The following is a 130,345-nucleotide window of genomic DNA, read 5'->3' as shown; positions in this document are numbered from 1 at the left end:
CAAGCATCTTTTCATGTGTCTATTGGCCTTCTCTATGTCTTCTTTGGGAAACTGTTCAGATCTGTACATTTTTTAGTCGAACTTTTTATTTTTTTGCTGTTGAGTTGTATGAGTTCTCTATATATTTTGGTTTTTAACCCCATATCTATATGTCATTTGCAACCACCTTCCATTTGGTGGGTTGCCTTTTACTTTTTTAAAAAATTTTTTATTTATTAATTTGTTTTTGTTACAGATGTTTCTCATTTTCCCCCCATTGATACTCTCCTCCCCTTCCCCCCACCCCATCCCCAGCTTTGTTGTCTATGTTCATTGGTCATGTATACATGCATGTAAGTTCTGTGGTTTATCTCTTCCCTCACAACCCCCCCCCCCGCCCCCCCTTGAGGCTTGTCAGTCTGTACCCCACCTCCATGTCTCTGAGTTAATTTTCAGCAGTTTGTTTAGTTCACTATATTCCACAAAGAAGTGAGATCATGTGATATTTGTCTTTCTCTGCTTGGCTTGTTTTGCTTAGCATAATACTCTCTAGGTCCTTCCATGCCATCTCAAAGGGTAAGAGATCTTTCTTTCTTATAGCTGCATAGTATTCCATTGTGTACATGTACTGTGGCTTTTTAATCCACTCATCTACTGATGGACACTTGGGTTGTTTCCAGATCTTAGCTATTGTAAATGGTGCTGCTATGAACATAGGGGCACATACATTCTTTCTGATTGGTGTTTCAGGTTTCTTAGGGCATATTCCTAGAAGTGGGATCACTGGGTCAAATGGCAGTTCAATTTTTAACTTTTTGAGATAACACCATAGTGTTTTCCACAGTGGCTGCCCCAGTCCGGCCGTTTTCTTTTGTTGATGGTTTCTTTCACTGTGCAAAAACTTTTTAGTTTGATGTAATCCTGGTTGTTTATTTTTCCTTTTGTTGCCCTTGCTTGAGGAGAATACTAAGGACTTATTCAGAGTCAACAAAATCCAGTTAGCAAATACTATGGAAACTTGAGCTTGCTGAAACAGATAGTTCAGATAAATTCGTTAGTCTCACTTTTTAAAGATTTGTTTTCAGTTTTCACAGAATGCTCTGTTCATACCTTAACATGTAAAATACATGTTGTATTATGTAATATTTAAAGTTGTTAAAATTCAAGTAATGTCTAAAAAGTCTTCATTTCTGGTATGAGTCTGTGGGAAACCTTTTTGCATTTAAGAACATCCCTATTTTGTCCAGTCAGTGTGGCTCAGTGGTTGAGCGTCAACCCATGCACCAAGAGGTTGCTGGTTTGATTCCCAGTCAGAACACATGCCCAGGTTGTGGGCCTGATCCCCAGAGTGGGGCATGCAGGAGGCGGCCAATTGATGTTCTCTCTCATCGATGTTTCTATCTCTCTCTCCATCTCCCTTTCTCTCTAAAATCAATAAAGGAAAAAAAATTAAAAAAAAAAAAAAAAAAAAGAACATCCCTATTTTGATTGATTTTACGCATCTAGGATTCTTCATCTTCGTATGTTAGGAATTTTAATTTTGGCAATGACTGAAGCCTTATTGAGTAAGGAAAACATTATTTTGGGATAGATTGTGAATGATTTTTGCTGAACCTGACTTTTCCAAAGGTTTTTATGGGTGCCAACTAATTCTTATGAGAAATTCATGTAATTATGCCCATTATTAAAGATTGTATAAAGTAACCCAAAATGTTTATTGAAAAACCTAGAACTTCACCTGACTTGTGTGCAACTATGTAACAAGGTAACATCATTCTAGCTTGGATTCCTTTACTTGGGGTTTTCAGAAGATGTGAGAACTTCCTATTGTATTTGAAGTCTTGTATGTATATGTGCATATTTTGGGGAAAGGTCACATCATTTCTTAAAAGGTTCTTTGATTTTCCCAAAAGTTGAGAAACATTGTTATAAATTATTTAATGTGAGAATAATAATATGACTCATGCTAATGATTTTATGTGCTAAACCTCCAATAATTAAAATACGTTCAGAGGTCTCATTTCTAAACCCTTGATCTATATTGTCAAAATTCATGTCCAGGCTCAACTTCAGACCTATGGAATTAGAATCTTTGGAAGTTATGTCAAGTAAGCTGCATTTTAACAGGCATTCAAGTGGTTCCTGAGCCTCCTGAAGTTGGAGAACTGCCATTATGTATTGTATTTCATAGGTTAGTGTTTTGGCTTTGGTCAGGGAGACAAGTTCCTAAGTTTTTAACAAAAATAGTTCCTTGATTTTCTAAGGCCCTCATTCTGGTCATTATTTTTAGCAAATAGTGATGCCAGTCTTCTTAGCCTATAATATGTAGATTTCCCCCTTCTCACAGTTCGAAGATAAACTTTCAATGTCACTTTACTTCTAAACATGAAACAATTAAATTTGAAATGAATCTGAAAGGTTTCCATCAGAACCTAATGTCACCTGGTACTAAATATCTGTGCTTTTAATGTGAATATACTTGAATGATGGAAGGTGTTTGGCCTGTTCTGCTCTTGGGTCCTTATAATATGGAGATTTTCACTTGCAGATTTTTGACACTTCCTCTGATTACAAATATTTGCGCATTGTTCTGTAATTAGACTCCTGTATTTCTCACGCTGTCCATCTTGTCAGAGAAAAACAGTGTGCTGCCCTTAGATGCAAAGGTAGGGTCGGGAAGGGCAGTTAGACTGGACTTATGTGTATAAATGTTTTTGATAGCCAGACACTCTTACAACCCATGGGAAATTGCACTGTTTATGAACTCACTGTGAAAAAAAATTATCAAAATCTCTTTTTCTAAGAACTACCAGGAATTAGAAATACCGTTTTTGCCTAATGTAGTTCAATCCCTAAAGTTAGAATGTAATAGGAGGTCAGCTATTACATATACTTCTCTTTCTCAAATATCTATATAGTGTATTGTGCTCACATATCTCTCTCTCTCTGCAAAAGAAGACGGAATGAAAAGAAATTCCCTAAACTTAGCTATGATCAATGAGCAGCCCAGTTCTGGTTCAACTTTTTTAATTAAAAAGACTTATTAACCTCAGGGATGGGCTTTGGCTGTGACAGTCAATAATCGATGTTTTCCAACACCACACTAGTCTTATTGGAGGTATACGACCCAATGGGTTTGTAGACTGCTCTAAAAACACAAATAGGGCTGTTTTTACATTGCTTTAGATGTATGGCTTGACTGGACAAGGGACTAGAATGTCTTCTATGGTGGGTCACAGGCTCACTTTGCAAAGCAATTGCTCTCCGGTGGAGAAACCATCAGGGTGCTTCTGAGTGCTTGGCAGTTACCCTGCAAGCTGCTGGCACTGTCGGGCACAGTGTGCAGGGTGCACCCAAGGAAAACTGGGGCCACGTGCTTTTCGTTATCTGAGTCCAGTGCTAAATGTGCCAAATGGAATAGTTGTGGGATAGGAAGTCATTAGCAGTTAATAGTATCTAACTCAAATAGACGATGTAAAGACTTAAGTTTTCCAAGTGAAATTGTTTAGGTACTTTTTGTACTCTTAATAGGAGTAATGCTATTAAAATACATAGATGGTCCTATACACTTCTCTCCCTCCACCAAAAGGACAAAAACTGAAGGTACATTCTTTTGCACATGTCAAGGTGTGAAGAAGGCATGTCAGAAAATGGGGTTTTGTTAAATTTTCAATTTAAATTCAACTTCTGAATAATTTTGGGGCATATATTTATTCTCTTTTGATTTACAGAGCTTTTAAGGATTCTGTATAAAAGCTAATGGACTTCCCAAAGGAGGAGAAACCTGTCTTATGATTCTCACTAGTTTCTTTCACATCCTATTTACTAATAGTTTTCTAATCTAGCCTTTAACCTTTTCTGTGTAGTATGACTTGTGCTGAAGTTTTGATTGGTGAAGGTAGAGAGGAAGAGAATCCTTTTCATTGACATTTCATGCCTAAGAGGGGTAACAAAAGAAACCCTAGCTTCATAAACTACAACTTATAGAATGGATGCATTAGTCCAGGCAGAGGAACATGTTTTCTTAGGGAGGAAATTTAAGGGATGAGAAAACATCAACTCAGTTCCAGTGGATTGAATTCAGAAGGCAGAATCCTGAAGCCATTACTCATCCACACCAGAATCCTTGCTCCTAATCTATTTACTTGATCTTAACAGGACTACAACTCATTCCAGATAGGAGAACCTATCCTCCCTCCTTTTATTTATTAAAAGAAAGTTTTTTCTTTATTGATTTTAGAGAGAGAGAGGGAGGGAGACATACATAGAAACATTGATGAGAGAGAACATCGATTGGCTGCCTCCTGCATGCCCCACACTAGAGATTTGGCCCACAACCTGGGCATGTGTCCTGACCGCGAATCAAACCGGTGACCTCTTGGTGCATGTGTTGATGCTCCACCACTGAGCCACACCGGTCAGATTACCCTCTCGCCTTTTAAAACACTTGTAGAAAAGAAAATTCTTTACCACAGACATTTCTTTCTTTTGGTCACTCTCCAAATTTGATTTTGTAATAATTTTTCACATCTGGGTTGCTGAGTTTTTCATCTCTCTCTTCAACTCTGTAGTTCAGAATTAGAATAAAAAGGTAAATTTGGAAGAGTGGAAGTTTATTCTGTAGGGATAGTCAAATAATTGTGAGCATTTATTATTTTCAAGTATAATCCATTTTGAATTTATTTTTGTGTATTATGTAAGATAGTGGTCCAGTTTCATTCTCTTGTATGTGGGTGAGCATTCCATTTGATAGCTTCACAGTGTGGAGTGAATCCATGAAAGGCCTGGCCTTGGTTAGGGGCCCCTGTTAATCTCTTTTATAAGTTTATCTTAAGGACTCTCACATTGTCTGAGCCCAGCACCGTAGATTTAAACATATACATCCTTTGTTAAACTTTTAAAAGTCTTAGAAGCTTTGTGTTCTTTTTTCTGCTTATTTTCATATCTGCTATTACTGACTCAAAGTTTCTTGGTTGCAATTTAGAGCCCCATACCTATATAAACAAAATAATGAGTTGTGTTGATAGTGCAGCAGAATGAAATGCCCAGTCTCTGACTCATCTTGTTCAAGCCTGCTTTGTTCCATGGCCCCAGGCTAACAGCTCCTGCTTTACACCTGCTAATCATTTGAGGACTTCTGCTTGGGGCTTGAGTTTTTACAAAAAAGCTCCTCCCATTTCCCCCTTGTTGACATAAAAGAGGCCTGAACTCCATACTTTCTTAAGATGGGTTTGAGGAACTACTCGGGCTCCCAGCTTCTCAGGTGGTACATTCTTGATCCATAAACCTGGCCTTATTCCAAATGCTGACAGTCCTTTTGAAGCCTCGGGCACACAAACTTTGGACCTGTAACAAGAGGTGGTACTTCCTAATCCCCCCCAAATTTTGTTTCCTCAGGGAGTTCGAGGTGGCTTAGGGTGGGGTGTGGGTGCTTGGGGCACTTTATGCTTTATGTTCTTGGCATAGAAGGGAAGTTTATTCTATGAGCTCCAGGAGTCAGGTGTCAGAAAAAAAAATTCAGTCCTACTGATGGGATGGTTCATTCCAGAAAATGTTCACTGTACTTATGAATGTGAAACAGAAGGGTTAGGCTATCTGGGTAAGGACACAGGTTTTGGAGTCAGCTAGACACAGATTTGACTAAGTTGCTTCTTAGTTTTTGTGATCATAATCATTTTCTGGGCCCTCAGTTTTTCATTTGTAGGTGGGAATAATACCCCAATTGTGAGAAGTAAATTGGAATACATATGAAATGTTTAATACATGCCTGGTATGACTAAGCCTTAATAAATGGTATCATTATTTTCTGATGGCAACCAAATAGATACTGCCAAAGGCCATCTTTAATTTCATCTTAAAGCTCTGGTTTGTTTTTCCTCCCCAAACATTCTATCCTACAGGAACAGTCTTGGGGCACCATTTAGTTTGTTTCCTGTGGACTGTGGTAATTTTGATATCAAATCTGAACTGTGTATTCTGAGCTACTGCTTCAATGACCCCAAAATAAATCACTATCATCTTTGTGCTTCAGTTTTATCCTCTTCCATCTGGGCTTAAATATGCTGGCCTTTTATCAAGCTCCCTTTATGAAAGTTGTTAGAAAAACAATGCGAATACTAGTATAAGATATATTTTGCTTATTAATGAAGTCTGATCATTCTCAAGTCAACCCTCTTGGTCAATATAGCAAGTAATCACAAAAATTAAAATAATCACAAGGCATGTCTGCATTAAGCATTATTTGTAGCATGGAAAATTATAGTGACTATTAGTCAACAAACAGTCCCTTTATTTGGCTGGAGGCTAAATAGCTGGCTCTCAGCCTCCTGAGATTTAAGAGTCTCAGTATCTCGTGCATATGTTCAATTAATCACCCTCTTGGATGATACCCCTATTCTCAACTATGTCTGGTGCCTTCAGTCCAGAGGCGTTCTAGTTTACCTTTTCCAGAGAATAAGCTTTATTTATCTATCTGGGGACAGGAAGGGAAGTGGATTGGCTATGTAGAATAGAGAAGGGAAATAATGGGTTTTAACTGCCCCCCTTAAAATAACAGATTTATGGAGATATAATTCACATGCCATAAAATTCATGTTTTTTGGTGTAAAATTAAGTGGTTTTTAGTATATTCAGAGTTGTGCAACTAGCACCAATATCTAATTTTAGAGTATTTTCATCACCCTCAAAAGAAACTGCACCTGTTATTCATCCTACTTCCCCTGTCCATTCAGCCCCCGGCAACCACCAATGTACTTTGTTTCTCTTTCCTCCATCTCCTTTTGTGGGTGTTTCTGTGTCTTCCAGACATTTCATATAAATGGAATCCTACAGTATGCGGTAATTTTGTGACTAGCGTTTTTCACTTAGCATAATGTTCTCAAGGTTCATTCATGTTGTAGCATATCAGTACTTTGTTCCTTTGTATGAATGTGTGTGTTTGTGTATGTATATGTGTATATATGTGTGTGTGTGTGTGTGTGTGTGTGTATAGTTCATACGTTCATTTAATCACCCTCTTGGTCAATTATTTGCTATATTGACCAAGAGGGTTGACTTGAGAATGATCAGACTTCATTAATTATAGTAATTATATATATATATATATATATATACATATATATATATATATATATATATATACACACACACACACACACCATATTTTGTCTTTTCATCAGTTGGTATTTGAGTTGTTTCTACTTTGGTTGTTATGAATAATGCTGCTATGAACACAACATTTTGTGTGGCTATATGTTTTTATTTTTCTAAGATGTGTATACCTAAGGGTGAAATTTGCCGAGTCATAAGGTAACTCTACGTTTGACTTTCTGAGGAACTGCCAAACATTTTTACAAAATGACTACACTATTTTACATATACCTAGGAATAAAATCACTGGGTCATATGGTAACTTTATGGTTAACATTTTGAGGAACTACCAAAATTTTCCAAAGTGACTACCATTTTTCATATAAAGTGGTATCTTGTGGGTTTAGAAGTATATATATTTAGTTTTATTTTTTATCTTCACCTGAGGATATGTTTGATTTTAGAGAGAGGAAGGGAGAGAGAGAGAGAGAGAGAGAGAGAGAATGAGAGAGAGAGAAAGAGATGTGAGAGAGAAACATCCTTCAGTTGCCTCCAGTACGCACCCTGACCAGAGATCGAACCTGCAATATTTTTGGTATATGGGATGATGCTCCAACTAATTGAGTCACCCAACCAGGGCCATATCTTGTGTTTTTTGATGTGCATCTAGTGACAGAATGTTGAGCATCTTTTCTTGTACTTACTAGTCATATATTCTTTGGAGAAATGTCTATTCCAATACTTGAAAAAATAGTTTGTTTTTTCATTGTCAAGTTGTTAAGTGTTTCTTATATATTCTGGATACTGTCTCCTATGAGATACATGATTTTCAAATATTTTCTTTCATCCTGTGGGTTTTTTTTATTTTATTTTCATTTTCTTGATGGTGTCCCTTGAAGTACAAAAATTTTTAATTTTGATGAAATCTTATTCATCTATTTTTCTTTGGTTGCTTATGCTTTTCTTGTCATATCTAAAACAATTGCCTAATTCAAAAATATCCTCCTATGTATTCTTTTAAGAATTTTATAGTTTTAGCTCTTACCTTTAGGTCTGTGACCCATTTTGAGTTAGTTTTTTTGTAGACATTTAACTTCATTGTTTTTCATGTGGATATCCAATGTGGTTTCAGCAACATTTGTTAAAAATATTCTTTCTCCATTAAATTGTCTTGGCACATTTATTAAAAGTCACTTGATCATAGCCTGGCTGGTGTGGCTCAGTGGTTGAGCATCGACCCATGCACCAAGAGGTCGCTGGTTTGGATCCCAGTCAGGGCACATGCCCAGGTTGTGGACCAAATCCCCAGTGGGGGGCATGCAGGAGGCGGCCAGTTGATGTTCTCGCTCATCAATGTTTCTATCTCTCTCCTTCCCTCTCTCTAAAAATCAATAAAGAAAAAATATTTTTAAAAAATCAAGTGATCTGCTCTGGCCAGCTTGGCTCAGCGGTTAGAGCGTCAGCCTGCGGTCCGGAGAGACCCGGGTTCAGTTCCCGCTAAGGACATGTACCTCGGTTGCAGTTTGTCCCTGGCCCTGGTTGGTTGTGCGGGTGGCAGCCACTCGATGTGTCCCTTTCACATCGATGTTTCTCTCTCTCTCTCATCTTCCTCGCTCTCCCTCCCACTCTATCTGAACAAAAAATAGAAAAATGTCCTCAGGTGAGGATAAAAAAAAATAAAAATAAATCAATAAAAAAAAAAAAAATCAAGTGATCATAACTGTAAGGGTGTGCTTCTGTATTCTAAATTCTATTCCATTTATTAACATGTCTGTCCTTTTGCAGTACCATAGTGTTTTTCTTTCTTTTTTATTAATTTATTTTGTTACAGATGTTTCTCCTTTTTTTCCCCATTGACACCCTCCTCCCCATTGCTCCCACCCCATCCCCGGCTTTGTTGTCCATGTCCATTGGTTATGCGTACATGCATGTAAGTTCTGTGGTTTATCTCTTTCCTCCCCCCAACCTCCTCTTCTGAGGGTTGTCAGTCTGTACCCTACTTCCACGTCTCTGGGTCTACCCTATTCCTCAGACTGTTATGTTCATTACATTCCACAAATAAGTGAGATCATGTGATATTTGTCTTTCTCTGCTTGGCTTGTTTTGCTTAGGATAATACTTTCTAGGTCCCTCCATGTTGTCTCAAAGGATAAGAGATCTTTCTTTCTTACAGCTGCATAGTACTCCATTGTGTATATGTACCACTGCGTTTTTATCCATTCGTCTACTGATGGACACTTGGGCTGTTTCCAGATCTTAGCTAGTGTAATTAGTGCTGCTATGAACATGGGGGTACATATATTCTTTCTGATTGGCGTTTCAGGCTTCTTAGGGTATATTGCTAGAAGTGGGATCACTGGGTCAAATGGCAATTCGATTTTTAATTTTCTGAGGTGACACCATAGTGTTTTCCATAGAGGCTGCACCAGTCTGCATTCCCAACAGCAGTGCACTAGAGTCCCCTTTTCTCTACACCCTCGCCAACACGTTGTTTGATGATTTGTTGATGGCGGCCATTCTGACAGGTGTGAGGTGATACCTCATTGTTGTTTTAATTTGCATCTCTCTGATGATTAGTGATGTTGAACATTTCTTCATGTCTCCTGGCCATTTGTATGTCCTGTTTGGAGAGGTGTCTATTGTTTTGATTATTGTAACTTTGTTGTTAAGTTTTGAAATTATTTTACTGATTCTTAAACAGACTTTGAACTGCTCTTTTTCGGTTTCCATTTACACCCACGTACAGAGGTATTTGCGTCTTTAGGGGATTTTTACAGTATGCATTAAGGTGCTTCTCAGTCTTCTTCATTGGTAGCTTAAGGTTCAGCTTTCTTATGTCTACAAATTCTTTATTCACTCTTTCATCTCCTGTCAAGCCTCCAATTTTTGTTGTTTCTATTTATGCTGATTTTGTGTGCCTTAAAAAGGAAATCCTTTATTGTTGCTTTAGCAGGATTTACGGAGAGAACAAAAGTAGTTAAGTCTAGCCCTGGCCGGTTTGGCTCAGCGGTTAGAGCGTCGGCCTGCGGTCCGGAGAGACCCGGGTTCGGTTCCCGCTAAGGGCATGTACCTTGGTTGCAGTTTGTCCCCAGCCCTGGTCGGGTCGTGTGGGTGGCAACCACTCGATGTGTCGCTCTCACGTCGATGTTTCTCTCTCTCTCTCACTCTCACTCTATCTGAACAAAATATCAAAAAATGTCCTCGGGTGAGGATAAAAAAAAAAAAGTAGTTAAGTCTACATTCTTTTTTTTTTGTTAATCTTCACCCGAGGATATTTTTTTTCCTTGACTTTTAGAGAGAGTGAAATGGAGGGAGGGAGCGAGAGAGAGAGAGAAACTTTGATGTGAGAGAAACACATCAATTTGTAGCCTCCCACACATGCCTTGATTGTGGCCAGGGATTGAACCTGCAACCCAGGTACGTGCCCTTGACTGGGAGTCAAACCCCCGACCCTTCATTGTGCAGGCTGATGCTCTAACCACTAAGCAACACTAGCTAGGGCTTAAGTCTACATTCTTAATTAGGAAAAATTCTTTAATATCTTATATAAGTGATCTAGACCTGTTGCCTAAACTTCAGCATCCACATTCTCTTTAACTCCTATAATCTGGGTTGTATTTCCTCTCTTATGCTAAAACTGCATTCTTTAAAGTCATGAATGACCATTTCACAGCCAAATCTAGTGGTCTTCCTCTAGTCCTTATTCCCTTTCTCTTTGTGGCTTTTGAAACCTTTGACCATGGGTCTTATCTCTTTTTTAAGCTTTTATATTTCATCTCCTTTAATCATCTTGTTACCTGATGACTTCTGTTTTTCTTTCTACCTTGAATTGTAATACATTCACATTGTTGTGCAATCTCCAGAACTTTTATCTTGTAAAACAGAAACTCTGTACCCTGTTTTTCCCTCCCCATAGCCCCTGGGGACCACCATTCTAGTTTCTGTTTCTATGAGTTTGACTACTCTCAATACCTTACATAAGCGGGATCATACAGTGTTTGTCTTTTTGTGACTAGCTTATTTCACTAAATATAATGTCCTCAAGTTTCATCTATTTGCAGCATGCGTCCAAATTTAATTACGGGTAAATAATATTCCGTTGTATGTACATACTACATTTTATTCATTCACCAGTGGACAGACACTTCCATTGCTTCAGCATCTTGGCTATTGTGAATAACACTGCTATGAACATGGGTGCCCAAATATCTCTTTGAGACCCTGCTTTCAAATTCTTTTGGAAATAGCAATCACTATATCATATGGTAATTCTGTTGCTACGTTTTTGAGGAACTTCCATACTGTTTCTACATTGGCGACACCATTTTATTTTATTATTATTTTTAATCCTCACCTGAAGATAGTTTCTATTTATCTTCAGATAGAGTGGGAGGGAAACAGAGGGAAAGAAAGAGAAAGAGAGAGAGAGAGAGAGAGGAGATCGACTTGAGAGAGACACACACCAACTGGTTGCCTCCCACAGGGCCCTGACCAGGGCTGGGATGAACAGCAACCAAGGTACATGCCCTTTGCAGGAATTGAACCCATGACTCATTGGTCCGTGGGCTGATGCTCTACTGCTGAGCCAAACCAGCCAGGGAGGCTGTACCATTTAAAATTTCCCCAACAGAGCACAAGGGTTCCAGTCTCTTTTCCCTTTCTCTACATATTCTTTTATTTGGAGAGTTCATGTTTTATATCAGCTAACATCACTGAATTACTCTCAAACATTTATTCTCAGCTCCAATCTATTTCTCAAACTCTAGCTTCACATTTATAATTGCATGCTATTTAGAGTCATTTGATTCTGGCCGGTATGGCTCAGTGGTTGAGCATCGACCCATGCACCAAGAGGTCGGTGGTTTGATTCTTGGTCAGGACACATGCCCAGGTTGTGGGTTCAATCCCCAGTGGGGGGCATGCAGGAGGTGGCCAATTGATGTTCTCTCTCATCGATGTTTCTATCTCTCTCTCCCTCTCACTTCCTCTCTCTCTCTAAAGCCAATAAAAGAAAAAAAATATTAAAAATGAAGAAATAAAGTCATACTGTGGTGAACTCAAATTCACTATCCCTAGTTTTTTTTCTCCCCTAAAATTTATTTCTTCTTTGGGAATAATAGAAATCCCACTATTTCCAGCCATAGAAGCTTGATAGTTGTGTTGTCTTTTTTTTTTTTTTTTATCCTCACCCGAGGACATTTTTCCATTTTTTTGTACAGATAGAGTGGGAGGGAGAGAGAGGAAGAGAGGGAGAGAGAAACATCGACATGAAAGGGACACATCGAGTGGCTGCCACCTGCACAACCAACCAGGGCCGGGGACAAACCGCAACCAAGGTACGTGCCCTTAGAGGGAACCGAACCTGGGTCTCTCCGGACCGCCGGCCGACGCTCTAACCGCTGAGCCAAACCGGCCAGGGCTGTGTTGTCTTTTTCTATTTGATTTCACTTTCTTTTTCAGAATTAATATTCAATGAGCTTCCAAAAAAACCCTAGTTCAAGCTTTTACCAATTTTCTCTCCTCTTACTGGTTGTCCTGCCTAGACCAAATCTTACTGAGGTGTCATTTTCATTGGGTCACAGTCCCAGTACAACAATAATAAATGCTTCCTCTTTAAATGTGAATGTGTTATCCTGGCATTCAAATTACCAAAGAATCAGTCCTTTATCTTATCTTTCTTGTTTTGTGTTTGTCTTCTAGAAACTTATCTTCTCTTCTCTTTCCTTTTCCTACCTTTCTGAACTTTTTTCTGTTATTTTATTTTGTTTTATTTTATTATTTTATTTTATTATTATTATTTTTTTATCCTCACCCGAGGACATTTTCCCATTTTTTGTTCAGATAGAGTGGGAGGGAGAGAGAGAGGAAGAGAGAGAGAGAGAGAGAGAGGGAGAGAGAGAGAGAGAGAGGGAGAGGGAGAGAAACATCAACACGAAAGGGACACATTGAGTGGCTGCCACCCGCACGACCAACCAGGGCTGGGGACAAACCGCAGCCGAGGTACACGCCCTTAGCGGGAACCGAACCCAAGTCTCTCTGGACCGCAGGCCGACGCTCTAACCGCTGAACCATACTGGCCAGGACTATTTTATTATTTTAAATTTGCTTCTTAAATTTGCTTTTCCCCAAGCTCTGTTCCTGGCTCTCTTCTCAAACAACACATTCTCCATGAGTGAAGCTGTACCCGCATAGATTCAGTTATTTGACAATACCTAACTCTCTATATCCAGCATAGGTCTCAGTTCAGGTCTTGAACCCATATATCCACATGCTTATTGGACAGCTTCACTTGAACAGTCACAATATGTATAAAATCAAAGTTCTAAAAATTCCCTCTAAAATTGCTATTATTTATATGTTGTCTAGTTCAATGAATGACCCTATCATTTACCTAGACCCTAACTCAGAAATTTGGGAGTCATTCTGGAACCTCTTTTTCTGCTCCCACATTTAAGTAGTAATGTTGTCATTTGGAGTTTACCCCTCAACATCTCTTATTCTTTTTTATCCTCAGCTGAGGACATTTTTGCATTTTTATCTTCAGATAGAGTGGGAGGAAGAATGGGAGGAAGAAAAAGAGAGCAACATTGATGTGAGAGAGACACATTGAGTGATTGCCACCCACACGACCTCAACCAGGTCTGGGGACAAACTGTAACAGAGGTGCGTGCCCTTAGTAGGTGCCGAACCCTGGCCTCTCTGGCCCGCAGACAGATGCTCTAACGGCGGAGCCAAACCGGCCAGGGCAACATCTCTTGTTCTTTTCATTTCACCCTTAATGCTGTTGCCTCACCCAGGTCATCTTCTCATGGCTAGACTACTTCAAGTCCTAAATAGTTTATGCCTTCAGTCTTGAAACTCCTCCAAGCTGCTACTTTTAAAAAATACCAATATGGTTATGCTATTGCCTTGCATAAAACCCTTTCAATTGTTCTCTTCCACTTAAAGGATAAAGTGAAGTGCAAAGCTCACCAAATGCCATTCAGGTTTATCAGGATTTGGACCCTGCTTTGCCCTTTAGCCATATCTCTCACTGGACACCCTTGCCTCCAAACCATACTCGACCATTTTTGAGCAAAAATTGTTCTCTCTCTTTACTTTCTTATATTGTTTCATTTACAGGAAACATGCTCCTTACCCTTTTCCATTCCCTTCTGACTCACAAACTCACTTTTAAATATTTAACTCAGCCCTGGCCGGTTTGGCTCAGCGGTTAGAGCGTCGGCCTGCGGTCCTGAGAGACCTGGGTTCGATTCCCGCTAAGGGCGTGTACCTCGGCTGCGGTTTGTCCCCGGCCCTGGTTGGTCGTGCGGGTGGCAGCCACTCGATGTGTCCCTTTCACGTCGATGTTTCTCTCTCTCTCTCTCTCCCACTCTATCTGTACAAAAATTGGAAAAATGTCATCGGGTGAGGATAAAAAATAAATAAATAAATAAATAAATAAATAAATAAATAAATATTTAACTCAGGCAACACCTCCTAGATGCCTCTTCTGACTCCCCTATGGCAGCATTAAGTACTCTCTCCCTTGTTCTTTTTTTTTTTTATCCTCACTTGAGGACATTTTTCGATATTTTTTTCAGATAGAGTGGGAGGGAGAGGGAGAGGGGGAGGGAGAGAGGGGGAGAGAGAGAGAGAGAGAGAGAGAAACATCGACGTGAAAGGGACACATCGAGTGGCTGCCACCCACACAACCCAACCAGGGTCGGGGACAAACTGCAACCGAGGTATATGCCCTTAGTGGGAACCGAACCTGGGTATCTCCAAACTGCAGGCCAACGCTTTAACCACTGAGCCAAACCAGCCAGGGCTCTTCCTCATTCTTTACTGTCTTCTGTGGAGCATTCAATATATTTTGTTTCACTCACTTATTTGCATATATGCTTCTTTTAGTGAGTCTGCGATATCCTTGAAGGTAGATGCCGTTTCTCATTCATCTTTCATCCCCAGGACTTGGTTTCAATGCTTCCCACAAAGAGTGCTTAACAAATCTTTGTTGAATCATACATCTTTCCAAACACTGTTCTAGCTGAAATAATCTATGTGTAATTTCTTGAGTGTACTTTTTTGTTAAGATGATTTCTTTTTTTTGAAATACTCAAGAAGCTATATAAAGTAATAGTTGAGAACATGATTTTGAAGCCAGACAGCCTGAATTTAAATACTGCCTCAGTCACTCTTTAATTGTGTGAACCTAAATTCCTTGTGCCTTAGTTTCCTCATATTTAAAGAATAATTTCTGTCATGTAAGTGTTTTTGTGATGATGAATCCCCATTTTACCTAAAAAATATGCTTAGAATAGAAATCAGCAAATGCTAAGCACTCAGGAATATTAGCTAATATTATCATTACTTCAGTCAATATATTTAAACTTGACTTTCCTCTTTGCTGGTCAGAACTAATTTTGAGAGAAAATGCAAGTCAAATAATATTTCAAAAATTAGATCAAATAGTAATTGCTGCCCCTCAAGATGCCAGGAACAATGAAAATCCAGTTAATATTAGTTTATTCCAGTTTTGAAAATTTTTATCTTGTTTTCTATGTCGACAAGCAGTATCAACCTCAGGTTTTGCTTAGTGTTGCAGTCTAACAAACACATTCGGTCAGGAGTCTTCCATTCATCCCTCAAGAGGTTGGCAACACTTTCTGGTGGCACAGTAAATTTTATGACTTCCTAGAGTTTGAATAAGTATATCAATTGATATGTATTTCAAATTTGTTGGATTTGATCTAGTCATAAGTGGAGAGAAAACATTCACTAACCATCAATAACATCAAAGGAATGACTGACTAGGCATGTAGTTCTCTTTTTCTCCCCACTTTGTGAGAAAGATTCTTTGTGGGTTAGTTTCTCAGCCATATCTATGACTAATCAAGCATATGACTAATATATGTATATGTGGCTAAATCAAAGCCTCACATTTTTTATTTATTTTTATTTTTTTTTTACGATTGCCTGGTTATCGCTACAAAGCTGCATCACACAATTGGGAAGCAGTGCCTTTCTGAAAGCCATCACACACACACACACACAAGTGCACGCACAGCACATCAGGTGAGAAAAAGCTTATCAGTATAAAATAAAATGGCTTAGGGATTCGGCAGTGCTGATTTTTCTTAAATTATTTTCCTTCTTTTGGAAAGAAAGCACAAAACCTTTGAATTCATAGTCAACTAAAGGCTGAGGTTAACTTGCCAGTAGCAGGTTTGAGAAATGAAAGCTAACATCAGGGGACAGATATTTTCTTTTACAAATATCACCCTATTATGTACTGTTCTTCATCGCCCACGTCCAAACGGCTACTCGACCTATGAAACGAATCGCACCATGAGCACAGATAACCCCGGGCTTCAGGTCTGTAATCTGACTGTGGCCATCAACAGCCAGAAATGAGTTTCTTTCTAATCAGCCTTCCATCAGTCCCCAGTCACTCATAAAAAGGAGCATGGGAGGGGAGGATTCACATTGCTCTTTCTTCAGCACCAGGGTTCTGGACAGCGCCCCGAGCGGGCTGCTGTTCTCAGGCTCCTTTCTCAATCTGTCAGGCGCAGCTACTGCCTCTTTAGTACCCCCTGCTGCAGAGAAGGAAAATTACACCGGGATCCATGCAGCCTGCAATGATGATGTTTTCCAGTAAATACTGGGCAAGAAGAGGGTTTTCTCTGGATTCAGCGCTGCCCGAAGAGCATCAGCTACTTGGCAGCTTAACAGTGAGTACTGAGTTGCTGGCTTTCTCTAGGGAGTCTTTTCTAGGGTGGCGATCATCTCATCCTGCCATATTGTCATATGGACACCTGGTGTAGAGTAAGCATGCACACCTCAACTCCTTCCTCAATCATCTGTGTACCCTGCTTCCCTCCTGTTGGCCTTCAGTCTTCCTTCTCTCTCCATAAAGTAAAGCAGGTATACTGATAGTTACATGCTAAACTTCTTTTCCTCAAAATGTATAAGTACAAAGCAAAGAAGCTCTTGAACATCAATGAAAGGTTGTATAAACCAATGTCATATATCCATAACCAAAAAAGTGTGTAGAATTTTGAGAGGCCATTTATTATGAGAAGGAACAGGGAGAAGAAATGAAATAGATTTTCAGGGTTCCTGAAAGTTGACTATCTCCTCTACCCCATTCCACCTACAAAGCCTGATCTTCAAACACAGAAGTAATCTATTTTATTTTACTCCATAGGTGCTGGTTATTGGAATGAAAGAAAGATTGAGTTCCTTTCAAAAGTTTCCCTGTGTTGCTCATAACTCCATTTATTTTTCAGTTTAACTGATAGAGTAATGAAAGCAACACACCACTTGTTTCAATATTTAAGATAGTTTTTATATTTAAATATTAACAATAAAAAAGTAATATTTTGCAGAATTTTAGATTCTGATTTGAGGTAATAGTCATGGGATTTAATAAAAAAAGACACTGAAAAAAAATTCATATTCCTAGTCATTTAAATGATTGAATGATATTTTATTATTGCACTATCAGACTGTATCAATCAATTAAAATTCAGTCTTTATCACAGAAAAATCTGTTTTAATATTGTAGCTCTGTTTTAATATTGTAACTCCATGCCAGAGGGTTGTATTGTACTGGTATATTATTACTGCTAAAAATGTTGAAAAGTAATCAGGGCAAGTTTTGTAGAATTATTTAAATCAATTTGTAAAAATGAAACTAAAAACTTAAACAGATTTTCTAACATTTAAATTCATAAATATTTGGATGAGATATTACATGGAGGAATTTTGAAGGTATAATGTACCTCTAGAAGGAAACAAAAAAACCCTCAAGAGTTATGCTACTTAAATATATAAGATCTGTGTGTTATGTGGTGAGGAGGAGGCAGATGATTAGAGTAATAAGACATTTGAGGTTTTAATGATTGAATGTACAATCAAATGCCAATATCTGCATAAACATTTTTTCTCCCTCAAGTCATAAATAATAACCTATTTTTAATAATATATAAATCTAGAGAGTGAGGCAATACTAACATGTGAAAATAAAGCCAGTAGAGAAATCAGAGGAAGACAGTGGCAAATCACTATTCATGGGGTTCCAAATCTAACGTACTTTTCTCAGTTTCGTGAGGAAGTAATAGATTAGTGTGATTGTATTATCTCACTTTTTGCCAGGGAAAAAGTTCTCTGTTTACCCGATTCCTCATTTGCATGTACCAAAAAAAAAAAAAAAAAAAATACACCCTAATTTTGTTTTGTCAAATGAAAGTTTCCATCTTTTTTATCTGGCATTTATGACAATGTGAAACAAGTTTCTGGAATCTGCCATTTTTATCTTTAGCCAAATAGTCATTGCTTGGTCATGTGGTTAGTATCTTGAATGGCTAATAAAATGTTAATCTTTTTCAGTTTCTCAGATTAAACTTTTGTACCTAATGATTAGGTAGTTCTCTCCCCCTTCCTCTTTCTCCCCTTCACCCCACCCACACCTCCTCCCCTCCCCTCCTCTCCCCTCCCCTCCTCTCCTCTCCTCTGTGGCTGAATTTTAACAGCCACTTTTCAGATGTCATCTGCTGACACAGTTGGCCTTGTAGGAATACATCTCTTTGCACTGAACTTCTGCAGATAGATTCCCACTGGCAATGTGGACCTCACTGCAGAAAGTAAGGTTATCAATTTCAGTGCATGTCTGGACATTTTTCAGAATGAAATGAATATTTTGTTTTAAAGATTTAATTGAGATCAAAATTATTGTGAAAAATATACATTTGTTCTTTTTGTTATGTTTAGTAATTAATAATATAGTTTCCATATGAGTCAACTAGGCTGACAGATCAAATTTTATGCTGCAAAATAAACTTAGAAAGGCAGGAGTTATTCACATGTGAGATTTTTTACTTTATGATAGTCTGTTGCGCTGAAAGTGAATCAAATCTGATCCCCCTTTTATTTCCACCACTGGATGATATCTTAGAGCATTGGAAAATAGTTTCCAGGGTAAATGAGATCAATATTTAGAATCAAAAGTTATGAATTGACATAGCGACTTCTTGAGTTTATATGATTGCTGGGGCGTCCAGCATATGAATGGAATATGTGGGGGGGAAATCTAGTGAAAGAGAACTCTGGAATCCTAACTAATATTTATGTGTGTTTCTACCTTTCTGAAGCTAAATAAAGCTAGCTCCGGCAAAAGTGATGATAAAAAAGGCAACAAGGGCAGCAGCAAAAGTGAAACCGCTACTGAAAGTGGCAAGACGGCGGTTGTGTTCTCCTTGAAAAACGAAGTGGGTGGACTGGTCAAAGTGCTGAAACTCTTTCAGGTGAATGGAAACTATCATTACATAACTCTAGAAATGACTGTGTGCCCGGTTACACATCTGTCATCTGTTAATAGGTGTCACTGAGTCGTTTCGGGATGTTGAAATGTTTGAGAAAACCAAATTTCATGAGGCTTTACAAGGGAGGTTGGTCTGCCAAGCAATGGAATAAGCAGATTTGTGTGAAATATGTTTTATAAATTCAGAGTTAGGCCACTAGTAATTCTGCAGACTGTTTTCAGGTAGGCAGTTACTAGTTAAAAAATGTGAGCCTTACACTAGGAAATGCAAACACAGGAGGAGCCAGAGTATCTTTAAATATCAGGAGCCTGCAGCCTGGTTGGATCTAACATTTGAACCATGCCCAGGTCCTGGAAGCACATTGGTTGCAATGTAGGTATTCAGTATCTCCTAAGCCCCATGAACTTGCCATTTGTAAAAATGACTTTCTCTCCTTATATCTAAGTTTTCTCTTGCTCTTAAAGAAATGCATTAGGCTTGCCCAGGCCCAAATGGGTGGTTTGAACACTAAGAAAGAGTCTGCATGAGAAAGAGTTTTTGAAAAATCAAGAAAAACGATTGCCTTTTTTCCGGGGTGTACCTGATGGTTCCTCTACTCTTCAGGAAGTACCTTCCTTACCAATGCACTGGGGTGTGGGGACAGTGCTCTGATTAGAGAGGATAGGGAGCCCAGCTCTTTGAGGTGCCCTGGACTGCTGTGCAGTAAAGACATGGTTGAAATGACAGTCAGGATTCAGACCTGTGTTCTCCCAGCTTGGCTAAATCATAGCTGCTTCCTAGGTTCAATTTCTTCATTTGTGAAATAGCGATAACTCTTCCTACCCAACAAGGTTGTTGTGATGAAATAATAGGAGTGAAAATGCTTGGTCCAGTGTACAGATATGAGGCATTATTGTAAAGTCTCTTTGGTGACTGTAGCAGGGAATTAGCAGCCCGATTTGGTAAATATTTTCTTGCTCCTTTTTGACCTTGAAGAAAGGATCAGGCACCATAAACAGTGGTAATGGACATCTGGGGAAATATTTTACACGTAATTATAGTATCCAGCGCTGTCTGCATACAGTGCCCAAAGGCAGGCCAATTCCATTAGACAGCTGGGTGCTGTGGAAGAAACCCTGGAGAAGGAGTTAGCAGCCCTGCCTTTCACTTGGCCATCAGCTAGTCATGAGGTCTGAGCTAAACCACTTAACCCATCTGGACCTCAGTTCCCTTGTCTAAAAACATCTGTTCTGCTTCAACCAGAGGACATTAAGTCCGAAGTGACACAATCTGCATGCAGACTCTTGAACGTTGAACTCAATATTAGTCTTACCTTTATTGTCTGCCGGTTTAGAAAATGTGGCATTAGCGCAAAGGTTAATCAAAACAGAAATGTGGCATTTCGTTTCCTAGTCACAGGGCTAGTTCCTTTATACAGAAGAGGATGCTGTTTGATTCGCTCTGACTCTGGCACGAAAAACAACCTCTCCTGCTCCTGTGCTGAACATTCCGAGACCATCCAGGGGTGTGTCCAGAATTGTGCCGATAATCAGTGTACCGTCCACAGTGATGGGGCGGGGCCTGCTTATCTGGGAGTGGGTTAGGGTGGAGAGAACTTAGTCTTCAGTTAACGTAGGGAAAGGAAGACTCCATCCCTGGGGAAAATGAAACCTGAGGTTTAAGTATTACATTTCTGCTATTCCTCAAACATCTTATTGTAAGGAGACTTTTACCTCTGAAATCTATCGCGGGGTGGTAATTGCAACAGAACTTTCTTGTATGAAGCTAGCCTGGAGGTTGCTGAGGGAGAACAGTTACTAAGTGGTCCCATTTAGGGCTTTTGTTTGTTTGCTTTTTGGTTTCTTTTGGCCTTCAGAGACCCCCACTTGGCTGCTTTTCTTCCTTTGCTTTTCCTGCAATGTGGGCTACACTTTGGCCCCTGTTTCCTCAACATCATTCATTTTCGTAACACTGTCCCGATTTCTGCCTCTTGTACTGTATGCTATTTTTTCCAAAGATTATTTTATTTTTAAATATTAGTTTTTTAAAAAGTTTTTTTTCTTGCCCTGGCCGGTTTGGCTCAGCGGTTAGAGCGTCGGCCTGCGGTCCGGAGAGACCCGGGTTTGGTTCCCGCTAAGGGCACGTACCTCAGTTGCAGTTTGTCCCCGGCCCTGGTTGGTCGTGCGGGTGGCAGCCACTCAATGTGTCCCTTTCACATCGATGTTTCCCTCTCTCTCTCTTCCTCTCTCTCCCTCCCACTCTGTCTGTACAAAAAATGGAAAAATGTCCTCGGATGAGGATAAAAAAAAAAAAAAGTTTTTTTTCTTAATTGATTTTAGAGAGAGAGGAAGTGAGAGGGAGAGAGAGAGAGATAGAAACATCGATGAGAGAGAACACTGATTGGCTGCCTCCTGCGTGCCCCCCAGTGGGGGTCAGGCTTACAACCTGGGCATGTGTTCTGACCGGGAATCGAACCAGCACCCTCTTGGTGCCTGGGTCAACGCTCAACTGCTGGGCCACACCAGCCAGACTATTATTTTATTTTTAAACTTTAGTTTATAGTGGAAACTTTATACCATTATAAAACTAGGGATTTGTGTTTTAGTTTTTTTTTTTTTTTAGAAGAATATGAAAATAAAAATATAAATCTGGGGATGATATGATAATATGATCATTTAATTTCCTCCCCAAATAATCAAGCACACTACCAGAGGTATGTGGACTGCACTGGGAAATAATGATGTTTGGAACTACAACACATTTTACAGGGCCCTTTATATACCTAATGCCCCCTGCCCCCCCCCTTTTTTTTTTTTTTATCCTCACCCGAGGACATTTTTCCAGTTTTGTTCAGCTAGAGCGGGAGGGAGAGAGAGGAAGAGAGAGAGAGAGAAACATCGATGTGAAGGGACACATCGAGTGGCTGCCACCCGCACGACCAACCAGGGCCGGGGACAAACTGCAACTGAGGTACGTGCCCTTAGCGGGAACCGAACCCGGGTCTCTCTGGACCGCAGGCGGACGCTCCAACCGCTGAGCCAAACCGGCCAGGGCCCCTGCCCCTTTTTTAATAATGAGGTAGGAAAATGGATTACAGTCTCTACCTTATTAATAGAAACACTGGCTGAACACCTTTCCATAATTTCATCAACTAGAGAGAGAGGAGACTGTCTTTTCCTTTGTGGGCACTTGGCACCTTGAAGAGTTGAAGGAGAACAGCCTGTGGCATCTCTTCCATTGTGTCCTGGATGTACAGATGTTGCTTCTGTTTCCCCAGGAAAAGCATGTCAACATGCTTCACATCGAGTCCAGGAGGTCCCGGCGAAGGGGTTCGGAGGTGGAGATCTTCGTGGACTGCGAGTGTGGCAAAACGGAATTCAACGAGCTCATTCAGTTGCTGAAATTTCAAACGACAATTGTGACGCTGAACCCGCCGGAGAACATTTGGACAGAGGAAGAAGGCAAGGCTGGTTTTTGCTTGTCGGATGATTTTGCGAAGGGGAAAACACAATCTGTGAGCTAATGTTTTCGATCCTCCGCTGTGTTTCCAACAGAGCTAGAGGATGTGCCCTGGTTCCCCCGGAAGATCTCTGAATTAGACAAATGCTCTCACAGAGTTCTCATGTATGGTTCTGAGCTTGATGCTGATCACCCAGTAAGTGTCCAGTAGAATCCATTCCTCACGCGCTCTTGCAGCCCCACCCGTGTGCCTGGCACTGTGCCCTGTTCGTGCTATAATGCTTTACTGTAGAGCAATTCATCATTTAGTCCCCATGACTGAAAGCAGGCTTTTAAATGAGAAAGCTCCCCTGTAAATACGTGTTGGCTGGAAGCAGGTTAGAAAGATGGCAATCCCACAAAGCATTCATTTTTCAGAGGGTTGGATAGAGGAGGAGATTCTAAACCTGGGAGATTATTTCCGTGGAATTAGACAGCCTGAAATATACTTGCAGATGGGGACCCTTGGAAGAACGATGAACTGAAATTGATCACTCTGTGGGGAACCTTGGGGAGGACTTGGCGTTGGGGGCTCAGTGAGAGAATACAATTCTCAGTTAGGAGCAGAGTGATGGAGTGGACTCCAGTCTCAATGGAAAGGCCCAGGGTTTTAGAATAAGTCCGTGACGGAAGATGCATCTCTTCCCACATCTACCCAGAGTCTATTTACCATCATCTCTCCCCTACGCCAATAAAAATGACCACCTGGAAAGAAATATGATACGTAGGTAAGCATTTCCCACTATCCCCTTCCTCCTCCTTTACATTAGTTTTTATTTAACACAAGAGACCTGGAACTTCTTTATGGTCAGAACGAAGTACAGTTAATAGTCTGGGAGAAATAAGCAATGTCCTCATTTATTACAAGCATTTTTTCCCCAGTGCCCCTTGTCTATAAACAGGCAGATAAGAGGGTGAAATCTGAGCAGATCAGTCATGCTTACAGGAGTGTTTGTGGCCTGAGGGTATGGCTCACAGATATTCATTTTATTTAAGTGGAGAGAGTCTGCAAACCTGATGGTGGGCTTGATGCTGTGGCCCGGGGACCGGCGGCATCAGCAACACCCAGGACCGTGTGGTAACAAGCCCACACTCAAGTCTGAGAACTCTGTTAGAGAAAACAATGACAACTTCAACAAGAAGAAACTTTTCAATCAAACCAGTCATTTGGCATACTATACCACTTCAAACTAATTTATAACATAATTCATATAAATGGTCAAACATCTAATTCAATTGCATTATTCAAAAAAACTGAATTCACTCAAAGACACAGTGTGTCATACTTGCTGTCATAGCCTAAAGCTTCAGAATAATTCACAGGCAAGGCTCCTGAACATCAGAAAAACACTCAAAAGCGCCTTCAGCACTCACTCATTTGTCACCTTCCCTCCTCACCTCCAGAGGAGGCAGAATGAGCACAGAAGTCTGATTCAAGAGGACTGCCCAGACACCAGCTGTTCACTTGCAGAATGACCTTGGGCAAGTCCCTCTACCTCTGTGCCTCAAATTCATTATGTAAAAGTGGAAATAAAATTCTTATTGACCTCAAAGGGGCCTTTGAAAACCATAGTTAATACAACCAAGTGGAAAGCATTTTGGCAAGTAAATACTTAATTCCAGGAAGGGAAATGCTGTATTAAATCATCCCAATCAATGCCTGGACAGTAAAGGATTTCTTGATCACCTACCTGCAGTGCTCTCCTTAGTCTAGTTTGAAAGTTACTTACCTGGAGAAAGGGGGTCAACCCTTCTGATGGAACAGCCGCGGGAACCACTGACCTTGCTGAGAAGAAATGCATTCGGTACCCAGTGTACATTGTCCTGTGCTGAATTTTGTTCCATTATTCCTAATTACACCCACCTGATGACTCCTTTTTTTATTTTCTTTGCAGCCACTTTAAATAATTGCAAGTACTTAGCAACCTCCTACCTCCCTAATTTTTTCACCATACATATTTCTTTTATAAGCCTACCAAATGTTCTTTATGCAAACTTTGATATTAGTAAGTTGGTGTTTTTTTTTATGTTATTATTTGATGAGGATAAAAATGTTGTCTAAGGCACTTTCTTGTGCTTCAGAATGATCCCAGCCCTGAGGGGTCGCTGTGCAAGGGTGGCCCCTAGTCCAGGGATGGCTTCAGAGGGGCTTGGAAGTGAGTCAGGCTGCTGCGGCTCCCCGAAAGGGTGAAATACCTATCTAGGTCTGTGCCTCTTAAACCTAGATGGACAAACAGACCACCTGGAATATCTCCTCAAAATGCAGATGGGGTTCCTGAGATTCTGAGGAGGTGCACTCCCACTTGAGGCTGACGCCGGAGGTTTGAAGACCACGCTTTGAATAGCAAGGATCTAGACAGCGAAGGCCTTTCAAAGTGTGGTTCGGGGTCTGCCCACAAGGGGCTTGTTAATGTTTGAGAACTCATGTCCTAGCTCAGTGATGCTCAGCCTCGCTTTCCATTCAAATCATCTGTGGGGAATTAAAACATCTCCTGATACCAGGGTCTCATTTCAGAATGCTTGAATCAAAATGTCTGGGAACATGCCTAGGTTTCGAGTAGTATTTAAAGCTCCCCGGGTGATTCTAAAATTCCAGCAGGGTCGACTTATGTGGGATAGCTACTCGAGTGCCAACATACATTCAGCTGAGCACTTCGGGGTGTCGGCATGGTCTTCGGTTTCCCTTGATTTAAATTGAGAGAGAGAAGGTGGCTGTCCAGCAGATACTTTCTGGGTGTTAGGGTTGCCAGATGTACCAAGTAAATAGATGGGATGCTCAGTTAAGTTTTAATTTCAGGTAAACAACAAATAGTTTTTCTCTTAGAAGTACACCCCAAATATCGCACAAGTGTCCTGAATCTGTGTTTTATCTGGTTGCTTATTCCTGGCTTCGGCTGTGTCTCTGTGATGGCTCACGTAGCCAGCATCCCTGTTTTATTCTGCCGGTCCCTGGCTCAGTCCCGGAGGTCCGGATTGCCCACAGGCCGGTGCAGCCTGCCACCCTGGGCTAACGAGGCATGATGGGAGACCCTCTCCGCGTGCCTGGAAAAGGTGCAGGTGTTCACTGAGGGGAGATAACTGAGATTCTCCAGGAAGCCCAGCAGATTATGATGCTGTTACCATGGTGTCCGGTTTGGCAGGAACTGGAGAACAGATGCTGTGCTTTTCACACGACACTTTCCTTTTGTCACGGCCTGCTTTCTTTCTGAGATATAAACGTGCTTGGACCTCTGCAGTTTCGCCATCCCAGGCGGCCTGGGGTTACTAGTGGGTGTTGAAACTGACCCCCCTCTGCGGCAGGGTCCCCTTTGTCGTCATGACCCATTTGTGAGTGTGGTAACTATCACCACGAAGTTTTGTATGGACACATGTTAAGGCTTCATAAGCCTGCCCATGAGCCTCAGTTTAAAAACTCCCAATTCATCGCAAAAGAGAGAAAGGGCTAGCTTCCGGGACAGGAAAGTTCACTTCTGCAGGGGGTTTGGGTGGTCTCAGGGCACGCCATCTCTCTCCCTGTCAGCAACTCTCTTCTCATTCCTGAGAGAAAGGCTGTGGGCAATGGATGGGCTTCATTTCTGTCCCGCAGACAGTCCTGTGAAGGTTTCTGGCCTCAAGGCCAGCGCTTCAGCCAGGAGAGAGACTGGACCATTTTCTATGAGTCTCAGTTCCTGTTGAGCAGCTGCCTTGCAGAAGGCGGCTGGGTCTGTGTGGGTCTGTGCAGGTCTGTGCGGGCCTGAGTGGCTCTGTGTGGGTCTGTGTGGGTCTGTGCAGGTCTGTGTGGGTCTGAGTGGGTCTGTGTGGGCCTGAGTGGGTCTGTGTGGTCTGTGTGGGTCTGTGCAGGTCTGTGTGGGTCTGTGCAGGTCTGTGTGGGCCTGAGTGGGTCTGTGCGGGCCTGAGTGGGTCTGTGTGGGTCTGAGTGGGTCTGTGTGGGTCTGTGCAGGTCTGTGTGGGCCTGAGTGGGTCTGTGCGGGCCTGAGTGGGTCTGTGTGGGTCTGTGCGGGTCTGTGTGGGTCTGTGCGGGTCTGTGTGGGTCTGTGGCAACTCACCTGTCAGAGCCCATTTTCCCAGCGGCGGTCTCCTTGCCTAGCCTCCCTTCTCAGAGTGGCCACAGCTTCCTGCTTATCTTTTGGGGCTGCAGCAGTAGAAAGTTAAATTGAAACAATTCCTTCTGGGCTTCCAGCAGTTTGAAGAAACACCTTGGGAAAGAACTGATTATCTTAAAGTACCCGAAGAGAAAGGAAATGGAAAGCCTGTTGACAAGAGGAGAGATTTTTGAGTAAACCAAGAAGTCCTCTCAGAAGGGTTCCACTTGACTGAAGGATGACAGACAGGATGTTTAATTTCCCCGGTGTTATGACGATGGGTAGAAGTCCTGAAGTTGCTAAAGACTTGTCAGAATCATAGGAACTCAGAGTGGAATGGAGCTGACCTGCTGTCCTGTGCATGAATCACTTAAAATTGATTTTGCATTGTGTGGCTGTACTCATAAAATACAGCAAAACCTCTTTAATTCATACTAATTTGTGAATTTGATAAATATTGTGAACGATAGAGTTTTAAATAAATGCACATTTACTGGTCATTTACAGAAAGCAATTACATTTAGGCTAACTTACCAAACAACCAGGTTAAAGGGATCAAATAACCAGGTTTAATGGCAAGGATCAGGTTAATTTGTGATGAAGACCAATTACATGTAAATGAAAACCAATGGATGTGGTTCACAGTATCGATTTGCTTTCCTGAGTCATTCTGCCTACGTAGTAGAAAAGCAAATTTTAGCCTGAATTCCCACACTTCCCAAATTAGTACAGTCTGGGCTTAACGAGGTTTTACTGTAAGCACCCTTCGCTTCCACCTGTGTCGCCAAGATGGTCACGCAAGGGCACAATTTGCATTTGAATTGCACACTCAACTCCACCTGATTTTCTTTCAGGCCTTCTGCAGCTCGGTTTTTGGCACTCTGTTAAATAACTTAATCTCTTTTCTGTTTAAGGGATTTAAGGACAATGTCTATCGACAGAGAAGAAAGTATTTTGTGGATGTGGCCATGAGTTATAAATAGTAAGTACGCATAACTGTTCTCCGCAACTTGTCGCTGGCTGGTTGGAAAAAGCACATGCCGTGTTACACAGACCCGTCTTCTCTCCGCTTTCACTTTTCCGAAGGCAGACGCGAACCATTTTAAACGCTCACCAGCTCCGCAGCCTTTAAATGCCAACACGGGTGTTTGACATCCCGGTATAATTGTAAAAGAATGAGACCTGCGGGCCACATGCCAAGTGCTGCATTTTCACTATTGTGTTCACAGCTCCACTAAGGAGCCGTTTCTGTCCACTCTGCAGGGCCCAGGAAATGTGTTCTCATCTTACTTTTGACTTGACTTTTCAGTAACCTCCTCCCAATGAAAGTAGAGAACTCAGCAAGAATGGTGAAAGGGCCCATGGAAGCAGCTGTAACGAAATGTGTTTGCTTTATGTGGGAAGGGAAACGCCCTTTCATTGGAGGTTATGGAAGAGTGTCATACCCTCCTGGGTTGGGAGGAAATCGGAGAACCTCAGGCTTGGGGCGAGGATGTGCGCCGTGCATGGTGCATGGTGCTGGGTGGCGGGATTCTGCGACAGGCAACAGTGCGGAGTGTTGACTGCAGCCTATATCTAGTCGATGTTAGGCCTCGATTCATTGTGCTCACACTACTAGAACTTGTAGATCATTACGGCCCTGTCTTGACTGTCTGGTATGTGTTTTTTATTCTAGTTGAGACTAGGTGAGGAACTTGACTGTCCTTTGGGGCAAGTTTGTCCTTGGTGAGAATTTAGGACGTTACGTGTGTTATACAAGGTATCACTGTTACCTTTCTCCTCCCTCCCTCCCTCCCTCCCTCCCTCCCTCCCTCCCTCCCTCCCTCCCTCCCACCTTCCTTCCTTCCTTCCTTCCTTCCTTCCTTCCTTCCTTCCTTCCTTCCTTCCTTCCTTCCTTCCTTCCTTCCTTCCTTCCTTCCCTCCTTCTCACCTGAGGACAGTTTTCCATTTATCTTCAGATAGAGTGGGAGGGGGAAAGAGAGAGAGAGAGAGAAAGACATCAATGTGAGAGGGACACATCAACCCGCACAACCCCGACCAGGGCCGGGGACAAACTGCAACAGAGGTACATGTGAATCGAACCTATGACCCTTTGGTCCTCGAGCTGACGCTCCAGTCGCTGAGCCAAACTGGCCAGGGCCCTTCCTTCCTTTTTAAGAAATATGACACGCAAGTGCTTAAAGCAAACGAGAGGCGTGCATCTCACACCTCTGAGTGGGCCAGTCATTTCCTCATTCCTCCTCACTCCTCGTTTCCCCGAAGCTTCGGTGCCCCCCTTCCCTCCTCCTAAGCTCACACACGCTCCATTCTTGCTCCACTGTTTCTAACCCTGAAAGCCAGGACTACTTGGCACACGCTTTTCCACGTGTGTCTACTCCATTCTCATCCCCTCTGTTCCACACGGCTTCTTGAGCCTTTTTAGGCGACTGTGACCTTCTACCCCCTCACAGTGTCAGTGTGCTGATGGCTTGCCCTGGCCCAAGCCCAACCTCACGCCCCTTTGACCCTCAGCACTGTCGCGCTCTAACCCTGTCTTCCAGTGTTTCCCTGTCAGATTGCTAAGAGAGCACTCTGGCCCGAATTTGATTTTCTTAAAAAAAAAAAATTTTTTTAATTGATTTTAGAGAGAGAGGAAGGGAGAGGGAGAGAGAGATAGAAACATCGATGAGCAAGAACATCGACTGGCCGCCTCCTGCATGCCCCTCACTAAGGATTTGGCCCACAACCTGGACATGTGTCCTGACCAGGAATTGAACCGGCGACCTCTTGGTGCATGGGTTGACGCTCAACCACTGAGCCATACTGGCCGGGCTCAAACTGGATTTTCTACATCAGGCCCTGAGAAGGGGTTGTGCCTGTCAAGACTAGCTCCCCCGGGTTCACAGGCCCTCCCTGTGGGGTCAGACCATGCCTGCATATACGGGTCCTTAGAAGGGGATGGGCAGGACATGCCTTTGGGACCTGTGGGGACGGTCAAAGCTCGGTGCTTGGCAGAGCCTTTTCCTTTAGATAAAAGGTAGATAAAATGTATTTTATATGTAGATGCTATATTTAATGTCTTATATATAAGAACAGCATATAAATGCACGTATGTAGTATATAAAGGATTTTGTTAGCATAATGATCAAGGAACTAGCTCAGGTGTTATTTATTCTTCTTGACATAGCCCAGAAACTGGTCAGAGGCAAGCTGGTACTGCCTAACAGCACTGGTATATATGAGTCCACCAGTTTTAAAGCGTCGATATGGGGAGGCTTTGGCTTTAAAGCAAACATGTTTATATAGAAAGGAGAGGACAAGAGCACATGGTTGAAATGAGGAAGGGTGAGGCCTGTAAAGTATTCACAAGTTTGCATTTGCCATATCTCCTCTGCTCAAGAGGGACACGAAGATGTGGAGTCTGTGGGAAACAAAGGTACAAACCGGAGGTTGGAAATGGTGGAGGTTTTACACAAAGGAGGGCTGGATGGAGCTGGAGCGCTCCAGGGTCCAGCCTGTTTACAGAGGGGTGTGCAGCTCCAGGGCCTGGCTCTCCGTCACCGAACGTCCAGGGGCCCTAGGCAGGCAGGACACTGGCAATTCATCGTTTCACAGGGAGAGATGTCTCTCGTATGACTCACAAACTCTCCCTGTTGTCGTGATACCAGAGAGGCCAAATTATAACCTGAAGTTTATTCCGTGGAGATACAGTATTTAACTAAGAGCGTTTGGGATCCATTATAACCCTCTCCCCTGGAGCTGAGTCAGGCTGACTACATAGAATAACAAAGTGATTGAAAACTGGGGCATTGGAGCCAGACACGCTGGGGTTTGAGTCCTGTCTCCTTTGCTTCCTAGCGAGGTGGTCAACATCATGGTGCTCCGGGTCCTCATCTGGGAAGAGTGTCTAACAAGAGGACCCCTCTCACAGGGGGGGATTAGTAAGGATTACTTCACACAGTGCCTGGTACATGGTTTGTGATCCTAACTGTCAGTTGTTATTACATCTTCCCCCTTTCCTCTGTTCCTGACTGTCTCCAGCTTCCAGGTGACCTATTGTTTAATTCTTTAGCTGTGTTAACACCATTGTTTTTGCTGCCACCTTAACAAATACTGTAGTTCAAATGTCCCTGGAAGTCATCCTTGGAATAAAACTCCTTCGGTTTCCCATTTAAAGACTGTTGTATATACCGATGCTTTTTGGGCTGACCAACATCCTTCTTTATGGAGAGATTTTGTAGAAAGCAATCATATTCCCATTTATGTGTGTGTGGAAAGCTGCCAAAACACTGATAACAGATTGCCAGCTGCCTCGGGTGCATCTGGGGTGGAGAGAGTGAGGGAGGTGCCCAGGGGGTGCTTACGTCTGGACATGACCCCGGGACTTTGCGAATGTAGAGAGAAGGAGGTCATCTCTTAGTGCCCTTGATGCCATCACTGCTCTGGCTTCTGTGGGAAGAGGTTGAGGGAGGACGAGGCCAGCCATTTGTGTGTGTAAATGCATGTGTGTTTGCAAGCGGAGGGCGGGGCTTAAGCTTGTTTCTGGTGCTGGTGGGGGCGGGGCACAGGTACAATAAGTCCTTAATGGGCTTGGGTCATTGTCTCCAGCTTGCCATGCAGTAAGTGAGGTTTGCTTTTATTTTTCAAAAAACAAAGCTACAGTTTCTAGTTGAAATAGGTCTTTTTCTAGTGCTAATGGTTTTCTGAGTGAGCAAAGGAAAAGATGTCAATACAATAATTACTTCAAAGACGCTCATTTGAATGGCTTTTGGCAGTGTGCTGTGATCTGATTTCCAAACCAAAGCTTGAACCACCGGTCTGAGAAGCAGGTCACTGGAAACTGGGGTGGTCCTGAAAAACCCAGCATATGAGGTCCCTGCAAACATAGTTTGGTGATAAAAGGAGAGACCATTCTGACATGGGGTGACCAGTTCAGTTCCCTGTTCACAGTTCGTTAAGGCTTTCAGGACACTGAGAAGTTAAATGTATGGTCAGAAATATAGACAAAGACAGAGTAGAGATGGTTTGGGGTCAACACAGGGGTCGACAGGACGTAGTCTGAGGTGTCTAAAAGCAAGGGGAAGGAAAGATAAGAAGCACAGACTAGTATCTGTGGAAACCATGGCCAGGAAGCTCTCCAGGGAATTTGTGTTGAATGCTGTATTTTCTATGATGGTCTTGAAAGGATAAAGCAGGGGGAAAGAATCAACACATGCAGAGAAAAATGAAACAATTCCACTCTATGATGATAAAACAGCAGGCTCCAAGTCTGCATAACCGCGAACATGAACGAGGAGAGGGGACGGGGACTGTGGCAGCACTCTGGGACTCGTCCACAGGTGCCCCTCAGGTGAGTTTCTGATTGACAGCGCCGCCGAGAAACATGATTGATTACCCAGAGGCCCACTGCGCCTGCAGACATGCCCGGGCTCTGTGGCCACAGAGTGTCGGGAAGACCTAATTGCCTCACCAGTAACGGCAGGAGAAACACTCGTTAGTGCAAATACCATTTGCACTGTTTTAAAATCATGTGTGAGGGATGCGGATCACAGCCTGTCCTCCCCAATCTAAATTAGAGAAATTCTAGTATCAACAAAGAAGTACCCCAAGAGTAGCTTTGTGAAATGCACAGACTTGCAGTCACTGTCAGTGGGAGCGTGTGGGGGGGCAGGTGGCTTATGAGGAGGAGAAAATCATGGCTGGGATGTAGCTGTAAGGTCTGTCTGACACTCTCTGGTTTTCTGTCATTGGCACCTTCCTATTTTAACGTTGGTTTTAGCTTTCCTGCATTTCTGTGGGTTTCACAATTGCTCTATTTTTTGGGGGAAAAACTAGGAATACATTTTTTTCAGTTGATTAGAAATAAACCAAATTTTCTTTGGGAGTGATTTTAATTATCGTTCCCCAACAATATGCATGCCTATTTAATTTTATTCTGTTAGTGGTGGGGTGGTGGTAGGGATTCCAATCCATCTTACTCTCTTGGAAAGAGGCCCCAAGCTCTGACTTTAATATACCACTCTTGTCTGCTGAAATTGATTGTGAATATTACCTTGATTATGTTTTGTTATCAATGTACTTTCCTGGTTGAAATTAAGGCGGGACAGGAACCTCATGTTCTTCTCATGGGCTGGTTCCTTTTTGCTTTCTTATTTACTTATTATTTTTCTTTCAATCTGAGAGGCGGTGTGTGGAGTGGTTAAGAATTGTAGAAGTTAAAGCTGACTGCGGGGTAAATTCCAGCGTCAGCACTTACCAGCTGAGGGATCCCTGCAAGTTATTTGTCTTCCATGCCTCAGTTTCCTTTATCTGTAAAATAGGGACAACTCTACTTCTGCTTTATAGGATAATTAGGAGGATTAAATGAGCTAATATACTAACAACACTTAGAAATCTATATAGGAAGTTCTATTTAAGTATTTGCTAATATTTCATTTTGACTTTTTTTCTTTATTGATTTTAGAGAAAGGAAGGGAGAGGGAGAGAGAGATGGAAACATCGATAAGAGAGAACATCGACTGGCCGCCTCCTGCATGCTCCCCACTAGGGATTGGGCCCACAACCTGGGCATGTGCCTTGACCAGGAATTGAGCCAGTGATCTCTTGGTGCAGGGATTGACCTCTTGGTGCATGGACCGATGCTCAACCTCTGAGCCACACTGGTCGGGCAGTATTTGCTAATAGTTTTATAACATTAGTTTTCTCACTTCAACTAATCTCTCTTTTTTCTCTACCATCATGCTCCAAATCTTTTTATTACCTTTTGGTTAATATTCTTCTCTTTGGCCAAGACTTTCCTTAAGCCCTGAATTCCATCTGATTTTTACATCGTATTCATTATGTATTGCTGCATAACAAATTACCCCCAGACCGAGCATTTTAAAACAGCGAACATCTATTATCTCACAAAGTTTCTCAGGATTAGGAATCAGGGAGCAACTTGGCTGGGTGGTTCTGGATCAAGGTTTCTCACAGGCTGGCATCAACGTGCTGACCAGGGAAACGGTCATGCGAGGGCTCAGCTGGGGCTGGAAGACATGCTTCCAATATGCAGGAGGCCGCAGTTCCTGGCGACATGGGCCTCTTCAAGGGTCTGCCTGAGAGCCTTCAAGATATGACCTGGCTTTCTCCAAATCAAGTGATCCAAAGAGAACAAGGCAGAGTCCACCTAACCTCAGAAGTCGCGAACTATGACTCCTGATGATCTATCGGTTTCCTAGCCCACCCGATATGCTGTGTGAGGGGATGACACCTAGGCATGAACACCGGAAGGAAACGGTGAACACATACATTTAACTTGTGTTCAATGTTGTTTCTTCAAGAGCCTCCCTAACTGCTCTACCACAATGGGTGCTCATGCATTCTCTACAGAACTAACCTGCAGAGAGCTAGGTAGCGTGCTGCAGCAGAACGTGAGGCAGAATGTATGGGCATCGGAGCTGGACGGAACCGAGTTGGAATTTCTGCTCCCCTTGCAAGCTCTGTGGCCATGAGCGTTGACCTAGTCTCTCTGAGGCTCAATAGCTACCTTGTACCCTTGGGAGGATTCGCAATGATTACAGAGCCCAGATGCTGACTGGTACAAGCTGGTGCTGAATCTATAATAATGTGATTATTATCATCCATGTGTTAAGTTGCTAATGGTTCCTCGATTCCATATAATTATTTTTTAAACTCATTTAAAATGGGTAAAAGACTTCAAGGAGTGAACGAATTAAGGAACTTTGGGCTCCACAGTAGGCTGGGTTAAAGGATTTTTTCAAAAAATCTGTATGTGTGTGTGTGTGTGTGTGTGTGTGTGTGTACACTTTTCAGTTTCACATAACTCATGTACACAGCTTGCTTCTTCAACCTGAAAAAGTAACTCTCTGCAAGGCCTTCCCAGGTCACAGGCTGGGGTTGGGCTATGTTGGGAGCATTCCTGAATGGCTGATGGTAGAAATGTTCACCCTAAGTGGACCTCTAAGGTGGCTTGTTTGGGTAGTTTTAGCTTCCTTTAGTTAAATTCTGGCCATAGACTGGATGCCGTGTTAAACACATTGCTTATGTTCTCTGATTTAACCTCACAACAGGCCTTGGAGGTGGGTGGCGTATTGTACTTATTTTGAAGATGAGCAAACTGAAGTTCAGAGACATTAAGAGACTTACCAATGGGGACAGCTGATTGTGTCACCTGCAAAAACCCCAGTTGTTAATGTTTTACTTTCTCTGAAATTGAGCAGTAAATTGAACACTAGAACAGAGGCAAATACTTGTAGTCCTAGGTTTATTTCCCAGATGACCAGAATCATTTCTGAAAAAGGTCACTTTTGGAGGTTTCCAGTGTGCCTGCGCTGGAACCTAAATGTCTCCTTAGCTCAAGAAGCCACATCTTTTCTCTCGTTTTGGAAGTGGCTGTAACACTTCTACTTGCCATGAGTGTTTTCACACACAAGGTGAACACAACAGTGACATAACTAAGTAAGTGACTTGGAATTTTTAAAGGTGATTATCTTTACAGAATTCTCGGCGTATTTGAAATGCATAGTTCTTGTATGTATTTAATACACTTAAGACTTTATGGGGCCAGGACTCAAACCAGCCCTGCCTGACTCCAGGGCTACGTGCCGTCTCTGGTGGAGCGCGTGGGGCGTCTGCCTGGGCCTCAGCCTGTGCAGCGAGGGGCCCGCCTCTCTCAGGCCCTGTGCTCTCCTCCTGCTGGAAGTCTGATCCTCGTGGGATGTATTATGGGTGGAAATAAACACAGCTGGGCTGAGGCTTGAAAAACAATTGCTAGAGATTTGTCTTTCTCTGGCTTTTTCTAGTTGCTAGCCTCTTTATTTCTTGATTTTTTGATTTACAAAATTGCACCCTTTGTGATTCATTTGCTCTGAGGGTAGGTACACAGCTACACCAAGACTCTAAAACAAAACGGCCCCAAACGGAGACTAGCGTATTTGAAAGGCGCAATCACAGCCCAGCAGGCGCCTTTGGTTGGGGTGAGCTTGTGAATATTCCACTCAGCTCCATTACCAGACAATTCTCTCCTTCAACACAAATGGTGATGAGATTCTAACCTCCTCTCCCCATTAAACAGAGAAGGGCTTTTTTTTTTTTTTTTTTTTTTTTTGCTACCCTCCTTCCCACACACCCACAGCCCCAAATAACACATGTTGTCTAAACGAAGCCCTCTGGGGCTGAAATTCAGTAATTGCCATGCATTTTAAGATGTTGGCTAGACACAAATTATGGAATGGATGTGCCTTGGAATAAATGTATTGGGCTTCTAAGCCAGCATCTTACTTCTCTGGAGGTCTTCTCAATGTCCTCTTTCTCGCTAGAAGACTCAGCAGGTGTCATTCGTCGGTTTACAAAGGGAAGGAAGGAGGTGGATGATCAGAGACAGAGGTAGGCTCCCTTGAGTAGAAGTGTTGGGCAGATGTTGGGTAGAGCTGTTGCTGCTCTGCCTCTTACCTCCCGATGTCCAGCGTTAAAATAGACTCTCACAGCCAAAAGCGTTTCTGAAAGAAAGGGTTTGCCGAGCCACATGCTAGCCAGAAAAGGACCAGGTGCTGGGGGCAAAAGTCTAACCCCCTCCCTCCCCCCAGCAGGGCATCTGTCACCTGTGCTGGAGTCCATGGCTGCTTTCATGCATGTGTTTTGGGGAAGAAAGGTGTAAGTTGTTTGGAAAGAATTTACATTGGCTACAGATAAGGAGGGTGGGAAAAGGTGGAGCGGGCAGTTCTGGGATAGGTGCATAGTCTGTGGAAAGGAAACACTTACTCCATTTGATTGGTAATGGGCAGCCGTCCTGATCCTACGGTCATAAGCAGAATGCATGGTGTCCGGTGGTCGGTTAACAGGGGTTAACAGGCGTATGGAAGTTGACTCAAAGCTCCCACATTCAGGAATGTGAGCTCGTTAGTCGTCCCACAGCTATTAACTGGTTAACACTTCTTGTCTCTTTCCCTCACTCTTCGGCTTGCTGTGATTTCATGTAGGACATCTCAGAGTTTGTCTCCTGTCACTAGCTCTGTGCATGTTGGGGTTTCCCTACTCCCAGGCAGCTGTGACGATGTAGCTTTGGTTTGGGCTGGAAGATTACCATGCGCTGCTGAGTTTTTCCTAGGAGGCATTTGCAATTATTGCAACTTGTAGAAAAATAACTGGGGTGGCTCTACCTCTCCACCTTTCCAGAAATTTTCGTTGACCTTAGCATTTCTCATTTCATGCGAGAAGAGGCATGATTTATGGGTCCTGCTTGGTTTCAGAATGTAGCTTAAAGGAATACATTACTAACAGGAGTTGCGAGTGCTCCGTTGCCTATTTTTAGATAGGCGAATCTTAATTGGAAACAAAACAAATAGAAGGCAGAGGAAGAATGAAAGGGGAAAGTTATGCTTTCTTTACAGGGGAAAAAAACTAAACCGGGGAGTGGCAAGTTTTTATCCTTAATGATATTTTCCTCATTGGTTTCATTGGCAGATGGTCACCTTGATGAATTGTGAGCTCTATTGTGTTGTGGGTCCAAGGTTTAATTTTTTATCTTCTCTGTCTTTCTGAGAAGAGGCACCTTAGAAGGCAAATATGTTTTCTTCCTGACTGAGCTAATTTTATCCCATTTCATTATCCTCCATTGATTTGCTTTCCCAGGTTTTGAATGAAGCTGAGATGTATGTGGCTGTTTGGGTTCTTTGTGACTCCTGTGTAAACACTAGTTGTTGATTCTTTAATTTCTTTGAAATGGAGCGGTAAATTGAAAAGTAGAAGGAAACCAAATAGTTGTAGTACTGGGGTCATTTCCCAGATGACTAGAAGAGTTTCTGAGGAAGGTCGCATTAGTGGTTTTGAGAGTACATTTCTCCTAGAATCTAAATGTCTTTTTCTGCCCAAGAGGACACACCCTTTCTTTCTTTAAAACCAAACCAAACCAAACCTCTGCATAGCGACACAGGTGGAATCAATCAAGCTGAAACAAGAGCCACAGAATGAAATGGCTTGGGTTTTTAAAAAATTATTCTGCTCTATACAGCATTCTCAGTGTACATGAAATGCACAGTTCTCGCAAGTATTTAAAGACATCGGGTTTTATGGGAGAATCATTTTCATGCCAAATGTTTCTCTCTACCCGAAGCTCAGCTCAGTGGTGGAAAGGAAGGGAGCCCAAGGGTCGCAAAGAAAAACAAAAGGGAAAATTGATTTGGAAAAGGTTTCTTCTTTTCATTTTTGGGGCTCGGTGGGTTTTCCAGAGGTGCGTGAACGCCTCGGTAGGATGTTGTCTGATTACAGACGGCTCCCACAGCTGTGAGAAGCATTAACTCAGTAAGGCCGGGGGTTACTGACAAGGCCAGGAGTTGCGCCAGATTCTGACGTGTTTCCCAGGGAGTGAGGTATGAGTATTTTTACCGTAGAATGATTTCCACGAACATGAAAGATTAAAATTACCTCCACAAGTCCTGTTCAAGAGGTGAATGCATTTATACGAGAGTGCTGCTCTGTCATCTCCAGACCCATTCCTGGCTCCACAGGGAAGTGATAAAATTTTATTAATTTCTATACACCCAGAGGAAGAGAACCAACTCTACTGAGTACCCGTTAGCTACTTGACACTGGCCCGGGAGCTTTACGGATGATGGGTCTTTGGATCCTCTTGGTGTCGTGTGGTGGTCTTATTGTCCTCAGTTTCAAGTGAGGAAACAGAGGCCAAACTCAGTGCAGGATACTAGTCAGATACTCAGTACCTGTGTGTATAGAGTTGAGAGTGGGACCTCCCTGAATCTGAGTCCCCGCTATGACACTTACCAGCTGATTGATCTTGGGAAGATTGCTATGTCTGTGAGCCTCAGTTTCCTAACCTTAAAATGGGGATACAAACAGTCATTTTCTCACCCTAGAAAGTGAACAGCATATGACATCATCCATCTCATGTGCTATTATGTTACTGTTATAGTGATAGCTAAATGGCTGATCGGATGAGTGGATGCTATTATGAACTGTAGGGTGACTGCATTCCCTCACCCACCCCCGAAAGAGGCGGGGCCCAGTAGCTACTGACATTCTGCCCCTCTTGGTCAAGATGCAAGATTTTGGGGATTGAAATGGACTTTGGGAGACTCTGGCCTGGTCTCTTCATCCCAGTGGCCTGAGATTGTCGACTGCTGTGGAATTGAAACGCTTTCCCAGATTGCCTCCTCGTAGTTCCACTTCCTTGTGCACCGGTGAGCAGCTCGTTTCAGTGGATGTCAGACCCATTATTCTGTGGATATTTAATTTCATGGTAGTTTTGGCCAAAGAAAACCACTCCCCTTGAATGTGAAGAGCGCTTTCTGCCAGGTGGGAAAATGGTGGGAAGCCCTGTCCTGGGGCACAGGATAAATAAAAACAAATAATTTCCGGGAGTTCAATCTCCTCTCTCCCTGAGGCTCCCTGGGTGCAGTCGTTTATTTTCATTATGTCTCTTACAAAGGCAGTACCAGTATGAACAATGGGAACAAAACAGACTCACTTTTTTTTTTTGCTTTCTAACATCTGAAAGTTCCTTAGGGCCCATGGAGTCATTTAGGAAAATTCATGTGTGCAAAACTCATCTGCAAAAGCAAATAAAATATGTGATCACAAAGGCTCTTTACCTGACAGGCCTAGGGGACCCGCTGGAAATATGGGCCTTGCCGGTCACTGTCAGAGCTCAGCAGACTCAGGCCGCCCCAGCGAACTCTTACCGAGAGATTCGTTTCAGACAACGTGAATGATTTGAACTCTTGGTATAACTCGGTTGGTTTTTAAGTCACTGTGGTTATTTGTGTGTTTCCTCTTTGAAAAATACTGATCAATCATCATGTCCTATGGCTTTGAAAATATCTTTGAAAGTTCATTCATTAGATGTCCAGCCAAGGAAACATGTCTGTGTTAAGCTTGGCTTTGGATTTGTATCCTACTTTCTTTCCTGGTAAACATTTTGGCTGCGGGTGTGATGGGTGACAATGCCTCGGGAACCGGAACTGAGATCATTAGAAGACAGAAACCCTTACTTGTAAACTATGTAGTACATAAGGGTAAATGAAGCTACCAGAAAACGTATTAAAATCTCAAAGTCTTGCCCTGGCTGGTTTTGCTCAGCAGTTAGAATGTCGACCAATGAGTCTCGAGTTTGAGGCAAACAGTTCGTATATCTCTCACATCGATGTTTTTCTCCCTCCCTCCCTCCCTCCCTCCCTCCCTCCCTCCCTCCCTCCCTCCCTCCCTCCCTCCCTCCCTCCCTCCTTCTCTATCTGGAAAAAAAAAGAAAAATATCCTCAGGTGAGGATTAAAAAATTTTTTTCAGTCTTTGAGCTGCCTTTTCCATAGCAATTAAAGTAAATGAAGCAGGGACGAGGTAGGATGAATATGTTTGTATCTTCCAGACTGATACAGAACGGCAGTTTTTCTCAGCCTTTAAATTTGTGGCTTGTTTTGGCATGATTGGTTGATTTACTTATTCCACAAATATTCCAGGCTCTGCTCTGGGTGGCAGAGATATAAAAATGAACAAAGCAAACAAAAATTCCTGCCTTCAAGGAGCATACTTTGTCATGGGGGAATAGATTTAGCAGAGTGCTATTTAAAATTTTTTTTCTTCTTCCTCCCCACCCCTGGGTGTTACAAATAGTATTTTATTATAAACTTATTGAGTGTCCTTTATTGTCTGGATTCTAAAATGTAATATTATCAAATGTGGGAGCCTTAGAGTTTTCTCATGGACTCTTAGAAGTCAGTAGAAAAAAATGGCATTTGCTTTCTGGTATAACTAGAATAGAATCCATCGACTCCACTTAGGATATATATATATTTCCTGGCTCATGGCCACCTTTTTTTCAGTCTCAGGGACATAAGTCATCTTCCAGTTGAATACTCACCAACTGGCCGCAGGTGGTACTATTTGAAGATGGTGGTACCCACCAGCAGAGTACGAGGTGACAGAGTCACCAGCTCCAGTAAGAGTCATAAGGGCTGACTGACATTTCTGCACACTGTATGTCACCTACCTTAAGAGACATGCAACAAATAGCAAATTTTGCGAATGATAAATGTTTCTTTTAAAAAAAAATAAAATTAGGTTAAAGGGAAGATTATTCTGTAATAATGTTAGTATAATGCCAATCTTGCTCTTCTATACTCTTATGTGCGTTCGTGAACGGGAGGAAAGGAGATGAATTACAGACAGCTCCTTGGGGATGGCGCAGAATCCAGGGCATGCTCATTGAGCACTGCAGAGCATGCATCTCATAATTCAAGAAGGAACAAAGATAGAGACCTCCTGCCTTCATTTCCCGTCATCTTGCTCCAAAGGCCCTGGCCCAGCCCTTAGAGGATCTGCTAATTGCTAATGAGTTGCCAAGTTGATGGAATTTTACATTCACCTCCTCTCATTTCCCTGCTGCCACCCCCATGTGGAAATGTCAATCAAGAGAGAAATGTCTGAGATGGGGAAGGAGAGACAAGATGAGGCAGAGATGAGAGGGATAATCTATTCCAAGCAGATGAACAGCTCTTGAACAAGCGAGGTGTCTCCTGCCCCTAGGAACACGAAATAAAATAAAATAGAAAATGAGGTCATTCCTAAGTATTTCTATCAGATTCACCCGTCCCCTTCACTAGTTCTGTTTACCTTCTGCTCTGTGCAGTCCTTGCTGCTGAGGCAATCCAAGTGTTTTCAAAGAACACGATCTACGTTGTGTTTCAGCCAGTCTTATCATCTTGATGTACATGTGATCAATTGCAGTCTGTCACATCTTCCTCCACTGAAGAAGTGAATTGCTTCCCGAGACCGGAGCTTCTCTAAAGATAACACAGGCAGAGAAATTGCATCGCACACTAGGAATTCCAGCAGCAAGGACTCCAAGAGGCAGCCAGGACATACTCCCCATAATCAAATATTTTCAAAAAAATATTTTAATTTAAAAAAAGTATGTATAAGATAAAGAGCTCACTAGTGGGCCGGCTGGAGGAGAAGATCAAACAAATAGTCAAATGAAACAGAAGCATTGCTGCATATCCATTCGGCTATACAAAGGACCCCAGCATTTCAGCCTCAGCGGGTACATGTCCCTGGATTTCAGTGTCACAATGGATTTGTTGAACAACTTGGCTCTAACAAGCTCAGGACTTACACAGAATAACTATCTGTGCCTGCCCCCAATTAGGTTTGTCTATGCGCCTTCCACTTTCTCCTCTCTGCAGGAACAAGACAGATTTTTCAGAATCATCCCCTGGCCTCGAGGAAGAGTGGGATTTAAACAGATAGGCAGAAAGGTGCCTCCCACAGCCTTCAGTATTTTCAAAGAAAGTTCTTAGTCATCTCTGAGTTAACAGTGCACCAGGTCGTTTTCCCCATTGTCAAGCCTACATCCCCACGGTGACCATTTTAGTCCTTTTCCTAGTATGTCTTCATTCAGCACGGGTTCCCCATGGTGTTTATAAAGCCTTAGCTTTGGGGGCAGAACCCGCAGTGAATGGAAACCACTGAAAGTGACATCTGTTTTCCTCCAGTGAATTAGGAGTCGGTGAATAATAATTTTGGTAGTGGTTGAGGATTCCAGATCCCAACAGATTCCCTTTAAATGGAGGAACTCCCTTGAGATCTAATGATAATGTTTACACATAATTAGTTTGTTGAGGAGTCTCATCTTGTTGGGGTTTATACCTACATAAAATGGTTTTATTTTCCCTACTCACTGCCTTCAACTGTATTGTGTTGAATCCTACTTTCCTGCTGGGAAGCTAGTTTCTTAGCAACGTCTCATTTCCTGTCATTTTCAATTATTAGTATAGTCTCATTTGGGCATTTAAAACCTAGTCCTGTTCATTTAAAGAAAGATTAATATCAAACTTGATTCATGGTGTATCCTCTCTCTGCCTCAGCTGTGTGTGTGTGTGTGTGTGTGTGTGCACTCTGCTTGAGACACTTTTTTCTTCTAGTATCTAGTTCCTGTGGAGTTGGGGCTAAATGGAGAGAGAGGGGGAAGTTGAAGATTTTTTCCAGCATTGTCAGAATGTCATATGTGGTCAGGCCTCAAGCCATACTCACCCTGGTTCAGAGGTTCTGTCTGACGGGGTGGTCTCTGTTGAAATGGTCTCTGCACAGTGTTATGTGTGGTTTTCTTGGGGCAAGAACATTTCTCCCACCCTCACCCTGCAAATATAAGCCCTGCCTCCCGTAATCTTGTCAGTGGCCACACCACCGTCTCCAGGGTGGGCACACCGTAGCTGAGGCCCTGCTCACACCCTTGCCCATGAGTGCATCTCCCCCAGGGGTGATGGGAACCCCGGGGCATTCTGCCTTGTGAGAGCGGAGCAAACTGGAGGGGTAGGGCTTCCCTGTCCTCCTCCTAGGCTCACCGCCTTGGGTCCATGGACGTCTATAGATTTCGCTGGGCATCAGGCTCCACACTTATGCAAACTTCAAATTTCAGACGACACCTGCAAGGGCCCCTCCCCGTCCCCACAGCATGTCACACTCCTAGGCTCCAGAGGCCCCAGGACCGGCTCTCTGCTGCTCCTCCCTGCTGGCAGGAGGGCGGCTTGTGCTCCTGCCACTCAGCAGTGGTCCAGCTGGGAAACGTGATGCCAGACCCTGCTTCCCTGGGGCGTCCGCAGTCCTAAATGATTCTCGTGGCTCAGCTCGCCCTCCTCACTCAGGGAAGGGGAAAGAACCTGCCCCTTCCCCAGCCCCTGGCCTCCCCACAATCCTATGCATCTCTTGTTCCTTGTTAGGCTGGTGGGTGGGGTCTGGGGTGGAAAGGGTGGTCTGAGAGGACTTTGCTGGTTGTAGGGCCGTTTCTGCTGCCTGTTTTGTTTTTTTATCCTTACCGAGGACACATTTTGCTTTTTTTTGCATTTATCTTCAGATAGAGTGGGAGGGAGGAAGGGAGGAAGAGACAGAGAGAGAAACATCAATGTGAGAGAGACACATCGAGTGGCTGCCACCCACACGACCCCAACCCGGGCCAGGGACAAACGGCAACCGAGGTACGTGCCCTTAGTGGAACCGAACCCAGGACTCTCTGGTTTGCGGGCCGTCGTTCTAACCGCTGAGCCAAACCTGCCAGGGCTCTGCTGCCTCTTAAGCCCTGCAGGGAGATGGCTGGCTTTCTGCTGGGGCCTTTCTCTGGAATGTGGAGTAATTAAGTGCATTTAGTTTTGGACCAGAGGAGTGTTGTAGGATGCCGAAATATATGCATTATAACATTTATCCGCAGGCAGATGCATGATGATACGTGAGTACGTATCCTAGGCCCTAGAAAGATCAGGACACCGCTCTGTCATCTTTTTCACATACAATTCACAAAACCCCATGAACCCAAAGTACAAAGAAGTGCAATCAATTCTGATTTTCCCCATGAGTACAATTTTTATTTTTTCAAAAGTCAAATGTCAAAGTTTAGAAAAAATCACGGGTCCCCCGAACACATGTTTCTTCTGCTGGGAGACCTAGAACTACACCCCAGTCTTACTGAGAAGGTTAAATGATTGAACAAACATAGAAGTATCTACAAAATTATGTGATCTACAAATACATGCGAGCATCATGATTACAGATAATTATATGTGAGATTTTTACATAAGAACACACATACCCACAAACCTTATTTTAGTTTGATATATGAAAATACGCTGGTGTCTGGAATACATTTAAAAATTTTGTTGGTAGCCCTGGTTGGTTTGGCTCAGCGGTTAGAGCGTCGGCCTGCAGACCAGAGAGTCCTGGGTTCGGTTCTTGCTAAGGGCACGTACCTCGGTTGCAGTTTGTCCCTGGCTACGGTTGGGGTCGTGTGGGTGACAACCAGTTGATGTGTCTCTCTCGCATCGATGTTTCTCTCTCTCTCTCTCCCTCCCGCTCTATCTGAAGATAAATGAAAAAATGTCCTCGGGTGAGGATAAAAAAAATATTTTTTTTTTGTTAGTATATACTAATCAATTAAGACTATAGCCTGTCTTGACCCAGACTGACTGGATGTTAAACCTGGCACTATGCTTATAGGCAGTCTCTGAGTCTCAATTTTTTCATCTCTAAATAGAGATAATAATAGTGGCTGCTTCATGGATTTGTTGTAAGAATCAAATGGGTTAATTTATATAAAAACACTTAACCTTAAAAAAGTGTCTGGCACCATAGTCAGCTCTCAAAGGTGAGCTATTATTATAAACCTGTATTAACTACATAGAAAATGGAAAATTTATTTTTTTTCCTCCTGTATTTTGGATGTTTTAAATAGAAACTAAATGGATAAAACTAGCCTTTACTTTGTGGTGAAGCTGATTTTTAAATATTGATCTTAAAGATTACCTGGGGGTGGGGTGGGGGTGGGGTTACAGCAGTGTGAGAAATCTCTTGATAATAACTGGAGTTAGATTTACCTGCAGGTGATCAAGGGAGCAGTATAGTTCTGTATTGACAATTCACTCAAAAGAGCAGGCACTATGGTTAGTTACTCAGGCAGCACAAACAAGCGGGAACAAATGAGAATGTACATGACTGTCTGTATTACTGAGGCTGCAACACTAGACATTCATTACTAAGTAACAGATCTGTATGCCTCTGTCTTTCTACCCGAACTCACACACATGTTCTTCTGCTGCTTCCTGTTGGCTATATCCAGCTCCCCGAGAGGCTGCGTGTTTGCAGATCGACATCAAAGGCAAAAGTTTGACCTAACGATCCTTTTCAAATGACTTCTCAATATTTCACTTATTGTTTCAGCCTCATTGCTTTCCAACCTTCCGACTGTGCACAACCCTTATTAGCTGTATTGGCTTACCCGAGTGAAATTGATTTAGTTGAATTTTCTGGACTGTTTATAGATTTATTTCTTACACCCTTTCTCTTTTTATCTGTCTATTTCAAGATGTCAGTCTGCATTCATCACAGATGCTAAGTCTTAGCAGCCTTGATCTTCTCAGCAAACATTCCTCAGGTTGTAATTTTTTTTATTTTATTTGTGATCAACGGTCCAATTTAAACAATGCTAATCTTGTTCTCATTTGGTTTGTATCAGCCCTACTCTTGGTACTTAGGAAAAGCAAATGTTAATTTCTGGTTCTCAAGTGTGTTATTCCCTCATCCTTCATGTACTTCAGTTAATTAAAAAACAAACAAACAAATAAAATAAAAAAACAACCACTCAGGTAGCAGGAACCACATTAGGACCTGAACTGGAAGCAGAAAGCATTTGGGCAATAACACTGGAGTATGTGGGGTTGAGGACAGGGGTCAGTTTACTAGCCTACTGTTACTCTTGGCCTCCTTCCCCATTTTACCTTGGAGTGGGGGTGGGGCAGGCAATGGGGCTGGTCCCAGCTGGTGGAAAGTGCCCCACAGCACCCCCGAGTGGCAGCTGCTGCCTGTGCACAGCTCCTGTGGTGGCTGCAGCTACAGGCTGGAGGATGTAGACGGGGGTTGGGGGCGGGGGGAGGTGTGGGATTCCTTTGTGTGTCCGGACTGTCTTACTTGCATAAGCGTATTTACTTGCACAAGCGTATTTGCTGAGCGCAGGAGCAGAATTTCTGACCCGTGGCCAGGGTGGGCAGAGGGGAGTGCTGCAGGCGGCTGCTGAGCATGTCGTGAGGGGTTTTCTCAAACCCTAGTTTCACTTTCCAAATAGATATTTTAATCAGAGGCTAAATTCAGATTCAGATTCTGACGCTCATGTCTGTGTCCCCTCCACCTACGGGACCCCCAGGTTGCATCAGCTGCTATGCTCCCTGCTCATGGCTGCTGGCTGCTGTTACAACAGCATTACTTTCTCTCCCTCTGGGAACTTGCAGATTATACCTGGCCAACAAGGCTCAGCTTAAAGTGTGCCTCCTCCAGGAAGCTCTCCCTGAGCACTCCAGTCCAGGGCCACCTTTCATTAGTCTAAATCAGGCATCGGTACATACTGCTATGGGCCAGATCTAGCCCACTGACTGTTTGTGTAAAGAAAACTTTATTAGAACATATAGCTATGTACCTGAAAGGAATACAAAATAATATTGAATGTAAATTGTAATTGAAAAAAAAATTCAGATAATATATAAAGGAAACATAGCTACATTCTTTTGTTCCGTACTGTCTATGGCTGCCTTCAAGACCCAGTGTGAGAGACTGTATGGCCCATAAGCGTAAAATATTTACTCTCTGGCCCTTTGTGGAAAAGTTAGCTGGCTCCTCTCCTCAACTGAGGGGCCCAATGTGCACACCTCTCCTCAACTGAGGGGCTCAATGTGCACACGGTGTGTAATAAATGTTCCTCTTCGGAAGTTTGCAAAGTTCTCGGTTTAAACTTAGCATAGCCTTCTAGCATTTCCCAGATATTTTGCTCATTGAACAAATAATCTTAAAATTACACTTGGAGATTGGGGTGAGTTCCCCATAAGGGACAAAGAGAACCCAGAGGCCATTTTATTTTCAAGAGACAACATTCACTTGTTACTGTTGTCAGGTGATTGCAGATAAGGCTCTCAGAGCACATCTGGGTCCCCAAACCATTCCTTCCAACCCAGAACTCTCACTTGTTACTGATCTCAGTGTAAGAACATACATCTGATCAAATTTCCATAAGGATGTGTGAAGATGTAACTTAATCAAATCATTCGTATGGAAATCTGAATACGCACCCAATTTTAAGAGGTTAGCTTTTTACCTGCTTTAAAAAATAATCCTAGCCCTGGCTGGTTTGGCTCAGCAGTTAAAGTGTCGGCTCGTGGACCAATGAGTTGTGGGTTCGATTCCGGTCAAGGGCATGTACCTCGGTTGCGATTCGTACCTGGCCCTGGTTGGGGTCGTGCAGGAGGCAGCCACTCGATGTGTCCCTTTCATGTCGATGTTTTTCTCTCTCTATCCTTCCCACTCTATCTGAACAAAAATGGAAAAATGTCCTTGGGTGAGGATAAAAAAAAATATATAATAATAATCCTAATGGGATCTTCTTAGACACTCAGGTGTCCCACTTTGTCAGAATCTGACTTGCTATAGGTATGAAGGTGAAAATCCTTAACTCATTGACCCAGAGCTAGATTCATTCATTCCTCTTCTCTCCTGCCTAGTGGCCAGCCCATCCCCAGGGTGGAGTACACGGAGGAAGAAACTAAAACCTGGGGTGTTGTGTTCCGGGAGCTCTCCAAACTCTACCCGACTCACGCTTGCCGGGAGTATTTGAGAAACTTCCCTCTGCTGTCTAAATACTGCGGCTACCGGGAGGACAATGTGCCTCAGCTCGAAGACGTCTCCGTGTTTCTGAAAGGTAAGGCTTCGCACAGGCTGACGCCCTGGCCAGCATCTCATTTGCCTTCCAAGGACACACAACTCCCCCTCTGACTCTGCCTCCCCCTTACAAGGACCCTTGTAATTGTGTCAGCACCTGAATAACCCAGGATCACCTCTCCATCTCAGGATCTTTAACTTCATGCATCTACAAAGTCCATTTGCCACATAACGAAACATACTCACCAGTTCAGGGGATTAGACATGGACATCTTTTGAAGGCCGTTGTTCAGCTTACCACGGTCCCCAAGAATGGCCTTTTCTAGCTTTGTGACCCATTGTGAACCTGTCCTTTTCTTCCCATTCCAATGCCGCCACCCAGACTGAGGCCCCATCACATGACCTTGGTGCCTGTGTCTTCCCCCCTCTGCTCTCACGCCCACTGCTTCCCGGCAAAGCTCCCTAAAGCACGGCTTTCTTCCTGGCATCTGCTCAGAAGCTATCACTGCCTCTCCGTCGTTTTTACCAGGGTTGGCAAACTTTTTAATTTTTTCTATAAAAGGTCAGATAGTAAGTATTTTAGGCTTTGTGAGCCAAGAGGCAAAATTAAAGCTATTGTGTAGGTACTTATACAACCATTAAATGTGATTAGTAAAGAATGTCAATTCTCTTCCTAGCTCATGGGTGTACAGAAACAGGCGGCAAGCTGGATCTGGACTACAGGTCATGGGGTGCTGATCTCTGGTTATACTGTCCAGTCCTGAACGGCTAGTCTTAGTGCCAGGCCCTGACCCAGCTTTGCAGTTTGTCCCCTGCTATGGCTGCTGCCCAGGCCCTCAGCTCCCACTGTGGGCTCTGCACACCTCCGCTTAGGCTCTGCCTCTCGCTGGAAAAGTCAACCCGTTTCACCTACTCCAGTTCTATCTGCTCTTTGAGACTCGGGGCAAATCCTGCCTCCTCTCTGAATCCCGATCCTAACAGCCGTGGTGAGCTCTCCCGCTCGGATTTCATTCTCGATCACGTGTGTGTGCTGGCAGAGAGATGGGCCTGGTCTGATCGCTGGCACACTGAGCATCACACCCAGCACACCCATGATATTTGAGACTGAGGGAAAGAGGTGGGGAATGAGCACCTATTTACATAATGCCTTTGCTACTGTTTAACTAGATTATGTTTTCCCCAATAGCCCACCTCTGACATGTCCCTCTTTGTTTCTCACAGTTATGTGCACATTATTACCACGGGCTTGATTCATGTATGGGGATTACTGCATCGTTTCTCAAACCCAAGTAATTAGAATACTGTCTCATGATTTTTGCCATATCTGTCTCCCAATTTAACATTTTCATTGTGAGGGATGGTATAGTACAGCATGGATTCTGGAGGAGTCTGCATCCTGCCAGCTCCTGGCTCTGTGACCTTAGATGAGGTGCTTAACCTCTCTGTGCCTCCGTGTGTCTTGTCTGCAAATGAAGATAATACTTTTATCTAGGGGAAACAAATTGATAAAACTTAAAGCCCTAATATTATTGCATGACACACATTAAGCTGAGCAGAGTCTTAGTTATTGTTACTATTATTGTTGTTGTTTTTATTGCTGTTTCCTGTGGTGAACTGGATGCTGGGAGTGTGGTTTGCACCACTCATTGGCACATAGCAAGCACAGTGTCAGTGTACACGTTTTTATTTCTTTTAATAATTGACTTTTAAAATACCTAATTTATTATTATTATTTAAAATTTTTTTTCTTTATTATTGATTTCAGAGAAGGAGAAAGGGAGAAAGAGAGAGAGCGAGAGAGAGATATAGAAACAACGATGAGAGAGAACATCAGTTGGCTGCCTCCTGCATGCCCCCCACTGGGGATGGGGCCCATAATCTAGGCATGTGCCCTGACCAGGAATCGAACTGGTGACCTCTTGGTGCATGGGTCAATGCTCAACCACTGAGCCACACCGGCCGGGCTAAAATACCTAATTATTAAAAGAAAACTTAAGCAATGGTATCCACAAATTCAAAGTTCTTAATGTCATAGATACATACTTAAAAAAATGTATGTGAAAAGAAAGAACATAGCTATTAAAGACTACTCCTCTGTATACCACCACTCATATCCCACATGTGGAATACGTGGGCTTAATGGACATAAAATAGAAAATGGAGAAAATATATTTATCTTTTTAATATTCAGTGGGGAACGATTCGACACGAAAGATTTGGAAAGAGCAGAATACTGTTAGAATTATGGATCTGAGGAGGCCCGAGGACAGGGTTGTTTCCGTGTAAACACAGAAACTCCACGGGAACCTGCTTCAGAAGTTTAACTGGTTTTTGTCTTTACAAACCATTTCTGACCATTCTAAGGTAGTGTCCTAATGAGGGGAGGTGTTCAGAATGGGAGCCTTTGGTATGCTGGTGTCCGAGCTGAGAGTAGCCCTCCTGTTGGAAATGTCCTGTGTCATGAGAAGGAAGCGGTAGGTGGCCCTTAAGCTGAGAACACGGATGATCCGTCCACGGCCCAACAGGGTTAGCAGCATAGAGCAGTTTCATCGATGTTACTACATTCTGCTTCTTTATTCCCTCTTACTGTAAACCAGTAAAGCATGTGGGGCTTTCATGTACCTTCTTCAAGTGGCAGTGATTAATGTGACGTTGTCATGGTGTCACGGAAAACAGCAGGATGGAGGGGGTGGGGCAGTGACCATAGCAAGCTGGGCCGTGAACTGATTCCGTGGTGCTAGTGGAGGGGTGCTGTGTGACCACGGCCGCGGAGGGACCCCGGGTGTGTTTCAGACAGGTACTGGGTAGTACATGGTAAGCATCGCTTGAGCTTGCAATCCTCTCCTGTGTAGTTGAGCTCTCTTGTCCTGAGTTGGCTTCTGTTTTTAAATCCTTAAATATTTTTTCACCTTTTCTTCCATTTTTCACAGACGTCTTGTTCCCCTGGAAACCATCATTTGACAGTGTAGTTAGTGATCTGAAGCCACAGACGATAACTGTTAACAGTACGGTTGACCCTTGAACAATGCAGGGGTCCCCCGCACAGTCGAAAATCTCATGTAACTCGGTTTCACTTTGGCCCTTCCCATCCCCGACTCAGCTAGCAGCAGATCAAAAGCAGTATTTTTGATCTGCGGTTGGGAAAACGCGGCTGGGAATGTGAAAATAGTTGTTCTGATTCGCATTTAGTTGAACTCTACGAGTGTGAAACCTGGGAATAGGAAGGGCTGACTGTACTCATTGAAACCCCCCCAAAACATGTGTAAATGAACCTCAGTGAGAACTTCAAACCCGTGTTGTTCAAGGGTCAACCGTGTATGTCATTCAATTGTCAAGAGTTTCTAGAACATCCTTATAAATAATAGGAAGCCCTGCTTGGGCCTGCTAGTCCTGTGGGCTTATTATTTAGTTGACTCTTTCTGTTGCCTCTTTAGAAAGATCTGGCTTCACGGTGAGGCCGGTGGCTGGATATCTGAGTCCCCGAGACTTTCTGGCAGGACTGGCCTACAGGGTGTTCCACTGCACCCAGTACATCCGACATGGCTCGGACCCCCTCTACACCCCAGAACCGTGAGTACCCACCCTGGAAGCCCAGGCTGGCTGGCGACCACCACGCTGTGAATAATGAATGCTCACTTTACTTGCAAGTGACGTAGGCCCTCTTCTCCTCCTAATTCAATCCTCTCGCCAGCGAGAGGCACAGCGTTCACCCAGAGAAGGAAGGTCTCGTGGAGAGATCAGGCTCCTCAGCTAGGTGCACGGGGCCTCTGCTAGTCTTTCTGCAGCTTGTCTCTCTGACTGGATCCCAACAATGAACCTTCACTGTGGCCAGGCTGTCGATGGCATTGCCCCTTAAGCCATATGTGGTTTTGATAAATCCATGGTCCCTATAGACTTAGGACACTGTTGCATTGAAAGAAGCAGGGCTCCCACTGAAATTCCAGTAACAAGGATAATTCCCACGTTGCAGGCTCAGCTCTCATCAATTTATTTGATCCACGTTGCAACCCTGTGGTTATTGTCTCCATTTTTACTGATGAGGGGACGCAGGTACGGGGGCAAAGTACACGCTGACGGGTGTGCCTCGCGCCTGGGGAGGCCTCTCCCTCAGGGGGAGGTTGCAGGCACCTTGGCAACTCCAGGGGCTGATCCCCTCTCCTTTCATCCTCACGGCACCCTCGGACTCAGAGCTCTGTGCTGTGCTCCCCGCACCTCCTCGTTTTTTGGATGCTCCTCCAGCCTTACCCACCACCTCCAGATTCACGGGTTTGTGATTCTTCTTTGGCTCTATCAGCTTTCTTGGAGAACATTCAAACTCGGGACACTTATCCTTTCTCCCCGGACAATGGGTGGGCTGAGAGTGGGAGAGAAGTAACCGATGGTGCTGTACGGCTCTATCATGGGGACCAGAGGGCGAGCTGTGACCCCGGGTTGTTAATGATTGGGCCTCAGGACACATGGCACCGTGCGGTCTCTCACTGTGAAACGCCTGGGGCCCTTTTCCTGAACCTTCTTTCTTCCACTGCCTTCGAGGGGGGACCCGTCCCGCCGTCCTGTGCACAGTCCCTGCTTCCTCAGAAGCGGTCGTGGACTCTTCTTATCCCCATCTGTCACCTGTGCTGACCAGGCTGGCTCTGAGCGCCTGAGCTGCCTTACGTCTCCCCTGAGAGCATGAGCTCGTGAGTGCTCGGGACTCTCTTTCTTTCTGTGCTTAAAAAAAAGATGAACGGCCCTGGCCGGTTTGGCTCAGCGGTTGGAGCGTTGGCCTGCGGTCCGGAGAGACCCGGGTTCGGCCCCCACTAAGGGCCCGTACCTCCTCGGTTGCAGTTTGTCCCCGGCCCTGGTTGGTCGTGTGGGTGGCAGCCACTCGATGTGTCCCTTCACGTCGATGTTTCTCTCTCTCTCTCTGTTCCTCTCTCTCCCTCCCGCTCTATCTGAACAAAAAATGGAAAAATGTCCTCAGGTGGGGATAAAAAAAAAAAAAAGATGAACGCACATTTATTGGAAGACAACTGTGTGCCTGGATTGTCTGGGAACCACACGAAGTCCCTGCCCTCCCGGGGAACGGGAGACCGTGTCAGCCAATAAGCAAATAGACAGCGATGCTGAGCCTTCTTCAACTCATGGCACACATAAGCTGACGACTAAAATTCTGCAGCACACTGAAACATATATTTTTTGCCGATCTGACAAAAAAAAAAGGTATAATTTTGATTCGTTCATACTAGACGACTATTGTTGTGTGGAGTGCTGTCATTTTTTAATTTGACAGACTAGGGAAAAGAGGTCAGTGCCCCTGAATAAATAGTCAAGTACTGCACGTTTTAAAAATTCTTGGGGCACACCGGTGGAAAAAGCACGGAGATAGATAGATAATATGGTATCAGGTACAAGTGCAATGATGTGCTAAAAATGCTGTGAAGACACCAGATGCTTTTTTTGGATTGAGCCCTTAGGGCAGCCTCTTGGGAGGTGATATCTGAGTAGAGACCAGACTATATCAGGGGGGACATTCCAGGTGCGGAGAGAACAGCAAAGGCAAAGACCCTGAGGCTGGGAGCTGTCGCTGAGTCTCTGCCCCCCTGGGCTCCATTCAAATGAGTGCCTAACCCTAATCTGACTCTAATTTGTCACCCATTTGTAATAATGTGACATATTAAGAAATACAAATTTGGTCTTGGTCTCCATTTCTAGTACAGAGCTTCTAAAACCTTTGAAAATTTTCTTGGTGAGAGAGATAATGTTGTCTTTTGTTATATTAATGAGGTGGCTTTTGGAAAGCCCTTAGGTCATCTTAACAAAGTGAACTGGTTGTCAGGGGAACCAACCCTGTGATTAGAGGCCTGGAACTTCTAGTCCCACCCTCCCGGCCTCTGGGGAGAGCAGAGGGATGGAGGTTGACAGCTGTCAACGGCCAGTGATTTAATCAGCCTTGCCCGTGTAAGGAAGCTTCCATTACTTCCAAAAGGATGGTGCTCAGAGAAGCTCCTCCCCCACCCTCATACATTGCCCCGCTGGTCTCTTCCACAGGATGTTCATCTGTAGCCTTTATCTTATTTTTTATAATAAACCAGTAACCTAGTATGTGAATGAAATGTTTCTCTGAGTTCTGTGAGCTGCTATAGCAAATTAATCGAACCCGAGGAAGGGGTCATGGAAGCTTCTGGTTTGTAGCCAGTCAGTCAGGCGCACAGGGAACAATCTGGACTTACGACTGAGACCCAAGGCAGGGGTTGTTGGAACCCTCAATCTAAAGCCCGTTGGTCTAAAGCACAGGTGACAACCTAGATTTGTGACTGGGGTCTGAAGCGGGGGGGGTACGGGGCAGTCCTGTAGGACTGAGCCCTTAACCTGTGGGATCTGATGTCCTCTCTGGGTAGATAGTGTCGGAATTTAGTTAAATTGTAGGACACCCAGCTGGTGTCCGAGAATTGCTCCTTGTTTGTGGGAGTGCCCCACCCCCCATGTTGGAATTGGGACCAGGAGCCCGAAAGATCACTATCCTTTTCTTTTTAAATCCTCACCTGAGGACATTTTTGCATTTATCTTCAGATAGAGCCGGAGGGAAAGAAAGAGGAAGAGAGACAGAGAAACATCATCCACATGAGAGAGACACATCAAGTGGTCGCCACCCACAAGACCCCAATGGGGACTGGGGACAAACTGCCACTGAGGCACATGCCCTTAGCGGGAACCGAACCCGGGTCTCTCTGGTCCACGGGCCAACCCTCTAACCGCTGAGCCAAACTGGCCAGGGCAAGATCACTATTCTTAAGGCCACCGGGCTTATCACTTTGCGTATGATGCTGTTTTACTTCGATAATCTTGTGATTAATGGGCTGCCATGGTTTTCACTGGGAGCAGAGAGCCCTTGGAGGGTTAAGCGGTTAAGGAGCTGTTGGTGGATCGAGGGGGCAGAGATTGGAGCTGAGCCCGCGAAGCTCCCTCCTCCTTTGAGGTGGGCATGAAGCTCACTGACCAGGGAGGTCCCTGCAGAATCACTACATGGTTGTTGTTTTTTTTAGCTCTTTTCAGCTTCCCTGAAAACACTTTCGGGGTAAACAAAGGTTACTTATAGGACTCCAGACATTCGAAAGAGAAGTGCTGCTTGGAGTGGAGTGAGGGCTCAGAGGAGTGTTGTCAGAGGTAGAAAGGCAATCTCTAAATCTAGCCCAGAGGGTTTACAAATGGCCCTGTTTACAAATCGTAGGCACTTTGTTAGTTCCCTCTGAACACCTGGCCCTCCTGAGACCCTGATCGCGTGCGGATAGGTCTGTGTGCCGAGCAAGAGGGCAGGGAAATGAGATTTTGGCCACAGAAGTCTATAAAAATTTGGGATAATGCGTTACATTTTTATCAAAGTACTTTTAGCCAATTCATTCAGCAAATGTTTATGTGCAGCGCTAGCAGGGAGGTGCAGTGGATTCAAGATGAATAAAATATAGCAAGTGTCTTTTCAAGCGGCTCACATTCTAGCAGGGGAGATAGAAACATAAATAATTATCCGAGAGTGTGGTTAGGGCTGTGTACAGGCTTGGAGGAGCACAGAGGGGAGAGGGCAGTCCCAAAAGCTTTTCACAGGAGGTGTAAACTGAGTGGGGGTCTGGAAAGGGGGACAGGAAACTGGTTTTTGAACAAGGCAGGATATGGAGGGAAGGAAAAACTTTCAAGTCAAGGAAACAGAAGTGCAAAATTGTAAGAGCACACAAGAGTCATAAATGATTGAGGCTTGTTACACCAGAGTGGCCAGAGCACAGGTTGTCTATTAGGGATGAAATGTTTCTTCAGTCCTCAGTGTAAACGATCATTTGTCAGACTAGGACCTTGAGCTTAATTATGTAGGCAGTAGGGAGCTATCCAAGGTTCTTGGGCATGATCTGATAATCTTGTCTGAGAAGGATGGTGGGGTAGGGACTAGGGAAGTGTGGAGAATGAACTGGACGAAAAAGCAGGCAGGGAACTCGCATTCCACCACAAGAATATAGTTTATAAGGTATTGAACGAGCAAAGGTCAGTGGGACAGGGAAGGTGGCACCTCTGTGGAAAACACCACTGAGATGGAATTAACAATATTTGGTGACTATAATGGGGGTGAGGCGACCGGAGGGTCAGGGTCTTTAGATTGGGAAGCTGAATGGGTAGTTCTTTCTTACAGTGAATGAGAATATTGGAGGAGGATCCTACTTGGAGGAAAGAGGGAAGGAAGAGGGAGAGGAGGATTTGGGACTGGAGCATGTTGTTTTTGAGGTGCCCATGGGTGCGACCTCTAGGTGGAGAAGCCTCAAGCAGCTGGAAATAAGGGTTGAAATTCAGAAGTAAATTTAAAGCTCTCACTATAGATTTGAGTGTTTTCCTCTTCCTTGACTCCTACTGCAACACAGAAGAGAGGAGGCTTAAGTCAGAGCGTGGATTTGCTAACTTAGAGCTGTTTTTACAGGCTCTTAAAAATTTTTTTTTTATTGATTTTTTTTTTAGGGAGAGAGGAGGGGAGAGAGAGGTAAGAACATTGGTGTGAGAGAGAAACATCTATCGGTGCTTCTGCCATGCCCCCTACTAGGGGTCGAGCTCGCAACCTGGGCATGTGCCCTGACTGGGAATCCAGCCGGAACCTGTCAGTCCCTGGGACGACACCCACTCCTCTGAGCCACACGGGCCTGGTCAGGCTCTTTTTTTATTGGTGGGTTTGATACCGTTCTTTAAAAAATATTATTATTATTTTATGAATACGTAACCCACGTGGAGGATTCAGAATTTAAAGCTACGAAAGGGCATGTACTGTGAACACTGACTTCCTTTCTCTCCGCTGCTCCCTTGACGCCCACCTCCTCCTCCCTGGAGTGCCGGCTGCTACCAGTTTCCAGTGCACCCTTCCAGAAACACGCTATGCAGACGAAATTCTCAGTAACGATCCCTTTAATCCTGATGTGTTGTGAAGTCCCGAGCTCCTCCCCAGCCACGTGGCCGACATCTATGGGGCACTACACCGGGAGCACCATTTCCTGCCCGAGCGCTTCGCGGGCATTGTCTTTGCCGTGCAATTCCGTTTCCTCAATTGAAAAGCAACAAGAGGGCAGATTCTCCAATTTGTGAAGTTCAACTTGGCTAATGTGTTTGGAGCTTGTACTCTGATTCCAAATAACTGCCTTCAATTGCTGAGCTGCTGCAGAGGGGCAGCGCTAACGAGGCAGCGTGGACCCCTGACGGTGCAGGTAGAAATGAGAGTGGGAGCAGCAAAGACATTGTCTGGGAACAGAATTGTATTTTCCTCTTCAGGCTGGGTAGACGGTATTTTGATGTCACAGCTTTCAACACACATTGGGTTTTAGACATGTGTTGGGCTTGCTTTTGCATTTTACATTTTAAAGACGCGATTCTTTCAATCTGGCCAGATAATGGGACTTGAATTTTTAAAATGATGGCAGATTGGATTGGTTTCCTGGGCAAAGTTTTCTGGCCGGGAGGACAAAGGAGAAAGTCCCGGGGAATCAGGGACTCCTGGTTTTCTTGGTGGGAGGAGGTGCTTTTCTGTGGGCTTCGCCTGGACTGAGGGTGCTGAGGCTGCAGCAGTGGGGAGACACTTGCTCGTTCCCCCTTTGAGCAGCCCCCGGGCAGTGCTCCTGCACTTGGTTGTCGCACAGTTGTATGCTTTGATCCGCTGTGATCGCAAGCAACTTGGTCGCTGATTGAGTATTGAAATTTGCAAATGATTTCCTTTAAAAAAATCAACTGAGGCCCTGGCCTGTTTGGCTCAGTGGTTAGAGTGTTGGCCCATGGACCAAAGGGTCTCAGGTTCGATCCGGTCAAGAGCATGTACCTCGGTTGCAGTTTTCGATTCCCAGCCTTGGTTGGGGTTGTGCAGGAGGCAACCAATCGATGTGTCTCTCTCACATCAACGTTTCTCTCTCTCTCTCCCTCCCTCCCTCCCTCCTTCTCTCCTTCCCACTCGATCTAAAAATCAATGGAAAAATATCCTCAGGTGAGGATTTAAAAAAATAATTAAAAAATCAATTAGGTCAAATTCAAGGTTATTCCAATAATAGCATCCCGCCCACCCAGTGGAATGAGAAAGAAAGGTGCAGAGTCCCCAGTTGCATAGGTGTGCAAGCATCAGCCAGTATGTGGGTAGCGGCAGAACAGAAGTTTGAGAAGCCCCATAATCTCCTGGCTTCCTCTTTGCCTCTCTGGGAAGTGTATTGCGGGCTGTGTCACATTGCATCCTCTGGCCACCTCCTCTCCCCTTAGGGCAGGGTTTCTCTACCTTGGCCCCACTGATCTTTCTGCAGACAATTCTTTGTTGTGGTGAGCTGTCCTGTAGGATGTTTGGCTTCTACCCTGGCTTCTACTACCCACTAGATATCAAGAGTACCCTTCCACTACTAACAGGCATGACAACCAAAAATGTCTCCCGATATTGCCAATGTCCCCTGGGGGGCAGCGTTGCCCCTAGTGAGGACCATTGCTCTAGAAGAAGAAATCTGACTGGTCACATTGACCTTGCTGCTCTGCAGGCTAATTATTAGGCTTCTTCCTCTTAGAAGCAATCAGTTGACATCGTTTCCTTCTGCAACACACATCTGAACACCGCATTCCCTTGTTTAACCCCTGTTAGTTCCCTGTTTATATAGGGAAAATGTCTGATTTTGTCAAACCGTGTCTTCTGCTTCTCTTTTTGCCCTTCCAGAACTCACGCTCCAGGCACACTGGGCATCTTAGCGTCCCCATGAGCCTGCGGATTCTTGCCTCCATCCCTTTTGCAGGTGGTCCATTTCCCCTGGAATGGCTCTGGTAAAATCCTTCAGTTCTCCAGGATTGAAGCCCAGTCTCAGTCTTCTCTGTGAAGACTTACCTGGGCAGAGTTAGATGTTCCTGTAGCACTTTGCTTTGCTTCTACTTTAGCGCTTACACCGCTGCGTGGTAAGGGTCATGTGTCAGTCTCCTTCTGAGGACGGAGTGAACTCAAGGCCAGCTGGCAAAGGCAATACGGGAACAGGTGAAAACCAAGTCTAGAGTGGGCTGGAGCCATGGACAGCACCACCACCAGGTTCAAGATGTACTCAAAGTCCCAGACCCAACCTGAGGTGTGCGGCGCGAGGGAGCACGCGAGTCCTGGGTACGCAACGTGCTGCAGCGGGGCCTCCTTCCGAAGGGCTACAGCCCTGTATTGATGAGTGTCTTCCACTCACCCCAAAGCTTTACTCTGATTTTAGGGACCGATGCTGGACATCCCTCTGTGAATAAGGCATCTTGCATTTCGGTGTCTTCAGGCAAAATCATGAACTGTTCATGGTGGACATTTAGACACCAGTTGAAGCTATGAGGATAGGTCACTTGGATCACTATTTGAAGACAGCCTTCTCTTCAGATCACACCCAGAGAGGGGCAACCTGTTTTGCTCATCTATTTTGTTTTTGGGATAAAGATAGTTTCAGAATAAAGAAGTTGTTGTTCCTTGTGAGGCTGAAGAAGAGTTGGGAAAGGCAAAGTGAAGATCTTCCCCGCCACTCTTATTAAAATGAGAGAAAGAGCAGGAGAGAGAGAGGGAGGGAAAGAAAAAAAGAGACCCAACCACACCTCACATGGTGATTAAAAAATGTACATTTTCCCCCTTTTGGGTAACTAATCTTGAATATTATCCCACCCAAAAGGCGGGAAAGCTCATCGCCTTACCTTGAACACCAATGCCTCTGTGACATGTTCTAAATTATATTTGAACGATTTGAAATGTTGCATCAAGAAGTAATTCTATGAGACTGGCTGCTTCTGCCAAGCATTAGTGCAGGTCCCTATGGGACTGTCGTGTGGGTGTGTGTGTGTCCATGTCTGAAGTGGGTGGTGCCCCTCCCCAGGACGGAGAGTGGATCAGAGGCAGGAACACGTCTGCATTTGTCTGTAGAAGCTTCCTGCTGGAGGTCGGTGGTGATTCAGTTTAGGAAAGTCTTGGGCTTGCTGGGAAGAGAAGCAGTTGGGGGCAGGGATCTTTCTCTCCCTGTTCTGGTCTCTAACCTTAGGCTTCTGGTTTCCCAAGGGTGCTTTGAATTTCAGATGTTCTGTTTATCCCTGGCTTTTCTTCCCTGGGCACTTCCTTCTAAGGGATCTGCGGTCTCTTGTCTTCGTGGTTCCTATAGACTTGTGTTTTGTGTAAGGTGGATGTTGAATACGTGCTAACTGAATGTTCATGTGCACACGTACTTGGGTATACTATTTGCAATTATATCTGTAGTCCTGATGGTCAGTGACATCTTCGAAATGCAGAGCTTTTTAATTAGAAACACAATTTAAGGAAACCATATTCTCCTAGGGCCAAATTTTATGCTTTCCTTCAAAGTTGTATGGACTGACTGGGGTCTCAGAAATGAAGGAGGGTAGGACAAGAAGACCGTATTTTATAAGATATTACATATATATATATATAGGAAACTCCAGTATTTTTCTCTTCAATATAGGTCAAACTCACCCTGATCTAGATTTCTGGTTGGAGACAAGAGATGGCCAGATGCCTCATGATTCCGTACGGATGCCTTTTGGAACTTGAAATACACATCCATAGCACAACCCCATACCTCTTGTCCATGGTTCAGGGAGAAGCAACCGGGAAATTTAATTTATTTTATTATTATTATTATTATTTTTTATCCTTACTCGAGAACACTTTTGCACTTATCTTCAGATAGAGCGGGAGGGAGAGAGGGAGGAAGAAAGAGAGAGAGACACATGGACTGGCTGCCACCCACACAACCCCAACTGGGGCCGGGGATGAACCACAACTGAGGTACGTGCCCTTAGCGGGAACTGAACCCAGGACTCTCTGGTCCGCGGGCTGACGCTCTAACTGCTGAGCCAAACTGGCCAGGGTGCAACTGGAAATTTTAAATATAAACATAAACTCTTTGACATCCATTATTTGAGGTTGAGCCAGTACAATATCTGTCTTCCCAGAAGAGCTGTTGCCAAAATAATAGAGCAATTGAAATCCCTTTTTTAAATCACTTAATGAAAACACTTAAAAATAGTCGTTCCATTTTATTTTTCAAATATTGTGCTTAACATACAAGTAACAAAAATATACTTGGCTTAAGATGGTATAAACTTATTTCACGGAGGAGCTCCAGATTCGAGGCTGCGTTGAGGCGACTGGTTATTCAGCCCACCTGATGTGGGTGTATCTTCTGCTCGTTCCTGGCGGGTCACTTTTCAAATCAAAGAGATAAGTTCCACCATTAGAAAATAATTCAGGACACCAGTGACTAATATTGCAACGCTTATTGCATAATGCAACTAAATGCCTTTGCATTGAGGACGATCCTTCTTGCTTGCAGTTAGTTAGCATTTTAGGGGCAATTAACGTTATTTTAACATATAACTTTTGAAGTTTAAAAAAGGTTTTGCAGTCAGGTGATCTTATAATTGCCACCGTGTTTCAATTTTACAAGAAAAATAAAAGTGAATTATTTCTGACAGTATCTTTTGTCTCTTTTCTGAATAAAGTAAATGAATTTCATACGGAGCCCTGCTTACCAGAACAGAACCCTCTCTGAAACTGGCAGGAGATGCCGTTTTCTTCCTTTTCTTGCGGCTGGGACACGAATCCTCATTTGTTAAGTAGTAATATCATCAGGTGAAGACGCAGGCTTTCAGATTTATCAGGGCGAGTGCTCCTCTATTGATCGAACAGCTGCCTCTTACTAGGTCTGTAATGAGAGGAAAAATAGGATCTTTCCTTTTCCCACTGCCCCTGAGTGCTGACATCTGAGAGATTCTCGGTCTGGGAACCTGTCTGATTTAAGCCCTGGCTGTCGTGTGTGGTTTAATATTGGGCCTGCCTGGCTGGAGTCAAGTCCGGGCAAGGTCTTACGCAGAGCCAGGAAGATAAGCCAGAGCTTGGTAGACTTTAACATCCATTCCTGAGAGCTCTGTTCGGCTTATACCTGCTCCTTCCCCCAGGACCCCCCAGCCCGTGCCAAGCTTCCTGCCCAGCCAACTGGCTTCCTCCACGCGCTGTCTTCATTTCTGCCGTGCAGGATTGCAAGGCAGCCTTGCTACCAGTGATTGTCAGAAAGCGGCACGTTCTCCGAACACCGGTCCCATCTGGCCTCTCTTTCCTGCATTGTAGCCCGGAACTCACAGCCCCAGAGGGGCAGCCCTGGGAAGTTGGGTTGGGGCTACACCCAGGGCCAGCGAAGTTGTTAAAGGCCCTAAGACCCGAGAGTATTGCCATCCTTCCATCTTCCAACATAGATCATTTCGACAGCATCATCAGCAGCAGTAGAAGCAATATTTTATTTTACTATTAATAATAAACATGTATATATCAACTATTCTGTGCCAGGCACTATTTTAAGTGCTGTATGTGGATGAACTCACTTAAGACTCACAACAACCATTTGAATTGTTACTATTATTATTGTGGATAATGTTATTGTTTATGGACGAGGAACCCGAGGCACAGAAAGGTTAAGTAACTTGCCCAAGGTCACACAGATGGTCAGTAAGGGAGTCAAGATTTGAACTCAGAAAGTGGTGCTAGCATCTATGGAAATAATCACTCTTTAAAAAAAAAAAAAATGTTTTATTGATTTTTTTTTTAAGAGAGAGGAAAGGAGAGAGAGAGAGAAATACATCGATGTGTGAGAGAAACATCCATCGACAGCCTCCTGCGCACCCCCTACTGGGGATCGAGCCCGTAACCCAGGCATGTGCCCTGACTGAGAATCGAACCGGGACCTCTCAGTCCATGGGACGATGCTCAATCCACTGAGGTATACCAGCCAGGCTATAACCACTCTTTTATGTAAAACAGTACTGAACAGAAAAACTCAAAACTTCCATGTGTGCCGAAGCTGAATAGCTTCTTTCTTGGTTTTCTAATGACAAATTTTGTATCAGATGGTAATTTGGTGGCCCTGCCTTGCCAGAAGCGTCGGTACTGCGTGTGCTCGTTGGGTGGCCTGGTGCTGTGCTGTCCTGTCCAGGGTTTGGTCCGACTACCAGGGTGGAGTAGCCTGCTCTCTCCTGTGATGTTCACAGGGCCCTGCTGATGTGCCCCATTTACCAAGGGGCGGCATCTCCTGTTCCACTGAGAAAAGGCAGGGGCAGGTCGTACGCAGAGGGGAGGCTGCATGTCCACGTCCTCAGGCTGAAGGACCTGTGGACTCCAGGTCCCCAAGTCCAGGTCCCACCATCAGCTCTCTGTATGACTGGCAGCAAGCCACTTAACCTCCCTCTGTGAGGGATGATGAAATAATGCTTTGATCTCTGGAGGAAAAGAAGCTTTTATATAAATACCAAACAGGTCCACTCATACTTGGCACCTCCTCAATTCCTGTGGAGGCTGATGTGCCTCATAAAATCCCAGCATGTCCGGAGTGACAAGGCCACCTTCCCAGCCCTGGATGCCCAAGTTTTCAGTCATAATAGTGTGTCTAGTTTTGTGAAATACCTAGAAGCAAAAATAACCCCTAAGACTTTTTACAGAGACTTTTGTCTCAAGAGCTCCAGGCGATCTAACAACAGACATTCTATAAAAACAAAACTAACGACCCTATCCATTTTTAAAAAACCTGTGCATTTTCAAACCAAATGTGTGCCCTGTGTGCCTGCTGGAGTCCTGCTTTTGTCCTTTTAGGCTGTTATTGGTAGTGGCTTGGGATAGAGTTAAAACACACACACGCACACACACTCACACACACAATTTTTCTAATTTTTATTTTTTGGCAGATTCAAAGCAGGATTACTTTAGCTCACTGTTCCACATCCCAAAGTTTTTCCTTCCTTGTGTGGTGCATGTAACCCAAAATTAGCCCTCATAGGCACCTGCACCTGCGTCATAATTCATGCTCCCCGAGTGTCACGTGGTCAGGGAGAAACTCACCCTGCACCTTCACGTGTGGAAGACAGATGACCTGGGAGAAAATATTTTCCGGAATACTTGCATTTTTAAATTGCAACTTCAGAAGAAGAAGTTCAAAATGATTGAATTTTTGTTTTTTTTTTTAGGCAAGGAAGAGGTAACCACTGTTCATACCCTTCACTGCTGTGTAGAGAATTAATCTATTGACAGGCACAGAGCCAACACAGGAGAGAAGGAAAAAGGGATCTGACATTTCCCACACACGTGCTGTCCGTCTGGCATCTTCCCACTCATCTCCATCAAAGAAGTCAGGTCTTTTCCCTGTGGTCGCACAACTACGAAATAGCACAACCAAGGTCTAGTCCACAGCGCTGTGCTCCACTGGAAACTAGGAAACCATACTTGAGACCTGCGTTACCTCTACATGGCACACCTCGGTTGAACTCAAAAGGAGTCATTGAGTGTCTATGATGTGTCAGGCTTTTCTTAGCACTGGGAACCCCAACATGAACATGGCATCACCTCTGTCCCAGAGAAGCTTACTGCTTCTTGTTCAAATGATAAAATATCTTCTGAAAGGGCAAAATTTATGGCAGTACAGTAGACTTAGGTGTAAGTATCAGTTAATGTAATATGATGAATAAGACATAACTTGTTGGGAGCTTATGTTTAGTGCATTATCTTTTTCTTTACTTAAAAAAGAATTCTGACCTGAGGATATTTTTCCATTGATTCTTTAGATAGAATGGAAGGGAGGGAGGGAGAGAGAGAGAGGGAGAAACATCGATGTGAGAGAGAGACATCAATTGGTTGCCTCCCACATGACCTCGACTGGGGCTGGGGATTAAACTTGCAACCCAGGCATATGCCCTTGAATGGGAATTGAATCCGTGACCCTCAGGTCCACAGGCTGATGCTCCAACCACTGAGCCATACTGGCCAGGGCTTAATGCATTATCTTACTACACTGTTTAAGAACTCCAGGAGATAGGGACCCTTATAATCTCCATTTTACAGCTGAGAAAACACATCTGTGCTGTCCACTGTGGGAGAGATGTAGCTAGTTAAATTGATTAATTAACATAAATAAAACTATAAATTTAGCCCCTCAGCAGCGCTAGCCACATTTCAAGAGCTCAGTAGCCACAAAGGTGGCTACCATGTTGCACAGTGCAGACACAGAAATTTCCGACATGGCAGAGAGTCTAGCTGCAAGCTGCCCTTAGGGACTTGCCTCTGGAGGAAAGTGGGAATGGCCTTAGGTCTGACTCCTGAGCATTAGCTTTCAACCATCATGTTATATTGCCTCTTTAGTATTTAGTGAGATTTAGCAGGGGAGGGAAAGCATTAAACATCTCTCATTTCCTTAAGAACTAAGGAAGAGCTGAGATGCTAGGGAACTAGAGACATAGCAACAGTTTCCCTTGCAGGTTTTCTCTTCTTTCACTGGCCAGGAAAGCTAGGACTTGCTGTTTGCGCTTTTATGGAACCACAGGGTGACTTCTGCTAAAAGTGACACTACGATTATGCCTTAAGCCTCAGCTCCTAACATAGTCCCTGGTCCATAATGGACACACAGTAAGTGAACTTAAACTAAATTTAAAAAAAAGATGACTCTAGCATTTTTTCTGCCAGTCTCAAAATAAGCACGGTGCAGAAGAATAACATCGGTGGGCTTCCTTCCAATTCCCAAAGGGAAGAAAGTAAGTAAGACTTTCTCCAGGGCAGTATCCAGGGGCTCGGCTTTGTAGAAAGAGGGCTGCATACATGTTGATCTACACTGGGATGGGGATAGAAGAGGGAATGATCATCAGAACTGCCTATAACCTGGCTGCATTATACAGTATGCTATTGTAAATCTAAACTAAAGAAACTCCGTCTGCAGCTCCAAAGTGAGCACCAAAAAAAAAACCCAAAAAACACAAAACAAACTGCCTCGATATCAAATTGATTCCTGTTATCATCTCCTTAGTGCAGTGGAAACAAACCAAGTCACCCCCTTTTCAATGTGTCCTGGTGGGTTATCCCAGACCGCTGGCACTTACCCATTAATGTGTGACAGCTGAAAGAAGACCCTGCTTTGGCTCTTAGCACATCCTCTTTCTTTTCATCAATGCGAAGGCTCCACCCCTCCCTCCCATCTTCCTTTCTTTCTCTTTGTGATTTAGCTCAAGTGCTGGCTTCTGTGTCATTTAGAACAAACAAAACCTATAGAAATATGGTTTAAAAGACAGATGCGCCGATTTGGGATGGGAAGCAAACGTTGGATGCTCACTCACCGCTTCGTAAAGGCTTTAATTTACAGCAGGAATAGAAAGGAGCCGTTGAACATGTAGCAGCTCCAGGAGTCAGCTTTGAAAACTGATAAGAGGGAAAAAAATGCCAGACTCGTTTTGAATTTGAATTTAACAACCAGGACCCCGGTTTCTCCACACAGCGAGATGGCAACTTTCTTAGAATGATTTAAGAATTCCCTGGGGGCGTCCTGCCCAGGCCCCCTTGCAGGCCATTTCCGCAGGCTTTGGAGTCCTAACAGGGCTTACCGGGGAACATTCCAATTTAGAGCAGCCTAAGTTTGGTGTCTGATAGCAGCTCTAGGTTTTCATTTGTTCTTTCTTTTTCTTTGTCAGAAGGAGACATGATGTTTTACAGTGTTAACGGTTTTGAAAGGCCCTACATTTGCAGTGAGCAGAGCGCCATTGTGAAAAGGCTCTGAAAAGCATTATTCAGGCAAAAATGCATCAAAGGGATGTGAGTTAAAAAGAGAAAAGTTTGCCGATGTAGAGATTGGCGGCAGCATGTGCTGACAGGTACAATTATAGCCAAAGAATTGAATCTTTTAAGAAGGATCTGGTGAGATAAGGCAATAGCGTGGACTCACTTGGACACCTGTTCAGTTAGACACTCAGGGGTCCAGCTGAGGACGCCGTAGCTGACGCAGGGAACCACTTCTCCTGCAGGACATAAAAGCTATTGCACTTTGTAAAATAGGGCGAAATAGCATGATCCAGCCCCGCAGAACTTAACTGATACAAAGGTTGGAGAGAAGGCTTGGTGTCCTCCCTCAGGCTCCCAATAGTCTGGAACCTCTTGCAGTCCCAGAGAGTTGTAGTCAAACCTAGCTTCTAAGTCCTCCAGTCTCAAAGAAACTCGAGAAAATGTCAGCTTCTCAGAGCTAATTAATTGCTTCTGTTGGTAACGTTAAAGATCTTTCTAGTGCAGTGTCCTCTGTCTGCACCCCGTGCATTAGTGGAAGGCCCTGGGACAGAGAACAATCCGGTGTTTCTTTCTGAGAATGTTCCACTAGTGTCATAGAAGATAAAAGCCTTCCTGGTGCTGAAATAGGGCACTTGAAGGCTTGCTCAAGGAGAGGTGGGCTCCTGTCCACCTGCAGCTCCACTGCCCAGCAGAACCAGGGCGGTTCTTCCCGGCGTGTCCGCGGGCGGCGCTGGGAGGAGGGCGCCGCCTGGCGCAGTACAGCGCAGTCGTTTGCCGGCTGAGCCACGCGGCCGGGCCAGGTTTCCATTCTTTTAAAAAAATTTTCTTTTCAAATCCTCACTCGAGGATGTTTTTCCATTTATTTGCAGATAGATTGGGAGGGAGGGAGAGAGAGAGCGAGAGAGCGAGAGAGCGAGAGAGCGAGAGAGAGAGAGAGAGAGAGAGAGAGAGAGACACACACCTATGTGAGAGGGACACATGCACTGGCTGCCTTCCCCATGACCCCGACCAGGGCCAGGGACAACCGCCACCGAGGTCGTGAGCTTGACCAGATCCAAACCTGCGACTCATTGGTCTGCCGGGCTGATGCTCCAGGTTTTCATTCTTTTTTTTTTAAATATTGATTTTTAGTGAGAGAGGAAGAGAGAGATAGAAACATCCATAAAAGAGAACATCGATTGGCCGCCTCCTGCATGCCCCCCACTGGGGATCGGGCCCACAACCTGGGCACGTGCCCTGACTGGGAATCGAACCCGCAACCTCTTGGTGCATGGGTGGATGCTCAACCACTGAGCCACACCGGCTGGGCATAGGTTTTCATTCTTAATGAAACAATGGGACTTAAGCTTCTGGATTGTATGATATATATTTTTTTCTCTCAAATTTATACTTCTTCTTTTCCTCTTCTATGTGTAGTTGAATTACTTTGTCATGGTAATGCTATTAAAGGTTCTTAAATTGGCTGCGAGTTACAGGTTTCTGATAATGGTACTTTAACTTAAAATCCAGGTGACAGCTCTCTTTCTGCCACAGAGAACTGACTCCTTGATGTCTTTGGATCTTTCGTATTTGCCTTCCTCTTTCCTTTCAATCACCGGCTTTTCACTTTCCTTGCTGCCCTTCAGACTCTGTTAGGACCTAGGCAGATGGGGACAGCAGCCTCCCCGAGTCTGACAAGCTCAGAAGTAGATCCAGTGTTGCACCAAGAATTCACCAGTGCAGGAGCCACAGCCCCTCCTGTGCCCACGTTAAGAAGCACTTAGCGCTGTGCCCGACCCACAGCGAGCATTTAACATGTGTTGGCCCCCCAAAATGATCTTTGTTTCTGCCCACCTTCTTATTGATGCCGTGAGCTAATACCATGTCAGTATTTCCCTGGAGTTTGACATCTGGTCTAGTTTGGGAATTATTGTTGTCACATTTTCCACTTGGGTCAGTGGGGTGCTTTCTTATTTACAGTGGGGTATTCAGATGTATCTACGGTGGGCCACCTGATCCCAATTCCAACAGCGGTGCAGACTGCATGACCTTTCACAAAACTGATCACAGGAGTGAGTCTAGGGGTCCACTCCTAGCAGGGAAGTATTAGACTTAACAGCATCAAATGCACAGGGAGGAATAATTAGCTACCTAGTGACCTTTCTGTCACTGCCTTTCATTATTCTCCAGGGTTAATGATGTGGGTTTAGTGGAATTGAACGTGGGCAGCTCAAAATTACACGATCACATTCAGCTTCGGTTCCGAGTCCTTGTTGCTGGAGGCTTGCTAGCAGAACTCCCAGTGTCGTCGGTCATGCGTGGGGTCTCCACACTGGCTGTGTCTACTGTCACCCAGAAAGCTTAAAAAAAAATACAGATGCTCAGGTCTATCCCAAAGAGTTGGCCTGACTTGGTGTTAGGTAGGACCTATTCATTGGTATTATTTATTTTTTAATCTTCATCCAAGGAGATTTTTGTCATTGATTTTTAGAGAGAGTAGAAGGGAGGGAGGGAGGGGAAGAGAGAGAAAAACATCAACACATCTGTTGGTTGCCTCCCCATGCTGACTGGGACTGGAGATTGAATGTGCAAACCAGGTACATGCCCTTGACTGGAAATTGAACCCATAACCCTTTGGTCCATGGGCCAACACTCTAACCACTAAGTCATACTGGCCAGGACTATGGGTATTTTAAAGAAGCTTCCTCAAGTAATTTGGAAGGTTAAAAACCACTGAATGACTGGAAAAGAGATTTTGGACATACTGATTATATAATTTTTACTTGAGCTAACTAACTTGGTTGAACTCTCCTCCTCCCCAACTAAGGCCCACCTCCCTTCTCATTTATTCTACAAATACAAGTTAAAACAACAGAGCAGAAAGAGCAGAGCTTTGAGACAGAGGAATCTGATTTCAAATCTTGTCTCTGTCTCTTATTAACAGAGTGACCTTGAAAAAGATGCTTAAATTACTGACGTTTAGCTTCCCCATTTAGGAATAGTAAGACTTCTTTGTAAGTGAGGATTAAGTTAATAATGTGACATGAAAACATTTTGTACAGTACCCAGCACACAATAAGAGCTCAGTATGTGTTTTCTTCCTTCCTCTCTCTCTCCCTCCCTCCCTCCTTCCCTCCCTCCCTCCCTTCTTTCTTTCTCTTTCTTTCTTTCTTTCTTTCTTTCTTTCTTTCTTTCTTTCTTTCTTTCTTTCTTTCTTTCTTTCTTTCTTTCTTTCTCTGTCTGCCTTTCATTTTTTCATGGGAAAAATGAGGAGCTTGGATAACATTTAAGTTCCCCTTATCACTGATTCTGATTCTTTGCCTTAAGCATTGTGATTGGAGAAAAAACAACCCATATTGTTCTCCACAAACTCAGTTGATGTGCGAGAAGAAAGCTATTGGCACACCGTTACAGGGAATGAGTTTGGAGTTTCTCTTAGTACAATGTCCACACATGTTGGGCTGCCCTCTCCGTTGATGTGTGTGTGAGGTGGCTGGCCAGGGCTGGGGAAGTGGTTTTCCTTGTGGGAACAAGATCTTTTGATTGAGTAATGCCATCTGTTTCCTGTGGGCATCGATCTTGTGCCTTTGACCACCCTTCACTTGCTTCCACCACATGACCATCCAACCTACTTTATACTTGTGATAATGCCCGTAGCACCTGGCATTTCTATTATAGCACCTGCTTGATGTGGTACACTTCAGAGGAGCCCAGGTGAAATCAGGAAACATCTTTCAATTACTACCTGGCTAATTGGTTTTTGTAAAGAAAATTAAATATTGCTGCCTCTTAATCCATTCCCAGAGAGTCACAAGGCTTCATTCCAACAGAGCCTGGTATCAGGGAACAGTCTGTGATTCATGGAAGTGACTCAGTCGGTCGTCTGCCTCGGTATGTTGTGACACATGCTGCCGCTGTCTGGTCATCTGGCTCCAAAGGGAAGCTCAGGCGAATGAGCGGGGTTCTGAGCTCCCATTATTGCCTAGTTGAGGTTGACCAGAGCGGAGGACTGGGACGGTTTTCCTCTCCGCAGCTCAAGGGAGTTGCTTGTGTTATAGGCAGATAAACTGTGGGAAACGCCACTTGGATGATGACAACAGGATCCTCTGCTGTTTCCCAGTGCCTGGCAAAGTGTAAATGAGATGCAGTGCAACAGAAGGGTTAAGAGCAAGAGTTTGGAAATCATGATGAGCTGGAGTCACATTTTGGTGTTATCACTGTCTATAGCAAGAGTCAGCAAGCTTTTTCTGTCAAGGGCCAGCTGGTAAACATCTTAGGCTTTGTGGGCCATATGATCTCTGTCACAACTACTTAACTATGTTGTTTTAGTCCAGAGAGGCCACAGACAATACATAAATGAATAGGCATGGTTGAGTTTTAATAAAACTTTATTTACAAAAACAAGCAGTGGGACAGATTTGGTCTGCGGCTATAGTTTGCTAATCCCTGATCTACAAGATCTTACATTAATAAATTACTTTAATCCTCTAAGTTTCTCTTGAGGATTAAATAGAGATAATATATATAATAAAACACTTATCATGTACTTGCTATAAAGTAAGCACTTGAAAATAGTCTCTACTATTTGATTAAAAATATTATATATCATAATTTAAAATGGCATTGACTCTAAGGTACATCTGGATTTCAGAGTTGTTAAAATGTGACAAAAGTCTTAGAACTGATTAAATTAACAGTAATTAGAGTAACACATTATGTTTAGGATTTTAAGTCTTGTTCTACCAGTGGTAGTTAAAACTTTTAGTTTAACATTTCCTTGTGATGTTTTTCTTGTCAGGGACACGTGTCACGAACTGCTGGGACATGTTCCACTACTTGCAGATCCTAAGTTTGCTCAATTTTCACAAGAAATAGGCCTGGCGTCTCTGGGAGCATCAGATGAAGATGTTCAAAAACTTGCCACGGTCAGTTTATTTTTAACTTAAAAAACTGTTCTACTTATGTCCATTTGTAAGCTAAAGAAAGCTTTAGTTATCAGCTATGAATTTTAAGACGAGCATTCTGAATAGGGCATGGTGACTTTATCCTTTCCCGTGTTGTGTGTTTTTGAAGCAGTGTGTTTTTGGCTTGTTAACCACCCGGATACTTGTACTTTATTCTCCTCCTCCAGAGGTTGGCTAAATGGTAAATTTTTAGCCTTGCAGGTCACGAGATCTCCGTCACAACGACTCCGCTCAGCCTCTGTGGTGCAGAGGCAGCCACAGACAGTATGTAAATGAACGAGTGTGGCTGTGGTCCAATGAATCTCATTTCCAAAAGCTGGTGGTGGGCCAGACTGGGCTATGTGCTGTAGTTTGCTAACTCCCATTTTAGTTTAATGTCAATTTCCTAGAAATGTTGGTAATAGTAAAGGGTATACGTTTATGGGAAAGCAGGGGTTGTGCTTGGGACTGTGTCTTTGATGAGTGGCTGTGGTTGTGGTCAGACACAATTTGAGTCAGCAGTTAGAAGCTCAGGCTAAACAATTAGGATGTGTACAAAACCAGAAAAAGATTTCATAGATGCTCTGGTCTCAGTAAAGTTCTTCTCAAAGTGTGCAATATGAGAGGAAATAGTGGCAGCTACATTTAAGATGCTGGAGAGCTGGATCTGGCAAGTTTACGTGACTTATCTTAGCCTTTTCCAAGACCCCATAGGAAAGAGCGGGTTTAGCAAACTCATTCACCTGCAGGGACCCATCGGTAGCCTGCATGAGCAAAGCTACCAGAGGAAGAAAAGGTGGGATTTTAAGTTGCGTGTATTTGACACAGATACACATTGATGGCGTATTAGACATGCAAGAATATTCTTCACTTCTACTAAGAAGTAAATTTTTTCTTAGATTCATAAAGACACACAGCCCTTTCAGCGTATCTGTTGTCTCCTCCTTTTGATAGAAACATGGGGACTGGCAAAGATTTCTGTGCTGAAAGAGGAACAGCAGGGCGAAAGCCATGCCGTTGGTGCAGTGTGGGCACGGATAGGGGTCAGTGGGGACTTCGATGAGCTTGGGGACAGCATGCGTCTCTCCATCGGAAGGCGGGTCCTGATTCCCGCTCACGGCTGCCGGATGGAGATACAGGCATTGGTGTAGCCAGATCTCCAGACTGTTGAAAGACACTGGCAATCTGGATTTTTAAATAGAATTGAATGATTTATAAAGTTTGGTTCATCTAAAACTCCATCATTTTGAGCTGAGAAAAATATATTTGTAGACCAAATCAGATTCTTGACTTTCCAATTTGTCACCTTCGCCCTGGAGAATATGTATTATTCATATTGACTATCTGTTTTACTGCATAACAAATAACCCCCGAACTTAGTGGCTTCAAGTAATGAACATTTATTACCTCATGGTGTCTGTGGTGGGGAATTTGGGGACCAGCTCAGCTGAGTGGTTCTGGCTCAGGGCTTCCTCTCTGGTTGCCGTGGAGATGTGGGCTGGGCCTGCAGTTGTCTGGAGGCTTAGGAATCTTCCCCCACGATGGTCACTCGTGTGGCTATTGGCAACTGGCTTCCTTACTTCCAGACAAGTGATGGGAGAGAAGGAGAGAGAGAGAGATTGAGGGAGGAAGTTAATGCTTTTTATAAAAAAAGTTTTTATTGATTTTTTTAGAGAAAGAAAGGGAGAGAGAAATAGAAATATCGATTTGAGAGAGAAACATCCATTGAATGCCTCCTGCACGCCCCCGACTAAGATTGAGCCTGAAACCTGAGCATGTGCCCTCACCAGGATTTAAACTGGCACCTCTCAGTCAATGGGATGACGCTCAATCCACTGAGCCACACCAGCCTGGCTGTAATGCCTTTTTTGGCTTGATCATATGCTGCTCACATCAGCCATGTTCTATTCATTAGAAGGGACTCACTCACGGGGAGCGAGATTAGGCTTCACTCTTGGGGAAAGGAGTATCAAAGTGTTTGTGGACACAGTTTAAAACTATCACACAAGAGTCCTGTTATTTAATTCTCAAACCTTGGATCTGGGTTTAAACTTCACATTTCGGAACTTTTTCTGTGACTTTTAAAGTTTCCCTTGAAGTTTTCTGGTTTCAGCTTTTGACCCCCAACAGCTCATACTTTTGATCAGGGACAAATGCATTGTTTACTTGTCTAACTCTGAACAGCTACCAACCGGGATTTCACTCTGCCAAGTTGTGTGTGTGTGTGTGTGTGTGTGTGTGTCCCTAACGAGAAGAGGAGAGGGACTAAGGAAGGACTTGATGAAGATGAATGAAAGCGGTGCCTAGTGAGTGAGTGATCTTACTCTTTTCTTAAAAGCAGTGACAAGAAAGCAGTTCTACTTTTTCTTATTTTTATACTCCATCAAATGATGATTAATTAATTCCATCATTCAAACTCACATGTACAAAGACCATGACAGGGTCCCCACATTTCAGACCTTGATAGCCCATATAGAAAGAAACCAAGATTTTTCAGAGGAAAGAAATTTTTTTATTAAATATTTTTTTCTTTATTGATTTTAGAGAGAAAGGACGGGAGGAGAGAGATAGAAACATTGGTGAGGGAGAATGTCGGTTGACTGCCTCCTGCATGCCCCCCCCTGGGGATTGGGCCCACAACCTGGGCATGTGCCCTGACCAGGAATCATATTGGTGACTTCTTGGTACATGGGTTGACGCTCAACCAGTGAGCCACACTGGCTGGTCCAGAGGAGAGAAATTTTATACTGAGTCTTGAAAGATGAGACAAAGTCAGCAAAGTCACAGAGAAGAAAAGGGGGATAGAAGGATAGTTTCAGCTGGAATGAGAAATCTCTCTGGTTTGGGGGTTCAGCAGGGAATGTTGCACACCAAAGTCGAGGGTCATGCTGAAGCCCAGAGTTGCCTTTTGTATTCATTTTCTGTTGCTGCTGTAACCAATTGTGCATGGCTTAAAACTACACAGATTTGTTATCTTACAGTTTCATAAGGTTAGAATTCCAATACAGTTTTCACCTGGGTGTTGGCAGGACTGTGTTCCTTTGGGAAGCTCTAGGGGAGAATCTGTTTCATTGGCTTTTCTAGCTTCTGGAGGTTGCCCAGTCCTTGGCTTGTGGCCCTCTTCTTCCGCCTTCCAAGCCAGCAATGTTGCACCTTTCTGCCCATTCTACTATTGCCCCGTCTCTCTCTCACTGACTGTAGCTGGGAAAGGTCTTTTACTTTTAAAGACTGATGTGACATGTTGGGCCCACCTGGATAATTCGTAATACTCTTCATCTCAAAGTCGGTACCCTTAATTATATGTACAAAGGTAACATATTTACAGATTCTGGGGATTAGGGCATGAACATCTTTGGGGGGAGGGATCATTATTCTTCGTTTCTATTTTTTTTTTTTTTATCCTCACTGGTGGACATTTTTCCATTTTTTGTTCAGATAGAGTGGGAAGGAAAGAGAGGGGGAGAGAGGGAGAGAGAGAGAGAAACAGCGATGTGAAAGGGACACATCGAGTGGCTGCCACCCGCATGACCAACCAGGGCCGGGGACAAACTGCAACCAAAGTACGTGCCCTTAGCGGGAACCGAACCCGGGTCTCTCTGGACTACAGGCCAACGCTCTAACTGCTGAGCCAAACCAAGGCGCTTCATTTCTATTTTTATATTTACAAGAAAACTAATACATGAACCTTGAAAACTATTTTATTAGGGCCAGTAAATCTGTAGGATGGTCACGTTTCTTTCGGAAGTTAGCATTTCTTAGCTTGATTCCAATACCCCTGGCTGTGGATTGCCCTAGCACTGATGGCTAAAAACATTTCCGCCTGTTAGAGAGCATTAGGTCGTTATCATGTTTCTCTCTCTCTTTTTCATCACCCTTTCCTTGGAATACCTGCCTTCCTGAAATAGCCAATCAAGTCAACAGATATTCTTTAAGTGGCTAAAGAATCTTAGGTACCATGAAATAGGGATATACAAAGACTAGAAGATAGTACTTGCCTCAAGGAACTCACGCTCCAGTACACAAAAATACAAACACCCAAAGTCAGTGTCAACTTTTATTGAGATACATGAGCAGATAGGTCGAAGAAGTAGATTTAAGGTAAATCTTCTAAGTGTGTGTGAGTTCTGAGTTCACTGTTGGAGACTGGGATTCAGAATGGGAGTAGGAGCCAGCAGAGAGGTTCTTTTCTATTTAGGAAGTGACTGGGGACAGCTTAGGGATGATCAAGGATCTCCCAAGGGAGCCAACCTGCCCGGAATCTTGCAGTTAAAAACAAAACAAAACAAACAAAATAAAACGACAAAAGAAAACAGAGTATAAACTGGCAAAAGACTTCCACCTGAAAGATTTGGAGTCTCTTCTAAATACAGTGGAGATTTGGGGTGGAGAGGTGTTGTCTCACCATGGTGTTGCCTGATCTCATTTGCATTAGCCCCGCCCCAACTCTCTCTGATTTTTTTTTCCCCTCCCACAAGCTTTACAGTTCCAATTCTTTCCAGTTTTAGAGATTTCCCACTTGCTCTGAATCAAAGTGTTTTGCAAACCAAAGAGAAAGCTGGAAAGCTTTTTCAGTGTGATGTGGAGGCCATGGAGGATAGACTCACAGTGTGAGGAGCCCAGGACGGCTTTTCCTGAAATGATGCTAAAACTGCCTTTGACTTCTACAACCACATCTGGTCCCTCACTAAAACCAAAGTGAATGGAAATCTGCTGGAAGATGGTCTTGAAAGAAAACACAGTTAGATTTCAGCCAGGCAATTTTAAAGTAAACCCCGGAATGAATATCCTAGTAGAAGACATGCATACGAATGACCCTCCAGCTGAAGCCCAATTTAATGGCCCAGTTGCAAAGGCTAAGAGATTAGAGCTAAGGTCTCACTAGGAGGGGTAAAAAGTCCAATGGGGGGCGGATTGTGGTGGCTAGCAAGTCCTCTGAGCTGCCCAGATGAGAAATAGAGGTATTATTAGCTGATTTCCTCAAAGTTGTTCCCATTAAGTCTCCTGAAGAAACCCTAGAATAAAATGAGGTGAGATGTACCAAAGGGGAAAAATCCATAGAGAGGACAAATGGAAAGCCACAGAAATCACTTCATGTTGACCAATGAGGCAGGCCGTATTCGTCTTTCACTCTAGGTGAGATTTATATTATTAATGACTCTGTTTATATAGTGCCTGCGTTTCCTTGTTTAGTGAATTTAAGCGCTAATGAAAAAGAGAGCCATGCCTAGTGAAAGCAGACGCTTTAATAACTTTCTGTGGTGTGTTGTCAACAAATCTGTCTAAGGAAGGAAACAGCGCCCACCAGGACTAATTGGCACTTCAAAACTCTGTCTTGTCCTGGTCTGCAACTCTGGTCTGACTTCAGAGGGACCAGACGATTGCCTGTAGCTACTGCCTCCCCTTGCTATATTTCTGCCTGATATTTATTTTGACATTTTAATAATGCTCAGTTTTGAGAATGAAGCTATCTCTGCTGTTTTATGTGGGCAATGGTTTCTTCGCCCTGAGAACCATTGAAATGAAACTCTTTTGTATCTGAAGAAATTGAGGCTGCTGCTTGGTAAATGTATTTTATATGAATCGTTATACATGTAAACAGTTTGCCGTCTGGTGGGTAATGAATACGGCCACTGGTTGTACTCGTTGTAGCAGTCCGGGGTCCGCGTGTGATAGATATGCAAAAATATTCCCAATGAGGGCTGCGTGGAGTGTGCTATAATTTTGAGACCAGCCATTTCCCACTGTAGTGCTGGCTTAAGTGGATTTAATAGATTAGTGTCTTCTTGAAAGGTTGTAAACGTAAAGGCCTTCAGGGACCAGATGGGTAGCAAACATGTGTGAAATAGCCTGATAGAAGATACTAAGGAGTGTTGGAGGCTGTGGAGACCTGGAGAATACACATTATACCCAAAGGCCTTCCAATTCAAAAATTAAAACAAAAAGCTCTTTGGCTGCAAGTTGTGTCTGCAAGCCAGAACAGAACTCTGGGCTCTCAGCTGCCAGCTCATGGATCTCAAGTCTGATTATATGTTAGACTATACTGCCGGCCCTCGATTCATCTTCATATCATATTGAACATTCTCAAGGATTCTTTGCTGGAAAACTGGCTATTTTTTTTTTTTTCCTAAGAAAAGGTGGCTATAATAGTGTTCACCAGAAATAAATATCTCAGTGTCGTTGAGGAGTGACTGATTTTGAAGGATAATTTTAAGCAGTTATAAGCGGGACTGCTGAACCTAAGTGCTGAGCACGTGTCAAAGGGTGATTTGTCATTAGAGACAAGTAGGATGACAAATGCAGCTCAAAGAAGAATTTGGGGGACTGAGACTGTCTAGTCGCTGAAAGAAGGGATCCTGGAGTAAGGTGCAGCGTGGTTTCTGTTTCACAGGACAAGAAACCGTAACCTTGAAGTTATATTTTCTACCAGGCAGAAATAATTTACACGTCTAGTGAATAAAAATAACGTGCAATTTACCAGTATTCACAGGGTAACATCTAACTCACAGCATGTGGGCCCTAATCCTTAGTAAACAGGAAGTCAGACAAAAGTTATGCAGCTCCTAGATCAGTGCTTTTCAAACAGTAATCCAAAGTAACCCAGGGATCTTGTGCAAATGCAGGTGCTGGGCATGTAGGTCTGGAACGGGGCCTGAGGTGTATTGGCATTTCTGACAAGGTCCCAGTCAATGCTGCTGCTGCTGCTGCTGCTGCTTCAAGAGAAGCAGATGACCTGCTCGACAGGCGGGCCAGCTAGACCGTGCTCCAGTATGTCTTTGGAAAGGCACATGGTAATCTTTTCGACCTATTTTCATATTTGATACTTTTTCTCAAAACTGGATTAGTAGGGCGTCGGCAGATAACTGTTTGGTGGGAGATGACTTTATTTAACACTTATTCCAGGCCTGAAAATTACCCTCGGATCTAGAAGTGCCATGTTCTGTGTCTGCTCTTCCCTCTCCTGCCACCTGCTATTTTGCCTCATGCCTTAGTTCACTGAGTTGTACGGGGATGCACAAACAGGAACTTGCTGATAATGTTAATTTAGGAACTAGTCCTAGGAAAATATTGATTTCTCTTTTTTCAAATGTTAAGAAATGTAAAGGGACTCCTTTCACCACACGGTGAATCCCATCCTGTGATGCAGATGGCTTCAATTCCGTCTATTCATTTCTCACATCATAAAGGCATTTGAACAGACAAAACTGTGCGTCACTTCTAGGAGAAAGCAATCAGCATGAATACACCACAGATGTTTCCCAAGCAGAATAAATCGGCGTCTGGCCCAGTTGGAATTTTCCCTGTACTGAGAGATTTAGGTCATCCACTCGATTCTGTCGACCCTGACGTGTGTTTCGGTTCACTTTCTGATGGAAAGGATTCTGTCACTGCGTGTTCCTAAGGCTGATGAGAGAGGTGTCTTGGCCAAGGGTTAACAAGGAGGAATAAGCAAACTTTCCCAGAATATGTTCTCAGAAACTTAGTCTCATGAAATGATATTATGAGTTCTGTAAAAGGAGGGATCCATGGGCAAATATATTTGGGAAAAACTAGGTTCAGTAAAGTGAAAAGCTTTGTTTTTCAAATGCAGGACTTTTCAGAGCCTTTAATAAGATAAAGTGCAGAACAAATCTCCACATTTAATAAAAAATATTTTTCCAAGCTTACCATGCTTTCTTCATTTTAAGATGACACTGGTTGTAAAACACACCCTTAATTTAATAGTTTTTTTTTTTTTTTTTGGGTGGGTGGGGAAAAGATTCAGCTAGTAATTTTTTTTTTTTTTTTTTTTTACATTGTAAAATAAGGCTCCATTTCACAAATGTTAAAAAGTAAAAAAAAAGTGAGCTTGAGAATTGAGAAACTACATTATATGGTCACAGAAGTCTATTTTAAGGAAATGTGTATTAGCATCCCAGTCTATTAATATTCTAAGGAGTACAGTTTAGGAGATGGTAGTCTGGAATATTTTTTGAAAGGTTTGAATTCATCGTGAGTTGGAACCTAATCACTAGCTATATTTTCTTTTCTTTCTGCAGGAAAGAAATGTCATAAAATCAATAATATAGGATTCTGCTTATACTTTATCAAAACAAATAATGTATTTGTTCCAAGTAAAACAGTTTGCATTGATTGGGGCTTTTGATGACCGTGAATGAAGTGTGTTTGAATTTTCAGGTATAACCAATACTTTCAAATGCTGAGAGTGGTAATAAAATGTACATCCAGTCTTAAACTAATAATTGACTAATTCATGTTAGAAGTAAAATTGCAAAGGTAACCTTAGTTTATGAATTGCCATGAATGTTTCCTGCCTGCCGAGGACATTAGCTTGTTTCCGGGTCTCTCCTGTCTTTGCCTATCTGGCTGAGGGTTGGGAACTTTCAGGTGCTTTTAAAAGAAAGCTCTCGTTCCTTCTGAAGATGTATGACAGTAAAAGTGGCCATTTCAGTATCTCTACAGAAAGCTTGAATTAATAAGCCCCAGGCTCATTTAGTCCCTGTAGTACCTTTGAAGTAGTTCAAGTGTTTGGATCATTTAATACAAAGCTGACAAAAAGCTGAAAGAAATGGCCCTGGCCAGTTTGGCTCAGCGATTATAGCATTGGCCTGTGGTCCAGAGAGACCCGGGTTTGCTTCCTGCTAAGGGCATGTTCCAGTTTGTGCCCGGCCCTGGTTGGGTGGTGCGGTAGGTAAGCCACTCGATGTGTCCCTTTCACGTCAATGTTTCTCTCTCTGTCTCTTCTTCTCTCTCCCTCCCACTCTATCTGAACAAAAAATAAAAAATTGTCCTTGGGTGAGGATAAAAACAAACAAACAAACAATAAAAACTGAAAAGAATGTACTTACATATATTTTTAATCACGATGTTTGGGTAGATGGTCAGTGTGTGTGTTATTTCTAAGAGTAACTTAAATAAAAGTTAATGTCTACTCCAGCTCATGGCTTACACTTTTATGTCTTCTTTGCATATAGAAAAATAGTTATGGTTGCAAAGAACATTATATTTCTTTAACTAGCCCCATAGAGCTTATTCAGTCCTTTTTCACTGTTTTCACCATTAGCTTCTTTTGGTCTTTTTCTGCTGGGGTGCCCCAAGGCCACACCTCCTTCTGACTAGGGCTGTCTGCTGAGAATTTTGATATGGCAGCTAAGACCATTCTGCTCTATCTGTTTGCGTATACTTCATATATGCCCTTCACCATTGCCATTATGAGGTATTTGCCATGTATTCACATCATGATGAGAACACCACCATTATTTGGAATTAAAAAATGAGCTCTAGATTACCCACTGTGTTTAGAAACACATTCTTTTATAATCGGGAATAGTTGTATATTTTCTAACTCAGGTCTTTCATCATCATTTATAACTATGTCCTAGGGGCTTCAGAGAACCACTAGATAACTGCAGATGAGAAAAACAACCCCCAACAACCTTTTAGATATTTGGAAACTCATAAAAATAGAGCTGCTTTGGTAATTGTTCATTCTTTGTTCCTGTGCTGAGTGAGCTCTGTACCCACTTAATTTTATCCACGTAAATGCCACAAGTCAGCAGGTGGGGTCCTTTAGCACTTGGTGAAGCTGCCATTCGGGAGGTGATCTGGGCAGTGTGTGGTGTGGTGTGGTGTGGAAAGGGTCTGAGTCTGACGTTAGCCCAGTGGGGTCATAGTACCAGCTTTTTTAAATCCCCAGCTTTATTGAGAGATAATGGACACATAACAATGTGTAAGTTTAAGCTACACAACTCAATATAATACACTTATATATTGCAAAGTGATTAGTTAGCTAACACCTGCATCACAGCACATGATTACCTTTTCTTTTTCTGTGGTGAGACATTTAAGATCTATTCTCTTAGCAACTTTCAAGTACATAATATCGTATTATTAACTCTAATCACCATGCTGGGCATTAGATCCCCAGAACTTATTTATCTTGTAGCTGGAGGCTTGTACCCTTTGACCGATTCTTTGTTTTTATGAGTTTGGCATTTTAGAGTCTACATATAAGTAATGTCATACAGTAGTTGTCTTTCTCTCTCTGACTTATTTCACGTAGCAGAATGCCCTCCAGGTCCATTCTTGTTATCACAGATGGCACAATTTCCTTCTTTCTCATGACTGAATATCTCTCTATACAGCTTTATCCATTGATCCATTGATGGACACTTAGCTTGTTTCCATATCTTGGCTATTTGAATACAGCTGCAATAAACATGGGAATGCAGATATTTCTTCGAGATCCCGTTTTCATTTCCTTTGGATGCACACCCAGAAGTGGAATTGCTGGATCATATGGTAGTTCTATTTTTTTTTTTTTGAGAAACTTCCATATTATTTTCCATAGTGACTGTACCAATTTATATTCTTACCAACAATGCAAAAGGGTTCCCCTTTTCTCCACACCCTCACCAATGTTTTTTATCTCTTGTCTTTTTGATGACGTAAGTGCCAGCTTTGTTACTTCCTAACCTTGTGCTCAGGGACAAATTCCATGATCTCTTTGTGCCTCAACTGTCTTCTTATAATGGGGATGTTCTTCTACCCAACGCTGAGTAAGGAGCCAATGAGATGAGGTACCTCTTAGTGACGTATGCCATGCCATTATCTATATCATACCCAGGTGGCACCTGATCTTACCCTTACCCAAGAAATCCAAACTGCGCCAAAGGAGGGGTATGAGAATTTAAATAATTTTAAAGTCATTTTGAGACTTGAAATTCCCTGGTTCTTCATCTAGAGCTAACTTCTTCCTGTGATTCCAAAGCCCTGACGTTGAGCCCTTCTCACTTCCTTCTCCAAGGAAGCCAGAACGAATTCACCAGGCACGGAAGACTCCTGCAGTTATTTTAATTTCTATGAAGATGTACAAAAGAAGGAGTTTTCTGCTTGAACTACAATGGAGTAGGCTCTCAAAATCTTATACTTATATTAACAGTAATATCTGTGGTGTAATCCGTTTCTAGCAAAAGCAGGGAGAAGATGGTTGGGATCTTTTTTTTTTTTATGAGCTAGAATAGCAGAGGTAACATTATATCAAACTATAGGAGTTTAATTACCCCATTCCACAAATGTAGTTTTCATATAAAGGAGTCAAAAGGATTTTCAGAGCTATTCTTCTGAACTGTGATATAAAAACCCAGAATGCATTTAGGAGATGTAAAATGTATTATGAGCCACCACAATGAACGGAAGCACAAAAAAGAAACATGGCATGAGACTGAACGCACAGTGATTAAAAATCTCTCTGCTCCCTTCTTAGAAATATTGAAAGTTGCTTAGAGTTTTATATGCTTGTCACTGTAAGGATGGGCACTTCTGGGGTATTTCTGATGGGTGGATTTCATACTGGGGAAAGGTTTCCCAGAAAATGGAAATGCTGTCATTTGAGGGCTTAAATCCAGAGTAGGTGAAGTGAGAATGCTGGGAGGGTTGGGAGGAATAAATCACCCCGGGGAGCCTCATCATCATTTCCAGGGTCTGCAAGTCTGTCTTTATAGTGTCCATAAAAAATCATTCCCTCAGCACTGAAGGGAAGTCTGAGGCAGGGGACTGGGAACCCCTTTAATGAAAAGTCTTTACAAAAACCTTTGTTTCTCTTCTTTATTGCAAAAATATGTTAAAAATGGATAAGTAAGGGAAAGGATATAAAGATTATTTGTAACATCGCAGCAGGGAGAATACTGTTAATATTTTGGTATATAAGCCTTCTAATTTTCCGGAAAAGTCATTTTGCTAAGTCAAGAAAGAACTAAGTTAAGGAGAGTCCTGGCTTTGGGAATCGGAGCAACGAGATGTTCACCCATTTATCAAAGACTGGTGCTGTCAGAGGCTTTATCTGTTGCATCAACAGAAGAAAGAATAAATAGGAGGTACTCTAGAAATATTGGGTTTATGACTTTTCGCTCATGTAAGTTGCAGTGCTTCAGTGAACATCTAAGTAGCTAATGAGTTTTATTTTATTTTTTTGAGAAGTTCACCAACACAACTTATAAAAAAATTAAAACATTGGTTTCCAAACATATTTTAATCTTTAGTCTTGAAATTCTGCGTTAGTCTTGTCCCCATTAGTGAGTGCTACTTTAATCAATATTTACCCTCCCTGTGTTCTCTTTTTGAGTAAGATCATAAACTTGATCTCAGGTATCATACTGTAGGGAGTAAAGGGGACAGCTGGAATAAAATAGAGTGAACCACACTGTATACGACACTATTGGTTTTCCTTGAGCCTGTGTATCTGAGGGACCTGCTAGTGAGGCAGTATAGGGCAGTGGGGAGTTCAGAGTGCAGGCTTTATGGTTAGATGACCTGGGTTCACATCTAGGCTCTATCACTTACTGGCTGGGTAACCTTGGATAACTTAATGAACTTATCTGTGCCCTAGTTTCTTCATCTTCAAAACAAGAGTAATAGTACTATCGAGCCTTGTAGAACTGTTGGGGATCAATGAGACAATTCATTGTAAAGTTGCTTAGGACAGTGTCCGATAAATGCTGGCTAGTGTATTTGACATGATTGTGCTTTGATGTCTAGGTGGACACATCAGTAAGACTCAAGTTTAGGAAAGGCCCCTGTAGAGAATTTCTACTCTTCTGTGTGACTTTGGGTAATTCTCTAACTTTCAACAACTCAGGTTTTCTCTTCTGAAATGCACACTGTGCAATTTATAATACAGAGGGGTTTGAGGTGGAGACAGCATGCTACCTTGCAATGCGAAGTGTTTTAAGCATAAATAATAAAGGTAAGGCCTTCTCTAAAGTATGTCAAGCTTCTCCCTGGAGATGGAGGAGGCTTCCCCTGAGTTAATTAGCACACCTCCCTCGAGTGAACACAGAGAAAGACAAGTCTCCGAAAACAGCTTGGGAAAACAAATGAATAAATATTGTCTGTGCCAGAGAGAACACATGAAATATGAGACCTCGACTCCACTTTGTGAGCAGATTAGGAGTGATGCTGCTCACTGATACATGCAACCCTCCCTTAATAACTAAAGAAAGCCATAAATCTGGCTTCATACCTTGGCTCCTCCTCCTTCGGTGTTCAAGTTGCTGAGAATTCAAGCCAGGTGTTTGCCATTTGGCTGGAAGATGGCTGCATTAACATAAAAGTATGCAAAGAAGCTGTTGAAAGAGTTCCAAAAGATGTCGTTTGCTCCAGTTTCGATGGATTTTTTGGATGTGTCTCTCTCCGTGTTGGTAACAGGGGTCCTATGTTGGTGTCTAATTAGCAAGGTTTACAAGAGTTCTCTGTAATGAAACAAGCAAGATACCTTAAAATGGCATACTTTAGAAACATTTAAATGTTTAGCTTTCACAAAACTTTTTTGGGGGGATGTTCGCCTATTCCTCCCTTAAATATAATTGAGAATCCTTAGTTCTCCCAAAATAAAACTCAAGGCTGTGATTGGCAAGAAAAGGAGCATTGGATCGTGCCTCTTTGCCAGGGTGATCTAGCAAAGGCATAACCTTGCTGGATTCCAACTAAATATTGTTTTTACAATGCTGATAGAATCAATTATGGCCCATTCATTTACTCATTTGGTAATACTGAGCATCTACTATGTGTCAGACATTGGTAATTCAACTGGGAAACATGGCAACATGGTCTTTTTTTGGGGGACTTACACTCTAGTGAAGAATATTGATAAGTGAATGGATATTGATAAGCATTCAAATATAAGCTGATAAGTGCAAAGAGGGGAAGGAGGGCACTTAAGTCAGGTTCAGGAAGAGGGATGAATGATCAAAGGTCTGCGGGAAGACTCTCTCAGCAGTCAAATTGGTAATTTTTAATGTGCTGTTATATATGTTTGCTGATAGAGCAGATGTTAATACTTTAGGACAATTTTGCATCTCAGTGATTTGTCTGCCTATTGGTAAGCTCCTTAGATTGGGTTTCAGGAACCGTTGAGCTGTAATTAAGCCCATAATCTCCTACCTGGAAGGAATTTCTCTATAGAATCTGAGCCCCAAGAGGAGATGAGTCAACCATAAAGATAGCTATGGTCTTAATCATCTCAGAGCAGGAAACTTCACCTAAGGTATAGCTCTTACCCTGATTTAGCATTCAAGTCTCACAATGGCACTTCCAGATAAGCAGGACTCATATTTTTGTCCCCTAACACAGTCGCTGGCATCCACAGGGTGCTGTACACAAAATTGGTCCTCGATAAAAATTCGGCAAGGAAAAGAATCCTCATTTTATAAATGAATAAAGGGAGACTTAGACAAATGAAAAGACTTGCCCAAGAGCATACAGTAAAATAATGGAGGGACTGAGCGATTAGATTCTCTGAGTCCTGGTCTGTTACACCAAACCCCTTCTCCGGAGTCTAGGGTGTCAGGGCCTGGTGTGACCAGGTGAGGCAGCCACAACGGGCGCTCAGTGTCCTGGAGGCAAGTTACTGTTACAGAAGCAGATTCAGACTCTTTAAGTCACGCCATCCTCTAAAGGGATGACACATCAGCGCCCTCTGTTCTGGCTGATATCTTGGGGATGAGGTGGGGGGGCAAAATAATGATATATTTAGCCTATACCTTGCTCAAATTGAAAAAAAAAAAAGGCCTGCAGTTACCCATCAGAGGCTATCACACGAACACCCAAATTCCTAGCGTCTCTTAGAAAGCCTAGCCTCTCTGGTGATCAGACTGCCTTTGCCTGAGGAGACAACTGGCCAGAGCTGAGTTGCAGCCCCCATTTGATGGGTACATGATCCTGGATTGGGGAGTGAAATTTCATCTCCAGTCACCTGACTGTCTCCCCTTTGCTGAGTAGGGGACTCTACTGGCTGGGGGTGGGGGGTGGGGGGTGGGGGGTGGGGTGGCGGAGAGTCAAATAGAGGGATTGGCTGTAACAGCAGCAAACACACCAGTTCTCTGAGTAGCCAGAGACAGAGGGTAAGTTTGGCAAAACTGCTTGTCATGAGACACCAGAAATATTTTGGGTCATACTATTCTTTGCTGTCTCTTGAATTCTCACTGATCTGTACCAGATCTATTTTGTGCCCATCAAATAATGCATCTATATGAAATGTAAGTAGATTGCTGTAGTTTAAATTAATATCTGTAGTATTTAGTTTTGAGCTTTATAATATGACCTTTTAAGATAAACATGATGTATTTTATTTCCAACCCAGCCTCATTTATCGTCATCTCAGCTCTCCTGAGCTGGGCTAATTGCAGAGCTGTTTCCTACTGGTAAGACTTAGAAGAATGTAGCCTCCTTTTATGACTGGCTTCTAGTGTGAACTCCTCACGGGCTCCCAGCAGGCCTGTGCTGGCTTACTTGGCTGACTCAGGGGCCACAAAGAAGACGAAGGCACCTACCCCAGTGCAAGCCGGCACACACCAAGCTCAACTGTCAAGAACGGGGCGTACTCTCTAGGGGTCTGTAATATTCAGCCCCCGAGAACAGAGGGCAAACAGTATGGTGGAGGGCAAGCAACATGTACATTGGGGGCCAGGCACAACCGATCCCAGTCCAGCTCTGTCAGCCCTCAGCTTGCCCATGTTACTTAACCTCAGTTACCTCATCTGTAAAATGGGGAATTGACCATATCTCTTAGTTGTTCATCCTATTTTCTCTGTTTTTCAGACATGGAACCCAAGACTGAGGCTAGATAGCTTTCTTAAGGTGAAGTAAATCGCAGAGCTTGCCCTTGAACCAGGGTTCTTTCACTCTGCACTCAATGCGCTCAAACCACTGTGCTACTTCACCTCCCTAGCCCTGCCTCTTGGGGGGGAACATGACGTCCAGTGCTAGCACGTGGGTCTCAGTAACTGGCAGTGGTTATCGTTAGAGAAAGGGGAGCTCGATAGAGCTGTAGTGCTATCAAGAGGTTCAGTTACAATGATGGGCACTCATTGTAACAGGGTCCCCAGTTTACAGGTAAATCTTTCAACCCCATTTACACATATAGATGGTAGTGTCAACTCTGAGTGTGAGAGATGATGATGGCAGCGGTGATGTGAGTGACTAGAAAAGAAACATGACTTCATTAATAAAAACTTAAAATAGGAGACGGCTCAGGGTGATGGAGCATGAGAATGGCCCTCCCTGCTGAACATACCTCTCTTGTCAGTTTTCAGACATATGATCATCCTCCAGGATTCCTGGCCTTGTCTGGGAAGAAATAGGTGAGGACATGCAAGCTCCGTAGCCCAAATGTCTAGGAGGGTGTTGCTCGTCGTAACGCAGAGATAAAAATAAAACGACCCTTTAAAGGCGATGGTGACTACCCACAGCTTACTGGGGAGTCGGTAAAAACCTCATTTTTCATACCAGCATTCAAGAGCTGACCTTTAAAATCACCACATCTGGGGAGAATGTGTGATTTGATGCAGAACATTTTAGGGCATGCCGAAAAATGAATGACCAAGAATGTGCTCATCAGTTTTCTTCTCCTTCAAGGAGCTCAGAATTGCTTAGGTTATAAAAGTCAGTTCTTGGGCACTTCAGAATCTATAGCATTTGCTTAAGTAGGTCTTCTGTGCAAAGAAGATTAAGCACATATATAAATGGAATGCTAATCCATGCACCCGGTACGAAATGATGGGCGTGTGTGTGCGTGTGTCAGAGTGAAGTTCAGCCATTTCAAGGTACCTAGCTATATCATATGTTTAGCAAAGGGTCCTTTAGAAAAAAGATGGAATTACTTTAAAAGAAGAGACACACTATGTGAATTGCTTTGTTACATGGAGGCTCATGTGCTACGTGCACCGTCCAAGGAATAATACTGCTGAATATATAAGCAGCTTTTGATTTGTGCTCAGCTAGTGTGGCTCAGTGGTTGAGCATAGACCCATGCACCAAGAGGTCGCTGGTTCGATTCCCGATCAGGGCACATGCCCAGGTTGTGGGCCTGATCCCCAGTGTGGGGTGTGCAGGAGGCAGCCAACTGGTGTTCTCTCTCATCGATGTTTCTTTCTCTCTCTCCCTCTCCCTTCCTCTCTCTAGCCAATAAAGAAAAATAAATAAAAGCAGCTTTTGATTTGTGAAACAAAATATTTGCAGGGCCAGAAGGCATTAAAAAGAAGCCTATTTAGCCCTGGCTGGTTTTGCTCAGTGGTTAGAGCATTGGCCCATGGACCAGAGAGGCCCAGGTTTGGTTCCCGCTAAGGGCACGTACCTCAGTTGCCGTTTGTCCCTGGCTCCAGTTGGGGTTGTGTGGGTGGCAGCCACTCGATGTGTCTCTCTCCCTTCTGCTCTATCTAAAGATAAATTAAAAAAAAACAAAACAAAAGTCCTCGGGTGAGGATAAAAAAAAAGGCCTATTTGTATTCATAATATCCTTTTTTTAAAGAGCCATGGAATTATGTGGAAAACAGAATTGGATGGATGGCCATCTCACAGATTTATCTCCAGGTGAAATAGCGTCTGTGTGATCTCCTGTGTCATCATCTGCTAAATGAAGGTCTGGGCAGTGATGCTGAGAGAGATTCCTCAGAGCTGCTGAATCTGAGCCGGGAGACACTTCAGGGCCTGGGTCTATCACAGTAAGCCTCCTCTATACCCCTGCCAAGCAGTTAGCATTTTCCCTGGCTAGTCTCCAGCTGGCTCCAGCCTTCAGAAACAGCAAACTGAAAAACTTTCCCCCGACATTTTCTGATGAGGATCCAGATGTCGGAATCAGTGGAGTTTCAGAGTTGCAGCCTGTAGTACTGAAGGAGGCCAGAAGCCACTTAACCACGAGGCGGCTGAGCTTCCGCAGGAGATCCTGCCAATCACACTCCATCCAGGCTCCTGAAAGCCTTCGAGGAGGTGGGCTGCTCCCTTCCTCCTGCTTGGAGGGCATCGCTGTCGTTGAGGGGGCCACAGAGAGAGGGGTCGAGGAACAGATCTATTTCTGCAGCCCTAAGTGAAAACTGAGTTGATGGGTACAGTAGAAAGTTTTTCATCTTTTCAGAGCCTGTGATATTAGACAATTTGCTGCTGGTTGTAGCTGCTGGTTCGGAAGACTGGCTCTGACCCTGCTGGCTTGGCCCACTGGGAAACTCTTCTTGCTTAACCGTTTCCCCCTTCCTTCAGTATTTGCAGAGTACCTGCTGCATGTCACGTAGGGTACTGTCGACCAGACAGAGAGCCACAATAACAACAGAAACAAGTCACACGCTGCCCCTGACCTCAGGGAGTTCAGAGTCTGGCGGAGGGAGAGGCAAGGAGACGCAATTTCAGTTCGGATCCCACGTGCTCCGCTGAGGGTGAGAACAGGACCACCGCACCGGGTGTGCAGGCAGGGGCTCGGCAAAGGTAACGGGTGGTGACGAGCGCATTCCAGACAGAAGGAAGGTGTGTGCAAAGGCCTAGGTGGGAAGCTGAAGAGGGGCCTCGATTTTCTTTTCTTTTTTTCTAATCCTCACCGGAATATATTTTTTCCCATTTATCTTCAGATAGAGTAAGAAGAGAGAGAGAGAGAAACATTGATGGGAGAGAGACACATTGGCTGGCTGCCTCCCGCACTACCCGACCAGGGCCGGGATGAACTGCAACCGAGGTACGTGTCCTTGACCAGAATCGAACACGAGACGCTTTGATCTGTGGGCCGAGGCTCTAACCGCTCAGCCAAACCGGCCAGGGCAGAAGAGGCCTTTAGTCTGCACCACTGCAAATAGTCCCTGAGGGGTGGGCGGCAGGGAGGAAGGCGGTTGGGAGAGGAGTCTGGGGGAGGAAGGGGCTAGGTCCTAGAGGGTCTTTTCTGCCATTTAAAGAGTTTGGACCTTTAGGCCAGTGGGGACTGAAGTTTTGTGAATGGGCTACCACATGGCTATTGGGACCCGACATTGTGCCCTGGGGACGAGTGTCTCACAGTGGGTCCTGTCAGGGTTAGGGGTGGACCAGCTGCCGGGTGTCACTGATGGTGAGTGAATGTTTGTCTCTCCTGTTAGTCCCTGAGTGGGAGGGAGAGAATGAGGGATGCTTCCTTTTTTCTTTTCTTCTTCTTTTAAAAATAATAATAATAATAAAAAAACAGCATTAAAACCTGAAATAAAAACTAGTAAATGTTAAATTATATAAGTCAGGTGGTCTCCTTTGGAATTGAAAATGCTCTCAGATAAGCTGAAGAGGGACAATAAAACTGAAATGGCCGGAGGGCGTTTAAACAAAATCCACTTGTTCTTGAAAACAACCTGAGAGATATAGGAAACAGTATTAAGAACCACACAGAACCCCCCCAACCCCCCCAAACAGTGCTGCTGGAAATTGCCTATGTCGATATATTCTTCAATAAAAGTTGTTTTCTGCTGACACTTTTTTTCTCCTATGGACGGTCCTCTTATATTTGATGATCAATTTTCCACAAGGTTTGCCATAATGTTTCCTCAGAGCTTAGGTTTTTACATTTTAATTCATCTGATGGCTGTCCTTAGCCTAAGACAATATATGCTGTTTGCACAATTCAGGTCATTGTTTTCTAGCTGACAAAACAAGTTACTCAAATCCCAGCCCTCCTCTGTTTCTCTTGATTTTGTCCGTCTTGCTTTGAGGAGAATCACTGGCCAAAGAGGCAGTCTCTACCCGGTCCAGCGGACCTGTGATCATGCACCACCCATAATTCGACTTAGCTCTTCCTCCCCATGATGTACATCTGGGGCTCTCCTAAGTCACCCCCTCACCCAACCCTTTGACCTTACTATTTCCAGTAACTTTCTCTCTTTCCGTAGCCCTCCCAAGATCCCATTTATCTTTCAGAGTCCGCCACAGGCTTCAGGAGCATAGAACCATTTTCTTTAGGTACTTTTATAATCTCAACTAGCACAGCAGAATTTGATAAATATACATTAACAAGTGTATTTTGATGATGTTGTGACTTGGCAAGAGCTATGCTGATTTTCTGTTAGAGGCTCGTGGTAAAACAGGAGTTTTACTACACCTATACCTAGGTGTGGTCGTGGCTCAAGGCATTCCGACACCGGAACTTGGAATCTCCACAGCGACAGGCCCCATGTGACTGGCCCCTATATCTGTGAACACGTGAGGAATGGCTTCCCTTTGCTGAGGGGAAACTCCAAGAGTGGGGAGAATGGTCTGTGGTTGCACAGCAGCTGTAGCCCTAGGACTGCAGGTGACTCGTGTCTTCCAGCTGTACGCTTCTAGCATTTCCGACGCTCTTATCTCACACAGGAATAGCGCAGGGCAAAATCTCCCTTTCTGCCAGCTCAGAAGCCCAGTTCCAGAGAGTCTCGCCAGTCAGGAACCCTTGCTCTGCAAATAAAGCACTGAGGTCCTCATTGCACCTAATGTGATCTGGTTTATGTGTGACTCTTGAGAGTATTTGCAGTTTAAACAGTTAAGCAAACAATAGCAAAAACTGATGTCTGGTGGGACGTTTACTGTCTTGTGCTGCTTGAGTGGTGGCTTAAGCAAGACAGCTTCCGTTTTCACGTTTGTGTCCCTATTCTGGTTGATGTGTATTGCCTCAATACGTCTATCCTGAAGCTTCCTGCTTTGCTCTCCAGCCTCGTTCTTCCAATAAACAACGATTATCATCTGTAATTTAATCAAGATTCAGGGAATTTTGGCCAAAGGTGAGAAGATACTTGCTGCTTGTAACCTGAATTTTGATGTAGCTAAAATTCAAACTGTGGTGTCTGGGGCCCAGTGGTAGAGGGTGAGGTGAGAGGACACTTGGAATGGCCTCTACCTTTTAAACAGTGGTTCAGGTGTCTTCTTTGACATCACTGGTTATTTGAGCATGGAAAAATGAGCATGAGAAAACACCAAAAGCAAGACTGGGAGACACAGAGCCCCTTTGTGTGTTTTTCTCTGCACTTTTCAGGGGTGCAGACATCTGATGTTGGAACACCTTAAGTAGCATTCTTCCCTTGTGGGGTTGGTCCTTCTGTTATGACACTGGCAGCAAACAGAACGAATGCTTGTTAGACTCGTGTGGAGCAGGGTTCTGGAGGTCCTGACTTTACAGGCTTTGAGCCTTTGTTTGCTAGATCATGCCGTGGCGCTGGTGGGGGTGGGCAGGGGCGGAGGCAGCGTGAGTGGCTAGGGCACGTGAGGAGTCGGGATAATAGCTATTTATACCCAATAATGGATGTATTTCAGTATTTCAGCAACAGGAACTGCTGTGCCTGTGTGACTGGCTGGTAGTGGCCCTGTACCCATACATGCACTTGCTGAGGAGGAAAGAAGCTGAATTTGAAGTTAAGAAACTGGAGCTTGAGCCCTGGCCAGTTTGGCTCAGAGGTTAGAGCGTCGGCCTGTGGTCCAGAGAGATCTGGGTTCGGTTCCCGCTAAGGGCGCGTACCTCGGTTGCAGTTTGTCCCCGGCCCTGGTTGGGCCATGCGGGTGGCAGCCACTCGATGTGTCCCTTTCACGTCGATATTTCTCTCCCTCTCTCTCTCTCCCACTCAATCTGAACAAAAAATGGAAAAATGTCCTTGGGTGAGGATAAAAAAAAGGAAACTGGAGCTTGACTCCTAGCTCTGCCAACCATGAGTTGTGGATTTTGGGCAAATCACTTGAACATTGAGCCTCACTTTTCCCATCTATAAAATGGAAATAATAGCCCAGCCAGTGTGGCTCCGTGGATTGAGCGTTGTCCTATGCACCAAGAGGTCCTGGTTAGATTCCTGGTCAGGGCACATGCCCAAGTTGCAGGATCGATCCTCAGCATGGGGCATGCAAGAGGCAGCCCATTGAAGTATCTCTCTTACATCTATGGTCTCTCTCTCTCTCTCAAAAAAAATCAATGAAAGCATATTTAAAAAAATTTTAAAATGAAAATAATAATAATTGCTCTATCTCAAGTTAGTAGTAGTAAGATAACATATATGAGAACACTTTCTTAAATGGGAAGTCTTCTGGCTAAGTGCCTTTATTACCTTGATGTTGTAGAATCATTGCTGAGTTCTGTGTTTAGTGATAACTTCAAGTATGAGTGTGTTTAGGGTTGTCTAATCAAATATTATATTTCTGTGTTTTTTGAGTTGTTGGGTCCACTTTTTGTATGTTTTTCTTGTTCCCCTCTCATGTTAGGGTGTGGGCTTGGAAGCTACATAAGTACAATTTGAACTGTGTATAAGATAAGGATAAGTAGGATCTGAGTGAGGCCTGAGAGATCCTTTTATATGGAAAGCAAATCAAATTTAGCACCCAACTTTTTGTTATGTTTAGCTCAGTTAGGGCTTTTTCAAACTGTCTTTGCTAGCTTCTTGCTTTTGAGATTTGTGGATAATGGAATTCTAGATGTGGAACGATATGTGCGATTATTTTAAAATATATACTACCAATATGTAGAGAAACGATTTTTGGTGAAGGTGGTGGAGAAAATTTACCTCTTACTCAGTCGTTTATTCAGTGACATGTGTAGCCTCTCTCTCGGAGAAGACGAAGGCGGTCGGGCACCTAGGCTTCCTCTGGAAGTTTGTGTGTACCGTTTTAATCCAGTGTAAGAATACAGCACGACTCTTAGGAGGGGGTAATATAGTTATTCACGGATTCAAGGAGTGGGGGGAGTGGGAGGCAGAGGACCCTTAATGAGGGGAATTGGAACAGTACATTTCTCTTCCATCAAGAGTTCTCTGAAAAAAGATTTTCATCTCTTTAACTGGAATATGTGTCTTAGCAAGAGCTTCAGGTACCTCACACCGAACATGGGAAAGATGTTGCATTGTGTGCTTCTGTAAGTCACCATGTGAAACCTGCGTGTGTTTGTCAGTGTGTTAAGTCTCTGAGGACTGTGTTCAGGCAAGCTCCCACTGCTGCCCATTGGGCTCGCCAGAACTGTAGCAAGAAGGGTGCGCTACCAGTAGCAACCTGACGGTGGCAGCATTGGGCGACCTATCTCATTTCCCTGGGCACCCGCTCAGCCTGAGCACGTCCCGTGGCTTGTTCCGCCGCAGTGTTGGGGTTTCAGACTGTCACTCAGGCTTGCTTCCGCTTAATGACTCTATGTATGTAAATGATTCTGCTTTTTTTCTGTGGAAGAAGTCCAATCTATCATTCCTGTTTTGGTTTTTCAGTTAATGATTATATGTAATTATATTCAAATAAAATATTTATAAATAATTACATATAATTAGTGGTATGTAAAACTTGGGATTCATGAACGTCAGCTTTGATGAAAGGTACCCTTCAATTTGGGGGGGTGTTAGTCTTAGTATTATTATTTGTTTCTGCTTAAACGACAGTAGTGGCCAAGAATCTGCAGTTCTCTTTTATTGATGTTCTTACAAGTTTTTGTTTTTTGTTTTTTGTGTTTAAAATAATAGGTAGGATATTTATTTGGTAAATCTCTAAGGAATATATTATAGATCCACGTCTGGAGAATCCTCCTAGGAAAACAAATGATCTTTTCTTAAAACTTTCAGAAGCATTTAGGTGTCCCTGAATTCTGGAAGGTCGTCAAGGGGTCACCGAGTTCGACTCTCAGCAGGCTTCGCCTTTCACACCAGAAGGAAGAAATGTGCACTTGCCCCTCCTCCCCATTCATGAGTGATCATGACCAGGGCCGCCTGCATTTTGAGGTCTCGACTGCAGTTGTAGACAGAAACAGAAACAGAATAATTATTCTGAGCCAGTTCGTAAGGCAAATTTTGCCAACACTGGAGATTCAGGCGCACTTCTTCAGTTCTCTTTACCTGTTAGCCACACGTGGATCTACACGTGGAAAACTGTCTCAGAGCAAAAGGTCTTGGTGCTCTGGGAGAGTGGGCTGTAGAAGCAGCCTCTAGGCACCTTCCATGGTTGAGAACAACAGGAAACCAAAGGGAACGGTAGGTAAAGGGAATGAGCAGATGGAGCTGTGTAAGGTCAGTTTCTGGAAGGACTCCCAGATGAGGTATGGTGCCCGAGATTGTTCCGAGTGATGGGAAAGAGGACACACAGTGAGTCTTTCCTCTGAGGTTGCCCTGATTCTAGAAGCACATGGACTAAAGACACATGGGTGGATTTAGCTTTGAATCTTTAGTGGAGTTGATACAGACCTATTAATTCCCCTTAAAAGTGGATGGGATGCCAACTCTATGTGAAAACTGGGTATATGGCACACCAACTTTTCTTTTTTTTTTTTATCCTCACCCGAGGACATTTTTCCATTTTTTGTACAGACAGAGTGGGAGGGAGAGAGAGGAAGAGAGAGAGAGAGGAAACATCGATGTGAAAGGGACACATCGAGTGGCTGCCACCCACACCACCAACCAGGGCTGGGGACAAACTGCAACCGAGGTACATGCCCTTAGCGGGAACCGAACCCGGGTCTCTCCGGACCGCAGGTGGACGCTCTAACCGCTGAGCCAAACTGGCCAGGGCGGCACACCAACTTTTCTCAGGGGCTCCCTCAGCCTATTTTGATTTAGGTTATAACCATGAGCGTGCATTACGTGTGCAATGATGTAGCATAAGGCAAATGAAAGATGCTCTTACTAGGCTGACCTACATCTGCTGTCACGGACTCCACATGTGTATTTTGGAGTTTTTAGAACATGATAGCACTTTTTTTTTTTTCCACAAACACTTCCATGTGCAATGTTAATGCTCCAAGGATTTCACATCATGTGCTATAAATGCAATATACATTAGGGAATCAGCTAAAGACACACTAAGAAGATGTTATGAGATTCTACTTTTCCTGTTTGACTTTCATTGATTTTTTTGGTGGTAAAGGAAAAATCATGCATCTATTAATCTTTTACCTAGAAACTTTAAAATACTGAGCCCTGGATCTCTTAAATATCACCATGTAGACTGGCCCTGGGTAAATCACTTCATCTCCTTAAACTTGAGTTTTCTTTTTGATAAAATGGAAGGCTGAACTTTCAGTCTTCTTGTTTTATGAATGTATGATTGCTTCTCTTCATTGTGTCCAACACTGTGCAAACTTTTGGGGAGGACAGACTTGAAGGCTATTTTTTTTAATATGTGCCCCTAGTGGGAACCAAACCCGGGACTCTCTGGTCCGCAGGCCAATGCACCAACCGTTGAACCAAACTGACCAGGGCTATATTTTAACTTTCTTTCTTTTTTTTTTTTTTTTATCCTCATCCGAGGACATTTTTCGATATTTTGTTCAGATAGAGTGAGAGGGAGAGAGAGAGAGAGAGAAACATCGACGTGAAAGCGACACATCGAGTGGTTGCCACCCACACGACCCAACCAGGGCTGGGGACAAACTGCAACCAAGGTACATGCCCTTAGCGGGAACCAAACCCGGGTCTCTCCGGATCGCAGTCCGACGCTCTAACCGCTGAGCCAAACCGGCCAGGGCATATATATATTTTAACTTTCAAGACATAGTCACATCTCTTGTTTGGGTTCTTTCTTCTCAAGAGAGGCCTCTGTGGTATTGCTTTCTCCCAAACCCCTGCTACTCCTGGCCCAAGTCTGTTCTAAGTCTTTCTTTTTTTTTTTTATATATATTTTTTTAATCCTCATCCGAGGACATTTTTCCATTTTTTGTACAGACAGAGTGGGAGGGAGAGAGAGGAAGAGAGAGAGAGGGAAACATCGATGCGAAAGGGACACATCGAGTGGCTGCCACCGGCACGACCAACCAGGGCCGGGGACAAACTGCAACCGAGGTACATGCCCTTAGCGGGAACCGAACCCGGGTCTCTCCGGACCGCAGGCCAACGCTCTAACCGCTGAGCCAAACCAGCCAGGGCTGTTCTAAGTCTTTCAACACCCTTGTCTCTTGGCTGCCACTTCCCTCTAACTGGTCTCTTTGCTTTCACTCTTGACCCTGTACAATCTGCTCTTTACCCAGCACCAGCAGGATCTTTTTGAAAACTAAATTAGACATGTCTCTTTCCAGGCCTAAAACCTTTCAATGACTTCCTACTGTCCTTGAAAATACAAATCTATTCCTGCCACAGGGCCTTTGCATTTCCTCTGCTGGAACACTCTTTCCCCTAGATCTTTGCACAAAAGGCTGTGTTTCAAGCAGTATGCAGCTTAAATATTACTCCCTCAGAGAAGCCTTCCCTGACCTCTCCATCTAAAATAACCATGTCTTTTTTGTTGTTGTTAATCCTCACCCCAGGATATTTTTTTCCATTGATTTTTTTTAGAGAGAGTGAAAGGGAGGAAAGGAGAGAGAGAGAGAGAAAGAGAGAGACAGGTCAATGTGAGAGAGACACATCGGTTGGTTGCCTCCCCCATGAGCCCTGACTGAGCTGGGGATTGATCCTGCAACCCTGATACGTGCCCTTGACCAAGAATCGAACCCACAACCCTTCAGTGCCTGGCTGGGAACATTTTTCAATGTTGAGTGACATTTGTGGTTGTTACCACTGGGGTAGGGATTGCTACTGGCATCTAGTGAGAAGAGGCCAGTCAACAGTTGCCATGGAGTTTATCATCTAGGCTGGGGAGACAGATGACAGAAATAAATTGAAGACCATGTCAACAAGTGGTGTGATGAAAAAGAAAGAAAGGTCGGAACAGAGTAAGGAAGAGTGCTGGTGTGCATTGTGGGTGATGGCGGTAGGAAGGGCTATAATCTTAGCTTCCTTGGGAGGTGGACCAGGAACAGAGAATTTGCCTCTGGAGGTTTAACCTGGACTGACCAGTGCTTTGGGTCCAGCCCAGTGCTGCAGAGCACATAGCCCAGATCATCCTCACCCTGAAAACATGTGAAACCCTCCTGAACTAACGGGCATATGTGCCTCCAAATAAAAATAGAGCAAACTGCCATGGGCTAGAAATACCATTTTCTGCCCCCTTTCATGAGTGTTTAAATTCTCTTTCTCAACACCGTCAGCACTCTGTCATCGCTAATGCAGGACAGTGTTAATTTGATGCAAGTTTTATTGCTCATTGTCAACTTCTCACTTTTCTCACAGAGCAAAAACTGTGTGATTTCAGCCTCTCTCAAGAACATTATGAGTTTTTGGTTGTACAGATGTTTCTGTCTGTCTAGGTTAATTTCCTAAACTCCACAGAAACAACTATAGATTTTAATATCTTGGGAAAGCTGTGGTATTTAATGCTGATAAAACTCAGGTCAATGAAATGGTCCTTAGTTAGTATATACATATAGGTTGTCCCCCAGAAATGTATATAGCGTGTCTGTAGATTCTATTACTTTGGAAAATAAAATGTATTTTAATAGACCCACCCTACATTTATATGTGTGTATATATGCACACACACAACATCTATGTGTTTGTGTGTGTATATACATTGGTATATATTTAAGATCTCACTAAAAAACATTCTAAAATTGTGGTTTTGGTAGTTTGGTAGGCATGTACTTACTTTATTGGTCTCTCTCTTGTTTCAAACATTGGCTTTCGTAGGTAATCAACAAATGTTTGTTGAATTAATAAACAAACTGCAAAAATCAATTTGGGATTACTAAGCTCTAAGTTATTGTTTTCACAAGTGCATGAACTTATTGATGTCACTGAAACACAACTTAGTAAATGGAATAGCCTATTCTTACAGCATTATCACTGTGACATATTCATTTATTTCTAAGTCTGTGTCTTTTCATTTCTGAAATTATTGCATGGGTTCTGATTTGACTAGTGGGGTTTCTGAACCTAGCAAGCATAAGACTTTTAGTAGTTGATACCTTTTCCATATACCTTTGGCCCAGGAAGGGATTATTAAGCAAGAGAATAGATTTCAATAAATGTTTTGGACTTAGATGTATGTAAATTGACATGGTTGAAGAAATTCCGCACAGTGCACCATTTTATTTTGGATGCCATTTTATTCTCTAGAAGAACTTGTTAACCAGTATACTGGATGTGTGTTGATTTTTTTTTTTTTTTTTTTTAGTGCTATTTCTTTACAATTGAGTTTGGCCTTTGCAAGCAAGAAGGGCAACTGCGGGCATACGGAGCAGGACTGCTTTCTTCCATTGGAGAATTGAAGGTATGAAGCTGTGAATGAAAGTATCCTTCCCAGGCAATCTGGTTCAAGGTCATGGAAAATATCGATTTGTTTGTCTGCGCATTTCCACTTGCAGATACTCCATAAATATTTAACACAGAGGAGCTGGCACCTCAGCGTGGGTGCTAACCTAACTGTTTGCACTTCTGAAAATGGGTCATGCCTTTCTGGGTGTGTGGTGTGACTCCAATGGGTGGGCAGCTATGTGCACAGTCAACAGGAATGACAGACGTATGCTCAGATGTTGGCTAACAAAGGATGGCCCTGAATCTAGTGCTGAGATGTGGCCAGCGAGCTAGCCGTGATTCTAATGTTTAGAATTTCCTCGTAAGGGTGCCTTGGCTGTCCTCACTTCCATCACCCTGTGGCTCCAGTGGACTCCCCAGCATTTATTTCCCGAAGGGAAATTTGACATTATGTTAGCTTCTTCAAAATTAATGTGTTTTATTTATTTATTTTTTTATTTATTTTTGTGGTACATGCCCCTAGTGGGAACCGAACCTGGGACTCTCTGGTCCGCAGGCTGATGCGCAACCACTGAGCCAAACTGACCAGGGCAAAACTAATGTGTTTTAAAACATATATAGACATATGCAATTTAGAAAAAACAACAATGAAATAAACATTTGGTCTGCAAGGTATCTAATATGCATAGTGATGCTTAAGGAACGCTATTTTAAAAAACAATACGGTAAAATTATCTTTTTTTTTTTTCAGAAATCTTGGGGCCTGGGGTATCTGATAATTTAAATATTCTGATTACTTAAGGATTACTGTCTATACCATTGGGAGATAGCAAGTTTTGATTAGTTTAGAATGTGATGTGAAATATAATGTGCTAATGGTACTGAAAATAATTTAATTTGATTATTCAGAGTAAGATCAAGATTATGAACTAAGGGTTTTTATTTTGAGTATTGATTATCCTCATATAATGTAATTAGGGAATATATAATTGTAACTTTTGGGTTGTTTCTGTTCTTGAAAGATGCAACTTCACTAGAATTTTATAAAATCCTCTCTTTATGACCCCATTCATTCATTCCCCAAGCATTTGGTTGAGTACCTACTATGTGCCATGTACTGTGCCTGTCACTAGGGGATATAAATACAAGTAATAATGATGAAGAACAAGAATAAGAAGCCCTGGCCAGTGTGGCTCGGTTGGCTGGGCATCATTCTGTGCACTGAAAGGTTGCTGGTTTGATTCCTGGTCAGGGCACATGCCCAGGTTGCAGGCTTGATCCCTAATAGGGGGTGTGCGGGGGGCAGCTGATTGATGTTACACTGTCACTTCATGTTTCTCTCTTTCTCTCCCTCTTTCTCTCTCCAAACAAAGAAAGAATAAGAAGAAAATAGCAGCCACTTCAATGGACATTTAAATAGGCCTTAGTATTTTCGATGCTTTAGCCATATAAACCCATTTGATTCTCATAACTACATAATGAGATAAGCAATGGTATCATTACAGATGAGAAAACTGAGGCCTAAAGACATTAGGGAACTTACCCAAGGTCACACAGCTAATACCTCTGGGAGCTGGACCCAACCAAGTCCAGGCAGTCCAGCCTTCAGAGTCTGAGCCCTTAACCATGAGGCTGTCCTGCCTGGGATCCCTGTTAGTAAGGAGTTTACCTTGTGGTGCAAGAGATAAGCAATCAGATAATACGGACGGCGTGGAAATGTGCCTGGCACACAGTGGGCCATGCCTGGGAAGGCTTCCTGACAGGAGCCCAGCTGCCCAGGCTGATTTTTGAGGAGGGGAGCGGGTGACTGCGGCGAGGATGCCATGATACAGAGCAGTCGTCGGACAGCAGTGCGTGTGCCCTGGGCAGAGCCTGCCCCTCTGAGGGAGCTGCCCGCACCTCGGCCTGTCTGGAGTGGACCGTGGTATTTAACGCACAAAAGCCTGATGTGATGTGGTGAGATATTTTTTACTAAAATCCTCAACAACAGCAAAAAGTCCATTTTGGGTTGATCGCAGCGCAGTGGGCAGAGCCCACAGAAAGAGTATGATGTCATATCTCTGAAAGACCCAGGCCTTCTGCAGAGTGCATTTTGATTTTCCCCCCCAAAAGAATTAGCCAGAAAATGATGCAGCTCTTGAGCTACATCTATTTACACTCTCCTCAGAGGGTTTATAAATTACGCCAGCAACAAAAGAAACAAATCTCTCTCATTGCCCTGACTTTCGACAGGGTCCTCTGATCTGGTTAATGAGGCATGTGTAGGCAGCACTGGGGTGAATCTGTTGTTTTTGTTTCTGTTGGTGTGGTCGGAATCGTCTGGAAATGGAAATCAGCCAGAAGCGTGGACACCGAAGGGCATTGTCTGCCATGAATCTTCTTGTTCTGGTCCATCACCTTTGGTCATTAGCATTCTTCCATTCTCAAATTTCAACACTCCAACATCCCTATGATTGCTACTTTGGACCATTTTTACAATTCAGGCATTCTTGCTACAAGAAAAATCTTCTGATCGTTCACAGAGGGTACATAACATGGTGTAGACGCCTTCCGTAGCCCCCCTCACCCCCTGCCCCGCCCAGAGCCCTCTCACAGCTGAATACTTCAGTCTGACTTTTACTGAAGTGGACAGATGCTAGTCCTTGATCTAGGGATAACTTTATTAATAGTATTATAACATTCCAGCATCAATATGCTCACAATTTTGATTCCGGTTGCCTTATGTGGTAAAATATTTTTGCTGTTCCAACTGCAGCCCAAAGATAGGTCCCAGCTAAGTTGTTGGAGGTTTTGGCATTGTCTTTATAACTTTTGCATAAATATCCACAATTCGCCTTCTCTCCTTTTTTTTTATTTTTATTATTTTTTTATCCTCACCCAAGGACATTTTTCCATTTTTTTGTACAGATAGAGTGGGAGGAGAGAGAGGAAGAGAGAGAGAGGGAAACATCGATGTGAAAGGGACACATCGAGTGGCTGCCACCCGCACGACCAGCCAGGGCCGGGGACAAACTGCAACCGAAGTACATGCCCTTAGCGGGAACTGAACCCGGGTCTCTCCAGACCGCAGGCGGACGCTCCAACCGCTGAGCCAAACCGGCCAGGGCTCTCTTTTTTTTTTTTAAATATTTTATTCTTTATTGATTTTAGAGAGAGAGAGGAAGGGAGAGGGAGGGAGAGAGAGAGAAACACTGATTAGAGAGAACATCGCCTGACTGCCTCCTGCATGCTCTCCACTGGGGATTGGGCCCACAACCTGGGCATGTGCCCTGACCGGGAATTGAACCGGTGACCTCTTGGTGCATGGATTGATGCTCAACCACAGAGCCACACGGGCCGGGCTCGCCTTCTCTCCTTGAACAGAATATGTTTTAACATTTGTGCTTGAAGAGGCTGGATTTTCCTGGGCGTACATGTTGCACTTCAGAGCTGACCAAGTATTTCCAAGTGGTATATCTAAGCTCGGAGGATACCTTTCATTTTTCTGTCTTATTTCTTGATAATGACAATGCTTTGTTTTTTTTACAGTTTTTGATGGTGCTTATTTTTATCTTTAAAGACAGAAACAGAAATATGGAAATGCTTGTAAGAGCTAACATAAATCTGATAACCATAAAGACTATTTTTTTTTGAACTTTCAGCAATGGTGAATCTCTCTTTGTTTTAGTTATCTGTTCTGTCATGAACTTTCAGAAATTCTAAAAGTGTGTTTATCAGAGAAAGACAAGGACCGTATGATTTTATTCATATGTGGAATCTAATGAACAAACTGAGCTACCAGGCAAAATAGAGACAGACTCATAGATAGCGAGCAGGCAGCTGTGGTGGGGGGGTGTTGGGGGCTGGGGTGGAGGGATTGAGCAAAAAAAATAAAATAAAATAAATGAGAGAACTCATGGACATAGACACCAGTGTGGTGATTGCAGGGGGGGGGGGGGAGGGGAGTGGGTGGAGGTGGAAGAGGGCATAGAAGGGACAAATGGTGATGAAAAAAGTGTGTTTGGATAGGGCCTTTTCTTACCTTCATCACCGTGGAGAGCAGTTACTATGAGCTAAGTCATCTGGAAAACTGACTGCCATTCACCCGCAGTCTAGCGTGTGTCTTTGCTTTCACGCCTTTTTTTCTCTTTATCCCACAGTTGACCTGGGATATGTCTCTCATTAAAAAAGTTTATTATTATTGCCTTTTCTCCACACCCTCGCCAACACTTGTTGTTTGATGATTTGCTGATGGCGGCCATTCTGACAGGTGTGAGGTGATCCCTCATTGTTGTTTTAATTTGCATCTCTCTGATGATTAGTGATGTTGAGCATTTCTTCATATGTCTCTTGGCCATTTGTATATCCTGTTTGGAGAGGTGTCTATTTAGGTCCTCTGACCATTTTTTCATTGGGTTCTTTGTCTTCCTTTTTTATGTTGTATGAGCACTCTATATATTCTGGAAATTAACCCCTTATCTGATGTATCGTTGGCAATTATGCTCTCCCATACAGTGGGTTCTCTTTCCATTTTGATGGTTGTTTCTTTTGCTGTGCAGAAGCTTTTTAGTTTAATGTAGTCCCAGTGGGGACTCTAGCACACTGCTGGTGGGAATGCAGACTGGTGCAGCCACTATGGAAAACAATATGGTGTTTCCTCAAAAAATTAAAAATTGATCTTCCATTTGACCCAGTGATCCCATTTCCAGAATATATCCTAAGAAGCATAAAACACCAATCAGAAAGAATATATGTACCTATGTTCATAGCAGCACTATTTACAATAGCTAAGATCTGGAAACAGCCCAAGTGTCTATCAGTAGATGAGTGGATAAAAAAGTTGTGGTACATATACATAATGGAATACTGTGCAGCTGTAAGAAAGAGAGATCTCTTATCCTTTGAGACGACATGGAGGGACCTGGAGAGTATTATGTTAAGTGAAATAAGCCAATCAGAGGAAGACAAATGCCACATTATCTCACTTATTTGTGGAATATAATGAACAAAATTAGCTGATGAACAAAATAGACCCAGAGACATGAAAAGGAATATGGTTCAGACTGACAAACCTCAGAAGAGGGGGGTGGGAGGTATGTATGAGATAAACCAAAGAACTTATTTGCATTTATGCTTAACCAATGGACATAGACAACAATGCTGGGAGAAGTGGGAGGGGGCGGGTTGGGGAGGAGATTGTCTGGGTTGGGGGGAAAGGAGAAACATCTGTGACAAAAACAAATTAATAAAAATTGAAAAAAGTTTATTATTCACCCATTTATTATTTTATTAAAAAGAACCCAATATTGAAGGTCTCAGATATCAAGGAAGTTGGAGTATGTAGTGGGGAAGTTCTAAGAGGGTGATTGACACGGGTCTTTGTTGAATCCAGCTCTTTTGGAGAAGCAACAATAATGTTTGCTCACCTTAGGTGGTAAGGAAATGATTGCTAATGATGAATTGGTGAGTCTTACCTCAAAAAGTCAATCCATCTCAAAATCAAAAGGCAGTTTTTTCTTTTCTCCATGGGTAATGGTAAATAAAGCCTAGTTCCTTATTTCCTGAAGGGCAGAGATTAGACTTTTCTTATAAATGGTCTTAGCACTGACCTCATAGTAGTTGCTGGAATGGTACATTATTTATACATCTGTTCTGCTTTGTAGGTTTTGATAAAGCTGGTTTTTTTTTTTACATTTTTAATAATTATTATTATTTGGGCTTTGGTGTTAATATCCTTGCACGGTGGATTTATTGTACTGCTTTTTCATGGCTGTTAATCAGCATTCACAGAACAGGTTTCTATTTATTATGGTCATTTGTATTTACTACCGCTTCTGGCAACTCTGAGAGATGCTCAAGATTGCTGCCAGGCTCCAGGGAAGAGGGTTCCCCAGGCTCGGTTGGTATGGCGGCGTGAGGCCCGAGTTAGGACTCACGGCTTTGGATCTCCCACCCCTGAACCCCGCTCAGCTGGCTCACGCCTCCTGTCTTCCTCCTGCCCTCCCCCCATGCGAGCACTCTTGGTGGTGGCAGAGCAGGTGATGGAGCACCAAGAGCTGGAAAAGGGTCTTTGGCCTTAGAGAAAGGACTGCTTGAAGGGAGAGATGGTTCCCTCCCCCCGGCAGCTTATTCAAACTGATGAAACTTTCAGCATCCCTGGTAACATAAGAAAAAGTGTTACGCCATCACCCTTCAGTTAGGCAGTAGGGATGTCAGTGCCAAGTTGTGCTTGGTCAGCACGAGGGACATTTGAGGGAGGTTAAAAAAATATAGTATGCATACATATAGACGTACATATACAAATGAATATATTTATTATTCTGAGGTGGGAAAAGATGATTGTAGGGTAAGTGTAAAGATGTTTACAAATTTATTTTATTCAGAACCTAGGCTTCAATCCTACCTGTAAACCTGACTTCACACTTGAGTTTTTCCCCAGTGTTAACCAGTCCTGATATAGAGGGCGAGGATCATGGGATTTACATCTAGAACAGTTAAAATAACAACTCTGTGTCATTGCACAGGTGTGTGGCTGGGAGGAAGGAAGATGTTATACGGATGAACGCAGGGCAGCACTTTCGCAGTGTAGGACCTGGAAGCCTCCTAGCCAGGGCCGTGTTTCTTTACCTGGGGGTTCCAGACGCCTGGAGGGAGGGGCTGCACCAGTGGCCGCTGTCGCCGAATGCACACGGACACCACGCATCATCGTGAGCTAAATTAGCGATGACGAGTCAATATATTGGGCACTTCCTGGGTGCCAGGTACTTTGCACGCATTGCCTCTTTAGCTCTTACCACAGACCTGGGTTGCAGTTACTAGTAGCATTCCCACCTTCCAGATGAATACTGGGCTAGCCTTACAGGGGGGGAATAACTTGCCCAAAGTCATGTAGGAACTTTAGGTAACAGTTGGGTTATGGGAACATTTTGAGGTTGAAAAGGGATGTTTTAATTTAAAAGGCTGGAATGACAGTTAGGTCGTAACTTGCACACTAATGCCAGTTCATGAGCAATGGCCATTTCTGGTGGGAAGGCCGGGAAGGCCATGCCCCGGCGCAGTGGGAAAGGCGGCTGTGGGCAGTCTTGCTGGGGCGGGGGGGGAGACATGGGGGTACGAGTGCTGTGTATTTGCAGGCCCTGTTCAAACTGTGTTGTGAGAAGAGCCTCAGAATTCATGGAGTTTACCAAAGAGGAAACCCCAACCTGGGAATGTTTCACTCATGTGATACCATGCCTCTGGGACATCTTGTTTAGAACCCGGGTCTCCCGGCTCCCAGTCTTTAGCACTATGGGTAAATCCCAAAGTCTCTTTTAGATGAGAGGAGGCGATTCTCAAGCCGTCCTGCACTATTTTCTGGTTAATCCTCACCCGAGGATATTTTCCCATTGATTTCCTCACAGAGTGGGAGGGAGGGAGGGAGAAGGGGGAGGGGAGAGAGAGAGAGGGGGAGAGAGAGAGAGAGAGAGAGAGAGAGAGAGAAACACGGATGTGAGAGAGACACATCAGTTGGTTGCCTCCCACACAACCCCAACCAAGGAGGCTAGGGATCAAACCTGCAACTGAGATACATGCCCTTGACTGGGAATTGAACACAAGACTCTTTGGTCCGAGGGCCAATGCTCAAACCACTGACCAAACCTCCAGGGCCTTTCCTGCACTTTTAAAATAGCTCGAGAGTAAAAGACTGCCAGCCAGATCCTCAGCCTCACAGAGCCGCTCTGTACAGAAAGCCGGATTAGTTCTTGCCGACTTCAGCGTACCTGGAGCACACTTCAGGAAGGATGCCCTGTGGAGTTCCCCGGCGACATCCAGCACTTTGGCTCGATGTTGACAGAGAACCCACTCTGGACATAGAGGAGAGGGAATGAGAGCTGTTCTCCAAAGCCCAGCAGCTTAGAGGGAGATGTGGGGAGTGGTTGAGGAGCAAACTCTGAAGGACTTCACTCCAATGGGAGTGGACTTTGGAAACAACAGAGACATGGATCCTTTTCATATCCCTTGGGCCACGCTTTAGTATTCACAAATAGAGGACCTCATGGGCTGCGTGGATGTTCCTGGCAGTCATCACACAGCGGAGCTCCCCACCGGGTAAATGAGACCATTTATAGCTGTGATCACCTCTTCCTTTGTCGGCCTCTCTCACCGGCTGCTCCCCCAACACCAGGCTCTTGTTCTCCAGGCGAACCTCTGGGTACCATTATCATCCCCACATTCATAACAGCCATAGGTGCCATTCTGCATGGACAGAGAGGTCCTCAGCAGGAAGCCAGCACATTGGACGCCACAGACTCCTGAAGATAGACTGCATTTTTGAGAGCTTAGAACAATCAGCTCCAGTTTTTCCTTGAATATTACGTGAGGCAAGTGTGATATGTTTTGCCTATTGGTCTTTGCCTCAAATTATATGCTGTGAGCCCACTGACTTTTCTTGACACCTGGGCAGAGCACCTGTGCCTCTGGGATTTTTCTCATCTCCTTTTCCAGTTAAAAGTACTAAACAGGGTCATCTGAGTATCCAGAGGAGTCATCACATGATACATTTTCCTCAATCTACTCTGATTCCAGTCTCTGTTATTGTAGACACACGTTCTGAAAGCATCCTCTACCTGTAGGGCCCGCGGCGGTTGCTAGTATCCTATCAAAGCATTGCACACCCTGGCAGATGAGTTTCACCCCCTTCTTGTGTTTGTCTTCGACCCAGTGCAAAGTCCTTGGCTCAGCAAGGATACCCCCGGGGAGCCATGCCTTAAATGTTCCTATAACCTCTTCTGCTTTGGCTCTGCTCATGCTCCTGAGTGTGGGGCTGCGAGAAAGATCGAGGACACTGTGTCAGTCACATTCCTTCCATTCCTGTGTGCTGATGCACGGGTGGGCAATCAGAGCAACACACTAAGGTAAAATGCTCCCAGAGAATGCCACTTCTGATTCTGAAGCCCATGGCGAGCCCACAGGTGGTCTGTTCTTTGCAGAGGAACAACAGCTCTTAGAAGGGGACATTTTGTTTCTTGAAACTGAAATTGTTTTAAAAATGTGGACAGAATGATTAGTCACGTGGAACCCAAATCTCCTGATATTCACTGCACTGCATTGAATCCAGCACAGATGCATTTGCAGGTGTAGTGACCTTCTGCTTCCAATGAAGCTATCTGTGGGCCAATGAAAGCATTCACCTCAAGATGCCCTCTGCATTCCCTGGTTCATAGATGCACTAGTCTGGACAATGGGACTCGCGAGACAGCAAACCACAGGGTAGGGCCGCATGCCCTTTCTCTTGCCCATCAGTCCTCTGGGTCACAATTAGATTTGCAAACTGAGGGAACCACAGCCTTCGTCGTGGGAGGCTGCAAAGCATTCCGTTGTTGGGGAACGCACCAAGAATGCTGAACAGGAGAGGTGTTCAGCATTTCTCCAGGAAACCTTAGCCGTTAGCGATTGAGAAGGAGAAGAATGCTTTGGGCAGAAGGCAGAGGCTGGAATGGAAACCACGGAGCCCAGACCTCTCGTTGCAGTCGAGGAAATGAAGGCACAGAGGGGTGAAGCGATGCCAAGGGTACCCGTTCGACAGCAGCAACACCTGGACCAGAGGCCAAGTTTCCGGACTCTCAGATCAAGGCAGTTTCTCTTCTTTTCTTTCTCTCCCAACCAATGTACCCTTGAAATGAAGGAAGGGACAGAATCCGGAGGTGTATTTATCAGAATATAGTTCACAACCACTTATGTCTGAGTCCCCTTGGCTGCCTTTAAAAGACAGATTTCTGGGACTCATCCAGACCTACCAAATAAAATCAAGGCCTGGGTACCGGCATTTTCACGAGCTCCCTAGTGATTCTGTGCACGTTCCGTTTGAGAATCATCGATCCAGGGTCTATAAATAGGCACGGGGCCCATGGCAGGAAAAGACCACGCACTTTTAGCATCACTGAGTGTATCCTGAGACTCCAGTCCTTCGTGTTCCTTGCTGTTGCTCAGACCAGTCATGTGTTGAGCTGAGGGGAACTGATGCAGGTTCGAAGAGTGAGTGCCCTGGCTTCCCTGTTTTCCTAATGCCCACTCTGGGCATAGCTACAGCGGTTAATATGAGCTATTTTGTTCCCACCCGGAAATATTTATCTGCTGTAGATTGCTCTGCGGTACTCAGTGGAAGGTAAATGAATGCTTTGCAAATGTCCTCAAATATGCAGGCGCACCCCAACTCTGCTGACACAAAGTACCTGCCCTCAAAGTGTCTCCCGATGAGCCCGCAAATATTTTAGTCAGAGTCCCAATTACCTCTCCACGCAGGTAATTATTACTTCTGCCATTTAAGTGAAATTTCAGTACATTGCTTGTAGCAATCCACTTAGGACCGTATTTATGCGATCCCTGCTTCTATTCATGGCATAGATTTAAAATTCCGTTGCTGTTGGGACACAGCTCAGAGTGGTTTTTCAGTGTGAATTTGGCTGATAATAAGGAAAATAATACCATAATCTCATTATTTTCCTTCAGGACTTAACAGACTTAAAATCGACAGCAGCAACAAAAACCCCTAACACTCGATTTACCCTGCATAGGGAGAGACGCATGTCCCGTGGCAGACTCGGACCCGAGCAGCTCTGTGGACGGGCTGAGCTGTGCGTGGGAAGGGGCGGAGGCTTCGGAAGCCCCCCGGGGGAGATTCACGGGTTTCGCTGTGTGTTTTCCAGCATGCTCTTTCCGACGAGGCTCGCGTGAGAGCCTTCGACCCAAAGACGACGTGCTTACAGGAGTGCCTTATCACCACCTTCCAAGAAGCCTACTTTGTTTCGGAAAGTTTTGAAGAAGCCAAAGAAAAGATGAGGTGAGTTTGTTTTTCTCCCATCTAGAGAAAATGTCTTATTTCTCTGGCTGTGTTTCTTCCCTCCATCCATCTCTTCTGCTGATGAGGGTCGAGTGCATACCCTTCTGTTTCTGTTTGCTTGGCAGGGACTTTGCAAAGTCCATCACCCGCCCCTTCTCAGTATACTTCAACCCCTACACACAGAGTGTGGAAATTCTGAAGGACACCAGGAGCATTGAAAACGTGGTGCAGGACCTCCGCAGCGATCTGAACACCGTGTGTGATGCCTTGAACAAAATGAACCAGTATCTGGGGATCTGACGCCTGGGACCAGCGTTGTTGCCAGCGTCGTCTGTTGGGGGCTTAGTGTCAATGTCATATAAGACCAATAACTTTCTGTGTCATGGCTTGGCTAGTAGGCATGCAATTACGTGTATCTCTACCTACTTGTAACTTCCTGTGCTAGTGACAGGTCACCACTCATCATATGAAAGATTGTAATACGTTTAAATGTCTTAAATCGGTTTGACATTCCTGCTTAGTGTCTTTAACCAAATTGCATCTATTTAAAATTTGTAACGCGCAGCCCTCTTAGGATTCTAGGTTTTGACCTCCTCTTTCTCAGATCGGCCATTAGATACAATGAAAAGAGCGGTGTCACTGTTTCCGTTTGCCATAGTTCTGATACCGATATCCCGCAGCATCACTGGAGATAAACCCAGAACCGTATGAAACATCCCATCACATTAACAAGGATTCACTATTCTGTTTCAGAAATTGTTGAGGTAACACACTAGCAGTGGTTCTCAACCTTCTCAATGCCATGACCCTTAAATACAGTTCCTCATGTTGTGGTGACCCCAGCCATAAAATTATTTTTGTTGCTACTTCATAACTGTAATGTTGCTACTGTTATGTTTTAGGTGACCCCTGTGAAAGGGTCGTTCGACCCTTTAGGCGACCCACAGGTTGAGAACCGCTGCACTAGGGAGACTGACGTTTAGGTCGAGTATTTATACAATGGAAGAAAGCTGTAGAAATAAATAGAAATGGGATATGTAGGGTGCACTGACCTTGGAGAAACCGACTTGTGGCCTGCTTCCCAACGCATTTTGGAAGAAAATACTTCCAGAAAGGACATTAGGAAAGATGAAACAGTGGGTCATAAATCTTTAGACTATTAATTTTATGCTGGAAGAAAGTGAATTATTATGCTCAGGTGTTTAACCCATTTCTTTTAAAGGGCAATAAAATCATAAGGCTTTGCTTTCAAAGATGGGGAAATTGAGTCTCAGAGAGGTGAAGTGATGTGGTTGAAACAGCACAGCAGGTTGTGCACCAACATTCAGTCCATTGCATATTGCTTTTGAACTGCAAAGAAGCTTGACTTGGTATGTGCATGTATTCACATGGTCAGCGAAGGCAAACTAATGCTTTTCAAAATGAATGTTGTTCACTAAGTGGGAGTTGGTTTGTGATTCAGACTTGCCAACAGGACAGATACTTCCCCTCACAGGCCCAAACCAAGCCAGATCTCTGGGAGTCTGTCTATTTGCCCAAAGTTTGGGCACATTTGGACAAAAATATAGTAATAATATTAAAAATCTCTGGTCATGCTTGCCATAAGAGGTGTAATCAGGTGATTAAGTGAACAAAAGAAATAAATAAAACTGTGGAATAAGTGAATGAATTTCATTTTTTTCTGATTTCTTCAACAAACACAGCACTCTCCCCTCATTCTGCTTTGGTGGTACAAAATCAGAGGGGGAGGAAAGGGGAGACGAGAAAACGTAGAGAAAGAGAAGATGATGAAATGACTTTTCAGTTAGTAATTCTAAAATATTTCCTGGAGCAATTTCCAAGGATGTTCTTTTTAATAAGACATTGCATATAATTTCTGACTAATTCATACTCTTACATAGGTCCATGATGAGAAAGACTTTTTTTGGACTAAATATTTTTGGGAAGAACGTGAGGCAGACATACATCAGAGAGAAGGAAAATGAAAACGAAAAATCAGAGGTTTGAATAATGGTTATCTGAACTATTGAGGATCTTTCATTTCTGTAGGATTCTCAGAACAACTGGATCTTTAAGACAGGATTTGATGGATAGAATGTGAGAGTCAGGCAATGTAAATGCTGTTCCGAGGGAAAGACACAGTGACTTGAAAGATTATTGGTGGCAGAGAAAGTATGGGCACGCGGAACCAAATGAAAAAAAATCTAGAAAGATCAAGTAGTTGTGTCTTCAGTAATTGTCTAGATCCATAAATGCCTAGTTTCTTAGACCTTGCTTTGCTAGATCTGGATGATCTTGTGAAATTATTTACTTGTAAACACTGATCCAGAACAATCATCCAGAAATTTCCAGAATTAGTTGCTGAATTTTCTCAGAGGAGAGAACTGGCTAGAAAACAACGTCTCCTTTGTGTTGTTTCTATAATTCCATGTGGCTTTAGACATCATTAATAAATAAATAAAAAACCGTAAGTGGCCATCAAGCTTTTCCCTTATAGCCTCATGAAAGGGGGACCTCTTATTTAAATATTCTGAAGGAAGAATTATATTTAATTGTAAATAAGTTCCCTCAACAAAAATAACATTTGAGGGTCTCCTGATTGGCTTCTAATGGTATCTTCAGTTTTCTAACATGTGCAAAATCTATGTTGTTTCAAAAATAGAAGGGTCGCCACGTTAACAAGCTTTCCCACGGAGCTTATATAGGTACCACACAAGGAGGAGGAATTACTGTACTTGATTCTTTTTAGACTTGTTCTCCATTTGGAATAGCAGTTACCATGGTTTTCACCACGTGAGATGGTAGGATCCTGGTTTTTATTTGTTGTGAGCCTTTAACATGCAAATGCCATTTCAACTAATGGTGGGAATGATATAGGAATACAATAATCCTATAAAATTTAATAGCCATCATAGGAAAAATGTTGGCATAAAAAGTGCCCAAATGAAAACAGTACAACAAAGTAATCGCAGCCCATTTCTTGTCATCTCTGATACCTCTGCTCAGTGTAACCATTTCTCAGTTATGCCTCATGACCTAAAGCTAAAATAAATAGATCCAATGGCAGTTATACATTTAAATGCACTTGCTTACTGTCGTCTCACTATGAATCCCTACTTTATTTTGGCTCTGCCTCTGACTTCAGCAGTCAGCTAGTCAGAAATCAACCCAAGGTTCCTAGCAAGACCAGGTTTCCTACACATCACACTTTGCAAAAGACAGCCAGAATCTGATTCGTCCAGTCTCCTTTTTGAACCATTTTTTTATTTTTATTTGTTATGAGTTAGGGTCAGGCACCCCATATATTCTTGAATGAGCAGTTTATTTCCCATAATAAGATCATAATAGGTTGTTCATAAGTTGCATCTTTTACAAGTAGGGAACTTTGGTTCAAGATGGTTACAAAAAAAATTTTTTTTTTAACTTTAGTGGTAAGGGTTGTGAAATTGGGTTTCTGGCTTAGTATTTATTTACTGCGTAATTTAGAAATGATGCTTTATGGGGATGATATATTTGTGTCTGTCTTGCTTGCACATAGTAAATGGGCCTGAGCCTAATGAATGTCAAGCATTGCAACATTTACCAACATGGAAAGTCTAAAATGAGAAACAGCGTGCTTCAATGTGTGGGCAAATAGAAATACGAAGTTTCATTCTCAAATGGAGTCATGGCTCACATCATCTCATTTTCTTCCTCCGAGCTGGAAAACAGGCACACAAGATGCAGTCGCCCTCCAATTCATTTGATCTAATTTTCAACTTCTAAAGAATCCAGCGCTGATGCTCACTCTCATGAACCTTGTCTTACTTATAATGAAAAAGAAGGCAGCCCAGAGTTTCCAGAGCTTTCCTTTTTCTTCAGTTTCCAAAGACATTCTCTTATTTTGGGACATGATTCTTATGCAGATGACCATATTCTGGGAAGAGTCAAGGGAAGTAGCAATGGGATACAGCTTCTTCTAATATTAGATTTGCACGTGTTCAAAATAAACCCATTTTGAACATGAAATGGTGCTTCTTTGTAATGAGACTTGAGGTCATAACATTTACTCATTGGTTTGGACCATATCAGGGACGGTGTCAGACACTGTCCTAGACACTGAGGACCTAGGGGTGAATAAGACAGAGGCAGTGTATGCCTACTTCGAACTTACATTCTAGTGGAGAGATACAGGCAAAAAACTAGATTATTTGATTGAGATCCTGGCAAATTTTATGAATAAAATAATCAGGGTAATGTGATAAAGAACATGGGGAGGAGGGGTAAGGTGGGCAGGAAAGACCTCCCTGCACAGATGGCATCTGATGAAGAACTGTGGGACGGAAAGACGCCAAGGGGGAAGGGGCAGTGGAGAGAGTGTTCCTGGAAGAAGGAACAGCAAAACCAAAGAACAGCAGATCTGAACTGGATGTGTTTGAGGAAGAGATAGATTGCCAGTGGGCTGGAGAGGAAGGATAAGAGCAGCATGGGGCAAGGATGGATGATCCAGGGATCCAGAGGGGTCAGGTATACTCTAAATGTGGTGGGAAGTCTTGGAGGGCTGAAAGCAAGACAGTGACAAGATCTGATTTACATTTTTAAGAGGTTACTCAGGACGCCGGGTGGAAATGAATTGTAGGGGGGTTGGAGGGTGGGAGTTTGGACAAGACTAGAAGTGGTAAAACCAATGGCAATACTGGGATTTGCAAAGTCAATATCCTGGTGGCTCATGGTGGGCATTATTGGAAAGAGTTGTCATTAAACAGGTTACAGAGGTAAATGGGTGGGTCAGAACGTTCAGATGAAACATGAGGAATCTGAAATAATTGGGGTTGGTTATCATTTGGCGGGAGAAGCAGATGTCCAATAATATCCGGTGTCTTTCGCAAATACTTAAAGCTTCCTTTGTCGAAACAATATCATGCTCAACTTGCCCTGGCCATCTTTTAAGGACAAAAAGCCAGATTGGAAAGCAAATGCATTTTCTTCTTCTTCTTGTGACTCATAGATATTAACTGCATAAATAAAAATGAGGTAGAGAATAGGGAGTTCTTGGTGGAAGTTGGTGGTGCAGACACAGGGTGATTCAGGACGAAAAAAGCTTCTGCACCTCTGGGCAAACTACATAGTTGTGTTCACTCTGGCCTGAGCAGTAGGAAGAGGCCATGCAAATGTAGGTGAATTAGTTAAGTCTATCTCCACTCTTCTCCCTGCCTCCCATCTTCCCAAATGTACATTTCAGGTACCCCAGACAGGTTCACTTGCTGTGGTTTCTTCTTCTCCCCAAGAAGGATGGGTCTGCTGCAGCAGCTGGAAGTATATTTCCCTCTTTGGAAAGATCATTGTGAACCTGATGTTCAACCCAAGGGCACCTGTGGTTATGGGGCCTGCAAACAGCATCCTCGTAATCCAGTCTGGATACAGTTTTTATAATTGAACAACAAAAACACCCGACCGACGTGGGAGGGTAATTTGAAAGCTAGATGGCACAAAGAAATCAAGTTCATTTTCTGTCAAAATCAAAATCTTTTAAAAAGATGCAAAGCTAGTTTTCTCTGTAGAGAAAGATAACATTAATTATAGGAAGGTGGTAGAGTTTCCTGGTCCCTCCGGAACTTCTCCCAGATCTCTTGCAATGCCCTTACTCTTTAGATTGTTAATTTCCATAGAACTAGCAAGATGCTGATTCAGTAGATCTATTATTCCCAAAGGTATGCAAGCCACTGAACACATCTAATGTACAGCTTGCCCAATTTTCGTGAACAGCTAACTTCACAGACGTTAATGAGGCCAATTATTGGCAAGTGAATTTGAAGTGAAGAACCCATTAGGTTTGCCACTATAGCAGTTATTTGTTTATTGGGATTGATTGGGGCAAAACTTCCTTTTGATCATTACATCTGATTGATCACTGCACATGGCATCACGAAAGAATGAGGTTCCCCAATCAGACAGTTACTTGGAAGAAAAATCTCCACCTTGCAAGGGCAGAACATGTTCCCTTATCCATTTCAGTGTGAAAGCCTAGCCATTAAGTTGGAATGGATCCTAATTAGCCTCCTCACAAATCTCTAAAACTTTTTGGTCTTTCCTGTTAAGCAGAACTTAAAAGAAACCTATTTAAAAAAAGAAAGAAAGAAAAAGAAAAAGCCTTCGTTCCTCCCTTGCCCATGTATAGTCAATATCAAAGAAGATAACGTGCAGGGGTAACACTTACTGCTGAACATGAATGCAGACCTAGCAATCCTGATTTGAAGCAGCATTGGAAAGTATAATTTGATTCACCCAGCCAAATGATTACTGCAAGTACAGATCATCAGCACGGCCCACTCCAGCACATTTGAATTGGTGATCAGCTGACAGCTAATTGCCAGACTGAGTCTGCTTCTTGAGCTTCTGCCTGGGAACAGAGGGAAAAATCCCTTTGACTCCTCCCTAGCCTGGACAGAGGTTTTTATTCCCTTTGAGAGTGGGTGCCACTCTGCTTGCACAGGTAGCTGTTGTTTGCCCAGCAGTTGTGCCCTTTTGGTCCAGTAACTGCACTCTCTTTTTCCTTCTGTGAGTAGCCCTCTCCCCCATTCTTTGTTCATACCTTGGGTGAGGCTGACTCCACTGCTCAGTTGCAGGGGTGGGCTTATGAATAAAGTTTGGGCAATAAGGGATTATATACCCCTGCCCACAATGATTGGTGCCGGGGTTGGCGGGAGTGGGGGTGGGGCGATGCTGTGAGATGGGCCAATGAAGGTCAAACCCTGGACTTCTGTGGAACCATTAGGAAAGAGCTGTCCTGCCTCTCTCGGTGACTGGAAGGCAGCAGTATGTGAGTCTGGAATTTCCGGGGCCACCATGTAGGGAACGCGGGGATAAGAGTAAGAGATAGGGCCAATGTCTCAATGACATTGTCAAGCTCATGGATTTGGCTGCACCTGAAGCTAGATGTACCTTTGGACTTTCCAGGTCTGTGAGCCAATGAAGGGCCCCTCTTCCCCTGCTCTCGTTTTCCTTCTGTGGTCACTGCTCACACCCAGGATGGACGCCAAAGAGGAGAGGAAGGAGATTTTACATTGGCTTTCTTCACATGTTCCTCTTGCTTGTGGAAATCACAGCTTCCTGAAGAAGCACTACTTATGTTTTTTTGGCTTAGCCTGTGCCATAAAAATATGACATGCCTGACTCTGACTTGCTAATCTTCCTCTAACGCTGGAAACTGTGTGACTTCTCCCGGTGAGCTGTGGCCGGCACAGCTGTGCAAAAGGAGGTGAAACTGGGTTCTAGGTGACTAGCTGAGATTTGGTCTGTAGGCCACCAATCTGTTTCATGGAAAAAAAAGATTAAGGGAAATTAAACTGAAGATAACTGGGTAGGACTTTTTCTGTTCCAGTTTTTTACTGTAATTCTTAGGAAGATCTGGTTTTCATCAGGATTGGGTATTTTTAAAGGAAAATTCTCTCTCCTAGGAAAGAGAACATTGACTTTGAAAACAGGTAAACAAAAGTACAAATTCTTGTTTTTTTGCCTGGTAGGTGGGTGACCTCTATAGACTCATTGATACTTTCTGCCACTTCAGTTTTGTTGTCTGTAAACGGGTGTGAGAATAACTCATTTACAGAATAATCATGAGAATTAAATATTATATATATGTCTAACCATACAATTACTTAACAGATGTTAATGTCCTTCTCTTATTTTTAAATCTATCAGCTCTTAAACGTCTCCAGCTTTCCCCACACTTTTAGATGATGAAATCATTGTAACTTAATGGGCCAAAGAAGTACTATATCAGTGTTATGGGTCATTGTGTTTATTTCTGTGACCTTTCATATTTTTAGTGGACAATTTTGGTAGAACTGACTAAATCTCACTCGGATGTGATTCTGTAGGCCTGTGGTCATTTGCATGATGGCCTTAAATCACTACCTGGAAATTCAAAAGCAATGAATATGCACCGATTCAGTGACCTCAGAGATGTTTTGCATTTCTCTCTGGACATCAAAATTTATATCTATGAAATGGGAATAAAGACCTATTCAAATTAATGAAACAATATAAAGGTTGGAAATTTCTGGAAGAAAGACACTAAGCAAATCAAACTATTATTCATAGTTCATTGAATTGTGGCAAGATGTCTCTGAGCCACTCCACACTGTCTGTCTCAGAAAAACTGAAACAGGGCAGAGTGGTTGGTGGGTCTGTTCCAGTCACCAGTCCATATACTGAAAGGCAGGCCCAACCAGCTCCATTTCAGAGAGCAAATTGCTTAGGGCTGTCTCTGATGAAAGTAAAGTCCTGGTCAAAGGGAAAAAATTAAGGGCAGAATATAAATGCATTTTATTTGCAGAGCAGAGAAAGGAAGTGCTAAGTGAAAATGGGAAATTGGAACATTATATGTTGGGAGAGCAATTCCTTTCATCCTTGCAGCTAATGGGCTGAGCAAAAAGTGAACAATCTGTTTCATGTGATGATTCACTAACGCTAACTGACAAGGTTTCCATTTCTGAATCTCGGCCCACAGTCAGCAGCTTGTTTTGTAGTGCAATAGTACACTTATCTATTTATTGCAATGCATAAACAGGAGAGCTGAAATGTACGTGAGGAATAACCATAACTGCTTAAATCCTTCCTGGGAAAAGAAGGAGTGAGGGAAAGGCAGCGTGGAGTGTCTCCTACTTGCTCCCACTAAAATAACCATCTGTTTCCTCTGTGATGTCCTGTCCTTTGAAGAATTCACTTGGAGAAAAATATTCTAATATGGGAGAGGAAACAGAAGCTGGAATCAGTTTTACTTCGACTTTAGTCTTGCTTCCTTTTCATCTGGGTTGTCAATGACACAGCTTTGAATGGAGTGCTCATTCTAATCGCCAGCCCAGACCCTGAGCAAGTACCTTGTGGCTCACCTTTACCTGAGGGCCTAGGTTAGGCATGAGGAGATCTGACATTTCACGTCATCTGGAACTAGACTGCCATTTCAGTAAGGATGGCAATCAAAGATCAGTCAACCATTAGCCTTATTTTCCATTCTTTACTTTGTTGACCTTTATTTTGGTAGTATTTGTATAATTTGGGTTAGCTTGGCAGACACTGGGGAGCTTTGTTACAGATGACTCATTGGGACCTAAGAGCGGGGATGGAGGGGCCTCCAAAGGAAGCTAGGGCTGGTAACTGGAGAGACCTTAGTATTTCTCTGTGCCTTCTCTGCACATCTGTTTCATTCTACTTTCCGGGACTCTCTGTTACCTTTTTTTTTTTTTTTTCTGCAGAGGAGATTTTTCTTCTTACCCGTCTGCATGCTAGAATATGGAGACTCTAAAATTTATGAGTTAAACATGTTACAATTTTAGCCAAAGAAGGTTTCATTGACTCTGAATTCAAATTTCAAATTCTTGGGGAAGAGTCTGATTGACCTAGTGTGGGTCAGCCGTCCAGTCCTGGTCCGGTTGGCCTAGGTCAGAGCAGAGAGGTCAGGGAGTTTAACCATGATCGCGGACACCCTTTTCTACAGGCGGGGAGGCAGTCAGGGGAGAACATGGGCTGGGCAGAAATCCAAATAGGTTTTTATAGTCCAGACTATAACTATTGTCCCGTTTTAAAAATAATCATGCTTCATGGAGCTTGTCTTTAGATGCCAAATGATCAGATCTGGGGAAGGCCTTTACCCTCCATTTCACATTTGTATCACTCCCTTTTGGACTTTCTAGCTTCCCATTCAAATGTCCCAGGTTTTGGAGCCGGTGAAGTGAGCTCACCTTTGGCCAGGCCATCCACGCCGCTCTCCCCTCCCTGCCTTGGACTCGCATGTCATCGCACCTGCGGGCTGGACTGGTGACCGGGGGCCTCACGGTGGTGGGCAGAGAGGAGACCGTGAAAACAGGAGGAGCATCCAGAAAGGGAGGAGAGGAATCTCCATCCCCGCAGCGCTGCGTTAGCCACTCCGGGCCTCGCATGTCGGAAAAGCAATTTAAGTGACTGCCTAAGAAAAAAATAATTACAACATGTTTATCTGTTCTTGAGATTCATCCTAAGCTAATATATTGATTTAAGTACTGTTTCTGTGAATGGTGTTTTTGAATCAATACCTCTTAGGCCCATGCAAATTGTGGGTGGGTAACAAATAAATAAAACAAAATAAATAAAACAAAACCCTTAATGTTTTCTGTGCCCAGACACTTATCTGTTACAATAAGTGGAGGGATGTAAATTTTCGGGGTGCTTGGCTAACTGGGCATTCATGTTGCGGGAAGAACCATAAAAGGAAAAGAAAAGAAAAAAGAAAAGAAAAGAAAGGAAAAGAAAAAAGAAAAGAAAAGAGAGGTAGGAGATGCCCTGGCTAGGTTGGCTCAGTGGTTGGAGTGTCAGCCTGCAGACTGAAGAGTCGTGGGATCGATTCTGGTCAAGGGCACGTACCTCAGTTGCAGTTTGCTCCCCTGCCCTGGTTGGGGTCATGTGGGAGGCAAACAATTGATGTATCTCTGTCATATCAATGTTTCTCTCTCTTTCTCTCCCTCCCACTCTTTCTGAAAAAAGAGAAACGTAGGAGGGTCAGGAATGTGTGGTCCTGGAAGCCAAAGGAGAAGGGCTTTAAGGGTTCAGGAGCTACAGACTCCAAAGAACTGAGCCCCAGCCCCTGGGATGTGGATGGGGCTCCGTGCACTGGACGGAGTCACGAGCGTGGCCAGGCATGTTCCGGGCATGTGGACTCCGAGGTCTGCTGGGATTCCTGCCTCACTATGGGAGCTGTATTCTCCTTTGGCAATTGAGGTTTATTTTATTGTGACCTAGTTTTTATCAAGACGCTGACTGATAGGCAGGCTGACATAGTGGCTGACTCCCACTTGACCACTGAGATGCCATAGAAGTGAGAGGTTTGTGGTGCCGACTGTGGGGAATCCTGCCTTTTATTTCTGTCCCAATTTTTTCCAGGACTTTTCCCCCTCAGTATACTGTGACCTTGTGCTGTGATAACTTGAGCTGTATAACCTCGAAAAATAAGTGCAGAGGCTCAAGCCCAAAAGGTCTGTCTAGTGTCAAATGCCCCCTTTTAACCTGAGAAAGAAGTTGCTCATTAGCTTCGCTCATGTTTCAGAGCGGAAGCCTCTACCTATACTAAAAGTGTTGTCTTCAAGTACCACACTCAATTTTAAAAGATATTTAAATATATTTATAGCTTTCTTCTCTCTTTTTTGAGATAGATACCATTTCTTAAAAATAAAGCATTTCACTAGCTAATCATAGTTTATACCTTTCTCAATCTAGGGAAAATTAGATAACTGTGCACTAATATTAATTAGCTTGTTTAATTAGGACTCATTTAATATCCATTATTTTTAGTGCGATTGCTACACATAAAATGAAATCAAAGAGAACAGAATGATGGATTTGTCTGAACACCACATCACGTTGCTATATATTTTAGAGGCACACACACAAAAGTTAAAAATGTCTCTCTTTTATCTGATAATTTTTCTGGTTGTGTTTCCTGCGTCAGGTTTGAAGCAGCCAGTATTCTTCAAGTGTGGATGAGGAATGGATTTGCTTTGGCCAGCCGATGTGTAGGTTTTCTTTCCTCTGTGTTGTAGTGGCTACCAGTGTAGAACCGAGGTCAGATAACCTAGCTGAGACCCAGTTCTGCTACTCACGGGGGTAGCTGGGCTAGTCACTCTATTCTGCCGTGAAATAGGAATGGATAATAGTGACCTCACAGCATGGCTGTGAACATTAAATGTGAAGGTATATTTAAAGCACACAGAATAGCATCCGTCACCTATCTCACAGACTTCTTGTGAACAGAAAAATATATGGAAAGCCTTTGTGTCTGCCACATGACATTTGTAAACATGTAATCAATGCAGGCCGTTATTATTCTCTCCATTGTTTTCTGTTAATCATATGGTTCTATTTGTCAGAACTTGTATTATACAATTAATACATCAGTACATTGTTTCCCCCCACTGGGAAAGAGTCAGGAATACATAAAGGTGCAGAACAAAATCTGAGCGTTCCCCTTTGCTCCCCACCCTCCCTGCCCTCCACAAACTCAACAGTTGTCAACTTTTGGTGGAGGGAGATTTGGGTTCTTTTATAATCTTGATCTCCCTCCCACACCACAGTTCGATAGTGGCAGTTTCTTTTTTTTTTTTTCAACTCATGCTGAGTTTCAAGCAGACACACTTGGAGCTCAATAACATTTTCTGATGGAAGGTCAGGATAAAGCAGGTGCTAGAAACTAGTGTCATATGAACAGTGCATGAAGGAAGAGGGAGATTTATGAAAAAAATACAAAATGCACTGGGGGGGTAGGAGAACTGCCTTCAGCCATCAGAGTGATTTCTGTGGACTGTGGACCTTAACCCACTTCCGTGTACACTCACGGAACCTGTGTTCTGTGGTTCTTCCCATCACCATGGCCCTTTTACTGCTTTGCAGCTGGGCTTCTCTGATCTCCGAGGGCGTCGAACTTCTTTGAATGGTATTTTTTTAACTTCTAAGTAACAAAATGTTTTTTGTTTTACATTCTTCTTTAAATGAACTTTTAACCATACTTGGGAGGGGATTTGGAGGGCATTCAGGTTTTTGGAACATTTAAAAAATAATTTTGAAAGGCAAAGAAAGATAAAAATAACTCTCCATTGTGCAGTCTTGTTTATTATTTATCAAATACAGGTGCTTGGCTAAGCTCTTTAAACGTGTTATCTCATTAATCTTCACAAGCACTTTTGAGTTAGATATCTTTATCATACTTTTTTTTTTTTTTTTCCAGATAAGTAATCTGAAATTCAGAGAAAAGTAAATAACCCACCCAAGGTTATGCAGAAACCCGGCGTCATTTTTTAAAAAACTCTGGAATATCTGACCTCATATTCCAGTCTCTGAACTTCAGCGCTATGCAGCCTGATTTTTGCAGAAACAATGCCAGGCACTGGACATGCATGATTAAGGCCTCATTCTCGCCCATGTAGTCCATACTCTAAACCAGCAATTTCAACCGTGTGCTGTAAGAATTTTTAAAACATACAATACCTGACTATTTAGTCAGGGGCACTGACCTCTTTTCCCTTAGACTGTCAAAAAATGACAACAGGCAGAACAATAGCCGTCTGGTGTGAAAGAATCAAAATTATACCTATTTAGTTTTTGGTCAAATTGGCAAAAAATATGCTATCATTTTTGGTGTGCCACAGAATTTTAGTAATTAGTTTATGTGTGCCACAACATGAAAAAGGTGGAAAAATCACTGATCTAAACAGAGCTAAGTCAGAATTTGGCTACCGCCTAGCTCGGTTGAATGGCGTTTGACAAGTGACTTAACCTTCCTGTGCCTTAGATTTCTTGTGTGTAAAATGGGGATAGCATGAGGTTGCTGAACTCGGTACTTCTCTCCCAAATGGACACTTTCTGTCTTGATAAGAACTCTGTGCCTCTCTCTCCAAATAACAACTATTCTCCCCTGTACACACACACACACACACACACACACACACACACACACACACATTGCCCATTTTGCTACTTCTTTGGTCCCAATGGTAACATATAAATGTACCATAATTTAACCATTTCTCTAAAGTGGTTAATTTGGATCGTCCCTACATCTTTGTATATAAATGTCTGCTCACTCTTCATTTTTGTAGACTAAATTCCTACAAGTAACATCACTTGGTGAATAGGTGTGAAGAATTTGCAGTACCTGATACATATCACAACATTTTTCTGAAGAGATGATGTCAGCACCAGAATGCTGTTAACCCTGCAGTAGTTAATAGGGTTACATCTGTCTTGAATCACAGCTCCTACAATACCTGGAAGGGGTTTTTATTACTTTGAACTTTCATTTTGACAGAATTCACACTATGAGATGAAACTACATAGAGTTTAGTTTTCTGTTCACCTAAGTATAATCATATGTGATAAACTTCAAATGATGATGAGACCAGACTTTCACTTCATCCTGGCTAAGGAATGAGTACAGACCCCAGCTAAATGTGGCTGAGCCGTCTGGTTCCACTTTTCTCTCTCATACCGTCCAAATTTTTATCCTCTTCTGTGCGTCTCAGGGTGTTCTTGTTCCACGTTAGAAGGTTTCTTCCTTTGAACAGGACATTTTTTACTATTTGCAGCACATTTCTTGTTTCCTTCTGCTTCTTGAACTACAGAGTCCATCCCAGTGTTCAAAAAAGTCTGCTTTCCCCTTCCTCAATGCTAAATACTGCTCGTCTGTTCCCTTCTATGCCAGCACTGTTTGCTGTTTTTAGGGTTCTCTGCAGAGTGATGCTCTGTTTGATGGACTGCCTGGTTCTGATGGTTTCATTTAAAGGTCCGGATTTGGGCAGAAATACTGGTTCAAATTGGGCAGTAGCATAATCACTGTTATATTTCCCGTGTCACACTGTTACCTGTCCTGGACTAGAGCAGGTCAGTGTAATTATTTAACCCACTTCACAACCATAGTCATGCAGCCTACATTAATAAAGGGTGAATGCAAAGTTACAACATAACTTCTTACATCAAAACTCTTATTCCGATGTAAAAGGAATCAAAGGGAAACTTCAAGGGAGAGATTCTCATTTATTTAGGAATTCAGGAGCAGCCTGCCCTGCAGGCAAGTGTGTGGCCTTGATGCTCTTATAACATTGTTTCGTTCCAGTAATGGTAAGGCTTTGTACAAATAATGAAAATCAAAGTCACTGCCCAGTTCAACCAGGTAATGATTTTTTCTGTTTATAAAGGCCTTACCTTCGCTATTAATCATTTGATCTCTGTGGTTTGCATGTCTAAATTTAAATTCTGGTCTAGTTTAAAGTAACATCAGGAGCCCTTTAATCTAATGCAGCCAGGAAAGTAGTGAAAGGGGTTAACTGAAGAAGTTGGTTAGAACCGAAAGTTATTTTGAAAAGACACCTTAAAGATTTTACTTACCTTAAGAACATACAAACTTGTACTCATTCACCAATGTTTTGCTGTAGACCCACTGTCCTCATTGAGTGGGGGGGGGGGTCCCCTGGTTGGACTTGGGCATTATCTTTCCTCAACCACAACTGTGATTCATTGGCTTTCTTCAAGTGGAGCAATAACCTCAGGTCACGGGCACAGATGCCTGAGTGCCAATACCTCCTACATTTTTATAATTCTTTTTTTTTTTTTTTTTAAATCCTCACCCGAGGACATTTTTCCACTTTTTGCACAGATAGAGTGGGAGGGAGAGAGCGGAAGAAAGAGAGAGGGAAACATTGATGTGAAGGGACACATCGAGTGGCTGCCACCGCACGACCAACCAGGGCCGGGGACAAACTGCAACCGAGGTACACGCCCTTAGCGGGAACCGAACCCGGGTCTCTCTGGACCGCAGGCAGACGCTCTAACCGCTGAGCCAAACCGGCCAGGGCACATTTTTATAATTCTTTAAAAATACTTTCTGATTGGATTTTGTAATCTAATCTAATCTGACAACATAATTTTTAGTGAGTCGCCTTTATAAAGTCTTTCTGAAACGCTCAGTAAGATTTTCAACTCTCGTTTTGCATTCACATTTTGTTGACTTACATGTTATTTCACTTAACTGTGCAATTACAAAAACAAGTTTAAGAGGCATAGACAGGGTTGGGAACAACCGTAGCCGACCCTGGCAAAGCCTCAACTCAACTGGGGGGAGCCAGAGGCTTTCTTGCTGCTCGGGCTGGAACAGAAAACTTCACAGAGAGACGGCGAGCTTTGGGGAACCCGGCAAGTTGGTTAGTGGGGTTGGTTAAAGGAGTTCTATTGTACTTCTAAGATCCCTATTAGGAGTGTCATAGGGACATTTGAATGCTATGTACTATGATTTCAGTTAATGTGTGAAATAAGTCTTTTGCAGAGGTGAAAACCTTTTAATCTGAGATTCTAAACGATTTTATCTTTCGTTCACTCTAGTGCTGTAACACTTGTCTTGACGTAATTCTTGGCAGTTTCTGCAACTGGGCCTGGATGAACCCTCAGGACAAGGACGTTCCATTTTCTTCACCTCCCCTTTTCCACACATCTTGTCCTCCAGCCTCCTGCGACACTTCCTGCTCAGCTGAGTCCTAATTTTGTTGTCGTCCATGACCACAGCCTACTTATCAATTCTATTCTAGAAACGACTTTTTGCGACCACCACCGCAACTTGGTAGCTCCTTTCAAAGTCCTCGTACCCAGTCTTCTCTCTATCTCTCACCCCCACTCATCCACATTTCTCTTCTTTTTTTTAGCTTAAATTCCATGGTCAAACATGATCACCCCCCTGCATCCACCCTCAACTCCCTTAATGCACTCTGTGGTTTCGTCAGCTTTGTTAGGGAAAATCCCAACCTTGGGTATGTCGAATTGCCTTCCTACTCTATGGTTGTAAACAAACTCTCCATGCTGTGGTTGGTCTCTATTTATTTATTTTAAGATAGAAAGATTTTCTTTATTAGTGACCCCAACCGTATTTCCTTAGATACAGGAGTTTTGAACTCAAATACTCAGGAGAAAACAAGTTAGGATTGCATTATCCTGCAACTCATTACCCGTTACATATTGTAAAGCAAAACAGCTTGGAAGGAGGGTGGAAGGGAAGGCGAGTGAGGGCAGGAAGATAAAGAACAGGAATTAAGTTGATCAAGTGGATCCATCCCTCTCTTTCTTTCTTTCTTTCTTTCTTTCTTTCTTTCTTTCTTTCTTTCTTTCTTTCTTTCTTTCTTTCTTCTTTCTTTCTTTCTTTCTTTCTTTCTTTCTTCTTTCTCTCTCTCTCTCTCTCTCTTCTTTCTCTCTCTCTCTCTCTTTCTTTCTTTCTTTCTTCTTTCTTTCGTTCTTGGGAACTATGACGTCCTTCCAAGCACAGCTCATTTCTGCAGATTATTTTCCAAAGGTGTACAAAATGGAACCAAAATGGAGAATCCCTTGAGAACCTCAAAGGGTGCAACATTAAAAGCCATGATTATAGCCCTGGCCAGTTTGGCTCAGCAGTTAGAGCATCAGCCTGTGGTCCAGAGAGACCCGGGTTCGGTTCCTGCTAAGGGCGTGTACCTCGGTTGTAGTTTGTCCCCAGCCCTGGTTGGTGGTGCGGGTGGCAGCCACTCGATGTGTCCCTTTCACGTCAATGTTTTTCTCTCTCTCTCTTCCTCTCTCTCCCTCCCACTCTATCTGAACAAAAAATGGAAAAATGCCCTCAGGTGAGGATAAAAAATAAAAAACAAACAAACAAACAAAAAACTACGATTATCCAGTAGCAAGTGTTCCAGCCTTCAGTTGCCAGCGGCTTCCTCTTCGTTCCCAAGAGTTAGCGGGATGAAAACATCTTCCCATGATTGTTTCCATTTCTTTCTTCTCTGCATCTGGGCGAGCGTGGTTCAGCATCTTGAGGAAGTCTGATGTTTTTGCCCCCATACTTGTATGAATATAGGCCTTAGAGCACTTGCTGTGGTAGTGCCGGTAGTCCCGGAACGTGTGGATCAGGTTGATGGTGTCACGAGAGCTGGCATTGGTGTGATGAGGGAACAGCGAAGGTAATATAGCCAATATTGTCACCCACAACAGCATCAGGGTCTTTCAGCTCCAGAGGAGGTTCCCTGTGGCTAAAGAGGATCTGTGGTGCTATGTGGCTGGCTCTGCGACCTTCTTTGAACTCCTGCATGGACACCTTTCCAATGACCACATTGTCGTCATCCTTAAACACTGTGCTGAAGACTCTGTGACTCTGTCCTTTTTAGACTCAACATACATGGTCTCATCATCCCTGTAATGGGTAACTGCCCTGTTCTCTCCTTCCTTGCCCTCTTCTTGGAACTGGAAGTATTTCTCAAAGACAGAGGCAAAACAAGTTCGTTTCAACATGCCAGCCTGGTGTACAATGGAATCACTGGATGCAGGCAGGTCTCCAAGGTCGTATAGCAAAGAGACATTGTATCCTGATTCTGGATTTACCAAGAAACTCCCGTACACTCTCTTTAGTAACTCATCAGCACCATGTGCCTGAAGTGCCTTGTAGAATTTCAAAGAAATACTGACCATCACTTTTGTTTTGTCTCCATTAGGATTTGAAATATGATAGAGGACCCCATCAAGACCTGCGAATGTTACTTCTACTGCTTCTGGTTTGTTTCTGGCGGCCGCGTTCTCTAACTTGAGCCCGAGCGTCTCCTCGATGATGCGGTTGTTCACCTCCAGCAGGATCATGGTGTGGGCTGGCCCCAGAAGCCTGAACCCGCTCGCCAAGCCGCCGCCTCCACTGCTGCCTCACCCACAAGACGGGTCCCGCCCCTGGTCTCACTGTAAATTCATGATCACTCACCTCAAGTGGCCCTGGCCTTGTGTAGTCCACTGACTTTTCCTCTCTCCTAGATGATTATTTCATGCTTCCTCCTCTCTGTGAACTCTCATGTCTCCTGCCCATCCTCTCTCTTAGCTGACCTTGCTTCCTGTTCCATTGATACCATACAAGCAAGCAGAAGAGGCTTTCCATGAGTTCCCACTCAAAACGGCTCGATGTCTAGCATTCGTCCCCATATACTGTCTCCTCTCCTGATTATCGATTGTCCACCTCTCTTTCATCGATTTCCTCTTCTGATGGGTCAATCTCATCAGCATATGGAGAAAAAAAAAAAAAAGCCATTCTCTTTCCCATTAAAACAGCAAATGCCTTTTATTTTTTTATTTATTGAATTTATTGGGGTGACATTGGTTCACAAAACCACACAGGTTTCAAGTGTGCAACTCAAACAAACACCACCTGCATGTTGCATCATGCACCCATCACCCAAAGTGAAGTCTCTCTCTGTCCCTATTTATCTTCCCTTTGCCTACCTCCACCTACCCCACCCCCTTCCACCTGGCTATCACCACACTGTTGTCTGTGCCTATGCGGGGTGTGTGTGTGTGTGTGTGTGTGTTTGCTTAATCCCTTCACCAACTTTCATCCAGCCCCAGCCCCTCTCCCCTCTGACAGCTGTCAATCTGTTCCATGTGTCCATGCCTCTATTTTGTTCATCAGTTTATTTTATTCATTAGATTCCACATGTGAGTGAGATCATATGGTGTTTGTCTTTCTCTGACTGGTTTATTTCACTTAGCATAATAATACCCAGGTCCACCTGTGTTGTCGCAAAAGGTAAGATTTCCTTATTTTTTTCACGGTTGAGACGCATTCCATGGTGTAAATGTACCACAGCTTTTTTATCCACTCAGAACTCTTTTTAAAATCTCATTTCTTCCTCTAGCTCCATCTCCATTTCTCTACTCCTCTCTACAGTGTAGCAAAACCTGTTCAAGAACAATCGGTGCATACCAACTCTTTCCCTTTCCTCCCGCTCTCTCACACTCATTCCAGTCCAGCTGTTACCCCGGCTGTTCTAAACCTAATAAAGTCACCAGACTTTTACATCACGGGACCCAATAGTGACATTTCAGTCTTCATCCTTACTTCACCTATCAGAGCAACTATTGGGCCAATGGATCACGTACTCTGTACATCACTCTCTTCATTAGGCGTCCAGGCACCATCCTCTTGTGGGCCTTCTCCTACATCTCGGGCTGCTCCTATGCAGTTTCCTTTGCTGGTTCTTCCTCATTTCCTCAACCTCTTTACACTGAAGTGCCTCAAGTCTTGGATTTCATCTGTCCGTTACCTACACTCCCTTGGAGATCTTAACTAATCTTGTGGCTTTGAATACCATCCACATTTCTATGACTCATATTTATATTTTAACCTAGACCTCTAGAAGAGTATGTGTAATTCCTATTCAATATCTACTTTAAAGTCTAAAGGGAAGCTCAAACTTAATAAGTCTGAGATTAAGATCCTGATTGTCTTCCCCAGTCTTACTTCTCTCGCCGGCTTCCTTATTTTAGTAACTACAACTGTACCCATTAAGTTGTTCAGTGGATCAGTTTCCTGTTGCTTCATAACAAACCACCCGCCCTCAAGGGCTTAAAACAACTCTCATTTATTATTAGTCACATGTCTAAACGTTGAGTTGGAAGTGCTAATCCAGACTGGCCTTGCCTAGGCACCTCTGCTTCAGGCTCCAGATGTTAAGGCTCTGCTTCCCACTGCAGGTCTGCTGGTTCCGGAGCCACTCTGTTCTACCTGTTTCTTATCTTCCTGGGATAGGGAGGCTGGTCAGGACATCATGCTGATGGCTGAGGTGTAAGAGGGCAGGAAACAATGTGCA

General features: G+C 43.5%; 1 protein-coding gene and 1 pseudogene across 1 annotated transcript; one reads left to right on the top strand and one right to left on the bottom strand.

Annotated features, from left to right (window-relative positions):
• Positions 1–16,622: 16,622 nt before the first annotated feature.
• Positions 16,623–111,013, top strand: TPH2 (tryptophan hydroxylase 2). The gene is made up of 11 exons (XM_036251931.1): positions 16,623–16,780; positions 19,184–19,355; positions 22,630–22,813; positions 22,907–23,007; positions 27,847–27,914; positions 47,951–48,147; positions 51,542–51,677; positions 71,450–71,576; positions 99,330–99,425; positions 110,074–110,207; positions 110,333–111,013. Exons 1-11 carry the CDS (start codon positions 16,677–16,679, stop codon positions 110,505–110,507), a joined length of 1,494 nt encoding a protein of 497 aa, XP_036107824.1. The 5' UTR covers positions 16,623–16,676; the 3' UTR covers positions 110,508–111,013.
• A 16,381-nt stretch (positions 111,014–127,394) lies between these two features.
• Positions 127,395–128,351, bottom strand: LOC118623723 (annotated as a pseudogene).
• Positions 128,352–130,345: the final 1,994 nt, after the last annotated feature.

Source organism: Molossus molossus, unplaced genomic scaffold (genome assembly GCF_014108415.1).
Source record: "Molossus molossus isolate mMolMol1 unplaced genomic scaffold, mMolMol1.p scaffold_m16_p_10, whole genome shotgun sequence".
In the NCBI taxonomy this organism is placed as follows: Eukaryota; Metazoa; Chordata; class Mammalia; order Chiroptera; family Molossidae; genus Molossus; species Molossus molossus.
The sequence above is the reverse complement of the archived record's forward strand: the minus strand, read 5'-3'. Positions and strand labels throughout refer to the sequence as shown.

Excerpts from the sequence above, each read along its gene's own strand:
- TPH2 (XM_036251931.1), top strand. The coding sequence starts at position 16,677 with ATGCAGCCTGCAATGATGATGTTTTCCAGTAAATACTGGGCAAGAAGA. Across the intron at positions 27,915-47,950 it reads GTGGCCATGAGTTATAAATA|TGGCCAGCCCATCCCCAGGG; the intron begins GTAAGTACGCAT and ends TCTCCTGCCTAG. Across the intron at positions 48,148-51,541 it reads CGTCTCCGTGTTTCTGAAAG|AAAGATCTGGCTTCACGGTG; the intron begins GTAAGGCTTCGC and ends TTGCCTCTTTAG.